The sequence below is a fragment of the Prionailurus viverrinus genome, chromosome X (assembly GCF_022837055.1).
Source record: "Prionailurus viverrinus isolate Anna chromosome X, UM_Priviv_1.0, whole genome shotgun sequence".
NCBI classification, from domain to species: Eukaryota; Metazoa; Chordata; class Mammalia; order Carnivora; family Felidae; genus Prionailurus; species Prionailurus viverrinus.
Genome location: NC_062579.1, coordinates 46,163,266 through 46,307,444, shown reverse-complemented (window position 1 = coordinate 46,307,444; position 144,179 = coordinate 46,163,266). Strand labels below are relative to the sequence as shown.

Here is a 144,179-nt window from a genome sequence, read left to right as displayed (position 1 = left end):
ACCTGAAACCAATATAACACTATATGTTAATTGAAATTAGAATGAAAAGCAACAAGAACAAAAACAAACAAACAAAAAAGAAATAAATGGAACCAGATGAACATTAAAACACAATGTTTAAAAAACTCTGGGATGAAGCAAAAGCAGTTCTAACAGGGAGTTTATAGCAATACAGGCCTAAATCAAGAAGCAAGAAAGGTCTCAAATAAACAACCTAATCTTAAACCTAAAAGAGATAGAAAAGAAACAACAAACAAAACCTAAAACCAGGGGAGCATGGGTAGCTCTGTCGGTTAAGCATTTGACTCTTGATTTTGGCTCAGGTTATGATCTCACATTTGTGAGATTGAGCGTCCATCAGGCTCCACACGGGGCATGGAACCTGCTTAATAGTCTCTGTCTCCCAAGAGACTCTTAATCATAGAGAACAAACTGAGGGACGATGGAGGGAGGTGGGTGGGAGATGGGCTAGATGAGTAATGGGTATTAAGGAGACCATTTGCTGTGATGAGCACTGGGTGTTGTGATGAATCACTGAATTCTATTCCTGAACCAACTAACTAAACTTTATATTAAAAAATTTAAAAGAGGGAATTAAAAAAACACTGTAAGTTTAAGGTATACAATGTGATGATGATACACATATATATTGTGAAATTATTAGTATGGTAAAGTTAGTTAACCCATCCTTCACTTCACACTGTTACTGTTTTATTTTTGTTATGTGAGCACATGAAAGGTCTCTTCTCATAGCAACTTCCAACTATACAATCCAGTGTGTTAACCATAGTGGCCATGCTGTACAGTAGATCCCCAGAACTCATTCGCCTTATATTGATGAGGTGATTCTTGAACAATTCTTGAACAATTGGGTTTGAACTGCATGGATCCACTCTACATGGATTTTTTTCTTTCAATAAATATGATACAGAACTGTAAAAAAAAGTTTTCTCTCTCCCTCTCTCCCTGTTCCTCCCCCACTCATACTCTCTGTCCCTCAAAAAAGAACCTTAAAATCATCAAAAGGAAGGAAACAATAAACATTAAAGCATAAATAAATGATATAAAAACAAACAAAAAGGTAGAACAAATCAATGGAAACAGAAGGTGGTTCTTTAAAAAAAAAAAAAGCAAAAATCAAATTTACAAGCCTCTAGCCACACTTACTAAGAAATATAAGCAAAAGGGCCCAAATAAATAAAATCACAAATGAGAGAGGAGACATAAAAAACAACACCACAGGAATACAAACCGTTACAAGAGAATATTATGAAAAACTACATGCCAACAAATTGAAAAACTTAGAAGAAATGGATACATTCCTGGAAACATATAAACTACCAAAAATGAAACAGGAAGAAATAAAAAGTTTGAACAGACTGATAACTAGCAAGAAAATTGAGACAGTAATCAAAAAACTCCCAACAAACCAAAGTACAGGAGCAGATGTCTTCACAGGCAAATTTTACCAAACATTTAAAGAGGAGTCACTACCTATTCTTCCCAGACTCTTCCAAAAATTAGGAAAAGGAAGAAATATTCCAAATTCATTCTATGAGGACAGCATTATCCTGATACCAAAAGGGGATAAGGACAATACTAAAATATAGAAAGATAGGACAATATCCCTAATGAATATAGATGCAAAACTTCTCAATAAAATAGTAGCAAATTGAATTCAACAATCATTAAAAAAATCATTCACCATGATCAGGTGTGTTTTATTACTGAGTTGCCAGAGCGGTTCAATATTCACAAATCAATCAACATGATACATTATATAAATAAGAGAAAGATAAGAACCATATGATCATCTCAATATATGCAGAAAAAGCATTTGACAAAGTAAAACATCCATTCATGATAAAAACCCCGCAACAAAGTAGGTTTAGAGAGAACATACCTCAAAATGATAAGGACCACATCTGAAAAACCCACAGCTAACATCATCCTCAATGGGGAAAAACTGAGAGGTATTTCTCTAAGGTCAGAAATAAGACAAAGATGACCACTCTCACCACTTTTATTCAAAATAGTACTGGAAGTCCTAGCCACAGTAATCAGACAACAAAAAGAAATAAAAGGCATCCGAATCAGTATGAAGTAAAACTGTCACTATTTGCAGATGACATGATACTGTATATAGAAAACCTGAAAGACTCCACCAAAAGAACTTCTGGAAATTATAAACAAATTCAGTACTGTTGCAGGTACAAAATCAAAGTACAGAAATCTGTTTCATTTCTATACGCCAATAATGAAGTCACAGAAAGAGAAATTAAGAAACATTATGTGGAATTTACAAAAAAACAACTAACAAAGGAAAATGAAAGAGAGACAAAGAAACATTCATAACTATAGAAAGCAAACTGATGGTTACTGGAGGGGAGGTGGGTGGGATAATGGGTGAAATAGGTGATGGAGATTAAAGAGTACACTTATCATGATAAGCACTGAGTAATGTACAGAATTGTTCCACCACTATATTGTGCACCTGAAACTAATATCGTTTATCGTTACTTGTCTTTCTTTGTTTCTTGTTACAGTATTTGTTTTAAAGTCTATTTTTCCAAAGAAAAATAATAAAGTCTATTTTTCCAATATTACTACCCCAGCTTTCTTTTCACCTCCATTTGCATGATAAATGTTTTTCTATCATTTCAATTTCAGTCTTCATGTGTCCTTAGGTCTAAAGCAAATCTGTTGAAGGCAGGATATAGACGGGTCTTGGTTTTTTATCCATTTACTCACTTTATGTCTTTTAGTGGAAGCATTTCACCCATATACATTCAAAGTAATTATTTATAGGTATGTACTTATTGCCATTTTACTTGTTTTATGGCTTTTTTTTTTTTGGTTCTCTGTTCTTTTCTTCTCTTACTCTCTTCTCATGTGGTTTTACATGTTTTTTGTAGTGAATATGCTTGACATCCATTTCCTTTATTTTTTGCATATCTGTGACAAGTCTTTTATTTGTCGCTGCCATTGGGTTTATATATAGCATTCCATGCATATAGTAATCTATATTAAGTTGATGGCCACTTAAGTTTGAACTATTCTAAATGCCCTAAATTTTTAAAACTGCCCCCTACATTTTATGTATGTGTTTTCACGTTCACATTTTTATATTGTAAATACTGTCACAGATTTTGAGTCTGGAGTTCTCTCTTGTCCAGTAAGAGAGTAGACGCAGAATTAAATGTAAGAGAGGCTAATGTCTGGGAGGAGACAAGAGCCTTGAGTAAGGGTTCTTGCTCCATTTTTATTAGGATCAGAAGGCTTACAAACGTGATGAACATGCAGAAAAAGACAATGAAACAGTGATGATTAACTCGCGTGTGAGAGAAAGGGGGTTTCGAAGATATGGTGTTAGGGGTTTGGGTCAATATAAAACAAAATCCTCAGGCTGAGCACTGTTTATTGCAGGCACCAGGTGCCACGTCTGTTTATCTCAACTTGCCTAGGAGATAAGACAGAGCATGCTACATCAAGGTCAACAAGGCAGGTTTTTTTGTTTTTGTTTTTTTTTTGTTTTTTGTTTTTTTCTAATTAGCTCCACTCTGGGCAATTTCACCTTGCTGTGGCCATCTATAGCCCTATTTACCTGTTTGCCTATTCTGGATGCTCCATCTTGTGAAAGCAGCTTTCTGCTTTTGTCCTGTGTTGGAGGCACTTACACCGTTTATGTATCCTGGACACTTTCATCCTGTGGCTTCCCATTCCTATGGATTTGTCTTAAGCCTTCTTCACCCATTGATGCAAGTTCACAGAATTCCTAAACTTATTTCCCACAGAATGCCTTGACTGATTTTTATAAATATACTTAATTTTGCTGATTTTGTGCTTATTTTTTATTCCTCCTTATCAATTTTCATTTCCACTCAGATTACCCTTTAACATTTTTGTAAGGCTGGTATGAATTCCTTTAACTTTGTTTAGGAAAAATTTAAATGTCTCCTTCTGTTCTGAATGATAACCTTGCTTGATAGAGTATTCTGGTTGCCGTTTTGTTTTGTTTTGTTTTGTTTTGTTTTGTTTCCTTTCAGCGATTTGAATATGCCAAGTCACTCCTTTCTGGCTTGCAAAGTTTCTGCTGAGAAATCCGCTGATAGCCCTCTGGATTTCCCTTGTATTCAACTGTTTACTTTTCTCTTTCTGCTTTTAGAATTCTCTATAGCTACTTTTTGCCATTTTACATATCTGTCTTGGTGTGGAGATCCTTGGGTGATTTTCTTGGGGGGCTCTCATTTCTTCCTGGATCTGGACGTCTGTTATCTTCCCCAAATTAGAGAAGTATTCGGCTATTATTTCTTCAAATAAATTTTATGCCCACTTTCTATTTCTTCTTCTAGGATTGGCATAATATGAATGTTACACTTTATTGTGTCACTGAGTCCCCTTAATCTATTTTATTATTCTTTATTTCTCTTTCTTCTTCAACTTGATTGCTTTTCATTATTCTGTCCTCCAAGTACCTGATCTTTTCTGCTTCCTCTTGTCTACTATTTATTCCTTCTAGTGTATTTTAAATTTCAGTTATTGAGTTCTTAATTTCTGCTTGGTTCTTTTGTTTTGTTTTCTATCTCTTCGTTGAGGATCTTACTGAGGTCCTTCCCTCCTTTCTGAAGTCCAGTGAATATTTTTATGACCATTACCTTAAGTTCTCTATCAAGCATATTACTTGTTTTATTTAGCTCTCCTGCTTTGATTTTGCCTTGTTCTTTCATTTGGGACCTGTTCACCTATCTCCTCATTTTGTTTAACTCTCCCTCTATTTCTATATAGTAAGAAGTTCAGCTATGTCTTCTGCACTTGATAGTAATGGCCATGTGAAGAAGAGGTCCTGTAGTGCTCTGCAGTGCAATGTCCGCTGCTCATGACAACCTGGTACTTTAGGGATGTCTCCTTTGTGCACTGTGTGTGCCCCACTGTTGTGTTTATGCCTCATTTGTCTTCAGTCCAGCCATCTGCAATGCCTCTTTTGGCTTGTTGTGGGAAAGGTTATTTTCTGTTGCTAATGGGCCAGCGTAAGGCAGCTTTTAGCTTGTGTTAGGTTAGACTTGGTGTTTTCCAGAGCTGCAATGGCACCAAACTGAAGCGTGCTCTCCCTGTGTTGTCCCTTGAGAAGCTTTCATTGGTGGGTGGGGCCTGACGTCAGAAGATATTTTGCCCCCAACCCACTGCTGAGGCTGCAAACTATTGTGTGTGGTTTACTTCCCCTCTCCTCTGGTCAGGAGTCACTTTGGTGTGGTTCTTGCCCTTTTGGGGCTCGTTGCACATGGCCATGCTTGTGGTGCCACTTTGATGAACACCTGTCAAGAGCATGTTGGATAGGGTGGGTCTTCAAGAGAACATGAGGGCAGGGTGCATGATGCCATCAAGGTCCATGTAGGTGGGGACCTGCAGCCAATCTGGAAAACACCTGCTGGGGTTGGACTGCAGGGGGTAGATACACAGAAGGGCATAGGGGCATGGTATGCTGTTAGCAAGCTAGGTGGAGATTGTTCTGCCCTGGTTCACACAGGTGTCCAGGTATCTAGGCTGGGGGTGGGGAAGGGAAGTGGTGCCAACTAGCTCTTTTGTTCTGACAAAGTCTCCTGAAGATCCCTGCCCTTTTCAGCACACACTCTGAGATTGGTAAACAAATATCCCTCTCATATATCACAGGTATTTTTCAAACTGATGTTTCTATGCTGTATCTAGGGAGAATGATTATTGTGCTATCTCTTTCACCGTGGCAACTCAATCTCCCATCAACTTCTACCTCTCCCAGAGACAAGCTGGCTGATTTTTAAAGTTCCAGGTGTTCAGCCCCACTGACTAAAAACTTGTTAAGTTATGTCACTCTGGTTTTCAAAGACAAATGTTATGTGGATTCATCTTCCTATTGTGCATCCTCCATGCTGGGGGTGACTTGTGTGGGGTCTGCTCCTCTCCCCTCCACATGGCTGAGACCTCCCTCCTCCTTTCAGACAATCTAATGGGACAGTTTGTCTCCCAACTACATCTCAGCCCTTACTATCCTTTTCGATGTGGCCTCTTCTCTGCATTTAGCTGTGGAGAGTCTGTTCTTCCAGTGTTTTGGTCATTTTCTACATTATTTATACTGATGTGGGTACTTAGGTGTATCATGGGATGGGATAAGCCTAGGATCTTCTTACTTCAGCATCTTCCCCGGAAGTTCTAATTTTCATAAATGCTTTTAATTGACATACCTTATTTCTTTAATACAGAACATATTACAAGTGGAATTTTACAAAAAACAAGCACATCAACCATCATGATCAGGAAAAAAAATTATCTATACGAATAAGGCATATCATAGGATAGATAGACAGCATGGAAATATCGACAGTAAAGGGAGGAGAATGTTCTGGAACTTTAATTCTTTTTCAGATTTTACCCTTTATCTCTCCCACACACACTTCCCTGATATTTCCACACTACAAAAAATGAGTAGAAGGCCATTTGTAGGAAAAAAAGTTATATTTTGACACCAATTTTAGTAGTATTTTGTATTTGGAGTTATTACAAAACATTTACTAAAAATTCAGTTTATTAGCTAGTAGTCATATAGAACTAAGAGAGCAATGAGACACAAAATTTATTGGGACCTTAATGGATTTATAGAAACTCAAAGTTACACAGCAGGGACTGGGTGGCACAAAAGAGCATTGATTGGCTGCTGCAGGACCATCTCACAGGGTTTATTTGCCCTGGTGAGTTCATTAGGATCCAGGCCATGGCCTTCAATCTTAGATGTCTACAGTCTGATCTTGGTTATGTCCCATAATTCATTCAAATTCAGGAGGTGAAATTATGCTGATTATCACAAGACTGAAAGATATAAACAAAGAAGGTCAACTAATTAACTCATACTGAGAAATCCAAGTATCATACGGGTCAGATATGACTGTTGAGAAGATAACACCCCACTTTCCCTTCTGGGTGGGTTACAAGAAAATCAGAACTATTAGATCATTTCTTCATAAACATAAAATCAAAGTCATATGATGCTGATAACTGGCATCTTGCTTTATGTCTGAAGAGTCTGACTGCACAATGATTTATCTGTCACATAGACCAGATGTTTCATCATCTTAGGAGTTTTTTTTTTTCCCTAAGAAAAGTGCTGGGAAGTCTATTTCTGTGTTTCTTGTTTTTCTAGGCTTCTTTAACTGATCAACTGGCCCCATGTTGACCCCTTTAGCCTTCAACACATTTTTATGTTCTTTAGAAGATCTGTATTTATTTATTCACACAAATGATAAATGGATATAATGGAACTATAAATAATCCAAACAACACAGACAAAACTCTTGCCACCAAACTTTTGCCTTTCTTCAGTCCTCCTATATCCAGAAGAAAACACAAGTATCGGTACTTTCGAGACATTTTTCTATGCATTTAAATGTATACACAGATAGTATTTACACTAATGTAAAGTTTTAGATAAGAGGATTTGATAAATTATTAGATCATACGATACATACTATTCTCCTAATTGTTTAGATCCAATTAATAATGTCTCAATGATTTTTCTTTCTTTTTTTAACGTTTATTCATTTTTGAGAGACAGAGCATGAGTGGGGAAGGGGCAGGGAAAAAGAGAGAGACACAGAAACTGAAGCAGGCTTCAGGCTCTGAGCTGTCAGCACAGAGCCTGACACAGGGCTCGAACTCACTAACTCTGAGATTATGACCTGAGCCAAAGTCTGATTCAACCAACTGAGCCACCCAGGCACCCACAACGAATTTTCTATATCAAAACAGAACTTTCCCATTTTTTCAACTGCTTCATGACACTACATTGTATGAAAGGATAATTATTAATAATTCTTCTAGTAAAAAGCATTTAGTACCCATACAACTTTTCTTTATTAAAGTGTATTTGTTCATATGTAGGAGTATTTTCACGGTTTCCACAAAAAAATATGTATCAAAGAGCATACACATTAAAGTTTTGATATTGCTAAAATAGTATTAAATATTGCAATCTTGGGGAGCCTGAGTAGCTCAGTCAGTTAAGTGTCCAACTCTTGATTTTGGCTCAGGTCATGATCTCATGGTTTGTGAGATCGAGCCCCATGCTGGGCTCTTCACTGACAGCATGGAGCCTGCTTGGGATTCTCTCTCTCCTTCTCTCTTTGCCCCTCCCCACTTGCGCTCTCTCTCTGTCTCCATCTCAAAATAAATATTAAAAAATTACACTCTCATAAACAGTGTATATCTCACCACATCTTTCTTAAAATTGAAGATGATGGAGACTTTTAATTATTGGAAGTATGATCGGCTAAAAGTGGTATCTCATGTTGAATTATATTCCCGTGATAGTAATGAAGTCAATTTATTATTATTATTATTGAACATTTATATTTTGTCTTTCTTTTTATTGTAAGAGTTGTCTTTCTTTGACCATTCTTCTATTGAGTTATTTGTGCTTCGATATTACCATATTAGTGTTTTGTACATTCCGGAAGCTAATAATGAATCCATAACATGTCTTTAAAGTGTTATCACATTCTATATAAACTCTTTCCGCTGGGAGGAAAAGAGACTGAGTCTATCAGGGAGACACCAGAACAATCTGACATGCCATAGGTGGGTGATTGGGAACTGGGGGAGATAAAATGGGCCAAGTAGGCATGGAGGGAAGGAATCCTCTTCTGTGCAAAGACAAAGTGAAGAGAAAGAGAGGCTGGGGAAGTGTAGTACTGTCTTTGGACAAGATAAAAACCTCTTTGACTGGGACAGAGAGGGATCCCATCTCTAACTGAGGGGCTTTCTCTGGACTGGGTCCAGGTGCCCTGTTAGCGCACCTGGGGAGAAGGGGAGTCACCCCCAGGCTCAGTGTCTAGGTCAGGCGTGCAGTCCGCAGTAGGAGAAAGTGGTCCACTCCCTGAAGTGCTGTGGGACAGGACAAAACAAGCCAGAACCACATATCTGGCAACATGGAGAGGTGCTTCCCCAGTGCCAGGGTGCACGGAGTGGGAGTTAGAATTCCAGCCAAGCGCCAGGGCACGGGAGTTGGGGGAGGGAGACAGACTGCCATGTCTGTGCCCACAGCACAGCGAGGACAACTCCAAAGACGTGATTTGGATCACCGGGCCTGTGGAGAAGAGACTGGGAGGTCGCCATTTTGCCCCCCCCCCCACCACCAAGGCTGGGCCTCAGGAATTGGTCCACGGGGCCCAGAATGGAGGCGGGACCCACCTACACCAAAACACGGCCTTCTGCCGCCAGGTGACTACTGGAGCGGGATAGACACTGAAGAACCAGACAGCCCCCTCCTCCAGACTAGCACTACTGCATTCCCTGGATTAATTCTTGGACAATTCTTGGTAGTTAGATATATTCATTCTTCTTTTCTCCTACTTATCATTTCCCTCCTCTAGGCTGGTTACTCTGGTTGTTGGTTTGTTTAAGCAGACAAATTTAATGCATTCTCTTGAAACAGGTTCTACGCCTCCTTCTTTACTTTCCTTTCCCTCTCTCTGGAATAATCAAGCCATCTAGTTTCTCTGTCTGGTTAACTTTATCTTCATTTCTTCTTCTCTGTCTCCTTCTTTATTTTCCTTTCTCTCTCTATGGATTAGGCCATTTAGTCTCTCTGCCTGGTTAATGTTTTTCTTTTTCCCCCTCACCTGTCATTTATGTCTTTGTATATGCTCTTCCATCAGCACCGCCTCCACCCTGTTCTTTACCTGTAGATGGTGTTTCTGGTTTTTTCCTTTTGGATTGTTTTTGTTTGTTTGTTTGCTTTATTTGTCTGTGTGTTTGCATGTTTTTGTTTCCCGTTGGTTTCTCTGGTTGTTTTCCTTTTCCAGGGCTACATCAAGGAACAAATCAAAGCACACCTGGTGGAGGGTCCAAGAGTAGGGAAATAAAATAACCAAAGTCACAACAACAGAGAGCAAGTAACAATCTTCAAAAAACATCTGAAGGGCAAGGCCCTGGACAGTGTATGACCCCCCACCCTTTAATATAGCAGTGCTCCCAGGGGCAGAGCACATGAAAAGCTTTTAAAACTAGTAAGGGACAGAAAAATAGCTAAAATGATGAAACAGAAGAATTCTCCTCAAAGGAAATTCCAGGAAGAAGCGACAAATGAATTGATCAAAACAGATATAAGAAATCTAACTAAACAAGAATCTAGAATAATAGTCATAAAATTAATCACTGGGCGTGAAAAAAGCATAGAAGACAGCAGAGAATCTACTGCTACAGAGATCAAAATAGTCATGATGAATTAAAAATTGCTATAAATTAGGTGCATAATAAAATGGAGGCAGCCACAGCATGGATGGAAGAGGGAGAGGGGAGAATAGGTGAATTAGAAGATAAAATTATAGAAAAAGAGGAAGCTGAGTAAAAGATTTAAAACATCCAGTATCACGAGGGGAAAATTAGAAAATTAAGTGATTCAGTCAAATGAAACAATATCCGTATCATAGGAATTCCAGAAGAAGAAGGAAGATAAAGGGGCTGCAAGGTGTACTTGAACAAATCATAGCTGAGAACTTCCCCAAACTGGGGAAGGAAACAGGTACTGAAATCCAAGAGGCACAGAGAACTCCCTTCAGACATAACTTGAATCGATCTTCTGCATGACATATCATAGTGAAACTGGCAAAATACAAGGATAAAGAGAGAATTCTGAAAGCAGCTAGGGATAAATGGGCCTTAAAATACAAAGGCAGACACATAAGGGTAGTAGCAGACCTATCTGTGGAAACTTGGCAGGACAGAAAAGAATGGGAGTAAATTTTCAATGTGATGAAGAGGAAAAATATGAAGCCAAGAATCCTTTATCCAGCAAATCTGTCACTCAGAATAGAAGGAGAGAAAAAGGTTCCCCCCCCCAAAAAAAAACTGAAGGAATTCATCATCAAAAACCAGCCCTACAAGATATCCTAAGGGGGACCATGTGAGTGAAATGTTGCAAGGACCACAAAGGACCCGAGACATCACTACAAGCATGAAAACTACAGATAACACAATGACTCTAAACTGATATCTTTCAATAATAAAACTAATGTAAATGGACTAAGTGCTCCAACCAAAAGACATAGGGTATCAGAATGGAAAAAACCCACCAAGACCCATGTATTTTCTGTCTATAAGAGACACAATGGAGACATGAGGACACCTTCAGATTGAAAGTGAGGGAGTGGAGAACTATCTATCATGCTACTGGAAGTCAAAAGAAAGCTAGAGTAGCCATACTTAGACAAACTAGACTTTCAATTAAAGGCTGTAACAAGAGATGAAGAAGGGCATTATATAATAATTACAGGGTCTATCCATCAGGAAGAGCTAACAATTATAAATGTCTATGTACCGAATTCGGAGGAACCCAAATATATGAAACAATCATAAGCATAAGCAACCTTATTGATGAGAATGTGGTAACTGCAGGAGACTTTAATACTCCACTTACAACACTGGACAGATCATCTAGACAGAGAAAGAATAAAGAAACAATGGCCTTGAAAGATACATTGGACCAGATGCACATGACAGATACACTTAGAACTCTACATCCCAAAACAGCGTAAGATAGTTTCTTTTCGACTGCACATGGGACATTCTCCACGATAGATCACATACTGGGTCTCTAAACAGCCCTTCATAACTATACAAGAATTGAGATCATACCATGCACACTTTCAGACCACAATGCTATGAACCTTGAAATCAACCACATGGAAATGTCTGGAAAATCTCCAAAAGCAAGGAGGTTAAAGAATATCCTACTAAAGAATGAATGTGCCAAACAGGCAATTAGAGAAGAAATTTTAAAATATATGGAAACAAATGATAATGAAAATACAACAATCCAAACACTTTGGGATGCAGCGAAGGCATGCCTGAGAGGAAAATACATTGCAATCCAGGCTTATCTCAACAAACAAGAAAAATCCCAAATACAAAATCTAACAGCACACCTAAAAGAACTAGAAGCAGAACAGCCAAGACACCCCAAACCCAGCAGAAGAAGAGAAATAATAAAGATCAGAACAGAAATAAACAATATAGAATCCAAAAATATTAGAGCAGATCAATGAAACCAACAGTTGGTTTTTTTTTTTTTTTGAAAAAAATAACCAAAATTCATAAATCTCTAGCCAGGCTTCTTAAAAAGAAAAGAGAGAGGACCCACATAGATAAAATCACGAATGAAAATGGAATTATTACAACCCATCCCTCAGAAATACAAGCAATTATCAGGGAATACTACGAAAAATTATATGCCAACAAACTGGACAACCTGGAAGAAATGGACAAATTCCTAAACACCCACACACTTCCAAAACTCAAATAGGAAGAAATAGAAAATTGGAACACATAGCTAGTGAAGAAATTGAATCAGGTATCAAAAGTCTCCCAAAAAACAAGAGTCGTGGACCACTTGGCTTCCCTGGGGAATTCTACCTGACATTTAAGCAGAGATAATACCTGTCCTTCTCAAGCTGTTCCAAAAAATAGAAAGGGAAAGAAAACTTCCAGACTGCTTCTATGAAGCCAACATTACTTTGTTTCCCAAACCAGACACTGACCAGAAAAAAAGATAACTATGGGCCAGTATCCCTGATGAATATGGACGCAAAAGTTCTCTATAAGATACTAGCAAATCGAATTCAACAGCATGTAAAAAGAATTATTCACCATGATCAAGGGGGATTCACTGCTGGCTTGCAGGGTTGGTTCAACATTCACAAATCCATCAATGTGATACATCACGTTAATAAAAGAAAAGATAAGAACCATATGACACCGTCAATAGATGCAGAAAAAAAGGCATTTGACAAAATACAGCATCCTTTCTTAATAAAAACCCTCGAGAAAGTCGGGATAGAAGGAACATACTTAAACATCATAAAAGCCATTTATGAAAGGCCCGCAGCTAATATCCTCAGTGGGGAAAAATGAGTTTTCCCCCTGAGATCAGGAACACGACAGGGATGTCCACTCTCACCGCTGTTGTTTAACATAGTGTTGGAAGTTCCAGAATCAGCAATCAGAAAACAAAATGAAATGAAAGGCATGAAAACTGGCAAAGATGAAGTCAAGCTTTCCCTTTTTGCAGATGACATGATATTACACATGGAAAACCCGATAGACTCCACCCAAAGTCTGCTAGAACTGATACATGAATTCAGCAGAGTCGCAGGATACAAAATCAATGTACAGGAATCAGTTGCATTCTTACACACTAATAATGAAGCAACAGAAAGACAAATAAAGAAACTGATCCCATTCACAATTGCACCAAGAATCATAAAATACCTAGGAATAAACCTAAAAAAAGATGTAAAATATCTGTATGCTGAAAACTATAGAAAGCTTATGAAGGAAATTGAAGAAGAGAACAAAGAAATGGAAAAACATTCCATGCTTATGGATTGGAAGAATATTGTTAAAATGTCAATACTACCCAAAGCAATCTACATATTCAATGCAATCCCAATCAAAATTGCACCCGCATTCTTCACCAAGCTAGCAGAAGCAATCCTAAAATTTGTATGGAACCACAGAAGACCCCGAATCGCCAAAGTAATATTGAAGAAGAAGACCAAAGCGGGAGGCATCACAATCCCAGACTTTAGCTTCTACTACAAAGCTGTAATCATCAAGACAGCATGGTATTGGCACAAAAACAGACACATAGGCCAATGGGATAGAATAGCGATTCCAGAATTGGACCCACAAATGTATGGCCAACTAATCTTTGACAAAGCAGGAAAGAATATCCAAAGGAAAAAAGACAGTCTCTGTAACAAATGGTGCTGGGAGAGCTGGACAGCAACATCCAGAAGAATGAAACTAGACCACTTTCTTACACCATTCACAAAAATAAACTCAAAGTGTATGAAGGACCTGAATGTGTGACACGAAACAATAAAAACCCTAGAGGAGAAAGCAGAAAAAAAACCATCTCTGACCTCAGCCGCAGCAATTTCTTACTTAACACATCTCCAAAGGCAGGGGAATTAAAAGGAAAAATGAACTATTGGGACCTCATGAAGATAAAAAGCTTCTGCACTGCAAAGAAAACAACCAACATAACTAAAAGGCAACCAACAGAGTGGGAAAAGATATTTGCAAATGACATATCAGACAAAGGGCTAGTATCCAAAATCTATAAAGAATTCACCAAACTCCACACCTGAAAAACAAATAATCCTGTGAAGAAATGAGCAGAAGACATGAGTAGACACTTTTCTAAAGAAGGCATCCAGATGGCCAACAGGCATACGAAAAGATGCTCAACGTCACTCCTCATCAGGGAAATACAAATCAAAACCACACTGGGATATCACCTCACGCCGGTTAGAGTGGCTGAAATGAATAAATCAGGAGACTATAGATGCTGGCGAGGATGTGGAGAAACGGGAACCCTCTTGCACTGTTGGTGGGAATGCAAACTGGTGCAGCCACTCTGGAAAACAGTGTGGAGGTTCCTCACAAAATTAAAAATAGATCTACCCTATGACCCAGCAGTAGCACTCCTAGGAATTTACCCAAGGGATACAGGAGTACTGATGCATAGGGGCACTTGTACAGCAATGTTTGTAGCAGCACTTTCAACAATAGCCCAATTATGGAAAGAGCCTAAATGTCCATCAACTGATGAATGGATAAAGAAGATGTGGTTTATACATACAATTGAATACTACGTGACAATGAGAAAGAATGAAATCTGGCCATTTGTAGCATCTTGGATAGAACTGGAGAGTATTATGCTAAGTGAAATAAGTCAGGCAGAAAGACATATACCATATGTTTTCCCTCTTATGTGGATCCTGAACAACTTAACAGAAGACCATGGGGGAGGGGGTGGGAGAAAAAGTTACAGAGAGGGAAGGATGCAAACCATAAGAGTCTCTTTAATACTAAGAACAAGCTGAGGGTTGATGTCGGGTCGGTGAGAGGGGAAAGTGGGTAATGGGCATTGAGGAGGGCACCGGTTGGGATGAGCGCTGTGCGTTGTATGGAAACCCAGTTGACAATAAATTACATAAAAACAAACAAACAAAAAGCCCTTCCACACTGCAATGGTAAGACAGTGAGATTATGTAGTGCTCATTATGACTGTAATTATGTAATAACCTCTCCAAATATAGTTCAGTTATTGTAGTTATTAATCATTCTGGTTTTGTTCCAAGTACTTGCTTTATAGCCTGCTGGATAGACTCCTTTATTCTACAAGCTGAATGCTGAAAGTCAAACTTGTGCATGTGAATCTGCTCTTCTAACAGTCTTTCAACATAATTTACCCTTTCAATTTGTATTTGTGAACCCCAAGAAAGTGGAGAAATAAAAAAAAAATGTACGCTTTATTTCCTTAAGATCTTTTTCTTTAATGTAGTTCTTTATCATTAAAAACTTTCCTATTAGGACTCCTATTGCTGCATCCCAGAGGTTTTATTTATTTATTTTTTAATTAAAGTAGAGTTGGCACACAGTATGTTACATTCGTTTCAGGTGTACAACATGATGATTCAAAATCTGTACATATTTTGCTAGTTCACCACAAGTGTGGCTACCATTTTCACCATATGTTATTACGATAGCACTGACTGTGTTCCCTATTTAACACCTTTTATGACTGTGACCCATTCATTCCAAAACTGAAAGTCTGTATCTCCCACTCTTCTTCACTCATTTTGCCTACTTTCCCAACCCCTTCTCCCCTGGAAACCACCAGTTGTTTCTCCGTATTCACAGGTTTGATTCTGCTTTTAGTTTATTCATTTTTGTATTCCACATATGAGTAAAATTATAGGTATTTAACTTTCTCAGACAAGCAATTTCACTAGCATAATACCATCTAGTTCCATCCATGTAGTGGTAACTGGCAAATTCTCATCCATTTTCATGGCTGCATAATATTCCATTGTGTGTATATGGCACAGGTTCCTTATTGATTCATCTGTCAATAGACACCTAGGTTGCTTTCATATCTTTGCTTTTCTAAGTAATGCTACAATAGAAAATGGTGGAGCAGTAGGGGAGCCTATGCTTGCTTCATCCCTGGAACACAACTAGATAAAAATCAAATCATTCCAAACACCCAAACATCTATTTGAATGCTGAGAAAACAAACTGCAGCGCTACAGAGAGAAAAGAAGTCAAACTGTGAAAAGTAGGAGGTGTGGAGATATGATTCTGGGGAAAAAAAGAACCATGGGTGCTGCAGAGGGGAAGGAACTTTGATATCAGAAAGAGGAGAGAAAGAGAGAGAGAGAAAAAAAAAACCAGAGAGAAAGCAGTATGCAGGGGATTGCACAAGAGAAACACTTCCCCAAAATAACTAACTGGGAAAATGGAAGCAGCTGATTACCACAAGTCTTCATGAGCAGCAGAGATGAATATCTGACGTTTTAGAAGTCCATGCAATCACTGGGTGGTGCCTGGCAGGAATAGCAGTGATGCTGTGGGAAAGGAGGGTAGATCCCCAGGAGCGGACAGGGTGCTCTGGGTACCTTCTGGGTCTCACTGAGAGAGAAAGTTCCCTTCTTCAAATGCATTTGGAAGAGGTGGCACAGTGGCTCAGGGGACAGAAGAGCAGCAGGGTGCAAACACTCTTCCCCGTTTATTAGCATAGGAACAGACACACTGTTGAGGGCAACTAACCTTTCTGCCAGCTTTTTGCTGTGCATTACCATACACTCCAATCCCGTACATGATCAAGCGATTGCTTTTCTGGGACACACTAGAACCAGCTACAGCATGGCAAGATCCTCCTCCAAAGGATCAGCGCAGGTCCATGCTGTGCCAGATCCCTAAAACATGGGAGTTTTGAAACTCAGCTGTGCACCTGAGATAAAATACAGAACACTGCACCGCCTGGTGGGTAGACAGCATGGACAAATACAGGGTGAATGCAGGGATCAGACAGAAGCCTAGGACACTAGAGGGGAGATTGTTTGCTCTTATGTCAGGGTTTCCTGAAGAATGGTGAGCACAAACTCCTTGTTCCGAGGACAAGAGAGTGGGGCAATGCTTTTTACCCTCACCCATCAGCAGTACCGAATTCAGTGAGCAACAAAGAGCTGCTATTGGAGGATGGAGTGACTTACACCAAGCTCTACCTTCCTGCACCCTGCAAGTACATCCTTACTAGGGCAAGTCCACCTGAGAATCAATGCAGCATTGCCTGTCCCTCAGAAGACCAGCACAAACCTCTCACACATGCAAAGTCTACTGATCATAGGGTGCTGCAAAGCTTCAGCTCTAGTTGTAACAGGATCAGGCTAATTTTAACAAGCAGACACTAGCACACCTAGTTAAAATGCCATACACTGGAAAAGGTCCAACAGGCCTGACTGAAGGCAAGGAGAAACTGCAGACAACTGATCTGAGGGAAACAGCAGCCAAAACAAAACATAGTGCACACTCTGAGAGACTTCCTGGAGTGCCAGACCCTGGATAATATAGGACCTGTTCTTAATATAGTCATTAGTCTCAGAAGCAAGTAATATAACAAGCTTTCCCAACACACATAAACAAAACAGTGACCTAGACAAAATGCCAAGATGGAGGCATTCACCCCAAAGTAAAGAACAAGAACAGGTCATGAGGACGGACTTAACTGAAACAGCTATAAGTAACATGCCTGAATTAGAACTTAAATCAATAATTGTAAGGATACTAGATTTGTTTGGGAAAAGTATACAAGACACTAGAGAATCCCTTACTGCAGAGGAAAAACAAAAAACAAAAAACAAAAAGTAGTCAGGCCAAAATAAAAAAAAAAGGCTATAACTGAGATGCAAAACTGACTGAATGACAAGTAGGATGGAAGAAACAGAAAATTAATCCATGATAGAGAAGATAGAATTATGGGAAATTATGAAGCTGAAAAGAAAAGGGAAATAAAAATGTTGGATCACAAATGTAAACTTAGGGAACTCAGCGACTCCATAAAGCATAATAACATCCATATGATAGGAGTTGCAGAAGAAAAGAGGGATAAAGGAGCAGAAGGTATATCTGAGCAAATTATAACTGAAAACTTCCATAATCTGGGGAAGGACACAGATACCCAAATCCAGCAGACACAGAGAAAGCCCATCAAATTAAAAAAAGCCACAAAATACCAAGATATATTGTAGTAAAAATCGCAGAGATAAGAATCCTGAAAGCAGCAAGGGAAAAGAAATCCTTAACCTAAAAAGGAAGACAAAAAAGGTTGGCAGCAGATCTCTACACAAAAACCTGGAAGACCAAAGGAGAGTGGCATGATACATTCAATGTGCTGAAGGGTAAAAATATGCATCCGAGAACACTCTATCAAACTAGGCTTCAATTCAGAATAAGAGAGATAAAGGTTTCCCCAAACAAAACACTAAAAGGAGTCCATGGCCAGTAAAGCAGTCATGCAAGAAATATTAAAGGGGACCCTTTGAGTGGGAAAGAAAGACGAACTGCAAAAAAGGCTACAAAAGGAACACAGAAAATCTCCAGAAACAACAATTAACAGGTAACACAGCAGCACTAAATTCTTATTTATCAATCATTACTCTGAATGTAAATGGACTAAATGCTCCAATTCAAATAAATAGAGCATCAAAATGGGTAAAAGAAAAAAAAAAAAAAAACAAGACCCGTGTATATGCTGCCTGTAAAATACTCATTTTAGACCTAAAGACACCCAAGATTAAAGGTGAGAGAATGGAGAACAATTTATCAAACTCATGGACATCAAAAGAGAGTAACCATACTTACACCAGGAAAAAAAAAACTAGATTTTAAAACAGACTGTAACAAGAGATAAGAAGGACACTATGCCATAGTGAAGGGGGTTATCAAATAAGATCTAAAAATTTTAAATACTTATGCTTCCAACTTGGAACACCCAACTATATAAATCCATTAATAACAAACATGAAGAAACCAGTTGAAAATAATATAATAATAGTACAGGACTTTATCACCCCACTTACAACATTGGACAGATCATCTAAGCAGAAAATCACAAGGAAACACAATGGCTTTGAATGACACACTAGACCAGATAGACTTAACAGATATATTCAGAACATTTTATCCTAAAGCAACAGAATACACATTCTTTCAGAGTACACATGGAACATTCTCCAGAATAGATAACATAATGGGTCACAAATCAGCCCTCAACAAGTACAAAAGATTGAGATCATACCATGCATATTTTAAGACACAAGGCTGTAAGTACTTGAAGTCAATCACAAGAAAAAATATTGGAAAGCCCTCAAATACATGAGGTTAAAGAACATCCTAATAAAGAATGAATGAGTTAACTAGGAAATTAAAGAAGAATTTAAAAAATACATGGAAGCAAATGAAAATGAAAGCATGACAGTCCAAAACCTCTGAGATGCAAGAAAGGTGGTCATAAGAGGGAAGTAAATAGCAATACAGGCAGACCTCAAGAAGCAAGAAAATTCTCAAATACTCAACCTAACCTTACACCCAAAGCTAGAAAAGGAACATCAAAGAAGGCCTAACACAGGCAAAAGGTAAATAATAAAGATTAGAGAAGAAATAAACGATGTAGAAACAAACAAAAACCAGTAGAACTAATTAACAAATCTAAGAGCTGGTTCTTTGAAAGAATTAATAAAATTAATAAACCACTAGCCAGACTTGTTAGAAAGAAGAGAGAAAGGACCCAAATAAATAAAATCAGGAATGAAACAGGAGAGATCACAATCAACAACACAGAAATGCGAACAATTGTAAGAGAATATTATTAAATATTATATGCTAAAAAAAATGGGTGATGTGGAAGAAATGGATAAATTACTAGAAACATACAAACTCCCAAAACTAAAACAGAAAGCAATGGATAATATGAACAGACCCATAACCAGAAAAGAATTTGAATCAGTTATCAAGTCTCCCAACAAACAAAAGTCCAGGGCCAGATGGGCTCCCAGGGGAATTCTACCAGACAATTAAAGATGAGGTAATACCTATTCTTCTTAAACTGTTCCAAAAAATAGAAATGGAAGGAAATCTTTCGAACTCATTCTACATGGCCAGCATTACCTTGATCATGAAACCAGACAAAGACCCCGTTAAAATGGACAGTATCCCTGATGAACATGGATGCAAAAATTGTCAACAAGATGCAAGAAAATTGAATCCAACAGTACATAAAAAGACTTCTACACCAAGATCAAGTGGAATTCATTCTGGGCCTACAGGGGTGGTTCGATATCCACACATCAATCAATATGATATACCACATTAATAAAAGAAAGGTAAGAGCCATATGATCCTCTCAATAGATGCAGAAAAAACATCTGACAAAATACAGCATCCATTCTTTTTTTTTCAGCATCCATTCTTGATAAAAACCCTCGACAAAGTAGGTATCACAGGAACATACCTCAACATCATAAAGGCCATGCAGAAAGGACCTGAAGTTAATATCATCCTCAATAGGGAAAAACTGAGAACTTTTCCTCTATAATCAGGAACAAGACAGGGATGTCCACTTTCATAATTACTTTTTAACAGAGTACTGGAAGTCCTAGCCACAGCATCAGATAATAAAAAGAAACAGAAGGCATTCCAAATGATTAAGAAAGAAGTCAAACTTTCACTCTTGGCAGACGACATGATACTCTACTGTAGAACACTCACAAGACTCCACCAAAAATTTACTAGAACACAAATTCAGCAAAGTCGCAGGATATAAAATCAACATTCTGGAATCTGTTGCATTTCTATACACCAACAATGAAGGAGCAGAAAAAGAAATCAAGGAATCAATCCTGTGTACAATTGCACCAAAACAATAAGATACCTAGGAATAAACCTAGCCAAAGAGGTAAAATATCTGTACCCTGAAAACTATAGAACACTTATAAGAGAAATTGAAGAGAACAAAAAGAAATGGAAAAACATTCCATGCTAATTGAATAGAAGATGAAATATTGTTAAAATGTCTATACTGACACCAAAGCAATCTACACATTGAATGCAATCTCTACCAAAATACCACCAGCCCTTTGCACAGGGCTAGAATGAACAATGCTAAAATTTGTATAGAACCACAGAAGACCCCGAGTAACCAAAGCAATCTTGAAAAAGTAAAGCAAAGCTGGAGGCATCACAATTCTGGACTTCAACCTATATTACAAAGCTGTACTCATCAAGACAACATGGCACTGGCACAAAAGCAGATCAATGGAACAAAAGAGAAAACCCAGAAATGGACCCAACCATGGAAGTCAGCTCATCTTCGACAAAGCAGGAAAAAAAAAATATCCAATGGAAAAAAGCCAGTCTCTTCAACATACGGGGTTAAGGAAACTGCACAGCAACATTCAGAGGAATGAAACTGGACCACTTTCATACACCACACACAAAAATAAATTCAAAATGGATGAACGACCTAAATGTGAGACCGGAAAATATCAAAATCTTAGAGGAGAACACAGGCAGCAACCTCTTTCACCTTGGCCGTAGCAACTTCTTACTAGACACATCTCTGAAGGCAAAGGCAACAAGAAGAAAAAAATGAACTATTGGGATGTTATTAAGATAAAAAGCTTCTTCACAGTGAAGGAAACAAACAACAAGACTAAAAGACAAGCAGTGGAATGGGAGAAGATATTTACAAATGACATATCTGATAAAGAATTGGTATCCAAAATCTATAAAGAACTTATCAAACCCAACACCTCCAAAATAGCTAATCCAAGTCAAGAAATGAAGAGAAGACATGAACAGACATTTTTCAAAGAGACAGGAAGATGGCTAACAGGCACATGAAAAGATGCTCAATATCACTCATCATGAAGGAAACACAAATCAAAACCATAATGATATACCACCTCAAACCTTGTCATAATGGCTAAAATTAACAACACAGGAATCAAGAGATGTTAGTGAGGATGCACAGAAAGGGGAACTCTCTTACACTTAGTGGGAATGAAAACTGCTGCAGCCACTCCGGAAAAGTGTGGAGGTTCCTTAAAAAGTTAAAAGTAGAACTACCCTACAACACAGTAATTGCACTGCTAGGTATTTACCCAAAGGACACAAAAGTACTTATTTGAAGGGGCACAGGCACCCCATGTTTATAGCAACATTATCAACAATAGCCAAGTTATGGAAAGAGCCCAAATGTCCATCAACTGATGAATGGATAAAGAAGATGTAGCATATATATATATATATATATATATATATACACACACACACAATGAAATATTAGCCATAAAAAAGAAAGAAATCTTGCTATTTGCAATGACATTGATGGAGCTAAAGTATATTATGTTAAGTAAAATAAGTCAGATAAAGACAAATTACATATGGTTTCACTCATATCTGGTATTTAAGACACATAAACAGATGAACATATGGGAAGGGGAAAAAAGAGAGGGAAGCAAATTGTAAGAGACTCTTAACAAGAGAGAACAAACTGAGGTTTGGTGGAGGGTGGTGGGAGGAGTATGGACTAAATGGGTGATGGGTATTAAGGAGGGCACTTGTGATGAGCACTGGGTGTTATATGTAAGTCATGAACCACTAAATTCTTTTTTTTTTAGTTAGTGTATTTATTTTGAGAGAGAGAGAGAGAGAGAGAGAGAGAGAGAGAGAGAGAGAAAGTAATGGCAGAGAGGGAGGTAGAGGGAGAATCCCAAGCAGGCTCAACGCTGCAGTGCAGAGCCCAATGCAGGGCCCAAACTCAGGAACCGTGAGATTGTGACTTGAGCAGAGATCAAGAGTCAGATGCTTAACCAACCGAGCTACACAGGCGCCCCATGAATCACTAAATTCTACACCCAAAACCTATTTTACCATATATGTTAACTAAGTAGAACTTAAATTAAATCTTGAAATAGAAAACAAACAAACAAACAAACAATGCTGGAATCAACATAGGGGTGCATATTTATTTTTGCTGGGAAAATACCCAGTAGTGGAATCACTGGATCATATCATAATTCTACTTTTAATTAGTTTTGGGATCTCTATATTATTTTGCACAGTGGCTGTACCAATATACATTCTCAGAAACATTATGAAGGTTTCTCTTTCTCCACATCCTTGTCTACACTTGTTATTTCTTGTGTTTATTTGGACTATTCTCACACTTGTCAGGTAATAAGTCATTGTGGCTTTAATTTGTATTCCCCTGATGATTAGTGATGTTGAACATCTTTTTATAGGTCTGTTGGTCTGCTGTATGCCTATTTTGGAAAAATGTCTGTTCAGCTGCTCTGCTCATTTTTTAATCAGGTTGTTCATTTATGTGGTGTTGAGTTGTATCCATTCCTTATATATTTTGGATATCAAGTCCTTATCGGATATATTATTTGCAAATATATTCTCCCATTCAGTAGGTTGGCTTTTTGTTTCATGGGTGGTTTCTTTTGCTGTGCAAAAATTTTTCTTTTGATGTACTCCCAATAATTTATTTTTGTTTATTTACCTTGCCTTAAGAGACATCTTTTAAATGTTGCTATGGCAGATGTTGGAGAAATTACTGTGTTCTCTTCTAGATTTCTGTGATTTCAGGTCTCACATTTATATTTTTAATACACTTTGAGTTTACTTTTGTGCATGCTGTTAGAAAGTGGTCCAGGTTCATTCTTTATCATGTTAATGAACAGTTTTCACAGCACCATTTATTGAAATCGCTGTCTTTTCCTCATTTTATATTCTTGCCTCCTATGTCATATAATCATTGACCATATAAGCATGGGTTAATTTCTGAATTCTCTATTCTGTTCTATTGATCTGTGTCAACTTTTGTGCCAGCACCATACTATTTTGATTATTACCGCTTTGTCATACATATTGAAATATGGGATTATTAACCTCCAGCTTTTTCTTTCTCAAGATAGCTTTAGCTATTTGAGGTCATTTGTAGTGAAATACAGATTTTCATAGAATATTTTCTAATTCTGTGAGAAATCCTGTTGGTATTTGGTTAGGATTTGCATTCAATCTGTAAATTACTTTGGGGAGTAAAGACATAACACTACAAAATCTTCCAGTTCAGAGCATGGGACATCTTTATATTTGTGTCGTCTTCAATTACTTTCAACAATGTTTTATAGTTTTCAGAGTACAGGTCTTCCATCTTATTGGTTAAATTCATTCCTAACTATTTTATTTTTCTGATGCAACTGTAATTGGAACTTCTTTAAACTCCCCTTTCTGTTACTTCATTATTAGTATATAGAATTTTGTATCATGCAACATTACTGAATTCATTATTTCTAGTAGTTTCCTGGAGTTGCTTGGGTATTTTAGGTATACTGTCATGTCATCCGGAAATAGAGCCACTTTGACTTCTTCCTTACCAATATGGATTCCTCTTACTTATTTTTCTTCTTTGATTGCTGTTAGGAGTCCTATTACTATGTTAAATAACAGTGGCAGAAGTGGACATTCTTGTCTTCTTTGTGACCCCATAAAAAAAGCTCTTAGTTTTACACCTTTGAGTATAATGTTAGAACTATGCTTATACAGATATTATAATGAGGTAAATTCTCTCTAAACCCACTTTGCTGAATTTTTATCATGAACACATGCTGAATCTTGTCAAATGCTTTTTCTGCATCTATCAAGATGATTATGATTATTTCCTTTATTTTGTTGATATGGCATGTTGACTGATCATGTTGATTGATTTGTGAATATTGAACAATCTTGCATCCATGGAATATACGCTACTTGATTATGGTGAACAATCCATTTAGTGGGTTGATGAATACAGTTTGACAATATTTGTTGAATATTTTTTGCATCAATGTTCATTAGATATTCAACTGTAATTTTCTTTTTTGTGTGTGATGTCTTTGGTTTTAGTATAAGGGTAATGCTAGCCTCACAGAATGTAATTGGTACTTTCCCATGCCTATCTGTTTTTTGGAATAGTTTTAGGAGAGTAGGTATTAACTATTTTTATTTTTGATATTAATTCCTTTTAAATGTAGAAAATACTTGTGAATCCATTTGGTCCTGCACTTTTTTAAGTTTTCATTTAAATTCCACCACTTAACATGGGGCGCCTGGGTGGCTTGGTCGGTTAAGTGTCCGACTTCGGCTCAGGTCATGATCTCACGGTCCGTGAGTTCGAGCCCCGCGTCGGGCTCTGTGCTGACTGCTCAGAGCCTGGAGCCTGTTTCAGATTCTGTATCTCCCTCTCTCTCTCTGCCCCTCCCCTGTTCATGCTCTCTCTCTGTATCAAAAATAAAAAATCATTTAAAAAATTTTTAAATTTAACCACTTAACATACAGCATGATATTAGTTTTAGATGTACAAGATGCTGATTCCACACTTTTATACAATACCTTGTGCTCATCACAAGTGCATGCCTTAATCCCATCACCTATTTAACCTATCTCCTCACGCACCCAAACTCTGGTAGCTATCAGGTTATACCCTATAGTTAAAAGTCTGTTTGTAGGCTTGCCTCTTTTTTTCTCCTGTCTGCCCCTTTGTTTTCTGTCATAAGTTACACATATGAATGAAATCATATGGTATTTGTCCTTCTTTTACTGACTTACTTCCCTTAGCATGATACTCTCCATCCATGTTGCTGCAAAAGGCGAGATTTCATTCCTTTTCATCCTGGAGTAATATTCCATTGTATATATACACCAACTCTTTTTTTAAAAATAAATGTTCATTTATTTATTTTGAGAGAACACGTGCATGAGCAGGGGAGGGCAGAGAGAGAGAGGAAGAGAGAGAAAGAATGCCAGGCAGGCTCTACACTGCCAGCACAGAGCCTGACACAGGGCTCATATACACGAACCATGAGATCATGACCTCAGCTGAAATCAAGAGTTGGAAGCTTAACCAACTGAGCCACCCAGGCACCCCTATGCCACATCTTCTTTATCCATTCATTAGTCAATGCACACGTGGGTTGTTTCCATAACTTGGCTATTGAAGATAAGGCTGCTGTAAACATTAAGGCACATATATCCCTTAAATTAGTATTTTTTTTTTGTATCTTTGGGTAAATACCTATTACTGCAATTGCTGGATCTAGGGTAGTTCTTTTAACTTCTTGAAGAACCTCCATACTGTTTTCCAGAATGACTGTACAAGTTTGCATTCCCACCAACACTGCAAGAAAATTCCCCTTTCTCCACAGCCTTGTCAACACCTCTTGTTTGTTGTGTTGTAGATTTTAGCCATTCTGACAGGCGTGAGGTGATATATCACTGTAGTTTCGGTTTGTATTTCCCTGATGATGAGAGATGTTGAGCATCTTTTCATGTGTCTATTGGCTATCCATATGTCTTCTTTGGAAAAATGTCTATTCTTGTCTTCTATTTTTAATTGGATTATCCCTTTTGGAGGGTCTTGAGTTGTATAAGGTCTTTATATATTTTGGATACTAACCCAATATCAGACAATTCATCTCCAAATATTTTCTCCCATTCCATAGGCTGCCTTTTAGTTTTGCTGATTGTTTCCTTCACAGTGCAAATCTTTTTATTCTAATGAAGTCTCAATAGTTTATTTTTGCTTTTCTTTCCCTAGCCTCAAGAGACATATGTAGGAAGAAGTTGCTACATCCAAAATCAAAGAGGTTACTGCCTGTGTTCTTCTCTAGTGTTTTAATGGTTTCTTGTCTCACAATGAGGCCTTTAATCCAATTTGACTTTATTTCTATGTATGATGTATGAATGTGGTCGCTATTTTTCTGCATGTTTCCCTCCAGTTTTCCCAACAACATTTGGTGAATAGACTCTCATTTTCCCATTGCATATTCCTTCCTGCTTTATTGAAGATTAGTTGACCATATAACTGTGGGTTTATTTCTGGATTTTCTATTCTGTTCCACTGATCAATGTATGTGTCTAGTTTTGTGCCAGTACCAGACTATCTTGATCACTAGGGCTTTGTAATATAACTTGAAGTGTGGAATTTGATACTTCCAGTTTTGCTTTTCTTTTTCAAGATTTTTTGGCTACTGAGCATCTTTTGTTTTTATGTACAAATTTTAGGATTGTTGCACCTCTGTGAAAAATGCTGTTGATATTTTGACAGGGATTGCGTTGAATGTGTAGATTGCTTTGGGTAGTATAGGCATTTTAACAATATTTAATCTCCCAATCGAGTATGGAATACTTTTCCATTTCTTTGTGTCACCTTCAATTTCTTCCATAAGAATTCTATAGTTTTCAGAGTACAGATGTATTTATCTCTTTGGTTAGGTTTATTCCTAGTTATTGTTTTTGGTGCAATTGTAAATGTGATTGATTCCTTAATTTCTTTCTGCTGCTTCATTAATGGTGTATAGAAATTCAATAGATTACTGTACATGGATTGTTTTCTGTGATTTGGTTGGATTCTAGACTTTTTGGTGGCATCCCTGGGTTTTCTATGTAGAGTAAGTATCATGTCATCTGCAAATAGTGAAAGTTTTATTTCTTCCTTCCCTATTTGTATGCCTTTTCCATCTTTTGTTGTCTGATTGCTGTTGCTGGGAATTCCAGTACTATGTTAAATAACAATGATAAGACTGGACATCCCTGTCTTCTTCCTCACCACAGAGAAAAAGCTGTCAGTTTTTCCCCCATTGAGGACATTAGCTGTGGGATTTTTGTACATTGCTTTTATGATGTTGAAGTATGCTCCCTCTCATCCTACTCTGCTGAGGTTTTTTTTTTTTTATCATGAAAGGACGTTGTACATTCTCAAATGCTTTTTCTGCATCTATTGCAACAATCATATCATCCTTATCCGTTCTTTTATTAATGTGCTGTGTGATCTTGAATGATTTGCAAATATTGAGCCACACTTGCAATCCAGGAGTAAGTCCCACTTGATCATGTTGAATGATTATTTTATTATTTTATTTTATTTTATTTTATTTTATTTTATTTATTTTAATATGAAATTTTTTGTAAAAGTGGTTTCCATACAACACCAAGTGCTCATTCCAACAGGTGCCCTCCTCAATACCCATCACCCACCCTCCCCTACCTCCCACCCCCCCATCAACCCTCAGTTTGTTCTCAGTTTTTAAGAGTCTCTTACATTTTGCCTCTCTCCTTCTCTAACCTTTTTTTTCTCCTTCCCCTCCCCCATGGTCTTCTGCTAAGTTTCTCAGGATCCACATAAGAGTGAAAACATATGGTATCTGTCTTTCTCTCTATGACTTATTTCACTTAGCATAACACTCTCCAGTTCCATCCACATTGCTACAAAAGGCCATATTTCATTCTTTCTCATTGCCACGTAGTATTCCATTGTGTATATAAACCACAATTTCTTTATCCATTCATCAGTTAGTTGATGGACACTTAGGCTCTTTCCATGATTTGGCTATTGTTGAAAGTGCTGCTATAAACATTGGAGTCCAAGTGCCCCTATGTATCAGCTCTCTTGCATAATGATTCTTTTAATGTATTGGTGCAATTGGTTTGCTATTATTTTATTGAAAATTATTGCATCCCTGATCATCAGGAATATTGGCCTGGAGTTGTCTTCTTTTAGTGGATGCTTTCTTTGGCTTTGCTATCAGGGTAATGCTGGCCTCATAGAATGAGTATGGAAGTTTTCCTTCCTTTACTTATTTTTGGTAATATTTTCAGAAGAATAGGTAGAACTCTACTTTTTTTTTCTTTCTTTCAATATTTGGTAGTTTTCACCTATGAAACCATCTGGTCCTGGACTTTTGTTGTTAGAAGTTTGTTTGTTTGTCTTTTAGTAATTGAATCTCATTGCTGGTCATCAGCCTGTTCAAGTTTTCTGTTTCTTCTTGCTTCACTTTTGGTATTATATATTTTTCTAGGAATTTACCTATCTTCTAGGTTGTCCCGTTTGTTGGCATATAGTTTTTCATAATATTCTCATTTAGTCATTTGTATTTCTGTGGTGTTGGTTGTTTTTTCTCCTTTCTCGTTTAGGATTTTATTTATTTGGTTTCTTTTTCTTTTCTTTCTGATAAGTCTGACTAGAGATTTTTCAAAGAACAAATTCCTAGTTTTATTAATCTGTTCCACTATTTTTTTGTTTCTATATCATTTATTTCTGCTCGTATCTCTATTATTTCCTTTCTTCTGCTAGCTTTAGGCTTCATTTGCTGTTCTTATTCTAGCTCCTTTAGTCACAAGGTTAGGTTGTTTACTTGAGGTTTATCTTGCTTCTTAATGTAGGCCTGTTTTGCCATATACTTCCCTCTTATGACCGCTTTTGCTGAATCCCAAAAGATTTGAACTGTTGTTTTCATCTTCATCTTCATATTTTTTATTTCTTATTTAATTTCCTAGTCTTCCCCTTCTTGGTTTAGTAGCATTTTGTTTAACCTCCGTGTATTGGTGGTCTTTCCATATTTTTTTCTTCTGGTTAGCTTATAGTTTCATAGTATACTCAGCAAAGGGGCATGATACAGTACTCCTGTATCCCTTGGGTAAATTCCTAGCAATGCTACTGCTGGGTCATAGGGTAGGTCTATTTTTAATTTTGTGAGGAACCTCCACACTGTTTTGCAGAGCGGCTGCACCAGTTTGCATTCCCACCAACAATGCAAGAGGGTTCCCATTTCTCCACATCCTCGCCAGCATCTATAGTCTCCTAATTTGTTCATTTTAGCCACTCTGACTGGCATGAGGTGATATCTGAGAGTGGTTTTAATTTGTATTTCCCTGATGAGGAGCGACGTTGAGCATCTTTTCATGTGCCTGCTGGTCATCCGGATGTCTTCTCTAGAGAAGTTTCTATTCATGTTTTCTGCCCATTTCTTCACTGGATTATTTGTTTTTCGGGTGTGGAGTTTGGTGAGCTCTTTATAGATTTTGGATACTAGCCCTTTGTCCAATATGTCATTTGCAAATATCTTTACCCATTCCGTTGGTTGCCTTTTAGTTTTGTTGATTGTTTCCTTTGCTGTGCAGAAGCTTTTGATCTTCATAAGGTCCCAATAGTTCATTTTTGCTTTTAATTCCCTTGCCTTTGGGGATGTATCAAGTAAGAGATTGCTACGGCTGAGGTCAGAGAGGTTTTTCCCTGCTTTATCCTCTAGGGTTTTGATGGTTTCCTGTCTCACATTCAGGTCGTTGATCCATTTTGAGTTTGTTTTTGTGAATGGTGTAAGACAGTGGTCTAGTTTCAATCTTCTGCATGTTGCTGTCCAATTCTACCAGCGCCATTTGTTAAAGAGACTGTCTTTGGTCCATTGGATATTCTTTCCTGCTTTGTCAAAGATTAGTTGGCCATACTCTTGTGGGTCTAATTCTGGGGTTTCTATTCTATTCCATTGGTCTATGTGTCTGTTTTGTGCCAATACCATGCTGTCTTGATGATTACAGCTTTGTACTAGAGGCTAAAGTCTGGGATTGTGATGCCTCCTGCTTTGGTCTTCTTCTTCAATATTACTTAGACGATTCGGGGCCTTTTGTGGTTCCATACAAATCTTCTTCAAAATTACTTTGGCTATTCGGGGCCTTTTGTGGTTCCATGCAAATGTTAGGATTGCTTGTTCTAACTTCGAGAAGAATGCTGGTGCAATTTTGATTGGGATTGCATTGAATGTGTAGATAGCTTTGGGTAGTATTGACCTTTTAATGGTATTTATGCTTCCAATCCATGAGGACGGAATGTTTTTCTATTTCTTTATATCTTCTTCAATTTCCTTCATAAGCTTTCTATAGTTTTCAGCATACAGATCTTTTACATCTTCGGTTAGGTTTATTCCTAGGTATTTTATGCTTCTTGGTGCAATTGTGAATGGGATCAGTTTCTTTGTCTTTCTGTTGCTTCATTATTAGTGTATAAGAATGCAACTGATTTCTGTACATTGATTTGGTATCCTGCGACTCTGCTGAATTCATGTATCAGTTCTAGCAGACTTTGGGTGGAGTCTATCAGGTTTTCCATGTATGATATCATGTCATCTGCAAAAAGCGAAAGCTTGACTTCATCTTTGCCAATTGTGATGCTTTGATTTCCTTTTGTTGTCTGATTGCTGATGCTAGAACTTCCAACACTATGTTAAACAACAGCGGTGAGAGTGGACATCCCTGTCGTGTTCCTGATCTCAGGGAGAAAGATCTCAGTTTTTCCCCATTGAGGAGGATATTAGCTGTGGGCTTTCCATAAATGGCTTTTATGATGTTTATATATGTTCCTTCTATCCCGACTTTCTCGAGGGTTTTTATTAAGAAAGGATGCTGAATTTTGTCGAATGCTTTTTCTGCATCGATTGACAGAATCATATGGTTCTTTTATTTCCTTTTCTTAATGTGATGTATCACGTTAATTGATTTGTGAATGTTGAAACAGCCCTGAAACTCAGGAATGAGTCCCACTTGATCATGGTGTATAATTCTTTTTATATGCTGTTGAATTCAATTTGCTAGTATCTCATTGAGAATTTTTGCATCCATATTCATCAGGGATATTGGCCTGTAGTTCTCTCTTTTTTTGCTGGGTCTCTGTCTGGTTTAGGAATCAAAGTAATGCTGGCTTCATAGAATGAGTCTGGACGTTTTCCTTCCCTTTCTATTTTTTTGAATAGCTTGAGAAGGATAGGTATCATCTCTGCTTTAAATGTCTGGTAGAATTCCCCTGGGAAGCCATCTGGTCCTGGACTCCTATTTGTTGGGAAATTTTTGATAACTGATTCAATTTCTTCGTCGGTTATGGGTATGTTCAAGCTTTCTATTTCTTCCTGTTTGAGTTTTGGAAGTGTGCGGGTGCTTAGGAATTTGTCCATTTCTTCCAGGTTGTCCAGTCTGTTGGCATATAATTTTTCATAGTATTCCCTGATAATTGTTTGTATTTCTAAGGGATTGGTTGTAATAATTCCATTTTCATTCATGATTTATCTGTTTGGGTCATCTCCCTTTTCGTTTTGAGAAGTTTACCAATTTTGTTTATTTTTTTCAAAAAAACAACTCTTGGTTTCATTGATCTGCTCTACAGTTGTTTTAGATTCTATATTATTTATTTCTGCTCTTATCTTTATTATTTCTGTTCTTCTGCTGGGTTTGGGGTGTCTTTGCTGTTCTGCTTCTATTTCCTTTAGGTGTGCTGTTAGATTTTGTATTTGGTGTTTTTGTTGTTTCTTGAGATAGGCCTGGATTGCCATGTATTTTCCTCTCCGGACTGCCTTCACTGCATCCCAAAGCGTTTGGATTGTTGTCTTTTCATTTTCATTTGGTTCCATGTATTTCTTAATTTCTTCTCTAATTGCCTGGTTGACCCATTCCTTCTTTAGTATGGTGTTCTTTAACCTCCATGCTTTTGGAGGTTTTCCAGACTTTTGCCTGTGGTTGATTTCAAGCTTCATCGCATTGTGGTATGAAAATATACATGGTATGATCTCAATTCTTGTATACTTATGAAGGGCTGTTTTGTGACCCAGTATGTGATCTATCTTGGAGAAAGTTCCATGTTCACTCGAGAAGAACGTATTTTCTGTTGCTTTGGGATGTAGAGTTCTAAATATATCTGTCAAGTCCATCTGATCCAGCGTATCATTCAGGGCCCTTGTTTCTTTATTGATCCTGCGTTTAGATGATCTATCCATTGTTGTAAGTAGAGTATTAACGTCCCCTGCAATTACCACATTCTTATCAATAAGGTTGCGTATGTTTGTGATTAATTGTTATATATATTTCAGGGCTCCCATATTCGGTGCATAGACATTTATAATTGTTAGCTCTTCCTGATGGATAGACCCTGTAATGATTATATAATGCCCTTCTTCATCTCTTGTTACAGCCTTTAATTTAAAGTCTAGTTGTCTGATATAAGTATGGCTACTGCAGCTTTCTTTTGATTTCTAGTAGCAACATAGATAATTCTCCATCCCCTCACTTTCAATGTGAAGGTGTCTTCAGGTCTAAAATGAGTCTCTTGTAGACAGCAAATGGATGGGTCTTGTGTTTGTATCCATTGTCATACCCTATGACTTTTGGTTGGAGCATTTAGTCCATTTACATTCAGCGTTATTATAGAAAGATACGGGTTTGGAGACATTGTGATGTCTATAAGTTTATTTTATTATTATTTTTTTTTATGAAATTTATTGACAAATTGGTTTCCATACAACACCCAGTGCTCATCCCAAAAGGTGCCCTCCTCAATACCCATCACCCGCCCTCTCCTCCCTCCCACCCCCCATCAACCCTCAGTTTGTTCTCAGTTTTTAACAGTCTCTTATGCTTTGGCTCTCTCCCACTCTAACCTCTTTTTTTTTTTTCCTTCCCCTCCCCCATGGGTTCCTGTTAAGTTTCTCAGGATCCACATAAGAGTGAAACCATATGGTATCTGTCTTTCTCTGTAGGGCTTATTTCACTTAGCATCACACTCTCCAGTTCCATCCAGGTTGCTACAAAAGGCCATATTTCATTTTTTCTCATTGCCACGTAATATTCCATTGTGTATATAAACCACAATTTCTTTATCCATTCATCAGTTGATGGACATTTAGGCTCTTTCCATAATTGGGCTATTGTTGAGAGTGCTGCTATGAACATTGGGGTACAAGTGGCCCTATGCATCAGTGCTCCTGTATCCCTTGGATAAATTCCTAGCAGTGCTATTGCTGGGTCATAGGGTAGGTCTATTTTTAATTTTCTGAGGAACCTCCACACTGCTTTCCAGAGCGGCTGCACCAATTTCCATTCCCACCAACAATGCAAGAGGGTTCCCGTTTCTCCACATCCTCTCCAGCATCTATAGTCTCCTGATTTGTTCATTTTGGCCACTCTGACTGGCGTGAGGTGATACCTGAGTGTGGTTTTGATTTGTATTTCCCTGATAAGGAGCGACGTTGAGCATCTTTTCATGTGCCTGTTGGCCATCCGGATGTCTTCTTTAGAGAAGTGTCTATTCATGTTTTCTGCCCATTTCTTCACTGGGTTATTTGTTTTTCGGGTGTGGAGTTTGGTGAGCTCTTTATAGATTTTGGATACTAGCCCTTTGTCCGATATGTCATTTGCGAATATCTTTTCCCATTCCGTTGGTTGCCTTTTAGTTTTGTTGGTTGTTTCCTTTGCTGTGCAGAAGCTTTTTATCTTCATAAGGTCCCAGTAATTCACTTTTGCTTTTAATTCCCTTGCCTTTGGGGTTGTGTCGAGTAAGAGATTGCTACGGCTGAGGTCAGAGAGGTCTTTTCCTGCTTTCTCCTCTAAGGTTTTGATGGTTTCCTGTCTCACATTTAGGTCCTTTATCCATTTTGAGTTTATTTTTGTGAATGGTGTGAGAAAGTGGTCTAGTTTCAACCTTCTGCATGTCGCTGTCCAGTTCTCCCAGCACCATTTGTTAAAGAGACTGTCTTTTTTCCATTGAATGTTCTTTCCTGCTTTGTCAAAGATGAGTTGGCCATACGTTTGTGGGTCTAGTTCTGGGGTTTCTATTCTATTCCATTGGTCTATGTGTCTGTTTTTGTGCCAATAGCATGCTGTCTTGATGATGACAGCTTTGTAGTAGAGGCTAAAGTCTGGGATTGTGATGCCTCCTGCTTTGGTCTTCTTCTTCAAAATTCCTTTGGCTATTCGGGGCCTTTTGTGGTTCCATATGAATTTTAGGATTGCTTGTTCTAGTTTCGAGAAGAATGCTGGTGCAATTTTGATTGGGATTGCATTGAATGTGTAGATAGCTTTGGGTAGTATTGACATTTTGACAATATTTATTTTTCCAATCCATGAGCAGGGAATGTCTTTCCATTTCTTTAAATCTTCTTCAATTTCCTTCATAAGCTTTCTATAGTTTTCAGCATACAGATCCTTTACATCTTTGGTTAGATTTATTCCTAGGTATTTTATGCTTCCTGGTGCAATGGTGAATGGGATCAGTTTCTTTATTTGTCTTTCTGTTGCTTCATTGTTAGTGTATAAGAATGCAACTGATTTCTGTACATTGATTTTGTATCCTGCAACTTTGCGGAATTCATGGATCGGTTCTAGCAGACTTTTGGTGGAGTCTATCGGATTTTCCATGTATAATATCATGTCATCTGCAAAAAGCGAAAGCTTGACTTCATCTTTGCCAATTTTGATGCTTTTGATTTCCTTTTGTTGTCTGATTGCTGATGCTAGAACTTCCAGCACTATGTTAAACAGCAGCGGTGAGAGTGGGCATCCTTGTCGTGTTCCTGATCTCAGGGAAAAAGCTCTCAGTTTTTCCCCGTTGAGGATGATGTTAGCTGTGGGCTTTTCATAAATGGCTTTTATGATCTTTAAGTATGTTCCTTCTATCCCGACTTTCTCAAGGGTTTTTATTAAGAAAGGGTGCTGGATTTTGTCGAAGGCCTTTCTGCATCGATTGACAGGATCATATGGTTCTTCTCTTTTTTTTTGTTAATGTGATGTATCACGTTGATTGATTTGCGAATGTTGAACCAGCCCTGCATCCCAGGAATGAATCCCACTTGATCATGGTGAATAATTCTTTTTATATGCCGTTGAATTCGATTTGCTAGTATCTTATTGAGAATTTTTGCATCCATATTCATCAGGGATATTGGCCTGTAGTTCTCTTTTTTTACTGGGTCTCTGTCTGGTTTAGGAATCAAAGGAATACTGGCTTCATAGAATGACTCTGGAAGTTTTCCTTCCATTTCTATTTCTTGGAATAGCTTGAGAAGGATAGGTATTATCTCTGCTTTAAACGTCTGGTAGAACTCCCCTGGGAAGCCATCTGGTCCTGGACTCTTATTTGTTGGGAGATTTTTGATAACCGATTCAATTTCTTCGCTGGTTATGGGTCTGTTCAAGCTTTCTATTTCCTCCTGATGGAGTTTTGGAAGAGTGTGGGTGTTCAGGAATTTGTCCATGTCTTCCAGGTTGTCCAATTTGTTGGCATATAATTTTTCATAGTATTCCCTGATAACTGTTTGTATCTCTGAGGGATTGGTTGTAATCATTCCATTTTCATTCATGATTTTATCTATTTGGGTCATCTCCCTTTTCTTTTTGAGAAGCCTGGCTAGAGGTTTGTCAATTTTGTTTATTTTTTCAAAAAACCAACTCTTGGTTTCGTTGATCTGCTCTACAGTTTTTTTAGATTCTATATTGTTTATTTCTGCTCTGATCTTTATTATTTCTCTTCTTCTGCTGGGCTTAGGCTGCCTTTGCTGTTCTGCTTCTAGTTCCTTTAGGTGTGCTGTTAGATTTTGTATTTGGGATTTTTCTTGTTTCTTGAGATAGGCCTGGATTGCAATGTATTTTCCTCTCAGGACTGCCTTTGCAGCGTCCCAAAGCGTTTGGACTGTTGTATTTTCATTTTCGTTTGTTTCCATATATTTTTTAATTTCTTCTCTAATTGCCTGGTTGACCCACTCATTCGTTAGTAGGGTGTTCTTTAACCTCCATGCTTTTGGAGGTTTTCCAGACTTTTTCCTGTGGTTGATTTCAAGCTTCATAGCATTGTGGTCTGAAAGTAAGCATGGTATAATTTCAATTCTTGTAAACTTATGAAGGGCTGTTTTGTGACCCAGTATATGATCTATCTTGGAGAATGTTCCATGTGCACTCGAGAAGAAAGTATATTCTGTTGCTTTGGGATGCAGAGTTCTAAATAGATCTGTCAAGTCCATCTGATCCAATGTCTCATTCAGGGCCCTTGTTTCTTTATTGACCGTGTGTCTAGATGATCTATCCATTTCTGTAAGTGGTGTATTAAAGTCCCCTGCAATTACCACATTCTTATCAATAAGGTTGCTTATGTTTACGAGTTGTTGTTTTATATATTTGGGGGCTCCGGTATTCGGTGCATAGACATTTATAATTGTTAGCTCTTCCTGATGGATAGACCCTGTAACTATTATATAATGTCCTTCTTCATCTCTTGTTACAGCCTTTAATTTAAAGTCTAGTTTGTCTGATATAAGTATGGCTACTCCAGCTTTCTTCTGGCTTCCAGTCGCATGATAAATAGTTCTCCATCCCCTCACTCTCAATCTAAAGGTGTCCTCAGGTCTAAAATGAGTCTCTTGTAGACAGCAAATAGATGGGTCTTGTTTTTTTATCCATTCTGATACCCTATGTCTTTTGGTTGGCGCATTTAATCCATTTACATTCAGTGTTATTATAGAAAGATACGGGTTTAGAGTCATTGTGATGTCTGTATGTTTTATGCTTGTAGTGATGTCTCTGGGACTTTGTCTCACAGGGTCCCCCTTAGGATCTCTTGTAGGGCTGGTTTAGTGGTGACAAATTCCTTCAGTTTTTGTTTGTTTGGGAAGACCTTTATCTCTCCTTCTATTCTAAATGACAGACTTGCTGGATAAAGGATTCTCGGCTGCATATTTTTTCTGTCTAGCACCCTGAAAATCCCGTGCCAATTCTTTCTGGCCTGCCAAGTTTCAAAAGAGAGATCAGTCACGAGTCTTATAGGTCTCCCTTTATATGTGAGGGCACGTTTACCCCTTGCTGCTTTCAGAATTTTCTCTTTATCCTTGTATTTTGCCAGTTTCACTATGATATGTCGTGCAGAAGATCGATTCAAGTTACGTCTGAAGGGAGTTCTCTGTGCCTCTTGGATTTCAATGCCTTTTTCCTTCCCCAGTTCAGGGAAGTTCTCAGCTATGATTTCTTCAAGTAGCCCTTCAGCACCTTTCCCTCTCTCTTCCTCCTCTGGGATACCAATTATGCGTATATTATTTCTTTTTAGTGTATCACTTAGTTCTCTAATTTTCCCCTCATACTCCTGGATTTTTTTATCTCTCTTTTTCTCAGCTTCCTCTTTTTCCATAACTTTATCTTCTAGTTCACCTATTCTCTCCTCTGCCTCTTCAAGCCGAGCTGTGGTGGTTTCCATTTTGTTATGCATTTCGTTTAAAGCGTTTTTCAGCTCCTCGTGACTGTTCCTTAGTCCCTTGATCTCTGTAGCAAGAGATTCTCTGCTGTCCTGGATACTGTTTTCAAGCCCAGCGATTAATTTTATGACTATTATTCTAAATTCACTTTCTGTTATGTTATTTAAGTCCTTTTTGATCAGCTCATTAGCTGTTGTTATTTCCTGGAGATTCTTCTGAGGGGAATTCTTCCGCTTGGTCATTTTGGATAGTCCCTGGCGTGGTGAGGACCTGCAGGGCACTTCCCCTGTGCTGTGGTGTATAACTGGAGTTGGTGGGCGGGGCCGCAGTCAGACCTGATGTCTGCCCCCAGCCCACCGCTGGGGCCACAGTCAGACTGGTGTGTGCCTTCTCTTCCCCTCTCCTAGGGGCGGGATTCACTGTGGGGTGGTGTGGCTCGTCTGGGCTACTTGCACCCTGCCAGGCTTGTGATGCTGGGGATCTGGCCTATTAGCTGGGGTGGGTAGGCAAGGTGCTCGGGGGCAGGAGGGGCAGGCTTAGATCGCTTCTCCTTAGGTGATCCACTTCAGGAGGGGCCCAGTGGCAGCGGGAGGGAGTCAGATCCGCTGCCGGAGGTTTGGCTCCGCCAAAGCGCAGAGTTGGGTGTTTGCGCGGAGCGAGCAAGTTCCCTGGCAGGAACCAGTTCCCTTTGGGATTTCGGCTGGGGGATGGGCGGGGGAGATGGCGCTGGCGAGCACCTTTGTTCCCCACCAAACTGAGCTCTGTTGTCAGGGGGCTCAGCAGCTCTCCCTCCCTTTGTCCTCCAGCCTTCCCGCTTTCCGAGCAGAGCTGTTAACTTAGGACCTCCCAGACGCTAAGTCGCGCTTGCTGTCGGAACACAGTCCGCCCAGCCCCTCCGCTTTTGCAAGCCAGACTCGGGGGCTCTGCTTGGCCGGCGAGCCGCCCCTCCGCCCCGGCTCCCTCCCGCCAGTCCGTGGAGCGCGCACCGCCTCGCCGCCCTTCCTACCCTCTTCCGTGGGCCTCTCGTCTGCGTTTGGCTCCGGCGACTCCGTTCTGCTAATCCTCTGGCGGTTTTCTGGGTTATTTAGGCAGGTGTAGATGGAATCTAAGTGATCAGCAGGACGTGCGGTGAGCCCAGCGTCCTCCTAAGCCGCCATCTTCTGTGATGTCTATAAGTTTAACGCTTGCAGTCATGTCTCTGGAACTTTGTCTCACGGGATCCCCCTTAGGATCTCCTGTAGGGCTGGCTTAGTGGTGACGAATTCCTTCAGTTTTTGTTTGTTTGGGAAGACCTTTATCTCTCCTTCTATTCTAAATGACAGACTTGCTGGATAAAGGATTCTCAGCTGCATTTTTTCTCTGCTCATCACATTGAAGATTTCCTGCCAGTCCTTTCTGGCCTGCCAAGTTTCAGTAGACAGACCCGTCATGAGTCTTATCGGTCTCCCTTTATATGTTAGAGCATGTTTATCCCTAGCTGCTCAGAATTCTCTCTTTATCCTTGTATTTTGCCAGTTTCACTCTCGTATGTTGTGCAGAAGATCAATTCAAGTTATGTCTGGGGGGAGTTCTCTGTGCCTCTTGGATTTCAATGCCTTTTTCCTTTCCCAGATCAGGGAAGATCTCAGCTTTGATTTCTTCAAGTACACCTCCAGCTACTTTCCCTCTCTCTTCCTCCTCTGGAATCCCAATTATGCATATATTATTTCGTTTAATTATGTCACTTAGTTCTCTAAGTCTCCCCTCATACTCCTGGATTTTTTAATCTCCCTTTTTCTCAGCTTCTTCTTTTTCCATAATGTTATCTTCTAATTCACCTATTCTCTCCACTGTCTCTTCAATCCGAGCTGTGGTCGCCTCCATATTATTTTGCAGCTCATTTATAGCATTTTTTTAGCTCCTCCTGACTGTTTCTCAGTCCTTTGATCTCTGTAGCAATAGATTCTCTGCACCCTCTATACTTTTTCCAAGCCCAGCGATTAATTTTATGACTATTATTTTATTTCATTTTTTTCAATATATGAAATTTATTTTCAAATTGGTTTCCATACAACACCGAGTGCTCATCCAAAAAGGTACCCCTCCTCAATACCCATCACCCACCCTCCCCTCCCTCCCACCGTCTACCAACCCTCAGTTTGTTCTCAGTTTTTAAGAGTCTCTTATGCTTTGGCTCTCTCTCCCACTCTAACCTTTTTTTTTTTTTCCTTCCACTCCCCCATGGGTTTCTGTTAAGTTTCTCAGGATCCACATAAGAGTGAAAACATATGGTATCTGTCTTTCTCTGTATGGCTTATTTCACTTAGCATCACACTCTCCAGTTCCATCCACGTTGCTACAAAGGGCCATATTTCGTTCTTTCTCATTGCCATGTAGTACCACATTGTGTATATAAACCACAATTTCTTTATCCATTCATCAGGTGATGGGCATTTAGGCTCTTTCCATAATTTGACTATTGTTGAGAGTGCTGCTATGAACATTGGGGTACAAGTGCCCCTATGCATCAGTACTCCTGTATCCCTTGGGTGAATTCCTAGCAGTGCTATTGCTGGGTCATAGGGTAGGTCTATTTTTCATTTTGTGAGGAACCTCCACATTGTTTTCCAGAGTGGCTGCACCAGTTTGCATTCCCACCAACAGTGCAAGAGGGTTCCCATTTCTCCACATCCTCTCCAGCATCTATAGTCTCCTGATTTGTTCATTTTGGCCACACTGACTGGCATGAGGTGATATCTGAGTGTGCTTTTGATTTGTATTTCCCTGATAAGGAGCCTCGTCGAGCATCTTTTCATGTGCCTGTTGCCCATCCGGATGTCTTCTTTAGAGAAGTGTCTATTCATGTTTTCTGCCCATTACTTCACTGGGTTATTTGTTTTTCAGGTGTGGAGTTTGGTGAGTTCTTTACAGATTTTGGATACTAGCCCTTTGTCTGATATGTCATTTGCAAAGATCTTTTCCCATTCCGTTGGTTGCTTTTTAGTTTTGTTGGTTGTTTCCTTTGCTGTGCAGAAGCTTTTTATCTTCATATGGTCCCAGTAATTCATTTTTGCTTTTAATTCCCTTGCCTTTGGGGATGTGTCGAGTAAGAGATTGCTACGGCTGAGGTCAGAGAGGTCTTTTCCTGCTTTCCCCTCTAGCGTTTTCAAGGTTTCCTGTCTCACATTCAGGTCCTTTATCCATTTTGAGTTTGTTTTTGTGAATGTTGTCAGAAAGTGGTCTAGTTTCATTCTTATTCATGTTGTTGTCCAGCTCTCCCAGCACCATTTGTTAAAAAGACTGTCTTTTTCCATTGGATGTTCTTTCCTGCTTTGTCAAAGATTAGTTGGCCATACGTTAGTGGGTTTAGTTCTGGGGTTTCTATTCTATTCCATTGGTCTATGTGTCTGTTTTTGTGCCAATACCATGCTCTCTTGATGATTACAGCTTTGTACTAGAGGCTAAGGTCTGGGATTGTGATGCCTCCTGCTTTGGTCTTCTTCTTCAAAATTACTTTGGCCATTCGGGGCCTTTTGTGGTTCCATAGGAATTTTAGGATTGCTTGTTCTAGTTTCGAGAAGAATACTGGTGCAATTGTGATTGGGATTGCATTGAATATGTAGATAGCTTTGGGTAGTATTGACATTTTGACAATATTTATTCTTCCAATCCATGAGCAGGAAATGTCTTTCCATATCTTTAAATCTTCTTCAATTACCTTCATAAGCTTTCTATAGTTTTCAGCATACAGATCTTTTACATTTTTGGTTAGATTTACTCCTAGGTATTTTATGCTTCTTGGTGCAATTGTGAATGGGATCAGTTTCTTTATTTGTCTTTCTGTTGCTTCATTGTTAGTGTATAAGAATGCAACTGATTTCTGTACGTTGATTTTGTATCCTGAGACTTTGATGAATTCATGTATCAGTTCTAGCAGACTTTTGGTGGAGTCTATCGGATTTTCCATGTATAATATCATGTCATCTGCAAAAAGCGAAAGCTTGACCTCATCTTTGCCAATTTTGATGCCTTTGGTTTCCTTTTGTTGTCTGATTGCTGATGCCAGAACTTCCAACACGATGTTAAACAACAGTGGTGAGAGTGGGCATCCCCATCGTGTTCCTGATCTCAGGGAAAAAGCTCTCAGTTTTTCCCCATTGAGGATGATGTCAGCTGTGGGCTTTTCATAAATGGCTTTTATGATCTTTAAGTATGTTCCTTCTATTTCGACTTTCTCCAGGGTTTTTATTAAGAAACGGTGCTGATTTGGTCAAAGGCCTTTTCTGCATCAATTGACAGGATCATATGGTTCTTATCTTTTCTCTTATTAATGTCATGTATCACGTTGATTGATTTGCGAATGTTGAACCAGCCCTGCATCCCAGGAATGAATCCCACTTGATCATGGTGAATAATTCTTTTTATATGCTGTTGAATTCGATTTGCTAGTATCTTATAGAGAATTTTTGCATCCATATTCATCAGGGATATTGGCCTGTAGTTCTCTTTTTTTTACTGGGTCTCTGTCTGGTTTAGGAATCAAAGCAATACTGGCTTCATAGAATAAGTCTGGAAATTTTCCTTCCCTTTCAGTTTCTTGGAATACCTTGAGAAGGAAAGGTATTATCTCTGCTTTAAACGTCTGGTAGAACTCCCCTGGGAAGCCATCTGGTCCTGGACTCTTATTTGTTTTGGAGATTTTTGATAACCGGTTCCATTTCTTCGCTGGTTATGGGTCTGTTCAAGCTTTCTATTTCCTCCTGATTGAGTTTTGGAAGAGTGTGGGTGTTTAGGAATTTGTCCATGTCTTCCAGGTTGTCCAATTTGTTGGCATATAATTTTTCATAATATTCCCTGATAATTGTTTGTATCTCTGAGGGATTGGTTGTAATCATTCCATTTTCATTCATGATTTTATCTAGTTGGGTCATCTCCCTTTTCTTTTTGAGAAGCTTGGCTAGAGGTTTGTCAATTTTGCTTATTTTTTCAAAAAACCAACTCTTGCTTTCGTTCATCTACTCTACAGTTTTTTTAGATTCTATATTGTTTATTTCTGCTCTGATCTTTATTATTTCTCTTCTTCTGCTGGGTTTAGGCTGCCTTTGCTGTTCTGCTTCTAGTTCCTTTAGGTGTGCTGTTAGATTTTGTATTGGGGATTTTTCTTGTTTCTTGAGATAGGCCTGGATTGCAATGTATTTTCCTCTCAGGACTGCCTTCGCTGCGTTCCAAAGCGTTTGGATTGTTGTCTTTTCATTTTCGTTTCCAAATATTTTTTAATTTCTTCTCTAATTGCCTGGTTGACCCACTCATTCTTTAGTAGGGTGTTCTTTAACCTCCATGCTTTTGGAGGTTTTCCAGACTTTTTCCTGTGGTTGATTTCAAGCTTCATAGCATTGTGGACTGAAAGTATGCATGGTATAATTTCAACTCTTGTATACTTATGACGGGTTGTTTTGTGATCCAGTATATGATCCATCTTGGAGAATGTTCCATGTGCACTCGAGAAGAAAGTATATTCTGTTGCTTTGGGATGCAGAGTTCTAAATATGTGTGTCAAGTCCATCTGATCCAATGTCTCATGCAGGGCCCTTGTTTCTTTATTGACCGTGTGTCTAGATGATCTATCCATTTCTGTAAGTGGAGTGTTAAAGTCCCCTGCAATTACCACCTTCTTATCAATAAGGTTGCTTATGTTTATGAGTAATTGTTTTATATATTTGGGGGCTCCGGTATTCGGCGCATATACATTTATAACTGTTAGCTCTTCCTGATGGATAGACCCTGTAATGATTATATATTGCCCTTCTTCATCTCTTGTTACAGCCTTTAATTTAAAGTCTAGTTTGTCTGATATAAGTATGGCTACTCCAGCTTTCTTTTGGCTTCCAGGAGCCTGATAAATAGTTCTCCATCCCTTCACTCTCAATCTAAAGGTGTCCTCAGGTCTAAAATGAGTCTTTTGTAGACAGCAAACAGATGGGTCTTGTTTTTTTATCCATTCTGATACCCTATGTCTTTTGGTTGGCGCATTTAATCCATTTACATTCAGTGTTATTATAGAAAGATACGGGTTTAGGGTCATTGTGATGTCTGTATGTTTTATGCTTGTAGTGATGTCTCTGGGACTTTGTCTCACAGGATCCCCCTTAGGATCTCTTGTAGGGCTGGTTTAGTGGTGACAAATTCCTTCAGGTTTTTTTGGGAAGACCTTTATCTCTCCTTTTATTCTAAATGACAGACTTGCTGGATAAAGGATTCTCGGCTGCATATTTTTTCTGTTTAGCACACTGAAGATCTCGTGCCAATTCTTTCTGGCCTGCCAAGTTTCAAAAGAGAGATCAGTCACCAGTCTTATAGGTCTCCCTTTATATGTGAGGGCACGTTTATCCCTTGCTGCTTTCAGAATTTTCTCTTTATCCTTGTATTTTGCCAGTTTCACTATGATATGTCGTGCAGAAGATCGATTCAAGTTATGTCTGAAGGGAGTTCTCTGTGCCTCTTGGATTTCAATGCCTTTTTCCTTCCCCACTTCAGGGAAGTTCTCAGCTATGATTTCTTCAAGTACCCCTTCAGCACCTTTCCCTCTCTCTTCCTCCTCTGGGATACCAATTATGCATATATTATTTCTTTTTAGTGTATCACTTAGTTCTCTAAGTCTCCCCTCATACTCCTGGATTTTTTTATCTCTCTTTTTCTCAGCTTCCTCTTTTTCCATAACTTTATCTTCTTGTTCACCTATTCTCTCCTCTGCCTCTTCAATCTGAGCCCTTGTCGTTTCCATTTTGTTTTGCATTTCGTTTAAACCGTTTTTCAGCTCCTCCTGACTGTTCCTTAGTCCCTTGATCTCTGTAGCAAGAGATTCTCTGCTGTCCTCTATACTGTTTTCAAGCCCAGGGATTAATTTTATGACTATTATTCTAAATTCACTTTCTGTTACATTATTTAAATCCTTTTTGATCAGTTCGTTAGCTGTTGTTATTTCCTGGAGATTCTTTTGAGGGGAATTCTTCTGTTTGGTCATCAAAATGATAGTCCCTGGAGTGGTGCGTACCTGCAGGGCACTTCCCCTGTGCTGTGGTGTATAATTGGAGTTGGTGGGCGGAGTCGTAGTCAGACCTGAAGTCTGCCCCCAGCCCACCGCTGGGGCCAGAGTCAGACTGGTGTGTGCCTTCTCTTCCCCTCTCCTAGGGTGGGATTCACTGTGGGGTGGCATTGCCCGTCTGGGATACTTGCACACTGCCAGGCTTGTGGTGTGGGGATCTGGCGTATTAGCTTGGGTGGGTAGGCAAGGTGCAAGGGGGCAGGAGGGGCAGGCTTAGCTTGCTTCTCCTTAGGTGATCCACTTCAGGAGGGTCGTGTGGCAGCGGGAGGGAGTCAGACCCGCTGCTGGAGGTTTGGCTCCGCAGAAGCACAGTGTTGGGTGTTTGCTCGGAGCAAGCAAGTTCCCTGGCAGGAACTGGTTCCCTTTGGGATTTTGGCTGGGGGATGGGCGAGGGAGATGGCGCTGGTGAGTGCCTTTGTTTCCCAACAAACTGAGCTCTGTTGTCTGGGGGCTCAGCAACTCTCCCTCCATTAGTCCTCCAGCCTTCCCGCTTTCTGAGCAGAGCTATTAACTTATGACCTGCCGGATGCTAAGTCGCGCTTGCTGTCGGAACACACTCCGGCGGCCCCTCTGCTTTTGCAATCCAGACTCGGGGGCTCTGCTTGGCCGGCAGGCTGCCCCTCCGCCCCGGCTCCCTCCCGCCAGTCCGTGCAGCGCACACCACCTCTCCGCCCTTCCTACCCTCTTCCGTGGGCCTCTCGTCTGCGCTTGGCTCCGGAGACTCCGTTCTGCTAGTCTTCTGGTGGTTTTCTGGGTTAGTTAGGCAGGTGTAGGTGGAATCTAAGTGATCAGCAGGACGCGCGGTGAGCCCAGCGTCCTCCTAATCAGCCGTCTTCCCTCCCTCCCGCATGACTATTATTTTAAATTCATTTTCTGCTATATTGCTTAAATTGGTTTTGATCAGTTCTTTAGCTGTCGCTACTTCCTGGAGTTTGACGAGAATTCTTCTGTTTCATCATTTTGGATAGTCCCTGGAGTGGCGGGGAACTGCAGGGCACTTCCCCTGTGCTGTGGTGTATAATGGAGTTGGTGGGTGGAGCCGAAGTCAGACCTGATGTCTGCTCCCAGCCCACCGCTGGGGCCACAGTCAGACTGGTGTGTACCTTCTCTTCCCCTCTCCCAGGGGCAGGACTCACTGTGGAGTTGTGTGGCCTCTGTCTGGGCTACTTGCACACTGCTAGCCTTGTGGTGCTGCTTCGATGGGAACTGGCCTATTAGCCGCGGTGGATCCACAAGGTGCACAGGGGCGGGAGGGACAGGCTCAGCTCACTTTGCCTTTGGTGGTCTGCTTTGGGAGGGGCCCTGTGGCACCAGGAGGGAGGTAGACCCGTCGGGGGGATGGATCCACAGAAGCACAGCGTTGGGTGTTTGTGCCGTGCAAGCAAGTTCGTGGCAGGAACTAGTTCCCTTTGGGATGTAGGCTGGGGGATGGGCGAGGGAGATGGCGCTTCCCAGCGCCTTTGTTCCCAGCCAAGCTGAGCTCTGCCCTCCAGGGCTCAACTCTCCCTCCTGTTGTCCTTTAGCCCTCCTGCTCTCCGAGCAGAGCTGTTGACTTATAACATTTCAGATGTTAAGTCCTGCTGGCTGTCAGAACACACTCTGTCTGGCCCCTCCACTTTTGCAAGCCCGTCTCAGGGGCTCTGCCTTGCCAGGTGGGCTGGCTGCCCCTCCACCGCCCTGGCTCCCTCCTCCCGGCCCGTGTAGTGCACACTGCCTCTACGCCCTTCCTACCCTCCTCCGTGGGCCTCTCATCTATGCTTGGCTCCGGAGAGTCTGTTCTGCTAGTCTTCTGGCAGTTTTCTGGGTAAATTAGGCAGGTGTGGGTGGAATCTAAGCGATCAGCAGGACGCGGTGAGCCCAGCGTCCTCTTACACCGGCATCTTCCCAATAAATATCTGTATTATGTTGTTTTTGAATGGAATATTCTGAATATATCCATTAAGTTCATCTGTTCCAGGGTGTCATTCAAAGTTATCATTTGCTTGATTTTGTGTTTAGGTGATCTATCCATTCATGTAACTGGGGTGTTAATATCCCCTACTGTTATTGTATTATTAACAATTACTTTATGTTTCATATTCATTGTTTTATATATTTATATGCCCCATGCTGGGTTCATAAATATTTACAATTGTTATATGTTCCTGTTGGGTGTCCCCTTCATGGTTAATAATTATTGCCTTCTTTGTCTCTCGTTACAGTCTTCATTTTAAGTCTATTTTGTCTGATATAAGTATTGCTAATCCAGCTTTCCTTTTATGTATATTTGCATGATAAATGGTTTTTCATCCCCTCACTTTCAAACTGCAGGTGTCTTGAGATCTACAATGAGTCTATTGTGGGCAGTGTATAGATGGGTCTTGTTTTTTAATCCATTCTGACAATGCTATGTCTATTAATTTAAGCATTTAATTCATTTACATTTAGAATAATTATTGATAGATATGCATTTAGTGTCATTTTATTACTTGTTTTGCCATTGCTGGAGATTTTCTCTGTTTCTTTCTTGTCTGTGTCCTTTTTGGTCCCTCCATCCAACTCAAAGAGTCCTCTTTAATATTTTGCACAGGACTGGTTTAATGGTCACCAACTCCTTCAGTTTTTTGTTTGAGAAACTCCTTATGCCTTCTTCTTTTCTGAATGATAGCCTTGCTGGATAGATATTCTTGGATGCATAATTTTCCCCTTCAGTATGTTGAATATATCATGCTATAGCCTTCTTGCCCTGTAGCTAGCTTATGGGTCTTACCATGTATGCTAAGTATGTCTTTTTTCTTGCTGCTTTTAAGGGTTTTTCTTTATCACAATATTTTGTAAATCTAATTACAATGTATCCTGTTGTTGGCTTCCTTTTGTTGATTTAATGGGATTTTCCTGTGCCTCCTGGATCTAGATGTCTGGATCATTTCTTCAAATAAACTGTCTGTCCCTTTTTCTCTTTCCTTCTTCTGGGACTCCTAAAATATGAATATTATGTTTGATGTAGTCACTAAATTCTCTACATCTATTCTTGTTTTCCATTATTCTTCATTCTCTCTTTTGTTAAGCTTTATCATTTTCCATTATTTTGTGTTCTAGGTCACTAATCCATTCCTCTGCTTGCTGCCTGCTTTTCATTGCATCAAACGTATTTCCAATCTTGTTTATTTTGTTCTTCATCTCTGATTTTTTTTTATTATTTTATCTCTGTGGTAAGAGTATCTCTGATGTCTCCTATTCTTTTCTCAATCCCAGTGAGAATCCTTATCATTGTTTCTTTAAGTTCTCCATCAGCCAAGTTTCTTTTATCTGTTTTGCTTACATCTCTGGCAATGGCCTTATTTTGCTCTTTCATTTGGGATGAACTCCTCTGTCTTCACCTTTTGTCTAAGTATCTGCCTTATTCTCTGTGTTGGAAATGCCAGTTACTTCTCCTACTCCTGAAAATAATGTCCTTAAGAAGATGAGGTCATGTAGTTCCCAGGGTTTGGTGCTTCAGGGAGTTTCCCCAGTGTATGCTGTGTGCACTCTGGTGTTGTGTTTTGGTTGCTCTATCCTTCAGGCCAGTCATCTGAAGACATTCTCCTTGCCATGTGTGGGCAGTATTTGGTCCCTGGCCTGAATGTGGTAAATTTAAACTAGGTGTTTTCTGATCTGCCTCTGAAATGAGCTGATACCACCTCCACCAGAATCGGGGCTCTGCAGAGCTCTCTGGTTGGGAGATATGGTGTGGGCAATGTTTTGTTCTGGTCTTCTAGGGGAGGGGCCTTCTATGCTGCAACTGAGGCAAGAGTGACTGAGAAGGTCAGACCTGCTAGAAGGCAGGGCCTTGGGGCTTGGTATAAACAAGTTAGGCAGCCAGTGTCTGGGCTGGGCTGCTTCCAACAGGAACCTCTATGTTTATGCTGAGGGGTGGGTGTAGGAAATGGTGCCAGCAGCTCCTTTGTTCCTGGAGTGGAGTCTCAGTGAATGCTACTTCTTGGTGAAGTCACAGAAGAGCCAATAATATCCAGCTTGTGTGCCCCAGGCTCTCTTCAGGTGGCTGTTTCCATGCTGTCTGCCCCCAGGTTATTTGCCTACCTTCTCTTCAGCAGTAACACAGTGCCTCCTAGTCTCTATTCCAGCCAATCCCACTGACCTTTGATCCTGAGAAACTTAACAGAAGACCATGGGGGAGGGGGAGGGGGAAAAACTTACATAGAGGAAAGGAGGCAAACCAGAAGAGACTTTTAAAAACTGAGAATAAACTGAGGGTTGATGGGGGTGGGAGGGAGGGGAAAGTGGGTGATGGGCATTGAGGAGGGCACCTGTTGGGATAAGCACTGGGTGTTGTATGGAAACCAATTTGACAATAAATTTCATATTAAAAAATAAAATAAAATTCCAGTGTTTAAGTCCCCCTCGTTTCAAGAACTCTTGAAATTCAGCCCCTGTTGTTTTCCATGGTAATACCTTTGGGTAAATGTTCTCCTTGTGCATTCCCTATGTGCTCCTCTCTTTCTCACTTTTCTTGTCCATTGCACCCTCCCCTCCGTAGCACCCATGATCTGATTCTCCCCTAAACTGTGTCTCCTCACTTCCTAACTTTTTTGTTGTCGCCTCCTTTCTCCTTTTAGTTGTGGAGATTGTTCTGTCAGTTTTCATGCCAATTTCTGGAGTAGTTAGGATGATTTAATAGTTATCTAGTTGTGTTCATGGGATGGAACAGGCCTATGGTCCTCCTACTCTGTCACCATCTTCCCTCTCCCTAGTCCTGGACTTTTATTTTTTGGTTGGTTTTTGATTCCTTATTCAATTTCTTTACTTGTAATTTGTGTGTTCAAATTTAATAGTTCTTTTTGAATCAGTTTTGGAAGATTATAGTTGTTTAGAAATTTATCTACTTTTTTTAGGTTGTCCAACTTGGTGACATATAATTTTTCAGAGTAGTCTCATAATCCTTTGTATTTCTGTGGTGTCAGTTGTTACTTCTGTCTCATATCTGATTTAATTTATTAATTTTTTTGGTCTTTTTTTTTTCTTGATGAGTCTGGCTAACGGTTTGCCAATTTTGTTTATCTTTTCAAAGAGCAAGCCCTTGTTTCATTGCATTTTTCCATTTTTGAAAAAGCTTCTATGTCATTTACTTTTGCCCTGTATTATTTCCTTCCTTCTACTTATGTTGAACTTTGTTCCTTTTTTCCTTTTCTTTTAGTTCCTTTAGGTGTAAAGTCAGGTTATTTATTTCAGCTTTTCCTTGTTTCTTGAGGTAGGCCTATCACTATGTTTCCCTCTTAGAACTATTCTGTCACAAAGATTTTGAACTGCTGTGTTTTAATTTTTATTTGTCTCCATGCATTTTTTGATTTCTTCTTTCATTGCTTCATTGACTCATTGGTCGCTTAGTACCATGTTGTTTAGCCTCCATGTGTTTGTGACTTTTTCAATTATTTTGTGATTGATTACTAATTTCATATTGCTGTGATTGGATAACATGCATGGTATGATTTTAATATTTGTAAATTTATTGAGACTTGTATTGTGGCCTAACGTTATCTATTCTGGAGTATATTACATGCAGACATGAAAAGAATGTATATTCTGTTGGTTTTAGAGATAATTATTTTTATATATCTATTATGTCCATTTGTTCTAATGTGTCATTCAAAGACATTATCCATTAATGTTTGCTTTATACATTTAGGTGCTCCAATATTGGGTGTACAGATATTTATAATTGTAATATCCTCTTGTTGGAATTGATCCCTTTATCATTATGCAATATTCTTCTGTGTTTGTTACAGTCTTTGTTTTAAAGCCTATTTTGGGGGCGCCTGGGTGGCTCAGTCGGTTGAGCGTCCAGCTTCGGCTCAGGTCATGATCTCGCGGTCTGTGAGTTCGAGCCTAGCGTCGGGGTCTGTGCTGACAGCTCAGAGCCTGGAGCCTGCTTTGGATTCTGTGTCTCCCTCTCTCTCTGCCCCTCCCCCTCTCATGCTCTGTCTCTCTCTCTCTCTGTCAAAAATAAATAAACATTAAAATTTTTTTTAAAAAAATGTATTTTGTCTTGGGGTGCCTGGCTGACTCAGTCAGTAGAGCATGTGACTCTTGCTCTCAGGGTTGTGAATTCAAGTCCCATGTTGAGTATAGTGATTACTTAAAAATAAATTCCTAAAAAAAATATCTATTTTGTCTAAGTACTTACACTCTAGCCTTTTTTTTTTCACTTCCACTTGCATGGTAAATATTTTCTCCCCTCTTTGCTGTTAGTGTATATCTTTCTTTGGATCTGAGGTGAGTCTCTTGTAGGCAGCAAATAGATGGGTCTTGTTTTTTCATGCATTCTGCCAACCTATGGCTTTTGCTTAAAGTATTTAGGCCATTTACATTTAAATTCAAATTAGTTAACATACTGTGTAGTCTTGGCTTCAGTAGAACCCAGTAATTCATCTCTTACATATGATACCCAGTGCTCTTCCCAAAAAGTGCCCTCCTCAATACCCATTACCCATTTAACCCATCCTCCCACCCACCTCCCCTCCAGCATTCCTTAGGTTGTTCTCTGTATTTAAGTCTCTTATGGCTTGCCTCCCTCTCTGTTTTTACCTTATTTTTCCTTCCCTTCCCCTATGTTCATCTGTTGAGTTTCTCAAATTCCACATATGAGTGAAATCATATGTCTTTCTCTGACTGACTTATTTAATTTAGCATAATACCCTCCAGCTCCATCCACGTTGTTGCAAATGGCAAGATTTTTTTCATCATTGAGGAGTATTCCATTGTATATATATATACCACTTCCTCTTTATCCACTCATCAGTAATTATTGATATGCTCGTATTTATTGCCATTTTGTTCACTATTTTCTGGTTAGTTTTTTAGTTCTTCTCTGTTCCTTTCTTCCTCTTTTGTTCTCCTTTATGTTTAATAAATTTCTGTAGTTTTATGTTTAGTTTATTTCTGTTTACCTTTTGTGTATCTACTATAGTTTTAGGGTTTGTGGTTACCAGGAGGTTTATATATAGCATCCCAAGTATACAGCAGTCTATGTTAAGTTGATGGATTTAATTTCAAACATTCTAAAACAAACGAACAAACAAAAAACAAAAGAAAATTCTTTATTTACTCTCTACTTCACATTTTATGTATGTGCTGTCATTTTTCTACTTCTTATTCACAATTTTCATACATGTAATTATGGTCATTTATTTTCTGTTTAAAGAAATTTAATATTTGTTATAAGACTGGTTTAGTGGTGATAAACTCCTTTAAAGTTTCTTTGTCTGGGAAACTCCATGTCTTTTTCAATTCTGAATAATAATCTTGCCTGGTAGAATTATTTTTGGTTGTAGGTTTGGGTTTTTTTGTTTGTTTGTTTGTTTTTTGTTTTTTGTTTTTTGTTTTTTTCATTTTCTTTTAGCACTTTGGATATATCCTGCTACTCTCTTCTGGCTGCAAAGTTTCTGCTGATAAATCAGTTGATAGTCTCATAGGCTTTCCCTTTTGGGTAAATTTTTGTTTCTCTCTCAATGCTTTTAAGATATTTTTATCATTAATCGTTGACATTTTAGTTACTATATGTCATGGTCTGTTCCTCCTTGGGTTTATGTTGCTTGGAGCTCTTTGTGATTCTTGAACCTGGATGTCTATTTTCTTTCTCAGGTTAGGGAACTTTTCAGCTATTTCTTCAAATTAGTTTTCTGCCTCATTCTTTCTCTTCTGAGACCCTTATAATGATTTTTTTTTAGCTTTAGATCCCTTAAGCTATTTTCATTTTTAAAATTATTTTCTCTTTGTTGTTCAGCTTGGGTGCTTTCTATTATACTGTCCTCCAGATCACCGATACATTCTCCTGCATCTGCTAATCTGTTGATTTCCTCTAGTGTATTTTTTTTTTAATTTCAGTTACCTTATTCTTCAACTCTAACTGGCTCTTTTTCATATTTTGTATCTCTTTATTGAAGGTCTCACTGAGGTCTTTAACTCCTCTCCTGCCCAGGGCAGCTCTCTAGTATGACTAAATTACTTTAAATTCTCATCAGGCATTTTGCTTACCCTTGTTTCATTAGTTCTTTTCAGAGATTTTGTGTTGTTCTTTCTTTTGCAGCATATTTCTCTGTTTCCTCATTTTTCCTGACTTTCTGTGTTTGTTTCTATGGACTAGGTGGAACAGCTACTTCTAAAAATTTGAAGGCATCATTTTATGTATGGTTCCCTATGTAGACTGTGTGCTTGGAGAATTTAGCTGACTAGCTGGAGCTGTGGATGTCATGGGCTGAGGGCTCCAATGCTCTCCAAAGTTTAAGAAGTGACTCCCCTGCCAGGACAGCTAAAGCCGACATGGTCACAGATGGGTGTGGCCCATGGGCTCTCCATGCAGCAGGTGCTTTGGCAAAACAGTTAAAAGGAAATTGTGGTTTATATACACAATGGAATACTACATGGCAATGAGAAAGAATGAAATATGGCCCTTTGTGGCAATGTTGATGGAACTGGAGAGTGTTATGTTAAGTGAAATAAATCATACAGAGAAAGACAGATACCATATGTTTTCACTCTTATGTGGATCCTGAGAAACTTAACAGCAGTCTATGGGGGAGGGGAAGGAAAAAAAAGAGGTTAGAGAGGGAGAGAGCCAAAGCATAAGAGGCTCTTAAAAACTGAGAACAAACTGAGGGTTGATGGGGGTGGGAGGGGAAAGTGGGTGATGGGTATTGAGGAGGGCACCTTTTGGGATGAGCACTGAGTGTTGTATGGAAACCAATTTGACAATAAATTTCATATTAAAAAAACAAAAAACAAACAACAAAAACTAAATTTCATGCAAGCTGTGTTGTTCTGAGATCTATGCACAGAAGCTGAAATAGGTATTAGCTGGGGTATCCCAGAGCTCTCCATAGATGGTGCTCTGGCTGTGCAGCTGGAGCTCAGGGACAGAGTGTAGGCTGGAAGGTCTTGTGGTTTTCTGTACATGGGCACCCTGGCAGCTAAAGCAGATGCACACTGGGGTGTCACATGGTTCTATTCACTGATGGCACGCTGGCAGGACAGCTAAAGCTGATGTGGATATGAGCAAGGGGGTCCCAGGGTGTTTCACATCGGGTACACTCTGGCAGGGCAGCTGGAGCTAAAATGGGCTTAATCTGGAGGATTCTGTGGTTCTCTGCGCAGCATGTATCCTGTCAGGACACCTTAAGCTTCAGTGGATGCAAGCCAGGGATCCTAGAGCTCTACATGCTGAATGCACCCTGGCAGGATAGCTGAAGCTGAAATGGATGCAACCCAGGTTGTTCAGGTGCTATCCATGCAGGGAGTCTCTACTGGGGTGGCTGGAGTTGAGGTGGTATGTGGGCTGTGAGGTTCCTGGGCTCTCTGAGCACAGGGTTCTCTGATAGAAGTGGGTGTAAGCCAGGGAACCCAGTGCACTTTGCACAGAGGAAAACTTGGCAAGATAGCTGAAGTGGATACAAAGCAAGGTGTTCTGGGGCTCTCCACACTGTGGGTGACCTGGTGTGACAACTGAAGCTGAACTGGTTGCATGCTGGGATGTCCCTGGGTGCTCAATGCAGAGGATGTCTTGGTCAGACAACTGGAACTGAGACCAGTGCAGGCAGGGATATTCTGGGGCACTCTGCAGAGAGTGCCTTGCCAGGATGGCTAGAACTGATGCAGGCACAGGACGGGGGGGGGGGTGTGTTCCTGGGGTGCTCTGCACAGGGGTCACCCTCGTAGGGTAGCTGGATCCAAAGTAGTCATTTGGGAGGTTCTGGAGCACTCTGCAATAGCGGTGACCTAGGAAGCCATCTGAAGTTGAACTAGTATGGGCCTGGCTGTTCTAGGGTGATCTGTACCTGTGTCATCTGGGAGGAAAGGATGGAGCTATAGTGGGTACTGAACAGGATTGTTTTGGTGTGCACCACCCTCTGGCCACCTTGATGGGATGGCTAGGGCTGGTGTAGACTAGCGGCCCAGGATTCACTAAGGTGGTAGGATGATTAGGGCACACAAAATGCACACTGATCTCTGCTTTCAAGGTGAAGGGTGAGCATAGACCATGTCAGGCCATCTCACCCGGAGAAAGTTCCAGCAGCTCCAGATGGCAAGAGTTCTGGGGCTGACTCTTTTATAAACTGGTTGCTCCTTTAAACCACAACCTTGTGCCCAAGGACAGATGAATCTTTTCCTAGTCGCTCAATACTATTCCTCCTCTCTGCAGTTGCAGCACCAGAGGTGGGGTTTCTCTCTCTCTCTCTCTTTTTTTTTTTTTTTTTTTTACTATGGATCTGTCTTGCTGTTCTCTTTTACTGTTCTTTCATTGTGCAGAAGCTGCTTAATGGATTGTCAGTTCTTTTTCAGAAAGAATTGCTCTATAAATAGGTATAACTGGGTGTGTTCCATGGAGGAGGTCCTCCTAAGTCACCATCTTGGACTGGAAACCCTGCATCCCACAAGTTTTAGTATGATGTTTCCATTTGTTTTTGAAGGTTTTTTTCACCTCAAGATATTTTCTGATTTCCTTTTTGATTTCTTCTTTCGCTTATTGCCTTTGGTTTTACAGGAGTGTGTTATTTTTCACATATTGGTGAAATTTCCTGTTTTCCTCTTGCTATTGTTTTCTAAGTTCATACTATTATGTTTGGAAAAGATATCTGATATGATTTCAATATTTTGAAATGTTAAAAGTTACTTTGTGACAACTATATGATATATCCTGGAAAATGTTTCTGTGTGCTTAAGAAAAATATGCATTGTGCTGCTGTTGGGTGGAATGTTTTCTATGTGTTTGTTAGGTCAATTTAATCTAAAGTATACTTCAAGTCCACTATTTTAATATTCATTTTCTGCCTGTGTGATCTATCCATTGTTGACAATAGGGTATTGATGTACCTATTATTGCATTGATTTTTTTTCCTTCGGATCTGTTAATAACTGTTTAATATATTTAGATGCTCCAATATTCGGTGAATATATGTTTACAGTTCTTATATCTTCTTAAAATTCTCCTATTATTATATAATAACATTTGGCTCTATTCACAGCTTTTGACTTATTAAACTGTTTTATCTAAGTATAGTTACCCCTGTTTTCTGTTGGTGTCTATTTTTCATGGAATATCCTTCCCATACTTTCACTTTCAGAAACAAAGAAACAAATAACAACATCAAGAAGACTCTTAAATGCATTTCCTTAAATTTCAAGTGAGTTTGTTTTAAGCAGAATATAGTTATGTGTCACATTTCTACCCATTCAGCCACTCTATGCACTTTGATAGAGGAATTTAAACTATTTTCATTCAGACTAATTATATATTAAGAACTTCCTATTGTGATTTTAAGTTATTTTCTGATTCTGTTAAAGATCCTTTGTTCCTTTCTACCTCTTTACTGTTTCATTTGTGTATTGATTACTTTTGTAAGATTATGGATTGATTCATTTCTCTTTGTCTTTGTGTATGTACTATAGGTTTTAGCTATCTAGTTACAATAAGGCTTTCATAATATATCTTCTAAGTCTATTTTAGACCAATAATAATGTCAATTATACATACAAATTCCCAATATTTTCTTGCCTCTACCCCACATTTTATGTCACTTTTTTTTCTCATTTTTCTTTTTTTTTCTTCATCTTAATTGAGATACAATTCAACTATATTAGTTTTAGTTGTAAAATATGATTCAATATTTGTATGTATTGTGAAAGAACCACCACAATAGATCAAGTTAACATTTACTACCATACATAATCACAACTTTCTGTTTTCATGAGGACTTCTTAGCAACTTTCAAATATGCAGTAAAGTATTACTAACCATCATTGCCATGCTGTACATTATATCTCCATGACTTATTTCAAATTTGGAAGTTTGTACCTTTAGAGTCCCTTCACCCATCTTGCCCACTGATGGCCACACCTCTAGTAAAACACCAATCTGTTCTCTTTATCTACAAGCTTTTTTTTTGGGGGGGGGGTGATTAGATTCCACATATAAGTGAAATCATATGGTATTTGACTTTCTCTGTCTGACCTATTTCACTTAGCATAATGCCTACAATGACCATCCCCAATGTTACAACTGGCAAATTTTCATTTTTTTTATTACTGAATATTATTTGTGTGTGTGTGTGTGTGTGCGCACACATACACATATGTGCATGTGTATGTGTGGTATCTTCTTTATCCATTTATCTATCAATAGACACTTAGGTTGTTTCCATATCTGAGCGATTGTAAATAATGCTGTAATGAACACAGTGGTGCAGATACCATTTTGAATCAGTGTTTTTGTTTTCTTCAGATAAAACCCAGAAATGAAGTACTGAATCATATGGTAGTTCTTTCTTTAATTAAAAAAAATGCTTTTAATGTTTATTTATTTATTTTTTGAGAGAGAGAGATGGAGGTGGGGGGAGAAGGAGGGGCAGAGAGGGAGACACAGAATCCGAAGCAGGCTCCAGGCTCCAAGCTGTCAGTACAGAGCCTGACATGAGGCTTCAGCTCACAAACCATGAGATCATGACCTGAGCTGAAGTCGGACGCCTAACTGACTGAGCCGCCCAGGTGCCCCATATTTTAAACTTTTTTTTTAAGTAAGCTTTATGCTCAATGTGAAGTTTCATTCATGACTCAGATCAAGAGTCACATGCTCTACCAACTAAGCCAGTCAGGTGCACCTCTATTTTGAATTTTTTTTTTTTTTTTTGGGACAGAGAGAGACAGAGCATGAACGGGGGAGGGTCAGAGAGAGAGGGAGACACAGAATCGGAAACAGGCTCCAGGCTCTGAGCCATCAGCCCAGAGCCTGACGCGGGGCTCGAACTCACGGACCGCGAGATCGTGACCTGGCTGAAGTCGGAGGCTTAACCGACTGCGCCACCCAGGCGCCCCTATTTTGAATTTTTTAAAGAAACCTCCATACTGTTTTCTATGGTGGCAGCACTAATTTACATTCCCACCAATAGTGTATAATTGCCTTGACATCCTTGCAAACATTTATTTCTTGTCTTTTTGACAAAACACACTCTAACAGGTGTAAGATTATTCTCACTGTGATTCTGATTTGCATTTCCCTGGTGATTAGTGATGTTGAACATCTTTTCATGTACCTGATAGCCATCTGTATGTCTTCTTTGGGAAATATCTATTCATTTCCTAGGACTGTTTTTTTCATCAGATTCTTTTTTTTTTAGCTAATGAGTTGTTTGTGGTTTTTAATATATGTTTTGAATACTAACCCCTTATCAAATATATGACATACAAATATTTTCTCCCATTCACTAGGTTGCCTTTTCATTTGTTGATGGTTTCCTGTAAGGTACAGAAGCTTTTTGGTTTGATATAGTCCCAACTGTTTATTTTCTTTTGTTGCTTTTGCTACTGGAGTCAGTTTCAAAAATTCATCAACAAGACCTATGTCAAAGAGCTTACCTGCTAAGTTTTCTTCTAGGGAGTTGTATGGGTTTAGGTCTTATATTCAAGTCTTTAATCTATTTTGAGATAATTTTTTGGAAGGTATAAGATAGTGGTCCAGTTACATTCCTTTGCATATGGCTGTCCTGTTTGTCTGGTACCAGTTTCTGGCTTCTTTGTAGCAAATTAATTGACCATACATACATGGGTTTATTTCTGGGGTCTCTATTAGGTTCCATTGATCTATGTGTCTATTTTTATACCAACATCATACTGTTTTGATAATTATACCTTTGTATATAGTTTGAAATCAGGAAGTCTGTTGCATCCAGTTTTGTTCTTCTTTCTTAAGATTGCTTTCACAATTTAGGATTTTTTTTTTTTTACAATTCCATACAGATTTTAGGATTCTTTCTACTATTTCTGTAAGAAATGTCATTGGAATTTTGAAAGTGATTGGATACAATGTGTAGATAAACTTTGCTTAATATTTACATTTTAACAATATTAATTCCTCCAATTCATGAGCACGGAATACATTTCCATTTATTTTTTTTTTCAATTTCTTGCAAGAGTCTCTTAAAGCTTTCAGGGTACAAGTCTTTCAAATCCTTGGTTAAACTTATTTCTAGGTGTTTTATTAGATTTGATGCAATTATAAAATGGATTGCTTCCTTAATTTATTTTTCTTATTGTTCAGTATTAGCATGTAAAAATGCAACAGATTTTTTGCATATTAATTATGTATCCTGCAAATTTACTGAATTTGTAAAGTTGTAACAGTTATTTTGGTGGAATATTTAGGATTTTCTGTATAAAATATCATGTGATCTGAAGATAGTGACAGTTTTACTTCTTACTTTCCAGTTGGCATGATTTTTTGCTTGTTTGTTTTTGTTTGCCTAACTGCTGTAGCTAGTCCTCGCACTTTTATGTTGAATTAAAGTGGAGAAAGTGTGTATCCTTATCTTGCTCCTGACCTTAGAGAAAAAGCTATTAATGTTTCACCACTGAGGGTTTGTCATAAATGGCCTCATTATGTTGAGGTACATTTCCTTTACACCCACTTTGTTGAGAGGTTTTATCATAAAAGGATGATAAATTTTGTCAAATAATTTTTCTGCATATATTGAGATAATCATATGATTTATATCATTCATTTTGTTTATATGGTGCAACATAGGATTTAGTTGTGGATGTTGAAATATCCCTGCATCCCAAGAATAAATCGTACTTGATCATGGTATATGATCCTTCTAATGTATTTTTTAATTTGGTTTGCTAATATTTTGTTAAAGATAAAGGGTACAAGTTGAGTAGGATGCAGCATCTCTGATTCTGAGGAGGGTGCAGGAGTGTATTCTCCAAGCAGTTCTGTCAGCTAAGGTCAATAAAGAAAATACTATATGTATCACAGTGGCCAAGTTTGCAGGTCCCCTGCACATGTTTGTGGTGGAAGTGGTGGCTAGAGCTGTTGGATTCCTTGGAGGCAAAGGCCATTGGGCTTCTTTGGTTCTCCTTTTGCACCCATGGAGGGAAGTTGTATACAAGGTGTCCTACTTGGAGCCAAGTCTTGCATGCTGGCACTCAGTGACAACAGAGCTAGGGGTTTTGGGCTCAGAGGCATGTGGAATTACTACAGCATCTGAAGTCTAGGGCACAGGAGTATTTGCATTTACCATAATGCTGGTTTCAGATTTCAGGGCATGTGCACAACACTTACTGAACTTGGACTGAATCACTGGGACTCAGCATGTGACTAAGGTCCTGGCAGAAAAAAAAGCAGGATGCAGCTGAATCAGGAGCTTAAGGCTGACAAATTATAGCAGTGGCCCGGGCCCAGGGAAAGGAGTGCAGTAACAGCATGCCCTGGAGGTCAAAGTGTGTTCTCAGAAAGCAGAGGGAAGTGTGCAGAAAACAAGATACAGGTCTTAGTGATGGAAGTCAAAGTCTTAACTTATGAACCAGGGATGAGGGGTGTAACAGCAGCAGAATGGTCCTAGTGTTAGTGATCATATATGCTACTTGGCATATAAGAAACTAGACACAGCAGAGCGGCAGCTTCTGATGACAAATCAAAGCAGCAACTCAGGATCTAGGGGGAAGGGCAAAAACCAGCAGTAGTATGTATGGCCACAGAAGTTTAAAACCACAAATCAGGAATTCTGGGAAGGGTTCAAGGTAACAGCAGATCAGCTCCAGTGAAACAACAAATTAGGACACAAGGGGTGAGACACAATGCATCCCCAGATGACAAGTCAAAGGCAAGACTTAAAACACAGGAAATAAAGGACATCACAGCAATAACACAACTTATAGACAGTGTGATCCTGAAGAGCAGGAAGCAGCAGTGCATCAGGATCCTGGGTAACAGACAGAACATACTGAAAACTCCAGAACCAGGGAGGAGAAGAAGTGACCAGGACACAAGGGAACCAACTCAATTACAGTCACCATCATGGAATTATGTAGGGGCTAAGGCAGCAAATATTACGCGATCAAAGAGTGGTGACTAGCATGCAAAGGTAATACTATTTTCAATTTCCCTAAGAAGTGAAATCTTTCCAAAGGAAGGACTCTGGGTGCTAAGTAGATATGACTGAAGGAAAAAGTGACATAGGTAACATTATTTTCATATTTTTCTACATGGATATTAGAGTTCTAAGATCTGTGGAAAATCTAGAACATCGCTTTGAAGCTGGGAAATAATTTGACTATCCTGTATTTTGCACACAATATTCACATTATTTTTGAAAACACAATAAAACTGGGCCTCAAAAAACCCATAATGCTGAAGTCCCTTTCTAGACAAGAAAAATCCAAAGATGATTATTTTCATGCAACGAAGGGAATTTAATGTCAGAAAAAACGATCAACCAATAAAAAAAAAACTGTTTACAACTCACAGGTAAATAACGTTACAAATTCAAAGAAAAATTCCCAAGTAATACAAGATGTATAATATACAAATATAATACAAGAGGAAGGCTAACAATGACTAATCTCACATACATTAAACTAAAAATATAAATTTATTATATTTTATTTCATTTTTAAATCTTTATATTGCATAGAAGCAAAAGCAGAAAATGGGAACGAGGAGATGTGGATGGTGATCCGACTAGCTCTTCCTGGAAAGCAGAGAAGTACAAAGTGGGTTGGAACTCATGAACCCTAAGATAAGGACCACAAAGGAGGTCCAAGAGTTAAAACCTTGAGCAATATGGATGACTAGATATTAAGTATCTTAAATAAAACATTCGCATTATGATGAGATTTTTGAACATACATTACAAAATAAAATGAATTAACATGGCAGTACATATTTACAATTTGCAAACTATCCCTAAGCAAAAACTTTACGAATTCACATAAGACTGCTTCTGAAAAGCCCAGACTGCAACAACCTGCAATCTGGGAGGCACAGGGGTAAGCAAGGATGTACTGCAGGGTTCTCTGGGCTCTGCTCAGGCAAAGTTTCCCTCATGGGGTCAGTCGAGGCCTAGAGGGAAAAAAGGCTTCCCTACCCAGGCAGGATTGCCCCAAAGTGGTCAAGCTGGCCTGGAGAGCAGCCAGAGGTGATATGGGTGATCCTTGGCCTGAAGGAGCAGCAGGAGCGGCCAGGGGCTAGGGAGGAGGAGGAGGAGGACCAGGAGGAGGAGGAGGAGGAGCAGGAAGAGGAGGAGGTGGAGGAGGAGGAAGAGGAAGACAAGAGCAGGAGGAACAGGAGGAGGATGGAAGGGGATGATGAATGATTTTTGTTGTTGTTGTTCCCTTCTCTGTGTTTGACAGCAAATGCAGGGAGAGGAAGGTTGAGTGGGGGCAGGGAAAGGGGGTGAGTGCCATATCTGGAGCCACAGTGCCATCCAGCGGAAACCGTCTCTGAAAAGCCCAGGCAGCAGCAACCTGCCTTCTGGCAGCCACAGGGGTCAGCAAGGATGTGCTGCTGGGTTGTCTGGGCTCTGCCCAAGCCAGGTTTTCCACATGAGGGGTCAGAGGCCTAGAGGGAAGTGTGACTGCCACTGGGACCCAGCGGGGAAGCAGGAACTCTAAGGGCTCTGGGGACACAGCAGGCAGCCCCAAGACCAAGCAGCCCAGGGGGCGGAGCTTCCCTGTCAGCCATTTTGGGATGGGTCCAGGAGAAGCTACTCACCCCCTGAATGCAGGGACCTGGGGACGTTTCCTCTGGTGTCCTTTGTGCTGAGTAGGTGGGTGCCATGCTGGGGCACTCAGGCATCAGGAGGCCCCTTTCCACACTGGGAGCGGGGGCCTTTGGAGATTCTGGGGCCGGGACTCTGGTGCTTGGCAGTCCTAGGCAACTCCAGGGCTCAGCCATCTCAGGCTGTCCCTGGGGTTTCTGAGTGCCTTCCTCAGCCCTGGAGCCGGGGTGGAATCTCGGATCCAGCACACAGGTGAGGGGAAGGCCAGGAGCTAGGGATCCAATGCAGTTTCAGGACAAACCACACACACACACACACACACACACACCCTGCCCCCCCCTTCTGCAGACACCTCCCCCACACCAGCCCCCACTGCTTCCTGCAACTGACACATATACACAAGGTCATCTCCTTCCCACTCCTGAGCTTTTCCCCAGGAATTGAGCCCATGCAGCTCCCTTGGACAGAAACATTTTCCACTTGATGGCAGTATGGCTCCACCAATGAAAGCCAACAGAATGCCTACCCCGCCCCCTTCCCCTTCAAACCACCACCTCAGGTCTGGGTCCTCATCCTACTCAGGTAAGGACAAACAAACAAAATGAATAACAACAACAACAACAACAACAACAACAACAGGGACCACGAGGAGGAGGACGACGAGAAAAAAACCCTACAACAACAAGAAAAACCCCCTAACAGAGAAAATGGAAAGCAAAGAAGCAAACACCAGAACCCCCTTGAAACACAAAACACGAAAACCCACACCACACTCAAAGAGACCACAAAGCATCAAACCCCGAAAACCACAGGGCAAAACACACCCCACAACACGGAATGAAGAACAAGGGAAATAGAAACAAAGCAGCCACCAGGGTCCAAGCTGACCACCCCAGTACACAGGGCCAAATGACCACTGACCACGAGGCTGCACAACATGCAGGCCTTTCCCCTTCCTTTCATCCTACCCCATTTTTCCTGGCTCCAGCTCTTGGGAGAAGCAAAGGGCAAAAGACACATCAACCCGCCTCTGTGACCCTGCCTGAGGGTTTATCTCCAATAGGACCCCTCCTGGACAAGCCGGCAGCCACCACGCGGGCCGGTAAGTCACTGGTGCCCTTGCTCCCCAGGGCCTGGAGCTACAGGCTGAGGTCACCAGCACCTTGGGCTGGCCGGACAAAGCAGCCAGAAGTGGCTGGCCCGAACCTGCAACCACAGGGCTACATCCAGGAGGCCCCCCAGAACGGGGAACCAAGCACTCACATAAGCACTGGCTCTGGGCAGGCAGCCCTCGCTCTCACACAGGGAGGGGCCTTGGCAAGGCCATCCAACATCCCCGAGTCACACGGCCCGGCCCCACACGGGGGGCCCCCCCATTCTGTGGAGGAAGGCCACTGACTCTCCTCCAACCGGGAGTCCCCATCTATCTGGGTAAACAAGCGAGGCTCCAGATTCACACCCCTCGCTTGGGCAGACCTGCTCACAGATGACCAACTCATGCAACGCAAGACTGCCTGGCTGCAGGTCCCTCTTTGAGAGCCCACCCGGGAATGCGTGCGTCCCTGACCCTGTGTGAGTGAGTGTGTGCCTGTGTGAGCATGCTCAGTCTGCATCTACGGTGCATGCCTGGGTGCGTGCCTGTGTGGCCCCGTGTGTACCCGAGCGTGTGGCGGGAGTGGGTGCTCGCCTGTGTGCTTTCCTTAGCCCCGACCCCGAGCCCCCCGCACGCCCCTCCCAGCCGCATGTGGAAATGCAGGACACAGCTTGTAGGCACACACTGAAACCCGTATCGGGCCGGGTCAGGCGACTGGACTGAGAACAAGGGGAAGGAGGGCACAACTTGAAGAGGCTCCAACCGGTTCAAGCGTTGACTTTAAGAGCTTGGGTCAGAAGAAGAACTGCATGGAATGGAAAGCCACGAGGTATTTTGCAAGTCTTGGGTTCATGATGCTGTTTCATTGCAGAGTAACCTCTGGGTCATGTGTTTCAAGGATGAGCGTGACCTCCACCAAGGGTCCAAGAAGGGACACCGTTGCACCTCTATACGGCCTTCTGCTATACCAGGGCCCCCCAACCCCCACCGCCCCACACCAAAGATCAGAGGTGACAGGAGGATCCATGGACCACTGGTTCCCCCTCACGCACCCCCCACCCCCCCCCAAACACAATGCCACCCGCCACCGCATCCCACCCACCCGCCACCGCCGCCCCCACACCGCCCAGCCCCTAGCACACCCCTCCCCACCCATCACCACCAACAGCGCCCCACAGCCTGCCCCACAGCCTGCCGCAGCACCCCTCTCCCCCACGCCACCCGCCCCCCTCCGCCCCAAGCTCCCCGCCCCCGCCCCCGCCCAGCAGTGGGCTCAGCATAGAAAGGGAAAGGAACAGAGAGAAGCAGAATGTCACCACCATCCACCTTGCCACGGCCAATGTTGTGGTGGATGTGGATGCAGCCTAGGCCCGCCTCACTGTGGGGGTAACAGACAGGAGGAATGACAAGGAGACACAAGCTACAAGCTGCCTGGCCAGGACAGGGCCCACCGCCAGGCAGCCTGTCGTCAAAGGGGTGCCTTCCTGTGTGCCACCGCTGGGTTCTGACCCAGAGGTCCGCCTGTAGGGCCTGCAGAGGGCAAAAGGAGACGCTGAGCCACACCTTGAGTATGTAAGGGGCCCACTCCAAAGGGCCAAAGGGCCAAAGGGCCTGGGCGTATGCACGCAGGGCAAAGAGAGGGTAGGAGGGCACCCAGGGAAAACACCACTAGGTTCACAAAAAGGGGATGTAGGGGACAAGGGACGTGAGGGATGCCTTACTCTCCCAGGGTAATAAAGGGATGGTTGTAAGGGGATGTCCCTTGCTCCCCCGATCCACGCGGCCATTTTCACTTCCACAGGACAAGTACAGTTTTTATTCTGGGGACATCCACAGAGCAAGAAGTGCCAGAAGAGGAGTGAGAGTAAGGAGACCAAAGTGGAGAGAGCAAACTGCAAGCACAGAAAGAACTGTAGCGGAAGAGAAGAATGAATGTGATCTCAAAAGGCACTGCGCCCCAACTGGACAGGTGGAACCAGCAGGGGCCTCTTAGGGGAAGAGTCATCAGCCAAGGCAAAGTCTCAGCCACTCAGGGCAGGGGTTGAGCCCTGTCCAGAGAGAGGCCTGTTTTGCTATGCTCTTGGACCCAACTGGGAAGTGGGAGGCCAAACGGAAAGGGGTAAGGAGGAAGAAAAAGGAACAAGGAAGGGCGTCAGTCGGGCCCACTGAGCCTCCTCGCACAGAGTGTCCCTCTGTGCGAGTGTGGGTGCCTGCCCAGGAGGGTCTACCCGAATAAAGCCGTGCATGCATGCGTGTGTGTGCGTGCGCGTGTGTGCCTGTGTGTGTTGGGACGTAGCTGGTGGCCCTCGGAGCCTTGGGACACTGGGCAAGACCCCGTTCCACAGGATGGGTCAACAGGTTCTGGACCCCTGTGGGACCTGGCCGCCTCTGGCCCAATCTTTGGCCCACTAAAGCAGGAGGCTTCAGGAGAAGGGAGTTTGCTGCTGCCAAGGAGCAGGTGCAGTGCAGATAAACACGAGGCCAGGGCGGGTCTGAAGGTTCAAAGAAAACAATCTGCAAGCCCACTGCTGGCATCCCTTGAGGGTCCCCTGTGTTCACGGTGAACCAATAGGATGAGCAGAGTCAAGAAAAGCCTCGCGAAAAACCAGAACACCAGACACAACAGGTGTTGGCGACGACGTGGAGGAAATGGAACGCTCACTCCTGCACTGCACTGTCAGTGGGAACGCAAACTGGTACAGCCACTGTGGAAAACAGTATGGAGGTTCCTCAAAAAGGTAAAACCAGACCTACCCTAGGATCCAGCAATCGCACTACTGGGTATTTACCCAAAGAATACAAGAAACGCTAAGTCAAAGGGATACGTGCACCCCACCCCTATGTTTCTAGCAGCATTATTTACAATAGCCAAGATACGGAAGCAGCCCTAGTGTCCCATCCACTGATGAATGGATAAAGAATGTGGGTGTACACACACACACACCACACACACACACACACACACACACACACACACACTATGGACTATACACTACTCAGCCATAAAAACAGAATGAAATCTTGCCGTCTGTAAGGACACGGATGGAGCTGCAGAGTATAATGCTAAGCGAAATAAGTCAGTCAGAGAAAGACCAGTACCATGTGATTTCACTCCTCTATGTAATTTAGGGAAACAAAACAAAATGAAAGAGTATGGAGGCAGAGAGAGAGAGAGACAGAGAGAGACAGAGAGAGAGAGAGACAGGGAGAGAGTGGGAGGCAGAGACAGAGAGATACAGAAATCAAGAAACAAGACTCTTCATTATAGAGAAATGATGGTTACCAGAGGGGAGGGGGTGGAGGGGTTGGATGACATAGGTGATAAGGATTAAGGGAGTGCACGTGCCCTGATGAGCACAGGGTGATGTATGGAAATGCTGAATCACTATATTGTACACCTGAAACCAATGTACCACTGCATGTTAACTAACTGGAATTAACACAAAAATACTTAAAGAAAAAGAACAAAAAAAGCCTAGCTACCTTTGCAGCTTTGCCCCCAAAGTGGTCAAGCTGGCCTGGAGAGCAGCCAGAGGTGATATGGGTGATCCTTGGCCTGAAGGAGCAGCAGGAGCGGCCAGGGGCTAGGGAGGAGGAGGAGGAGGACCAGGAGGAGGAGGAGGAGGAGCAGGAAGAGGAGGAGGTGGAGGAGGAGGAAGAGGAAGACAAGAGCAGGAGGAACAGGAGGAGGATGGAAGGGGATGATGAATGATTTTTGTTGTTGTTGTTCCCTTCTCTGTGTTTGACAGCAAATGCAGGGAGAGGAAGGTTGAGTGGGGGCAGGGAAAGGGGGTGAGTGCCATATCTGGAGCCACAGTGCCATCCAGCGGAAACCGTCTCTGAAAAGCCCAGGCAGCAGCAACCTGCCTTCTGGCAGCCACAGGGGTCAGCAAGGATGTGCTGCTGGGTTGTCTGGGCTCTGCCCAAGCCAGGTTTTCCACATGAGGGGTCAGAGGCCTAGAGGGAAGTGTGACTGCCACTGGGACCCAGCGGGGAAGCAGGAACTCTAAGGGCTCTGGGGACACAGCAGGCAGCCCCAAGACCAAGCAGCCCAGGGGGCGGAGCTTCCCTGTCAGCCATTTTGGGATGGGTCCAGGAGAAGCTACTCACCCCCTGAATGCAGGGACCTGGGGACGTTTCCTCTGGTGTCCTTTGTGCTGAGTAGGTGGGTGCCATGCTGGGGCACTCAGGCATCAGGAGGCCCCTTTCCACACTGGGAGCGGGGGCCTTTGGAGATTCTGGGGCCGGGACTCTGGTGCTTGGCAGTCCTAGGCAACTCCAGGGCTCAGCCATCTCAGGCTGTCCCTGGGGTTTCTGAGTGCCTTCCTCAGCCCTGGAGCCGGGGTGGAATCTCGGATCCAGCACACAGGTGAGGGGAAGGCCAGGAGCTAGGGATCCAATGCAGTTTCAGGACAAACCACACACACACACACACACACACACACACACACACACACACCCTGCCCCCCCCTTCTGCAGACACCTCCCCCACACCAGCCCCCACTGCTTCCTGCAACTGACACATATACACAAGGTCATCTCCTTCCCACTCCTGAGCTTTTCCCCAGGAATTGAGCCCATGCAGCTCCCTTGGACAGAAACATTTTCCACTTGATGGCAGTATGGCTCCACCAATGAAAGCCAACAGAATGCCTACCCCGCCCCCTTCCCCTTCAAACCACCACCTCAGGTCTGGGTCCTCATCCTACTCAGGTAAGGACAAACAAACAAAATGAATAACAACAACAACAACAACAACAACAACAACAGGGACCACGAGGAGGAGGACGACGAGAAAAAAACCCTACAACAACAAGAAAAACCCCCTAACAGAGAAAATGGAAAGCAAAGAAGCAAACACCAGAACCCCCTTGAAACACAAAACACGAAAACCCACACCACACTCAAAGAGACCACAAAGCATCAAACCCCGAAAACCACAGGGCAAAACACACCCCACAACACGGAATGAAGAACAAGGGAAATAGAAACAAAGCAGCCACCAGGGTCCAAGCTGACCACCCCAGTACACAGGGCCAAATGACCACTGACCACGAGGCTGCACAACATGCAGGCCTTTCCCCTTCCTTTCATCCTACCCCATTTTTCCTGGCTCCAGCTCTTGGGAGAAGCAAAGGGCAAAAGACACATCAACCCGCCTCTGTGACCCTGCCTGAGGGTTTATCTCCAATAGGACCCCTCCTGGACAAGCCGGCAGCCACCACGCGGGCCGGTAAGTCACTGGTGCCCTTGCTCCCCAGGGCCTGGAGCTACAGGCTGAGGTCACCAGCACCTTGGGCTGGCCGGACAAAGCAGCCAGAAGTGGCTGGCCCGAACCTGCAACCACAGGGCTACATCCAGGAGGCCCCCCAGAACGGGGAACCAAGCACTCACATAAGCACTGGCTCTGGGCAGGCAGCCCTCGCTCTCACACAGGGAGGGGCCTTGGCAAGGCCATCCAACATCCCCGAGTCACACGGCCCGGCCCCACACGGGGGGCCCCCCCATTCTGTGGAGGAAGGCCACTGACTCTCCTCCAACCGGGAGTCCCCATCTATCTGGGTAAACAAGCGAGGCTCCAGATTCACACCCCTCGCTTGGGCAGACCTGCTCACAGATGACCAACTCATGCAACGCAAGACTGCCTGGCTGCAGGTCCCTCTTTGAGAGCCCACCCGGGAATGCGTGCGTCCCTGACCCTGTGTGAGTGAGTGTGTGCCTGTGTGAGCATGCTCAGTCTGCATCTACGGTGCATGCCTGGGTGCGTGCCTGTGTGGCCCCGTGTGTACCCGAGCGTGTGGCGGGAGTGGGTGCTCGCCTGTGTGCTTTCCTTAGCCCCGACCCCGAGCCCCCCGCACGCCCCTCCCAGCCGCATGTGGAAATGCAGGACACAGCTTGTAGGCACACACTGAAACCCGTATCGGGCCGGGTCAGGCGACTGGACTGAGAACAAGGGGAAGGAGGGCACAACTTGAAGAGGCTCCAACCGGTTCAAGCGTTGACTTTAAGAGCTTGGGTCAGAAGAAGAACTGCATGGAATGGAAAGCCACGAGGTATTTTGCAAGTCTTGGGTTCATGATGCTGTTTCATTGCAGAGTAACCTCTGGGTCATGTGTTTCAAGGATGAGCGTGACCTCCACCAAGGGTCCAAGAAGGGACACCGTTGCACCTCTATACGGCCTTCTGCTATACCAGGGCCCCCCAACCCCCACCGCCCCACACCAAAGATCAGAGGTGACAGGAGGATCCATGGACCACTGGTTCCCCCTCACGCACCCCCCACCCCCCCCCAAACACAATGCCACCCGCCACCGCATCCCACCCACCCGCCACCGCCGCCCCCACACCGCCCAGCCCCTAGCACACCCCTCCCCACCCATCACCACCAACAGCGCCCCACAGCCTGCCCCACAGCCTGCCGCAGCACCCCTCTCCCCCACGCCACCCGCCCCCCTCCGCCCCAAGCTCCCCGCCCCCGCCCCCGCCCAGCAGTGGGCTCAGCATAGAAAGGGAAAGGAACAGAGAGAAGCAGAATGTCACCACCATCCACCTTGCCACGGCCAATGTTGTGGTGGATGTGGATGCAGCCTAGGCCCGCCTCACTGTGGGGGTAACAGACAGGAGGAATGACAAGGAGACACAAGCTACAAGCTGCCTGGCCAGGACAGGGCCCACCGCCAGGCAGCCTGTCGTCAAAGGGGTGCCTTCCTGTGTGCCACCGCTGGGTTCTGACCCAGAGGTCCGCCTGTAGGGCCTGCAGAGGGCAAAAGGAGACGCTGAGCCACACCTTGAGTATGTAAGGGGCCCACTCCAAAGGGCCAAAGGGCCAAAGGGCCTGGGCGTATGCACGCAGGGCAAAGAGAGGGTAGGAGGGCACCCAGGGAAAACACCACTAGGTTCACAAAAAGGGGATGTAGGGGACAAGGGACGTGAGGGATGCCTTACTCTCCCAGGGTAATAAAGGGATGGTTGTAAGGGGATGTCCCTTGCTCCCCCGATCCACGCGGCCATTTTCACTTCCACAGGACAAGTACAGTTTTTATTCTGGGGACATCCACAGAGCAAGAAGTGCCAGAAGAGGAGTGAGAGTAAGGAGACCAAAGTGGAGAGAGCAAACTGCAAGCACAGAAAGAACTGTAGCGGAAGAGAAGAATGAATGTGATCTCAAAAGGCACTGCGCCCCAACTGGACAGGTGGAACCAGCAGGGGCCTCTTAGGGGAAGAGTCATCAGCCAAGGCAAAGTCTCAGCCACTCAGGGCAGGGGTTGAGCCCTGTCCAGAGAGAGGCCTGTTTTGCTATGCTCTTGGACCCAACTGGGAAGTGGGAGGCCAAACGGAAAGGGGTAAGGAGGAAGAAAAAGGAACAAGGAAGGGCGTCAGTCGGGCCCACTGAGCCTCCTCGCACAGAGTGTCCCTCTGTGCGAGTGTGGGTGCCTGCCCAGGAGGGTCTACCCGAATAAAGCCGTGCATGCATGCGTGTGTGTGCGTGCGCGTGTGTGCCTGTGTGTGTTGGGACGTAGCTGGTGGCCCTCGGAGCCTTGGGACACTGGGCAAGACCCCGTTCCACAGGATGGGTCAACAGGTTCTGGACCCCTGTGGGACCTGGCCGCCTCTGGCCCAATCTTTGGCCCACTAAAGCAGGAGGCTTCAGGAGAAGGGAGTTTGCTGCTGCCAAGGAGCAGGTGCAGTGCAGATAAACACGAGGCCAGGGCGGGTCTGAAGGTTCAAAGAAAACAATCTGCAAGCCCACTGCTGGCATCCCTTGAGGGTCCCCTGTGTTCACGGTGAACCAATAGGATGAGCAGAGTCAAGAAAAGCCTCGCGAAAAACCAGAACACCAGACACAACAGGTGTTGGCGACGACGTGGAGGAAATGGAACGCTCACTCCTGCACTGCACTGTCAGTGGGAACGCAAACTGGTACAGCCACTGTGGAAAACAGTATGGAGGTTCCTCAAAAAGGTAAAACCAGACCTACCCTAGGATCCAGCAATCGCACTACTGGGTATTTACCCAAAGAATACAAGAAACGCTAAGTCAAAGGGATACGTGCACCCCACCCCTATGTTTCTAGCAGCATTATTTACAATAGCCAAGATACGGAAGCAGCCCTAGTGTCCCATCCACTGATGAATGGATAAAGAATGTGGGTGTACACACACACACACCACACACACACACACACACACACACACACACACACACACTATGGACTATACACTACTCAGCCATAAAAACAGAATGAAATCTTGCCGTCTGTAAGGACACGGATGGAGCTGCAGAGTATAATGCTAAGCGAAATAAGTCAGTCAGAGAAAGACCAGTACCATGTGATTTCACTCCTCTATGTAATTTAGGGAAACAAAACAAAATGAAAGAGTATGGAGGCAGAGAGAGAGAGAGACAGAGAGAGACAGAGAGAGAGAGAGACAGGGAGAGAGTGGGAGGCAGAGACAGAGAGATACAGAAATCAAGAAACAAGACTCTTCATTATAGAGAAATGATGGTTACCAGAGGGGAGGGGGTGGAGGGGTTGGATGACATAGGTGATAAGGATTAAGGGAGTGCACGTGCCCTGATGAGCACAGGGTGATGTATGGAAATGCTGAATCACTATATTGTACACCTGAAACCAATGTACCACTGCATGTTAACTAACTGGAATTAACACAAAAATACTTAAAGAAAAAGAACAAAAAAAGCCTAGCTACCTTTGCAGCTTTGCCCCCAAAGTGGTCAAGCTGGCCTGGAGAGCAGCCAGAGGTGATATGGGTGATCCTTGGCCTGAAGGAGCAGCAGGAGCGGCCAGGGGCTAGGGAGGAGGAGGAGGAGGACCAGGAGGAGGAGGAGGAGGAGCAGGAAGAGGAGGAGGTGGAGGAGGAGGAAGAGGAAGACAAGAGCAGGAGGAACAGGAGGAGGATGGAAGGGGATGATGAATGATTTTTGTTGTTGTTGTTCCCTTCTCTGTGTTTGACAGCAAATGCAGGGAGAGGAAGGTTGAGTGGGGGCAGGGAAAGGGGGTGAGTGCCATATCTGGAGCCACAGTGCCATCCAGCGGAAACCGTCTCTGAAAAGCCCAGGCAGCAGCAACCTGCCTTCTGGCAGCCACAGGGGTCAGCAAGGATGTGCTGCTGGGTTGTCTGGGCTCTGCCCAAGCCAGGTTTTCCACATGAGGGGTCAGAGGCCTAGAGGGAAGTGTGACTGCCACTGGGACCCAGCGGGGAAGCAGGAACTCTAAGGGCTCTGGGGACACAGCAGGCAGCCCCAAGACCAAGCAGCCCAGGGGGCGGAGCTTCCCTGTCAGCCATTTTGGGATGGGTCCAGGAGAAGCTACTCACCCCCTGAATGCAGGGACCTGGGGACGTTTCCTCTGGTGTCCTTTGTGCTGAGTAGGTGGGTGCCATGCTGGGGCACTCAGGCATCAGGAGGCCCCTTTCCACACTGGGAGCGGGGGCCTTTGGAGATTCTGGGGCCGGGACTCTGGTGCTTGGCAGTCCTAGGCAACTCCAGGGCTCAGCCATCTCAGGCTGTCCCTGGGGTTTCTGAGTGCCTTCCTCAGCCCTGGAGCCGGGGTGGAATCTCGGATCCAGCACACAGGTGAGGGGAAGGCCAGGAGCTAGGGATCCAATGCAGTTTCAGGACAAACCACACACACACACACACACACACACACCCTGCCCCCCCCCTTCTGCAGACACCTCCCCCACACCAGCCCCCACTGCTTCCTGCAACTGACACATATACACAAGGTCATCTCCTTCCCACTCCTGAGCTTTTCCCCAGGACTTGAGCCCATGCAGCTCCCTTGGACAGAAACATTTTCCACTTGATGGCAGTATGGCTCCACGAATGAAAGCCAACAGAATGCCTACCCCGCCCCCTTCCCCTTCAAACCACCACCTCAGGTCTGGGTCCTCATCCTACTCAGGTAAGGACAAACAAACAAAATCATCAGCATCAACAACAACAACAACAAGAAAAAACCCTACAGTAACAACAACAACAAGAAAACCCCCTAACAAAGAAAATGGAAAGCAAAGAAGCAAAAACCAAAACCCCCTTGAAACACACAACAGGAAAAGCCACACCACACTCAGACTACAAAGCATCAAACCCAGAAAACCACAGGGGAAAACATACCCTACAACATGGAATGAAGAACAAGAGCAATAGAAACAAACCAGTCAACAGGGTCCAAGCTGACCACCCAATACACAGGGCCAAATGACCACTGACCACGAGGCTGCACACTATGATGGCCTTTTCCCTTCCTCTCACGCTACCCCATTTTTCCTGACTCAAGCTCTTGGGAGAAGCAAAAAGATATGGACATACAAACCCACATTCTTCACATTGGGTGGGACTTTAGTATTGTTTTTTTTTTTTTTTTCTGACTCCTTATCATTCTCAATTGATCTACATCTCTGTTCTCATTCCAGCATCATACAATTTTATTACAATTACTTTTAGTTTATATTGTAATCTCTGTTTTGATAACTTACAGATTTTTTTCTTCATCAAGATTGTTTTGGGTGTTCAATGTCTTTGTTGCTCCACATAAAATACAGTATCATTTGCTGCAGTTTTGTGAAAAAGACCACTGTTACATTTTTCATTGAATCGCTAGTGTTCTTTTAATAATATAAAATTTTTAACAATTTAATCTCCTAACCTATGAACATAGTATGTCTTTCCATTTAATTATTTTTAATGTTTAAATCAATATCTTACAGTTTTTATAGTGTAGATTTTTGTCTCTGTGGTTAAATATATTCCTAGGTAATTTGATTCTTTTTAGTCCAACTGTAATTGGGATTGTTTTCTTCATCTGTCTTTCTGCTTGTTCATTATTAGTGTATGAAAACAACTGATTTCCATATATTAACATTATAGTTACCAAATTTACTGAACTTTTTGGTTTTAATACTTTTTTGGTGATGTTTTTAGAGTTTTCTTTTTAAAAATAATATTCATTAAATGGGTCCCCCGGGTGGCTCAATTGGTTAAAGGTCTGACTTTAGGTCAGGTCATGATTTCACATTTCACGGGTTCAAGTCCTATGTCAGGCCCTGTGCTCTGTGCTGACCACTTGGAGCCAGGAGCCTGCTTCAGATTCTGCATCTCCCTCTCTCTCTTTGCCCCTCCCCTGCTTGTGTTCTCTCTGTCTCAAAAATAAATATCTAAACATATTTTTAATATCTATTCAACTTGAGCAAGAAAGTAAGCGTGAGTGGGGGAGGGGCAGAGAGGGAAAGGGGAATCCTATGCAGCCTCCTTGCTCACCATGGCACCTTATGTGGGGCTCCATATCATGACAGTGAGAGATCATGACCTGAGCTGAAATCAAGAGTCAGACACTTAACAGATGCCCCTTTAGGGTTTTCTTTACGTATTATCAAGTCATCTCCAAAAATGACAGTTTGATTTCTTACTTACAAATTTGTATGCCTATCTTGTTTTGCCACTTCATTTATTATTATTATTTTTAAATGATAAGTGTGTTTCTTAATACGCATCACCTATTTCACTCACCCTCCCACTCACCTCACCTCTAGTAGCCATCAGTTTGTGTTCCATAATTAAGAGTTTGTTTCTTGGTTTATCTTTCTTTTTCCTTTGCTCATTTGTTTTTTTCTTACATTGTATATATGAGTGAAATGATATGTTATTTGTCTTTCTCTGACTTATTTTGATAAGTCTAGCTCTATTCATGTCCTTATAAATGGTAAAATTACATTCTTTTTTATGGTTGAATAATATTTCACTATATATTATATAATTTCTTTATGCATGCATCAATTGACAGACACTTGGGTAGCTTCCATATCCTGGCTATTGTAAATAATGCTGCTATAAACATTGGGGTGCATGTATCCCTTTGAGTTAGTGTACTTGTATTAATTGGGTAAATTCTTAGTAGTTCAACTTCTGGATCATAAAGTAGTTGTATTTTTAACTTTTTGAGGAACCTCCACATTGTTTTCTAAAGTGGCTCCACCAGTTTGCATTTCTACCAATAGGGCACAAGTGTTTCCTTTTCAGCACATTCTTTCCAAATCTATTGTTTCTTGTGTTGTTGATTTTAGCCATTATGACAGGTGTGAGGTGATATTTCATTGTACTTCTAATTTGTACTTCCCTGATAAGTGGTGATGAGCATTTTTTTTTCATGTTTTTGTTGGCCATCTGGATGTCTTCTTTGAAGACATTTCTGTTCATGTCTTCTTACCATTTTTAATTGCATTATTTGTGTTTTTGGTGTTGGGTTGTATATTGTTTATGTCTTTTGGATACTAACCATTTATCAGATATGTCATTTGCAAATGTCTTTCCCCATTCAATGGGTTGATTCTTAGTGGTTTTTTTTTTATTGTTTCCCTCACTCTGCAGAAGCTATTTATTTTGATATATTCCCAATAGTTTCTTTGCTTCCCCCACCTTGCTTCAGGAGACATGCACAGAAACATGTTGCTATGACTAATGTCAGAGTAATTATTGTGTGTATCCTCTATGATTGTTATGGTTTCAGGTTTCATATTTAGGTTGTTAATCCGTTTTGAGTTCATTTTTGTTTATGGTGTAAGAAGGTGGTCCATTTTCATTCTTTTACATGCAGCTGTCCAGTATTCCCAACACCACTGGTTAGAGACTATCATTTTCCCATTGCATATATTTGACTACTTTATTGGAATTTAATCAGCCATTTAATTGTGGATGCATTTCTGGCCTTTCTATTCTTTTCCATTGATATATGTCTCTATTTTTGTGCCACTGCCATACTGCTTTGATTTCACAGCTTTGTAATGTAACTAGGAATCTGGAATTCTGATACCTCTAACTTTGTTTTTCTTTTTCACAACTGCTTTGGCTATTCCAGATTTTTGTGGTTCTATACAAATTTTACGATTGATGTAGTTCTGTTAAAAACATTGTTGTTATTTTTATAGGGAGTGAATTATATGTGTATATTACTTTGGGTAGTGTAGACATTTTAACAGAATTTGTTCTTCCAATCCATAAACATGGAATATCTGTCCATTTCTTTGTGTCATGTTCAATCTCTTTCATTAGTGTTTTATAGTTTTCAGAGTACATGTCTTCCACATCTTTGGCTAATTATATTCTTAGGAATTTTATTATTTTTGGTACAAACATAAATGAGATTGTTTTCTTAACTTCTCTGTCTGCTGCTTCAGTATAAGTGCAGAGAAATGGACCAGATTTCTGCACATTGATTTTGTATCCTGTAACTTTACTTAATTCATTTATCAGTTCCAGGAGTTTTTTGTTTTTGTTTTTGTTTTTTCCTGGAGTCTTTGGGGTTTTTTATACAGGGTATCATATCATCTGCAAATAGTTAAAGTTTTAGTATATCCTTACCAATATGTTTGCCTTTTATTTCTTTTTGTTGTCAGATTGTTAAGACTTCCAGTACTATGTTGAATAAAAGTGGTGAAACTGAACATCCTTGTCCTGTTCCTTACCTTAGGGGGGAAGCTCTCATTTCTTCCCCATTTAGCATGATGTTAGCTATGTGTTTTTCATATACAAACCTGATTATGTTGAGGTATCTTCCCTCAAAACCTACTTTCCTGAGGTATTTATCATGAATGGATGTTGTACTTTCTCAAATGCTTTTCTGCGGCTACTGAAATGATTGTATTGTTTTCATCCTTTCTTTTTCTGATGGGATGGATAACATTGATTGATTTGCAAATATTGAACCACCCTCCCAGGAATAAATCCCACTTGATCATCTTGAATGATTTTTTAAAAAAATATATTGTTGCATTTGGTTTGTCAGTATTTTATTGAGAATTTCTGCATCTATATTCATCAGGGACATTAGCCAGTAGTTCTCCTTTTTTGTGATAGCTTCATCTGGTATTGGTATCACGGTAATGCTGACCTCATAAAATGAATTTGGAAGTTTTCCCTCCTCTTCTATTTTTTTTTTTTTTTTTGAAAAGCATGCTAAGAATAGGTATCAACTCTTCCTTACATGTTTGGTTGAATTTCCCTCTGAAGCCATCTGGTCCTGATTTTGTTTCTTGTTAGTTTCTTGATTACTGATTCAACTTCATTGTTGGTAATTGTTCTGTTGAAATTTTCTATTTGTTCTTACTTCAGTTTGGTTGGTTGTATGTTTCTAGGAATTTATGCATTTCTTCCAGATTGTCCAATTTTTTGGCATATAATTTTCATATTCTCTTACAACCTTTTGTATTTCTGTGGTGTCAGTTGTTATTTTTCCTCTCTCGCTATTGATTTTATTTGAATCCTTTTTTTTTTTTCATGAGTCTGGCTAAAGGTTTATCACCTTTGTCAATCTTTTCAAGATACCAGCTCTTGTTAGAGAGAAAGCCAAAGCATAAAAGACTCTTAAAAACTGAGAACAAACTGAGGGTTGATGGGGGGGTGAGAAGGAGGGGAGGGTGGGTGATGGGTATTGAGGAGGGCACCTTTTGGGATAAGCACTGGGTGTTGTATGGAAACCAATTTGACAATAAATTTCATATTAAAATAATAAATAAATAAATAAATAAATAAATAAATAAGGATTGCGTTGGAAAAAAAAAAAGATACCAGCTCTTAGTTCATTGATATTTAATATTATCTTTTTCTTTCTATATCATTTATTTCTGTTCTAATCTTTATTATTTTCATCCTTCTCCTGGTATGGGGTTTGTTTGTTGTTCTTTTTGTATCTCCTTCAGATGTAACGTTAAGTTGTTTGATATTTTTTCCTGCTTCTTGAAATAGGCCTATATTGCTGTTATTTGGCTATGAACCTCCCACTTAGAACCACTTTTATTGTTTTATTGCATCCCAAAGACTTTGGATCATTGTTTTTGTTTTGTTTTGTTTTGTTTTGTTTTTGGATTGTTGTATTTTCATTTTCACTTCTATGTAATTTTTAACTTTATCTTTGATTTCTTGGTGTTCTCATTCACTGTTTAGTAGCATGTTATTTAACCTCCATGTATTTGTGATCTTTTTAGCGTTTTTCTCATGGTTGATTCCTAGGTTTAAAGCCTTGTGGTCTAAACTGACTTCAATATTTTTCATTTTTTTGAAACTTGTTTTGTGGCCTAATATGTGATATAGTCTGAAGAATATTCCATGTGTACTTGAAAATAATGTGTATTCTGTATTACAATGGAATGTTCTGAATTTGGGTCCATCTGGTCCAGTGTGTCATTCAAACCCACTGTTTCCCTTTTGATTTTCTGTTCAGATGATCAATTGATGTAAGTGAAGTATTAAAGTCCCCTACTATGATTTTACTACTATCAATTAGTTCCTTTATGTTTGTTATGAAGCATTTTATGTATTTTGTTATTCCCATGTTTGGTAAATGTACATTTGTAATTTTTGTATGTTCTTGTTGGATTGCCCCCTTTGTAACTATAGAGCATCTTTCTTTGTTTCTTCCTAGAGTCTTTGTTTTAAAGTCTATTTTGTCCAATATAAGTATTGCTACCCTGGCTTTCTTTTGGCATCCATTTGTATTATAAATGTTTCTCCATACCCTCATTTTCGATCTGCATGTGTACTTACATCAGAAATGTATCTCTTGGGGACGCCTGGGTAGCCAGTTGGTTAAGCATCTGACTCTTGATTTCAGCTAATGTCATGATCTCACAGTTTGTGAGTTCGAGCCCCATATCAGGTTCTGCACTGTCAGTGGGATTCTCTCTCCCTGTCTCTCTGCCTCTCCTCTGCACATGCTTGCTCTCTCTCTCTCTCAAAACAAATAAACATTAAAAATATAAAGAAAGGTGTCTCTCCTAGGCAGCATATAAATGGATATCACTTTTTTATCCATTTTGCAACAATATGCCTTATGATTGAAGTACTGTCCATTTACATTAAAAGTAATTTTTTTTTATCTTGCTGTAGTATCTTTAAGTATAAAGACATCCAATCATATCACCTAGAAACCGTTTTTCCCACTGATCTATTTGGCTGCCAGTTTCCTGTCTCTCTTCAGCAATAGTGAGGCAGGTACCCTTTCCACAAGGAAGAGATCCATGGCTTGTTGCCTATGCAAACAACAAAAATGTTGGAGAGCTTGGTGGCAAAGCTGTTGCTATTGGCATATTTCACATGAAGTACATAAAAAGAACCAGGGTGTCTCTCTGTGTTGATGATGACACCAATTGTTCCCAGGTTAGCACCTCCAATCACAAATAGAAATTCACCCCAGTCTGGTCAATGCTGAGGACATCCATAAAACCAGCAAAGTAGTGGTGGGGTTTGGAGTGTTGTGATTTCATTTTCACTTGTTCCCATATATTTTTTAATTTCTTCTTTAATTGCCTGGTTGACCCATTCATTCTTTAGTAGGACACTCTTTAACCTCCTTGCTTTTGGAGATTTTCCATCCTTTTTCCTGGGGTTGATTTCAAGTTTCATAGCGTTGTGGTCTGAAAGTGTGCATGGTATGATCTCAAGTCTTTTATACTTATGAAGGGCTGTTTTGTGACTCAGTACGTGATCTATCTTGGAGAATGTCCCATGTGCACTCGAGAAGAAACTATATTATGCTGCTTTGGGATGTAGAGTTCTAAGTGCATCTGTCAAGTCCATTTTGTCCAATGTATCATTCAAGGCCACTGTTTCTTTACTATTTCTCTGTCTAGATGATCTGTCCATTGTTGTAAGTGGAGTATTAAAGTCCCCTGCAGTTACCACATTCTTATCGATAAGGTTGCTTATGTTTGTGATTAATTGTTTTACATATTTGGGGGCCCCCAAATTCGGTGCCCAGACATTTATAATTGTTAGCTCTTCCTGATGGATAGACCCTGTAATTATTATATAATGCCCTTCTTCATCTCTTGTTACAGCCTTTAATTGAAAGTCTAGTTTGTCTGATATAAGTATGGCTACTCCAGCTTTCTTTTGTCTTCCAGTAGCATGATAGATAGTTCTCCATCCCCTCACTTTCAACCTGAAAGTATCCTCAGGTCTAAAATGAGTCTCTTATAGACAGCAAAGAGATGGGTCTTGTTTTTTTATCCATTCTGATACCCTATGTCTTTTGGTTGGAGTGTTTAGTCCATTTACATTCAGTGTTTTCAATGAAAGATACACGTTTAGAGTCATTGTGAGATCTGTAGGTTTCATGCTTGTAGTGGTGTCTCTGGTACTTTGTGGTCCTTGCAACATTTCACTCACAGAGTCCCCCTTAGGATCTCTTGTAGGGCTGGTTTAGTGGTGATGAATTCCTCCAGTTTTTATTTGTTTGGGAAAACCTTTATCTCTCCTTCTATTCTGAATGGCAGTGTTGCTGGGTAGAGGATTTTTGGCTGCATATTGAAGATTTCTTGCCATTCCTTTCTGGCCTGCCAAGTTTCTGTAGATAGGTCTGCTACTACCCTCATGTGCCTACCTTTGTATGTTAAGGCCCATTTATCCCTAGCTGCTTTCAGAATTCTCTCTTTATCCTTGTATTTTGCCAGTTTCACTATGATATGTCATGCAGAATATCGATTCAAGTTACGTCTGGAGGGAGTTCTCTGTGCCTCTTGGATTTCAGTGCCTGTTTCCTTCCCCAGATCGGGGAAGTTCTCAGCTATGATTTGTTCAAGTACACCTTCAGCCCCTTTCTCTCTCTTCTTTTTCTTCTGGAATTCCTATGATACAGATATTGTTCCATTTGATTGCATCACTTAGTTCTCTAATTCTCCCCTTGTACTCCTGGATTTTTTTCTCTCTCTCTTTTTCTCAGCTTCCTCTTTTTCCATAATTTCATCTTCTAATTCACCTATTCTCCCCTCTGCCTCTTCAGTCCGCACTGTGGCCGCCTCCATTTTATTTTGCATCTCATTTATAGCATTTTTAATTCAGCATGACTATTTTTTAGTCCCTTGATCTCTGTAGAATAGATTCTCTGCTGTCTTCTATGCTTTTTTCAAGCCCAGCGATTAATTTTATGACTATTATTCTAAACTCTTGTTCAGTTGTGTTGCTTATATCTGTTTTGATCAATTCTTTAGCTGTCACTTCTTCCTGGAATTTCTTTTGAGGAGAATTCTTCCGTCTCGTCATTTTGGCTAGTTTTCTGTCCCTTACGAGTTTTAAAAGTTTGTTACACACTCTGCACATGCAAGCACTGCTATATTAAAGGGGGCGTCATATACTGAAGGGCCTTACCCTTCAGGAGGTTGTTTTTGGAGAGTGTTTCTTGCTCTCTGTTGTTGTGACTTTGGTTATTTTATTTCCCTACTCGTAGTGATGTTTTGGACCCTCCACCTGGTGTGCTGATTTGTTCCTTGAAGTAGTCCTGGAAAGGAAAACCAACAAACAAACAAACAAACAAACAGGACAGACAATCAGGAAACAAAAACACGCAAACACACAAACAAATAATACAAACAAACAAAGAAAAACAAAAAACAGAAAACTAAAAACAATCAAAAATCAAAAAACCAGAAACCCCAGCTACAAGTAAACACATGGTAGAGGCGGTGCTGATGCAAGAGCACATACAAAATGATAGATGACAGGGGCGTAGAAAAAGAAAAAATAAACATTGACCAGGAAGCGAGACTATTCGGCCTCATCCATAGAGAGAGAAAAGAAAAGAAAGAAGGAGGCGGGGGAAAAGAAACAAAGATAAAGTTACCCATAGAGAGAAACTATATAGCTTGATTATTCCAGAGAGAGAGAGAAAGGAAAGAAGGGGTATAGAACATGTGTCAAGAGAATCGATTAAATATGCCTGTTTAAACAAACCAATAGGAAAATTAGAGAATTAAGTGATACACTAAAAAGAAATAATATACGCATAATTGGTATCCCAGAGGAGGAAGAGAGAGGGAAAGGTGCTGAAGGGGTACTTGAAGAAATAATAGCTGAGAACTTCCCTGAACTGGGGAAGGAAAAAGGCATTGAAATCCAAGAGGCACAGAGAACTCCCTTCAGACGTAACTTGAATCGATCTTCTGCACGACATATCATAGTGAAACTGGCAAAATACAAGGATAAAGAGAAAATTCTGAAAGCAGCAAGGGGTAAACGTGCCCTCACATATAAAGGGAGACCTATAAGACTCGTGACTGATTTCTCTTTTGAAACTTGGCAGGCCAGAAAGAATTGGCACGAGATTTTCAGGGTGCTAGACAGAAAAAATATGCAGCCGAGAATCCTTTATCCAGCAAGTCTGTCATTTAGAATAGAAGGAGAGATTAAGGTCTTCCCAAACAAACAAAAACTGAAGGAATTTGTCACCACTAAACCAGCCCTACAAGAGATCCTAAGGGGGACCCTGTGAGACAAAGTCCCAGAGACATCACTACAAGCATAAAACATACAGACATCACAATGACTCTAAACCCGTATCTTTCTATAATAACACTGAATGTAAATGGATTAAATGCGCCAACCAAAAGACATAGGGTATCAGAATGGATAAAAAAACAAGACCCATCTATTTGCTGTCTACAAGAGACTCATTTTAGACCTGAGGACACCTTTAGATTGAGAGTGAGGGGATGGAGAACTATTTATCATGCGACTGGAAGCCAAAAGAAAGCTGGAGTAGCCATACTTATATCAGACAAACTAGACTTTAAATTAAAGGCTGTAACAAGAGATGAAGAAGGACATTATATAATAGTTACAGGGTCTATCCATCAGGAAGAGCTAACAATTATAAATGTCTATGCGCCGAATACCGGAGCCCCCAAATATATAAAACAATTACTCATAAACATAAGCAACCTTATTGATAAGAATGTGGTAATTGCAGGGGACTTTAATACACCACTTACAGAAATGGATAGATCATCTAGACACACGGTCAATAAAGAAACAAGGGCCCTGAATGAGACATTGGATCAGATGGACTTGACAGATCTATTTAGAACTCTGCATCCCAAAGCAACAGAATATACTTTCTTCTCGAGTGCACATGGAACATTCTCCAAGATAGATCATATACTGGGTCACAAAACAGCCCTTCACAAGTTTACAAGAATTGAAATTATACCATGCTTACTTTCAGACCACAATGCTATGAAGCTTGAAATCAACCACAGAAAAAAGTCTGGAAAACCTCCAAAAGCATGGAGGTTAAAGAACACCCTACTAACGAATGAGTGGGTCAACCAGGCAATTAGAGAAGAAATTAAAAAATATATGGAAACAAATGAAAATGAAAATACAACAATCCAAACGCTTTGGGACGCAGCAAAGGCAGTCCTGAGAGGAAAATACATTGCAATCCAGGCCTATCTCAAGAAACAAGAAAAATCCCAAATACAAAATCTAACAGCACACCTAAAGGAACTAGAAGCAGAACAGCAAAGGCAGCCTAAGCCCAGCAGAAGAAGAGAAATAATAAAGATCAGGGCAGAAATAAACAATATAGAAACTAAAAAAACTGTAGAGCAGATCAACGAAACCAAGAGTTGGTTTTTTGAAAAAATAAACAAAATTGACAAACCTCTAGCCAGGCTTCTCAAAAAGAAAAGGGAGATGACCCAAATAGATAAAATCATGAATGAAAATGGAATGATTACAACCAATCCCTCAGAGATACAAACAATTATCAGGGAATACTATGAAAAATTATATGCCAACAAATTGGACACCCTGGAAGAAATGGACAAATTCCTGAACACCCACACTCTTCCAAAACTCCATCAGGAGGAAATAGAAAGCTTGAACAGACCCATAACCAGCGAAGAAATTGAATCGGTTATCAAAAATCTCCCAACAAATAAGAGTCCAGGACCAGATGGCTTCCCAGGGGAGTTCTACCAGACGTTTAAAGCAGAGATAATACCTATCCTTCTCAAGCTATTCCAAGAAATAGAAAGGGAAGGAAAACTTCCAGATTCATTCTATGAAGCCAGTATTACTTTGATTCCTAAACCAGACAGAGACCCAGTAAAAAAAGAGAACTACAGGCCAATATCCCTGATGAATATGGATGCAAAAATTCTCAATAAGGTACTAGCAAATCGAATTCAACGGCATATAAAAAGAATTATTCACCATGATCAAGTGGGATTCATTCCTGGGATGCAGGGCTGGTTCAACATTCGCAAATCAATCAACGTGATACATCACATTAACAAAAAAAAAGAGAAGAACCGTATGATCCTGTCAATCGATGCAGAAAAGGCCTTCGACAAAATCCAGCACCCTTTCTTAATAAAAACCCTTGAGAAAGTCGGGATAGAAGGAACATACTTAAAGATCATAAAAGCCATTTATGAAAAGCCCACAGCTAACATCATCCTCAACGGGGAAAAACTGAGAGCTTTTTCCCTGAGATCAGGAACACGACAAGGATGCCCACTCTCACCGCTGCTGTTTAACATAGTGCTGGAAGTTCTAGCATCAGCAATCAGACAACAAAAGGAAATCAAAGGCATCAAAATTGGCAAAGATGAAGTCAAGCTTTCGCTTTTTGCAGATGACATGATATTATACATGGAAAATCCGATAGACTCCACCAAAAGTCTGCTAGAACTGATACAGGAATTCAGCAAAGTTGCAGGATACAAAATCAATGTACAGAAATCAGTTGCATTCTTATACACTAACAATGAAGCAACAGAAAGACAAATAAAGAAACTGATCCCATTCACAATTGCAACAAGAAGCATAAAATACCTAGGAATAAATCTAACCAAAGATGTAAAGGATCTGTATGCTGAAAATTATAGAAAGCTTATGAAGGAAATTGAAGAAGATTTAAAGAAATGGAAAGACATTCCCTGCTCATGGATTGGAAAAATAAATATTGTCAAAATGTCAATACTACCCAAAGCTATCTACACATTCAATGCAATCCCAATCAAAATTGCACCAGCATTCTTCTCGAAACTAGAACAAGCAATCCTAAAATTCATATGGAACCACAAAAGGCCCCGAATAGCCAAAGGAATTTTGAAGAAGAAGACCAAAGCAGGAGGCATCACAATCCCAGACTTTAGCCTCTACTACAAAGCTGTCATCATCAAGACAGCATGGTATTGGCACCAAAACAGACACATAGACCAATGGAATAGAATAGAAACCCCAGAACTAGACCCACAAACGTATGGCCAACTCATCTTTGACAAAGCAGGAAAGAACATCCAATGGAAAAAAGACAGCCTCTTTAACAAATGGTGCTGGGAGAACTGGACAGCAACATGCAGAAGGTTGAAACTAGACCACTTTCTCACACCATTCACAAAAATAAACTCAAAATGGATAAAGGACCTAAATGTGAGACAGGAAACCATCAAAACCTTAGAGGAGAAAGCAGGAAAAGACCTCTCTGACCTCAGCCGTAGCAATCTCTTACTCGACACATCCCCAAAGGCAAGGGAATTAAAAGCAAAAGTGAATTACTGGGACCTTATGAAGATAAAAAGCTTCTGCACAGCCAAGGAAACAACCAACAAAACTAAAAGGCAACCAACGGAATGGGAAAAGATATTCGCAAATGACATATCGGACAAAGGGCTAGTATCCAAAATCTATAAAGAGCTCACCAAACTCCACACCCGAAAAACAAATAACCCAGTGAAGAAATGGGCAGAAAACATGAATAGACACTTCTCTAAAGAAGACATCCGGATGGCCAACAGGCACATGAAAAGATGTTCAGCGTCGCTCCTTATCAGGGAAATACAAATCAAAACCACACTCAGGTATCACCTCACGCCAGTCAGAGTGGCCAAAATGAACAAATCCGGAGACTATAGATGCTGGAGAGGATGTGGAGAAACGGGAACCCTCTTGCACTGTTGGTGGGAATGCAAATTGGTGCAGCCGCTCTGGAAAGCAGTGTGGAGGTTCCTCAGAAAATTAAAAATAGACCTACCCTATGATCCAGCAATAGCACTGCTAGGAATTTATCCAAGGGATACAGGAGCGCTGATGCATAGGGCCACGTGTACCCCAATGTTCATAGCAGCACTCTCAACAATAGCCAAATTATGGAAAGAGCCTAAATGTCCATCAACTGATGAATGGATAAAGAAATTGTGGTTTATATACACAATGGAATATTACGTGGCAATGAGAAAAAATGAAATATGGCCTTTCGTAGCAACGTGGATGGAACTGGAGAGTGTGATGCTAAGTGAAATAAGCCATACAGAGAAAGACAGATACCATATGGTTTCACTCTTATGTGGATCCTGAGAAACTTCACAGGAACCCATGGGGGAGGGGAAGGAAAAAAAAAAAAAAAAGAGGTTAGAATGGGAGAGAGCCAAAGCATAAGAGACTTAAAAACTGAGAACAAACTGAGGGTTGATGGGGGGTGGGAGGGAGGAGAGGGTGGGTGATGGGTATTGAGGAGGGCACCTTTTGGGATGAGCACTGGGTGTTGTATGGAAACCAATTTGTCAATAAATTTCATAAAAATAAATAAATAAATAAATAATAAATTAATAAATAAATAAATAAACAAACCAATAACCAGAGTAACCAGCCTCGAGGAGGGAAGAGATAAGGAGGAGAAATGAAAGGGATAATATATCCATATAACAAAATTGTCCTAGAATTAATCCAGGCAATGCAGCAGGACTGGTCTGGAGGAGGGGTCCCTCTGTTTCCTCAGCATCCATCCCACTCCAGTAGATACTCAGTTACCTGGCATACAGGGGCTTAGTTTGTTGTAGGCTGGTCCTGCCTCCCCTGTGGGCCCCACAGACCAATCCCTGAGGCCCTGCCTTGGTGGTAGCGGGAAGAAAAATGGCGACTCCTAGTCTCTTCTTCACAACCCGGTGTCCCAAATCACTCCTTTGTAGACATCCTGACTGTGCTGGGCGTGCAGATGAGGCTGTCTGTCTCATTCCATCAACTCCTATGCCCTGGTGCTTAGCTGGGATTTAAACTCCCACTCTGTGGGCCCAAGTACTGGGGAAGCGCCTCCCAATATTTGAACCTTGTTGGTTTTGTCCTGTGCCATAGCCCTTCCGGGGAAGTTACCGGTTTCTCCTGCTGCTGACTGAGCCACTGACATAACAGGGAACACGGATGTGGCGCCCCTGCTCTCCAGGTGCATGAACAGGGCAGCTGGCCCCAGTCTGAAGGAAGCACTGCAGTTAGAGATAGGATCCCTCTCAGTCCTGGTCTGAGGTGTTTTTCTCTTGTCCAGATACAGTCCTACGTTTCCCCAGCTGCTCTTTCTCTTCCCTTTGTCTCTCCGCTGAAGAGGGTCCCTCCCCTAACGGGAGCTGAAGCGGACCGTTTTATCTCCCCCTACTCACAATCACCCACCTATGGCCCGGGACTTGTCCCGGTTTCTTCCTGGTAGACTCAGTCTCTTTTCCTCCCAGACTCTTGGGGTTCAAAGTCCTTTGGGTTCAGCCCTTCTTTCTTTGAGAGCCTCAGAAAGTTCTGATCCCCCTACTTCTCTGCCATGTTGGCACCTCTAGCTAACCAGCAAAGAAATTAAATCAGAAATCAAAAAATCTCCTAAACGATCAACAGTTCAGGCCTGATGGCTTCACAAGTGAATTCAAACAAACATTTAAACAAGAGTTAATACTTACACTTCTCAAACTATTTCAAAAAAATATAAAAGGAAGGACAAACTTCCAAATTCATTCTATGAGTCCAACATTACTCCGATACCAACACCAGATAAAGACTCCACTAAAAATTAGAACTACAGGCCAATATCCTTGATGAACATACAGGCAAAAATTCTCAATACCAGGAAAGCAAATCTAGCAATACATTAGAAAAATTATTCACCATGACCAACTGGGATTTATTCCTGGGTTGCAAGGGTGGTTCAATATTCACAAATCAATCAACACAATATACCATATTAAAAAAGAAAGGAAAGGACCATATGATCCTCTCAATATAAGCAGAAAAAGCAATTGACAAAGTATAGCATCCATTCATGATAAGAACCCTCAACAAAGTATGGATAGAAGGAACATACCTTAACATTAGAAGGCCATATATGAAAAACCCACAGCTAGTAACATCCTCACTGTGCAAAAACTGAGAGCTTTGCCTCTATGGTCAGGAACAAGAAAGAAAATCCACCATCACTATGGTTATTTAATATAGTATGGGAAGACTTAGTCTCAGGGCTCAGACAACACAAAGCAATAAAAGGCATCCAAATTGGCAACGAAGAAGTGAAACTTTCACTATTTGCAGATGACATGATGCTGTATGTAGAAAACCCAACAGATTTCATCAAAAACTGCTAGAACTGATATACAAACTCAGTAAAATTGCAGAATACAAAATCAACATGCAGAAATTTGTGGTATTTCTATACACCAATAATGAAGCAATAGAAAGGTATCAAGGAATCAATCCTATTCACAGTTGCACTGAAAACAGTAAGATGCATAGTAACAAACCTAACCAAAGATCTCTACTCTGAAAACTATAAAACACTGATGAAAGAAATTGAAGATAACACAACAAAAAGGAAAGATATCTCATGCTCATAGCTATATTAGAAGAACAAATATTGTTAAAATGTTTATATTCCCCAAGGCAATCTACACATTAATGCAATCCCTATGAAAATAACAACAGCATTTTTAACAGTGTTAGAACAAACCATCCTAAACTTTGTATGGAAACACAAAAGACCCCAAACAGGTAAAGCAATCTTTGAAATGGAAAAACAAAAGTGGAGGCATCACAATCCCAGATTTCAATGCTGTAGTGATCACAAACAGTATGGAAGTGGTACAAAAACAGACACATAGATTGATCGGACAAAATAGAATAGTCAGAAATAAACCCAGAAGCATATGGTCCACTAATCTTGGACAAAGCAGGAAAGGATATCCAGTGGGGAAAAGTCTCTTCAACAAATGGTGTTGGGAAAATTGGACCTAACATGTAAAAGAATGAAACCGGATCACTTTCTTACACCATGCATAAACATACATTCAAAATGTATTAAAAACCTAAATGTGAGACATGAAACCATAAATATCCTAGATATCACAAGTAGTCACTTCTTTGACATTGGCTGTAGCAACTTCTTTCTAGATATGTCTACTGAGGCAAGGGAAACAAAAGCAAAAGTAAACTACTGCAACACCATCAAAATAAACTGCTTCTGGAGCTACTGGGTGGCTCGGTAGGTGGAGCATTCAACTCTTGGTTTCAGCTCGGGTCATGACCCCCAGGGTCATGGTATTGAACCCTGTGTCAGAATCCACACTAAACATGGAGCCTACTCAAGATTCGTTCTCCCTCCCTCTTCCCCTCGTCTCACCCTCTGTCTCTAAGAAAATAAAATAAGGGCAAAGGAGGCAAACAAGGTAGAGAAGTAGGGGGATCCATACTTCCCATGTCTTTCAGACAAAGAAGGGCAGAAGCCAAAGCACGTTGAACCCCAGGGCATGGGAGGAAAAGAGACTCACTCTACCAGGAAGAAAATGGGAAAACTGGAGAAAAGATAGGTGGGTGTTTGTGAACTGGGGGAGATAAAAAAGGCCACATGGGCATGGTGGGGAGGGACCCCCTTCCTTCTGTGGAGAGACAAAGGGAAGAGAAATAGTTGCTAGTGAAGGATAGGACTGTATCTGGACAGGAGAAAGACCTCGGACTGAGACTGAGAGGGATCCTATCTCTAACTACAGGGCTTTCTTCAGACTGGGGCCGGCTCCCTGTTTGTGCACCTGGGGAAGAGGGGAGCCAGCCTTGGGTGTGGTGGTAGATCAGGGGCACAGTCCACAGTTAGAGAAAGTGATTCCCTCCCTGGAGGGCTGCACGATAAATAGTACAAAGCCTGCCTGCATCCGCCCCCCCCCAACGCTGACCCCCTCAGCCCCCCCCTCAGTGGCTGCCCCAAGGGTGCAGTATGCAGTAGGAGAAGGCACCCTCTCCCTGGAGTGCTGTGGGAAAAGACAAAGCCTGCCGGTGTCTGCCTGTGACCGCCACCGCCAACCCCGGGGTGCGGCAGTGAGGGTGGTGGCACAGTCTGCAGTAGAAGATGGTCCTCCCTGAAGTGCAGTGGCACAGACAAAGCCAGCCGGAACCACTTTTCGGGACTGCACTGAGAGGTGCTTCCCCAGTGCCAGAGCACATGGAGTGGGACTTGAATCACATCCAGCACAGAGTCAGGGGAGTTGTCGGAGTGAGGACTGCCCCATCTGCACCCACGGTATAGTGAGGACAACTCAAACTGCACCCATGGCACAGTGAGGATGACTCAAACGGAGTCTACCGGGTATTATTCCTTGAAGAAGAGACTGGGGGAATCACCATTTCCCCCACCCCCACCACCAAGGCGGGGCCTCAGGATCACTCCAGGGGCCCATAGCAGAGGTGGGTCCAGACTACACCATACCAAACCCCTTTGCACTGGGTAACTGTGTATCTACCAGACCAGGACAGACCCTGGGGACAGCTCCTCCAGACAAGGGTTGCAGCATTGACTAGATTAACTCTAGGTCATTTCTGGATATAAAGATATATTCTCCCCCCATACCCCCCCCCCGCCACCATTTCTCCTCCTTATCTCTTCCCTCCTTGAGGCTGGTTACTCTGGTTATTGGTTTGTTTAAACAGGCATATTTAATCGATTCTCTTGACACATGTTCTATACCCCTTCTTTCCTTTCTCTCTCTCTCTGGAATAATCAAGCTATATAGTTTCTCTCTATGGGTAACTTTATCTTTGTTTCTTTTCCCCCGCCTCCTTCTTTCTTTTCTTTTCTCTCTCTATGGATGAGGCCGAATAGTCTCGCTTCCTGGTCAATGTTTATTTTTTCTTTTTCTACGCCCCTGTCATCTATCATTTTGTATGTGCTCTTGCATCAGCACCGCCTCTACCATGTGTTTACTTGTAGCTGGGGTTTCTGGTTTTTTGATTTTTGATTGTTTTTAGTTTTCTGTTTTTTGTTTTTCTTTGTTTGTTTGTATTATTTGTTTGTGTGTTTGCGTGTTTTTGTTTCCTGATTGTCTGTCCTGTTTGTTTGTTTGTTTGTTTGTTGGTTTTCCTTTCCAGGACTACTTCAAGGAACAAATCAGCACACCAGGTGGAGGGTCCAAAACATCACTACGAGTAGGGAAATAAAATAACCAAAGTCACAACAACAGAGAGCAAGAAACACTCTCCAAAAACAACCTCCTGAAGGGTAAGGCCCTTCAGTATATGACGCCCCCTTTAATATAGCAGTGCTTGCATGTGCAGAGTGTGTAACAAACTTTTAAAACTCGTAAGGGACAGAAAACTAGCCAAAATGACGAGACGGAAGAATTCTCCTCAAAAGAAATTCCAGGAAGAAGTGACAGCTAAAGAATTGATCAAAACAGATATAAGCAACACAACTGAACAAGAGTTTAGAATAATAGTCATAAAATTAATCGCTGGGCTTGAAAAAAGCATAGAAGACAGCAGAGAATCTATTCTACAGAGATCAAGGGACTAAAAAATAGTCATGCTGAATTAAAAATGCTATAAATGAGATGCAAAATAAAATGGAGGCGGCCACAGTGCGGACTGAAGAGGCAGAGGGGAGAATAGGTGAATTAGAAGATGAAATTATGGAAAAAGAGGAAGCTGAGAAAAAGAGAGAGAGAAAAAAATCCAGGAGTACAAGGGGAGAATTAGAGAACTAAGTGATGCAATCAAATGGAACAATATCTGTATCATAGGAATTCCAGAAGAAAAAGAAGAGAGAGAAAGGGGCTGAAGGTGTACTTGAACAAATCATAGCTGAGAACTTCCCCGATCTGGGGAAGGAAACAGGCACTGAAATCCAAGAGGCACAGAGAACTCCCTCCAGACGTAACTTGAATCGATATTCTGCATGACATATCATAGTGAAACTGGCAAAATACAAGGATAAAGAGAGAATTCTGAAAGCAGCTAGGGATAAATGGGCCTTAACATACAAAGGTAGGCACATGAGGGTAGTAGCAGACCTATCTACAGAAACTTGGCAGGCCAGAAAGGAATGGCAAGAAATCTTCAATATGCAGCCAAAAATCCTCTACCCAGCAACACTGCCATTCAGAATAGAAGGAGAGATAAAGGTTTTCCCAAACAAATAAAAACTGGAGGAATTCATCACCACTAAACCAGCCCTACAAGAGATCCTAAGGGGGACTCTGTGAGTGAAATGTTGCAAGGACCACAAAGTACCAGAGACACCACTACAAGCATGAAACCTACAGATCTCACAATGACTCTAAACGTGTATCTTTCATTGAAAACACTGAATGTAAATGGACTAAACACTCCAACCAAAAGACATAGGGTATCAGAATGGATAAAAAAACAAGACCCATCTCTTTGCTGTCTATAAGAGACTCATTTTAGACCTGAGGATACTTTCAGGTTGAAAGTGAGGGGATGGAGAACTATCTATCATGCTACTGGAAGACAAAAGAAAGCTGGAGTAGCCATACTTATATCAGACAAACTAGACTTTCAATTAAAGGCTGTAACAAGAGATGAAGAAGGGCATTATATAATAATTACAGGGTCTATCCATCAGGAAGAGCTAACAATTATAAATGTCTGGGCACCGAATTTGGGGGCCCCCAAATATGTAAAACAATTAATCACAAACATAAGCAACCTTATCGATAAGAATGTGGTAACTGCAGGGGACTTTAATACTCCACTTACAACAATGGACAGATCATCTAGACAGAGAAATAGTAAAGAAACAGTGGCCTTGAATGATACATTGGACAAAATGGACTTGACAGATGCACTTAGAACTCTACATCCCAAAGCAGCATAATATAGTTTCTTCTCGAGTGCACATGGGACATTCTCCAAGATAGATCACGTACTGAGTCACAAAACAGCCCTTCATAAGTATAAAAGACTTGAGATCATACCATGCACACTTTCAGACCACAACGCTATGAAACTTGAAATCAACCCCAGGAAAAAGGATGGAAAATCTCCAAAAGCAAGGAGGTTAAAGAGTGTCCTACTAAAGAATGAATGGGTCAACCAGGCAATTAAAGAAGAAATTAAAAAATATATGGGAACAAGTGAAAATGAAATCACAACACTCCAAACCCCACCACTACTTTGCTGGTTTTATGGATGTCCTCAGCATTGACCAGACTGGGGTGAATTTCTATTTGTGATTGGAGGTGCTAACCTGGGAACAATTGGTGTCATCATCAACACAGAGAGACACCCTGGTTCTTTTTATGTACTTCATGTGAAATATGCCAATAGCAACAGCTTTGCCACCAAGCTCTCCAACATTTTTGTTGTTTGCATAGGCAACAAGCCATGGATCTCTTCCTTGTGGAAAGGGTACCTGCCTCACTATTGCTGAAGAGAGACAGGAAACTGGCAGCCAAATAGATCAGTGGGAAAAACGGTTTCTAGGTGATATGATTGGATGTCTTTATACTTAAAGATACTACAGCAAGATAAAAAAAAATTACTTTTAATGTAAATGGACAGTACTTCAATCATAAGGCATATTGTTGCAAAATGGATAAAAAAGTGATATCCATTTATATGCTGCCTAGGAGAGACACCTTTCTTTATATTTTTAATGTTTATTTGTTTTGAGAGAGAGAGAGAGCAAGCATGTGCAGAGGAGAGGCAGAGAGACAGGGAGAGAGAATCCCACTGACAGTGCAGAACCTGATATGGGGCTCGAACTCACAAACTGTGAGATCATGACATTAGCTGAAATCAAGAGTCAGATGCTTAACCAACTGGCTACCCAGGCGTCCCCAAGAGATACATTTCTGATGTAAGTACACATGCAGATCGAAAATGAGGGTATGGAGAAACATTTATAATACAAATGGATGCCAAAAGAAAGCCAGGGTAGCAATACTTATATTGGACAAAATAGACTTTAAAACAAAGACTCTAGGAAGAAACAAAGAAAGATGCTCTATAGTTACAAAGGGGGCAATCCAACAAGAACATACAAAAATTACAAATGTACATTTACCAAACATGGGAATAACAAAATACATAAAATGCTTCATAACAAACATAAAGGAACTAATTGATAGTAGTAAAATCATAGTAGGGGACTTTAATACTTCACTTACATCAATTGATCATCTGAACAGAAAATCAAAAGGGAAACAGTGGGTTTGAATGACACACTGGACCAGATGGACCCAAATTCAGAACATTCCATTGTAATACAGAATACACATTATTTTCAAGTACACATGGAATATTCTTCAGACTATATCACATATTAGGCCACAAAACAAGTTTCAAAAAAATGAAAAATATTGAAGTCAGTTTAGACCACAAGGCTTTAAAACTAGGAATCAACCATGAGAAAAACGCTAAAAAGATCACAAATACATGGAGGTTAAATAACATGCTACTAAACAGTGAATGAGAACACCAAGAAATCAAAGATAAAGTTAAAAATTACATAGAAGTGAAAATGAAAATACAACAATCCAAAAACAAAACAAAACAAAACAAAACAAAAACAATGATCCAAAGTCTTTGGGATGCAATAAAACAATAAAAGTGGTTCTAAGTGGGAGGTTCATAGCCAAATAACAGCAATATAGGCCTATTTCAAGAAGCAGGAAAAAATATCAAACAACTTAACGTTACATCTGAAGGAGATACAAAAAGAACAACAAACAAACCCCATACCAGGAGAAGGATGAAAATAATAAAGATTAGAACAGAAATAAATGATATAGAAAGAAAAAGATAATATTAAATATCAATGAACTAAGAGCTGGTATCTTTTTTTTTTTCCAACGCAATCCTTATTTATTTATTTATTTATTTATTTATTTATTATTTTAATATGAAATTTATTGTCAAATTGGTTTCCATACAACACCCAGTGCTTATCCCAAAAGGTGCCCTCCTCAATACCCATCACCCACCCTCCCCTCCTTCTCACCCCCCCATCAACCCTCAGTTTGTTCTCAGTTTTTAAGAGTCTTTTATGCTTTGGCTTTCTCTCTAACAAGAGCTGGTATCTTGAAAAGATTGACAAAGGTGATAAACCTTTAGCCAGACTCATGAAAAAAAAAAAAGGATTCAAATAAAATCAATAGCGAGAGAGGAAAAATAACAACTGACACCACAGAAATACAAAAGGTTGTAAGAGAATATGAAAATTATATGCCAAAAAATTGGACAATCTGGAAGAAATGCATAAATTCCTAGAAACATACAACCAACCAAACTGAAGTAAGAACAAATAGAAAATTTCAACAGAACAATTACCAACAATGAAGTTGAATCAGTAATCAAGAAACTAACAAGAAACAAAATCAGGACCAGATGGCTTCAGAGGGAAATTCAACCAAACATGTAAGGAAGAGTTGATACCTATTCTTAGCATGCTTTTCAAAAAAAAAAAAAAAAATAGAAGAGGAGGGAAAACTTCCAAATTCATTTTATGAGGTCAGCATTACCGTGATACCAATACCAGATGAAGCTATCACAAAAAAGGAGAACTACTGGCTAATGTCCCTGATGAATATAGATGCAGAAATTCTCAATAAAATACTGACAAACCAAATGCAACAATATATTTTTTTAAAAAATCATTCAAGATGATCAAGTGGGATTTATTCCTGGGAGGGTGGTTCAATATTTGCAAATCAATCAATGTTATCCATCCCATCAGAAAAAGAAAGGATGAAAACAATACAATCATTTCAGTAGCCGCAGAAAAGCATTTGAGAAAGTACAACATCCATTCATGATAAATACCTCAGGAAAGTAGGTTTTGAGGGAAGATACCTCAACATAATCAGGTTTGTATATGAAAAACACATAGCTAACATCATGCTAAATGGGGAAGAAATGAGAGCTTCCCCCCTAAGGTAAGGAACAGGACAAGGATGTTCAGTTTCACCACTTTTATTCAACATAGTACTGGAAGTCTTAACAATCTGACAACAAAAAGAAATAAAAGGCAAACATATTGGTAAGGATATACTAAAACTTTAACTATTTGCAGATGATATGATACCCTGTATAAAAAACCCCAAAGACTCCAGGAAAAAACAAAAACAAAAACAAAAAACTCCTGGAACTGATAAATGAATTAAGTAAAGTTACAGGATACAAAATCAATGTGCAGAAATCTGGTCCATTTCTCTGCACTTATACTGAAGCAGCAGACAGAGAAGTTAAGAAAACAATCTCATTTATGTTTGTACCAAAAATAATAAAATTCCTAAGAATATAATTAGCCAAAGATGTGGAAGACATGTACTCTGAAAACTATAAAACACTAATGAAAGAGATTGAACATGACACAAAGAAATGGACAGATATTCCATGTTTATGGATTGGAAGAACAAATTCTGTTAAAATGTCTACACTACCCAAAGTAATATACACATATAATTCACTCCCTATAAAAATAACAACAATGTTTTTAACAGAACTACATCAATCGTAAAATTTGTATAGAACCACAAAAATCTGGAATAGCCAAAGCAGTTGTGAAAAAGAAAAACAAAGTTAGAGGTATCAGAATTCCAGATTCCTAGTTACATTACAAAGCTGTGAAATCAAAGCAGTATGGCAGTGGCACAAAAATAGAGACATATATCAATGGAAAAGAATAGAAAGGCCAGAAATGCATCCACAATTAAATGGCTGATTAAATTCCAATAAAGTAGTCAAATATATGCAATGGGAAAATGATAGTCTCTAACCAGTGGTGTTGGGAATACTGGACAGCTGCATGTAAAAGAATGAAAATGGACCACCTTCTTACACCATAAACAAAAATGAACTCAAAACGGATTAACAACCTAAATATGAAACCTGAAACCATAACAATCATAGAGGATACACACAATAATTACTCTGACATTAGTCATAGCAACATGTTTCTGTGCATGTCTCCTGAAGCAAGGTGGGGGAAGCAAAGAAACTATTGGGAATATATCAAAATAAATAGCTTCTGCAGAGTGAGGGAAACAATAAAAAAAAAACCACTAAGAATCAACCCATTGAATGGGGAAAGACATTTGCAAATGACATATCTGATAAATGGTTAGTATCCAAAAGACATAAACAATATACAACCCAACACCAAAAACACAAATAATGCAATTAAAAATGGTAAGAAGACATGAACAGAAATGTCTTCAAAGAAGACATCCAGATGGCCAACAAAAACATGAAAAAAAAATGCTCATCACCACTTATCAGGGAAGTACAAATTAGAAGTACAATGAAATATCACCTCACACCTGTCATAATGGCTAAAATCAACAACACAAGAAACAATAGATTTGGAAAGAATGTGCTGAAAAGGAAACACTTGTGCCCTATTGGTAGAAATGCAAACTGGTGGAGCCACTTTAGAAAACAATGTGGAGGTTCCTCAAAAAGTTAAAAATACAACTACTTTATGATCCAGAAGTTGAACTACTAAGAATTTACCCAATTAATACAAGTACACTAACTCAAAGGGATACATGCACCCCAATGTTTATAGCAGCATTATTTACAATAGCCAGGATATGGAAGCTACCCAAGTGTCTGTCAATTGATGCATGCATAAAGAAATTATATAATATATAGTGAAATATTATTCAACCATAAAAAAGAATGTAATTTTACCATTTATAAGGACATGAATAGAGCTAGACTTATCAAAATAAGTCAGAGAAAGACAAATAACATATCATTTCACTCATATATACAATGTAAGAAAAAAACAAATGAGCAAAGGAAAAAGAAAGATAAACCAAGAAACAAACTCTTAATTATGGAACACAAACTGATGGCTACTAGAGGTGAGGTGAGTGGGAGGGTGAGTGAAATAGGTGATGCGTATTAAGAAACACACTTATCATTTAAAAATAATAATAATAAATGAAGTGGCAAAACAAGATAGGCATACAAATTTGTAAGTAAGAAATCAAACTGTCATTTTTGGAGATGACTTGATAATACGTAAAGAAAACCCTAAAGGGGCATCTGTTAAGTGTCTGACTCTTGATTTCAGCTCAGGTCATGATCTCTCACTGTCATGATATGGAGCCCCACATAAGGTGCCATGGTGAGCAAGGAGGCTGCATAGGATTCCCCTTTCCCTCTCTGCCCCTCCCCCACTCACGCTTACTTTCTTGCTCAAGTTGAATAGATATTAAAAATATGTTTAGATATTTATTTTTGAGACAGAGAGAACACAAGCAGGGGAGGGGCAAAGAGAGAGAGGGAGATGCAGAATCTGAAGCAGGCTCCTGGCTCCAAGTGGTCAGCACAGAGCACAGGGCCTGACATAGGACTTGAACCCGTGAAATGTGAAATCATGACCTGACCTAAAGTCAGACCTTTAACCAATTGAGCCACCCGGGGGACCCATTTAATGAATATTATTTTTAAAAAGAAAACTCTAAAAACATCACCAAAAAAGTATTAAAACCAAAAAGTTCAGTAAATTTGGTAACTATAATGTTAATATATGGAAATCAGTTGTTTTCATACACTAATAATGAACAAGCAGAAAGACAGATGAAGAAAACAATCCCAATTACAGTTGGACTAAAAAGAATCAAATTACCTAGGAATATATTTAACCACAGAGACAAAAAATCTACACTATAAAAACTGTAAGATATTGATTTAAACATTAAAAATAATTAAATGGAAAGACATACTATGTTCATAGGTTAGGAGATTAAATTGTTAAAAATTTTATATTATTAAAAGAACACTAGCGATTCAATGAAAAATGTAACAGTGGTCTTTTTCACAAAACTGCAGCAAATGATACTGTATTTTATGTGGAGCAACAAAGACATTGAACACCCAAAACAATCTTGATGAAGAAAAAAATCTGTAAGTTATCAAAACAGAGATTACAATATAAACTAAAAGTAATTGTAATAAAATTGTATGATGCTGGAATGAGAACAGAGATGTAGATCAATTGAGAATGATAAGGAGTCAGAAAAAAAAAAAAAAACAATACTAAAGTCCCACCCAATGTGAAGAATGTGGGTTTGTATGTCCATTTCTTTTTGCTTCTCCCAAGAGCTTGAGTCAGGAAAAATGGGGTAGCGTGAGAGGAAGGGAAAAGGCCATCATAGTGTGCAGCCTCGTGGTCAGTGGTCATTTGGCCCTGTGTATTGGGTGGTCAGCTTGGACCCTGTTGACTGGTTTGTTTCTATTGCTCTTGTTCTTCATTCCATGTTGTAGGGTATGTTTTCCCCTGTGGTTTTCTGGGTTTGATGCTTTGTAGTCTGAGTGTGGTGTGGCTTTTCCTGTTGTGTGTTTCAAGGGGGTTTTGGTTTTTGCTTCTTTGCTTTCCATTTTCTTTGTTAGGGGGTTTTCTTGTTGTTGTTGTTACTGTAGGGTTTTTTCTTGTTGTTGTTGTTGTTGATGCTGATGATTTTGTTTGTTTGTCCTTACCTGAGTAGGATGAGGACCCAGACCTGAGGTGGTGGTTTGAAGGGGAAGGGGGCGGGGTAGGCATTCTGTTGGCTTTCATTCGTGGAGCCATACTGCCATCAAGTGGAAAATGTTTCTGTCCAAGGGAGCTGCATGGGCTCAAGTCCTGGGGAAAAGCTCAGGAGTGGGAAGGAGATGACCTTGTGTATATGTGTCAGTTGCAGGAAGCAGTGGGGGCTGGTGTGGGGGAGGTGTCTGCAGAAGGGGGGGGCAGGGTGTGTGTGTGTGTGTGTGTGTGTGTGTGTGGTTTGTCCTGAAACTGCATTGGATCCCTAGCTCCTGGCCTTCCCCTCACCTGTGTGCTGGATCCGAGATTCCACCCCGGCTCCAGGGCTGAGGAAGGCACTCAGAAACCCCAGGGACAGCCTGAGATGGCTGAGCCCTGGAGTTGCCTAGGACTGCCAAGCACCAGAGTCCCGGCCCCAGAATCTCCAAAGGCCCCCGCTCCCAGTGTGGAAAGGGGCCTCCTGATGCCTGAGTGCCCCAGCATGGCACCCACCTACTCAGCACAAAGGACACCAGAGGAAACGTCCCCAGGTCCCTGCATTCAGGGGGTGAGTAGCTTCTCCTGGACCCATCCCAAAATGGCTGACAGGGAAGCTCCGCCCCCTGGGCTGCTTGGTCTTGGGGCTGCCTGCTGTGTCCCCAGAGCCCTTAGAGTTCCTGCTTCCCCGCTGGGTCCCAGTGGCAGTCACACTTCCCTCTAGGCCTCTGACCCCTCATGTGGAAAACCTGGCTTGGGCAGAGCCCAGACAACCCAGCAGCACATCCTTGCTGACCCCTGTGGCTGCCAGAAGGCAGGTTGCTGCTGCCTGGGCTTTTCAGAGACGGTTTCCGCTGGATGGCACTGTGGCTCCAGATATGGCACTCACCCCCTTTCCCTGCCCCCACTCAACCTTCCTCTCCCTGCATTTGCTGTCAAACACAGAGAAGGGAACAACAACAACAAAAATCATTCATCATCCCCTTCCATCCTCCTCCTGTTCCTCCTGCTCTTGTCTTCCTCTTCCTCCTCCTCCACCTCCTCCTCTTCCTGCTCCTCCTCCTCCTCCTCCTGGTCCTCCTCCTCCTCCTCCCTAGCCCCTGGCCGCTCCTGCTGCTCCTTCAGGCCAAGGATCACCCATATCACCTCTGGCTGCTCTCCAGGCCAGCTTGACCACTTTGGGGGCAAAGCTGCAAAGGTAGCTAGGCTTTTTTTGTTCTTTTTCTTTAAGTATTTTTGTGTTAATTCCAGTTAGTTAACATGCAGTGGTACATTGGTTTCAGGTGTACAATATAGTGATTCAGCATTTCCATACATCACCCTGTGCTCATCAGGGCACGTGCACTCCCTTAATCCTTATCACCTATGTCATCCAACCCCTCCACCCCCTCCCCTCTGGTAACCATCATTTCTCTATAATGAAGAGTCTTGTTTCTTGATTTCTGTATCTCTCTGTCTCTGCCTCCCACTCTCTCCCTGTCTCTCTCTCTCTCTGTCTCTCTCTGTCTCTCTCTCTCTCTGCCTCCATACTCTTTCATTTTGTTTTGTTTCCCTAAATTACATAGAGGAGTGAAATCACATGGTACTGGTCTTTCTCTGACTGACTTATTTCGCTTAGCATTATACTCTGCAGCTCCATCCGTGTCCTTACAGACGGCAAGATTTCATTCTGTTTTTATGGCTGAGTAGTGTATAGTCCATAGTGTGTGTGTGTGTGTGTGTGTGTGTGTGTGTGTGTGGTGTGTGTGTGTGTACACCCACGTTCTTTATCCATTCATCAGTGGATGGGACACTAGGGCTGCTTCCGTATCTTGGCTATTGTAAATAATGCTGCTAGAAACATAGGGGTGGGGTGCACGTATCCCTTTGACTTAGCGTTTCTTGTATTCTTTGGGTAAATACCCAGTAGTGCGATTGCTGGATCCTAGGGTAGGTCTGGTTTTACCTTTTTGAGGAACCTCCATACTGTTTTCCACAGTGGCTGTACCAGTTTGCGTTCCCACTGACAGTGCAGTGCAGGAGTGAGCGTTCCATTTCCTCCACGTCGTCGCCAACACCTGTTGTGTCTGGTGTTCTGGTTTTTCGCGAGGCTTTTCTTGACTCTGCTCATCCTATTGGTTCACCGTGAACACAGGGGACCCTCAAGGGATGCCAGCAGTGGGCTTGCAGATTGTTTTCTTTGAACCTTCAGACCCGCCCTGGCCTCGTGTTTATCTGCACTGCACCTGCTCCTTGGCAGCAGCAAACTCCCTTCTCCTGAAGCCTCCTGCTTTAGTGGGCCAAAGATTGGGCCAGAGGCGGCCAGGTCCCACAGGGGTCCAGAACCTGTTGACCCATCCTGTGGAACGGGGTCTTGCCCAGTGTCCCAAGGCTCCGAGGGCCACCAGCTACGTCCCAACACACACAGGCACACACGCGCACGCACACACACGCATGCATGCACGGCTTTATTCGGGTAGACCCTCCTGGGCAGGCACCCACACTCGCACAGAGGGACACTCTGTGCGAGGAGGCTCAGTGGGCCCGACTGACGCCCTTCCTTGTTCCTTTTTCTTCCTCCTTACCCCTTTCCGTTTGGCCTCCCACTTCCCAGTTGGGTCCAAGAGCATAGCAAAACAGGCCTCTCTCTGGACAGGGCTCAACCCCTGCCCTGAGTGGCTGAGACTTTGCCTTGGCTGATGACTCTTCCCCTAAGAGGCCCCTGCTGGTTCCACCTGTCCAGTTGGGGCGCAGTGCCTTTTGAGATCACATTCATTCTTCTCTTCCGCTACAGTTCTTTCTGTGCTTGCAGTTTGCTCTCTCCACTTTGGTCTCCTTACTCTCACTCCTCTTCTGGCACTTCTTGCTCTGTGGATGTCCCCAGAATAAAAACTGTACTTGTCCTGTGGAAGTGAAAATGGCCGCGTGGATCGGGGGAGCAAGGGACATCCCCTTACAACCATCCCTTTATTACCCTGGGAGAGTAAGGCATCCCTCACGTCCCTTGTCCCCTACATCCCCTTTTTGTGAACCTAGTGGTGTTTTCCCTGGGTGCCCTCCTACCCTCTCTTTGCCCTGCGTGCATACGCCCAGGCCCTTTGGCCCTTTGGCCCTTTGGAGTGGGCCCCTTACATACTCAAGGTGTGGCTCAGCGTCTCCTTTTGCCCTCTGCAGGCCCTACAGGCGGACCTCTGGGTCAGAACCCAGCGGTGGCACACAGGAAGGCACCCCTTTGACGACAGGCTGCCTGGCGGTGGGCCCTGTCCTGGCCAGGCAGCTTGTAGCTTGTGTCTCCTTGTCATTCCTCCTGTCTGTTACCCCCACAGTGAGGCGGGCCTAGGCTGCATCCACATCCACCACAACATTGGCCGTGGCAAGGTGGATGGTGGTGACATTCTGCTTCTCTCTGTTCCTTTCCCTTTCTATGCTGAGCCCACTGCTGGGCGGGGGCGGGGGCGGGGAGCTTGGGGCGGAGGGGGGCGGGTGGCGTGGGGGAGAGGGGTGCTGCGGCAGGCTGTGGGGCAGGCTGTGGGGCGCTGTTGGTGGTGATGGGTGGGGAGGGGTGTGCTAGGGGCTGGGCGGTGTGGGGGCGGCGGCGGCGGGTGGGTGGGATGCGGTGGCGGGTGGGTGGGATGCGGTGGCGGGTGGCATTGTGTTTGGGGGGGGTGGGGGGTGCGTGAGGGGGAACCAGTGGTCCATGGATCCTCCTGTCACCTCTGATCTTTGGTGTGGGGCGGTGGGGGTTGGGGGGCCCTGGTATAGCAGAAGGCCGTATAGAGGTGCAACGGTGTCCCTTCTTGGACCCTTGGTGGAGGTCACGCTCATCCTTGAAACACATGACCCAGAGGTTACTCTGCAATGAAACAGCATCATGAACCCAAGACTTGCAAAATACCTCGTGGCTTTCCATTCCATGCAGTTCTTCTTCTGACCCAAGCTCTTAAAGTCAACGCTTGAACCGGTTGGAGCCTCTTCAAGTTGTGCCCTCCTTCCCCTTGTTCTCAGTCCAGTCGCCTGACCCGGCCCGATACGGGTTTCAGTGTGTGCCTACAAGCTGTGTCCTGCATTTCCACATGCGGCTGGGAGGGGCGTGCGGGGGGCTGGGGGTCGGGGCTAAGGAAAGCACACAGGCGAGCACCCACTCCCGCCACACGCTCGGGTACACACGGGGCCACACAGGCACGCACCCAGGCATGCACCGTAGATGCAGACTGAGCATGCTCACACAGGCACACACTCACTCACACAGGGTCAGGGACGCACGCATTCCCGGGTGGGCTCTCAAAGAGGGACCTGCAGCCAGGCAGTCTTGCGTTGCATGAGTTGGTCATCTGTGAGCAGGTCTGCCCAAGCGAGGGGTGTGAATCTGGAGCCTCGCTTGTTTACCCAGATAGATGGGGACTCCCGGTTGGAGGAGAGTCAGTGGCCTTCCTCCACAGAATGGGGGGGCCCCCCGTGTGGGGCCGGGCCGTGTGACTCGGGGATGTTGGATGGCCTTGCCAAGGCCCCTCCCTGTGTGAGAGCGAGGGCTGCCTGCCCAGAGCCAGTGCTTATGTGAGTGCTTGGTTCCCCGTTCTGGGGGGCCTCCTGGATGTAGCCCTGTGGTTGCAGGTTCGGGCCAGCCACTTCTGGCTGCTTTGTCCGGCCAGCCCAAGGTGCTGGTGACCTCAGCCTGTAGCTCCAGGCCCTGGGGAGCAAGGGCACCAGTGACTTACCGGCCCGCGTGGTGGCTGCCGGCTTGTCCAGGAGGGGTCCTATTGGAGATAAACCCTCAGGCAGGGTCACAGAGGCGGGTTGATGTGTCTTTTGCCCTTTGCTTCTCCCAAGAGCTGGAGCCAGGAAAAATGGGGTAGGATGAAAGGAAGGGGAAAGGCCTGCATGTTGTGCAGCCTCGTGGTCAGTGGTCATTTGGCCCTGTGTACTGGGGTGGTCAGCTTGGACCCTGGTGGCTGCTTTGTTTCTATTTCCCTTGTTCTTCATTCCGTGTTGTGGGGTGTGTTTTGCCCTGTGGTTTTCGGGGTTTGATGCTTTGTGGTCTCTTTGAGTGTGGTGTGGGTTTTCGTGTTTTGTGTTTCAAGGGGGTTCTGGTGTTTGCTTCTTTGCTTTCCATTTTCTCTGTTAGGGGGTTTTTCTTGTTGTTGTAGGGTTTTTTTCTCGTCGTCCTCCTCCTCGTGGTCCCTGTTGTTGTTGTTGTTGTTGTTGTTGTTGTTATTCATTTTGTTTGTTTGTCCTTACCTGAGTAGGATGAGGACCCAGACCTGAGGTGGTGGTTTGAAGGGGAAGGGGGCGGGGTAGGCATTCTGTTGGCTTTCATTCGTGGAGCCATACTGCCATCAAGTGGAAAATGTTTCTGTCCAAGGGAGCTGCATGGGCTCAAGTCCTGGGGAAAAGCTCAGGAGTGGGAAGGAGATGACCTTGTGTATATGTGTCAGTTGCAGGAAGCAGTGGGGGCTGGTGTGGGGGAGGTGTCTGCAGAAGGGGGGGGGCAGGGTGTGTGTGTGTGTGTGTGTGTGTGTGTGTGTGTGTGGTTTGTCCTGAAACTGCATTGGATCCCTAGCTCCTGGCCTTCCCCTCACCTGTGTGCTGGATCCGAGATTCCACCCCGGCTCCAGGGCTGAGGAAGGCACTCAGAAACCCCAGGGACAGCCTGAGATGGCTGAGCCCTGGAGTTGCCTAGGACTGCCAAGCACCAGAGTCCCGGCCCCAGAATCTCCAAAGGCCCCCGCTCCCAGTGTGGAAAGGGGCCTCCTGATGCCTGAGTGCCCCAGCATGGCACCCACCTACTCAGCACAAAGGACACCAGAGGAAACGTCCCCAGGTCCCTGCATTCAGGGGGTGAGTAGCTTCTCCTGGACCCATCCCAAAATGGCTGACAGGGAAGCTCCGCCCCCTGGGCTGCTTGGTCTTGGGGCTGCCTGCTGTGTCCCCAGAGCCCTTAGAGTTCCTGCTTCCCCGCTGGGTCCCAGTGGCAGTCACACTTCCCTCTAGGCCTCTGACCCCTCATGTGGAAAACCTGGCTTGGGCAGAGCCCAGACAACCCAGCAGCACATCCTTGCTGACCCCTGTGGCTGCCAGAAGGCAGGTTGCTGCTGCCTGGGCTTTTCAGAGACGGTTTCCGCTGGATGGCACTGTGGCTCCAGATATGGCACTCACCCCCTTTCCCTGCCCCCACTCAACCTTCCTCTCCCTGCATTTGCTGTCAAACACAGAGAAGGGAACAACAACAACAAAAATCATTCATCATCCCCTTCCATCCTCCTCCTGTTCCTCCTGCTCTTGTCTTCCTCTTCCTCCTCCTCCACCTCCTCCTCTTCCTGCTCCTCCTCCTCCTCCTCCTGGTCCTCCTCCTCCTCCTCCCTAGCCCCTGGCCGCTCCTGCTGCTCCTTCAGGCCAAGGATCACCCATATCACCTCTGGCTGCTCTCCAGGCCAGCTTGACCACTTTGGGGGCAAAGCTGCAAAGGTAGCTAGGCTTTTTTTGTTCTTTTTCTTTAAGTATTTTTGTGTTAATTCCAGTTAGTTAACATGCAGTGGTACATTGGTTTCAGGTGTACAATATAGTGATTCAGCATTTCCATACATCACCCTGTGCTCATCAGGGCACGTGCACTCCCTTAATCCTTATCACCTATGTCATCCAACCCCTCCACCCCCTCCCCTCTGGTAACCATCATTTCTCTATAATGAAGAGTCTTGTTTCTTGATTTCTGTATCTCTCTGTCTCTGCCTCCCACTCTCTCCCTGTCTCTCTCTCTCTCTGTCTCTCTCTGTCTCTCTCTCTCTCTGCCTCCATACTCTTTCATTTTGTTTTGTTTCCCTAAATTACATAGAGGAGTGAAATCACATGGTACTGGTCTTTCTCTGACTGACTTATTTCGCTTAGCATTATACTCTGCAGCTCCATCCGTGTCCTTACAGACGGCAAGATTTCATTCTGTTTTTATGGCTGAGTAGTGTATAGTCCATAGTGTGTGTGTGTGTGTGTGTGTGTGTGTGTGTGTGTGGTGTGTGTGTGTGTACACCCACATTCTTTATCCATTCATCAGTGGATGGGACACTAGGGCTGCTTCCGTATCTTGGCTATTGTAAATAATGCTGCTAGAAACATAGGGGTGGGGTGCACGTATCCCTTTGACTTAGCGTTTCTTGTATTCTTTGGGTAAATACCCAGTAGTGCGATTGCTGGATCCTAGGGTAGGTCTGGTTTTACCTTTTTGAGGAACCTCCATACTGTTTTCCACAGTGGCTGTACCAGTTTGCGTTCCCACTGACAGTGCAGTGCAGGAGTGAGCGTTCCATTTCCTCCACGTCGTCGCCAACACCTGTTGTGTCTGGTGTTCTGGTTTTTCGCGAGGCTTTTCTTGACTCTGCTCATCCTATTGGTTCACCGTGAACACAGGGGACCCTCAAGGGATGCCAGCAGTGGGCTTGCAGATTGTTTTCTTTGAACCTTCAGACCCGCCCTGGCCTCGTGTTTATCTGCACTGCACCTGCTCCTTGGCAGCAGCAAACTCCCTTCTCCTGAAGCCTCCTGCTTTAGTGGGCCAAAGATTGGGCCAGAGGCGGCCAGGTCCCACAGGGGTCCAGAACCTGTTGACCCATCCTGTGGAACGGGGTCTTGCCCAGTGTCCCAAGGCTCCGAGGGCCACCAGCTACGTCCCAACACACACAGGCACACACGCGCACGCACACACACGCATGCATGCACGGCTTTATTCGGGTAGACCCTCCTGGGCAGGCACCCACACTCGCACAGAGGGACACTCTGTGCGAGGAGGCTCAGTGGGCCCGACTGACGCCCTTCCTTGTTCCTTTTTCTTCCTCCTTACCCCTTTCCGTTTGGCCTCCCACTTCCCAGTTGGGTCCAAGAGCATAGCAAAACAGGCCTCTCTCTGGACAGGGCTCAACCCCTGCCCTGAGTGGCTGAGACTTTGCCTTGGCTGATGACTCTTCCCCTAAGAGGCCCCTGCTGGTTCCACCTGTCCAGTTGGGGCGCAGTGCCTTTTGAGATCACATTCATTCTTCTCTTCCGCTACAGTTCTTTCTGTGCTTGCAGTTTGCTCTCTCCACTTTGGTCTCCTTACTCTCACTCCTCTTCTGGCACTTCTTGCTCTGTGGATGTCCCCAGAATAAAAACTGTACTTGTCCTGTGGAAGTGAAAATGGCCGCGTGGATCGGGGGAGCAAGGGACATCCCCTTACAACCATCCCTTTATTACCCTGGGAGAGTAAGGCATCCCTCACGTCCCTTGTCCCCTACATCCCCTTTTTGTGAACCTAGTGGTGTTTTCCCTGGGTGCCCTCCTACCCTCTCTTTGCCCTGCGTGCATACGCCCAGGCCCTTTGGCCCTTTGGCCCTTTGGAGTGGGCCCCTTACATACTCAAGGTGTGGCTCAGCGTCTCCTTTTGCCCTCTGCAGGCCCTACAGGCGGACCTCTGGGTCAGAACCCAGCGGTGGCACACAGGAAGGCACCCCTTTGACGACAGGCTGCCTGGCGGTGGGCCCTGTCCTGGCCAGGCAGCTTGTAGCTTGTGTCTCCTTGTCATTCCTCCTGTCTGTTACCCCCACAGTGAGGCGGGCCTAGGCTGCATCCACATCCACCACAACATTGGCCGTGGCAAGGTGGATGGTGGTGACATTCTGCTTCTCTCTGTTCCTTTCCCTTTCTATGCTGAGCCCACTGCTGGGCGGGGGCGGGGGCGGGGAGCTTGGGGCGGAGGGGGGCGGGTGGCGTGGGGGAGAGGGGTGCTGCGGCAGGCTGTGGGGCAGGCTGTGGGGCGCTGTTGGTGGTGATGGGTGGGGAGGGGTGTGCTAGGGGCTGGGCGGTGTGGGGGCGGCGGCGGCGGGTGGGTGGGATGCGGTGGCGGGTGGGTGGGATGCGGTGGCGGGTGGCATTGTGTTTGGGGGGGGTGGGGGGTGCGTGAGGGGGAACCAGTGGTCCATGGATCCTCCTGTCACCTCTGATCTTTGGTGTGGGGCGGTGGGGGTTGGGGGGCCCTGGTATAGCAGAAGGCCGTATAGAGGTGCAACGGTGTCCCTTCTTGGACCCTTGGTGGAGGTCACGCTCATCCTTGAAACACATGACCCAGAGGTTACTCTGCAATGAAACAGCATCATGAACCCAAGACTTGCAAAATACCTCGTGGCTTTCCATTCCATGCAGTTCTTCTTCTGACCCAAGCTCTTAAAGTCAACGCTTGAACCGGTTGGAGCCTCTTCAAGTTGTGCCCTCCTTCCCCTTGTTCTCAGTCCAGTCGCCTGACCCGGCCCGATACGGGTTTCAGTGTGTGCCTACAAGCTGTGTCCTGCATTTCCACATGCGGCTGGGAGGGGCGTGCGGGGGGCTGGGGGTCGGGGCTAAGGAAAGCACACAGGCGAGCACCCACTCCCGCCACACGCTCGGGTACACACGGGGCCACACAGGCACGCACCCAGGCATGCACCGTAGATGCAGACTGAGCATGCTCACACAGGCACACACTCACTCACACAGGGTCAGGGACGCACGCATTCCCGGGTGGGCTCTCAAAGAGGGACCTGCAGCCAGGCAGTCTTGCGTTGCATGAGTTGGTCATCTGTGAGCAGGTCTGCCCAAGCGAGGGGTGTGAATCTGGAGCCTCGCTTGTTTACCCAGATAGATGGGGACTCCCGGTTGGAGGAGAGTCAGTGGCCTTCCTCCACAGAATGGGGGGGCCCCCCGTGTGGGGCCGGGCCGTGTGACTCGGGGATGTTGGATGGCCTTGCCAAGGCCCCTCCCTGTGTGAGAGCGAGGGCTGCCTGCCCAGAGCCAGTGCTTATGTGAGTGCTTGGTTCCCCGTTCTGGGGGGCCTCCTGGATGTAGCCCTGTGGTTGCAGGTTCGGGCCAGCCACTTCTGGCTGCTTTGTCCGGCCAGCCCAAGGTGCTGGTGACCTCAGCCTGTAGCTCCAGGCCCTGGGGAGCAAGGGCACCAGTGACTTACCGGCCCGCGTGGTGGCTGCCGGCTTGTCCAGGAGGGGTCCTATTGGAGATAAACCCTCAGGCAGGGTCACAGAGGCGGGTTGATGTGTCTTTTGCCCTTTGCTTCTCCCAAGAGCTGGAGCCAGGAAAAATGGGGTAGGATGAAAGGAAGGGGAAAGGCCTGCATGTTGTGCAGCCTCGTGGTCAGTGGTCATTTGGCCCTGTGTACTGGGGTGGTCAGCTTGGACCCTGGTGGCTGCTTTGTTTCTATTTCCCTTGTTCTTCATTCCGTGTTGTGGGGTGTGTTTTGCCCTGTGGTTTTCGGGGTTTGATGCTTTGTGGTCTCTTTGAGTGTGGTGTGGGTTTTCGTGTTTTGTGTTTCAAGGGGGTTCTGGTGTTTGCTTCTTTGCTTTCCATTTTCTCTGTTAGGGGGTTTTTCTTGTTGTTGTAGGGTTTTTTTCTCGTCGTCCTCCTCCTCGTGGTCCCTGTTGTTGTTGTTGTTGTTGTTGTTGTTGTTATTCATTTTGTTTGTTTGTCCTTACCTGAGTAGGATGAGGACCCAGACCTGAGGTGGTGGTTTGAAGGGGAAGGGGGCGGGGTAGGCATTCTGTTGGCTTTCATTGGTGGAGCCATACTGCCATCAAGTGGAAAATGTTTCTGTCCAAGGGAGCTGCATGGGCTCAATTCCTGGGGAAAAGCTCAGGAGTGGGAAGGAGATGACCTTGTGTATATGTGTCAGTTGCAGGAAGCAGTGGGGGCTGGTGTGGGGGAGGTGTCTGCAGAAGGGGGGGGGCAGGGTGTGTGTGTGTGTGTGTGTGTGTGTGTGTGTGTGTGGTTTGTCCTGAAACTGCATTGGATCCCTAGCTCCTGGCCTTCCCCTCACCTGTGTGCTGGATCCGAGATTCCACCCCGGCTCCAGGGCTGAGGAAGGCACTCAGAAACCCCAGGGACAGCCTGAGATGGCTGAGCCCTGGAGTTGCCTAGGACTGCCAAGCACCAGAGTCCCGGCCCCAGAATCTCCAAAGGCCCCCGCTCCCAGTGTGGAAAGGGGCCTCCTGATGCCTGAGTGCCCCAGCATGGCACCCACCTACTCAGCACAAAGGACACCAGAGGAAACGTCCCCAGGTCCCTGCATTCAGGGGGTGAGTAGCTTCTCCTGGACCCATCCCAAAATGGCTGACAGGGAAGCTCCGCCCCCTGGGCTGCTTGGTCTTGGGGCTGCCTGCTGTGTCCCCAGAGCCCTTAGAGTTCCTGCTTCCCCGCTGGGTCCCAGTGGCAGTCACACTTCCCTCTAGGCCTCTGACCCCTCATGTGGAAAACCTGGCTTGGGCAGAGCCCAGACAACCCAGCAGCACATCCTTGCTGACCCCTGTGGCTGCCAGAAGGCAGGTTGCTGCTGCCTGGGCTTTTCAGAGACGGTTTCCGCTGGATGGCACTGTGGCTCCAGATATGGCACTCACCCCCTTTCCCTGCCCCCACTCAACCTTCCTCTCCCTGCATTTGCTGTCAAACACAGAGAAGGGAACAACAACAACAAAAATCATTCATCATCCCCTTCCATCCTCCTCCTGTTCCTCCTGCTCTTGTCTTCCTCTTCCTCCTCCTCCACCTCCTCCTCTTCCTGCTCCTCCTCCTCCTCCTCCTGGTCCTCCTCCTCCTCCTCCCTAGCCCCTGGCCGCTCCTGCTGCTCCTTCAGGCCAAGGATCACCCATATCACCTCTGGCTGCTCTCCAGGCCAGCTTGACCACTTTGGGGGCAAAGCTGCAAAGGTAGCTAGGCTTTTTTTGTTCTTTTTCTTTAAGTATTTTTGTGTTAATTCCAGTTAGTTAACATGCAGTGGTACATTGGTTTCAGGTGTACAATATAGTGATTCAGCATTTCCATACATCACCCTGTGCTCATCAGGGCACGTGCACTCCCTTAATCCTTATCACCTATGTCATCCAACCCCTCCACCCCCTCCCCTCTGGTAACCATCATTTCTCTATAATGAAGAGTCTTGTTTCTTGATTTCTGTATCTCTCTGTCTCTGCCTCCCACTCTCTCCCTGTCTCTCTCTCTCTCTGTCTCTCTCTGTCTCTCTCTCTCTCTGCCTCCATACTCTTTCATTTTGTTTTGTTTCCCTAAATTACATAGAGGAGTGAAATCACATGGTACTGGTCTTTCTCTGACTGACTTATTTCGCTTAGCATTATACTCTGCAGCTCCATCCGTGTCCTTACAGACGGCAAGATTTCATTCTGTTTTTATGGCTGAGTAGTGTATAGTCCATAGTGTGTGTGTGTGTGTGTGTGTGTGTGTGTGTGTGTGGTGTGTGTGTGTGTACACCCACGTTCTTTATCCATTCATCAGTGGATGGGACACTAGGGCTGCTTCCGTATCTTGGCTATTGTAAATAATGCTGCTAGAAACATAGGGGTGGGGTGCACGTATCCCTTTGACTTAGCGTTTCTTGTATTCTTTGGGTAAATACCCAGTAGTGCGATTGCTGGATCCTAGGGTAGGTCTGGTTTTACCTTTTTGAGGAACCTCCATACTGTTTTCCACAGTGGCTGTACCAGTTTGCGTTCCCACTGACAGTGCAGTGCAGGAGTGAGCGTTCCATTTCCTCCACGTCGTCGCCAACACCTGTTGTGTCTGGTGTTCTGGTTTTTCGCGAGGCTTTTCTTGACTCTGCTCATCCTATTGGTTCACCGTGAACACAGGGGACCCTCAAGGGATGCCAGCAGTGGGCTTGCAGATTGTTTTCTTTGAACCTTCAGACCCGCCCTGGCCTCGTGTTTATCTGCACTGCACCTGCTCCTTGGCAGCAGCAAACTCCCTTCTCCTGAAGCCTCCTGCTTTAGTGGGCCAAAGATTGGGCCAGAGGCGGCCAGGTCCCACAGGGGTCCAGAACCTGTTGACCCATCCTGTGGAACGGGGTCTTGCCCAGTGTCCCAAGGCTCCGAGGGCCACCAGCTACGTCCCAACACACACAGGCACACACGCGCACGCACACACACGCATGCATGCACGGCTTTATTCGGGTAGACCCTCCTGGGCAGGCACCCACACTCGCACAGAGGGACACTCTGTGCGAGGAGGCTCAGTGGGCCCGACTGACGCCCTTCCTTGTTCCTTTTTCTTCCTCCTTACCCCTTTCCGTTTGGCCTCCCACTTCCCAGTTGGGTCCAAGAGCATAGCAAAACAGGCCTCTCTCTGGACAGGGCTCAACCCCTGCCCTGAGTGGCTGAGACTTTGCCTTGGCTGATGACTCTTCCCCTAAGAGGCCCCTGCTGGTTCCACCTGTCCAGTTGGGGCGCAGTGCCTTTTGAGATCACATTCATTCTTCTCTTCCGCTACAGTTCTTTCTGTGCTTGCAGTTTGCTCTCTCCACTTTGGTCTCCTTACTCTCACTCCTCTTCTGGCACTTCTTGCTCTGTGGATGTCCCCAGAATAAAAACTGTACTTGTCCTGTGGAAGTGAAAATGGCCGCGTGGATCGGGGGAGCAAGGGACATCCCCTTACAACCATCCCTTTATTACCCTGGGAGAGTAAGGCATCCCTCACGTCCCTTGTCCCCTACATCCCCTTTTTGTGAACCTAGTGGTGTTTTCCCTGGGTGCCCTCCTACCCTCTCTTTGCCCTGCGTGCATACGCCCAGGCCCTTTGGCCCTTTGGCCCTTTGGAGTGGGCCCCTTACATACTCAAGGTGTGGCTCAGCGTCTCCTTTTGCCCTCTGCAGGCCCTACAGGCGGACCTCTGGGTCAGAACCCAGCGGTGGCACACAGGAAGGCACCCCTTTGACGACAGGCTGCCTGGCGGTGGGCCCTGTCCTGGCCAGGCAGCTTGTAGCTTGTGTCTCCTTGTCATTCCTCCTGTCTGTTACCCCCACAGTGAGGCGGGCCTAGGCTGCATCCACATCCACCACAACATTGGCCGTGGCAAGGTGGATGGTGGTGACATTCTGCTTCTCTCTGTTCCTTTCCCTTTCTATGCTGAGCCCACTGCTGGGCGGGGGCGGGGGCGGGGAGCTTGGGGCGGAGGGGGGCGGGTGGCGTGGGGGAGAGGGGTGCTGCGGCAGGCTGTGGGGCAGGCTGTGGGGCGCTGTTGGTGGTGATGGGTGGGGAGGGGTGTGCTAGGGGCTGGGCGGTGTGGGGGCGGCGGCGGCGGGTGGGTGGGATGCGGTGGCGGGTGGGTGGGATGCGGTGGCGGGTGGCATTGTGTTTGGGGGGGGTGGGGGGTGCGTGAGGGGGAACCAGTGGTCCATGGATCCTCCTGTCACCTCTGATCTTTGGTGTGGGGCGGTGGGGGTTGGGGGGCCCTGGTATAGCAGAAGGCCGTATAGAGGTGCAACGGTGTCCCTTCTTGGACCCTTGGTGGAGGTCACGCTCATCCTTGAAACACATGACCCAGAGGTTACTCTGCAATGAAACAGCATCATGAACCCAAGACTTGCAAAATACCTCGTGGCTTTCCATTCCATGCAGTTCTTCTTCTGACCCAAGCTCTTAAAGTCAACGCTTGAACCGGTTGGAGCCTCTTCAAGTTGTGCCCTCCTTCCCCTTGTTCTCAGTCCAGTCGCCTGACCCGGCCCGATACGGGTTTCAGTGTGTGCCTACAAGCTGTGTCCTGCATTTCCACATGCGGCTGGGAGGGGCGTGCGGGGGGCTGGGGGTCGGGGCTAAGGAAAGCACACAGGCGAGCACCCACTCCCGCCACACGCTCGGGTACACACGGGGCCACACAGGCACGCACCCAGGCATGCACCGTAGATGCAGACTGAGCATGCTCACACAGGCACACACTCACTCACACAGGGTCAGGGACGCACGCATTCCCGGGTGGGCTCTCAAAGAGGGACCTGCAGCCAGGCAGTCTTGCGTTGCATGAGTTGGTCATCTGTGAGCAGGTCTGCCCAAGCGAGGGGTGTGAATCTGGAGCCTCGCTTGTTTACCCAGATAGATGGGGACTCCCGGTTGGAGGAGAGTCAGTGGCCTTCCTCCACAGAATGGGGGGGCCCCCCGTGTGGGGCCGGGCCGTGTGACTCGGGGATGTTGGATGGCCTTGCCAAGGCCCCTCCCTGTGTGAGAGCGAGGGCTGCCTGCCCAGAGCCAGTGCTTATGTGAGTGCTTGGTTCCCCGTTCTGGGGGGCCTCCTGGATGTAGCCCTGTGGTTGCAGGTTCGGGCCAGCCACTTCTGGCTGCTTTGTCCGGCCAGCCCAAGGTGCTGGTGACCTCAGCCTGTAGCTCCAGGCCCTGGGGAGCAAGGGCACCAGTGACTTACCGGCCCGCGTGGTGGCTGCCGGCTTGTCCAGGAGGGGTCCTATTGGAGATAAACCCTCAGGCAGGGTCACAGAGGCGGGTTGATGTGTCTTTTGCCCTTTGCTTCTCCCAAGAGCTGGAGCCAGGAAAAATGGGGTAGGATGAAAGGAAGGGGAAAGGCCTGCATGTTGTGCAGCCTCGTGGTCAGTGGTCATTTGGCCCTGTGTACTGGGGTGGTCAGCTTGGACCCTGGTGGCTGCTTTGTTTCTATTTCCCTTGTTCTTCATTCCGTGTTGTGGGGTGTGTTTTGCCCTGTGGTTTTCGGGGTTTGATGCTTTGTGGTCTCTTTGAGTGTGGTGTGGGTTTTCGTGTTTTGTGTTTCAAGGGGGTTCTGGTGTTTGCTTCTTTGCTTTCCATTTTCTCTGTTAGGGGGTTTTTCTTGTTGTTGTAGGGTTTTTTTCTCGTCGTCCTCCTCCTCGTGGTCCCTGTTGTTGTTGTTGTTGTTGTTGTTGTTGTTATTCATTTTGTTTGTTTGTCCTTACCTGAGTAGGATGAGGACCCAGACCTGAGGTGGTGGTTTGAAGGGGAAGGGGGCGGGGTAGGCATTCTGTTGGCTTTCATTCGTGGAGCCATACTGCCATCAAGTGGAAAATGTTTCTGTCCAAGGGAGCTGCATGGGCTCAAGTCCTGGGGAAAAGCTCAGGAGTGGGAAGGAGATGACCTTGTGTATATGTGTCAGTTGCAGGAAGCAGTGGGGGCTGGTGTGGGGGAGGTGTCTGCAGAAGGGGGGGGGCAGGGTGTGTGTGTGTGTGTGTGTGTGTGTGTGTGTGTGTGTGGTTTGTCCTGAAACTGCATTGGATCCCTAGCTCCTGGCCTTCCCCTCACCTGTGTGCTGGATCCGAGATTCCACCCCGGCTCCAGGGCTGAGGAAGGCACTCAGAAACCCCAGGGACAGCCTGAGATGGCTGAGCCCTGGAGTTGCCTAGGACTGCCAAGCACCAGAGTCCCGGCCCCAGAATCTCCAAAGGCCCCCGCTCCCAGTGTGGAAAGGGGCCTCCTGATGCCTGAGTGCCCCAGCATGGCACCCACCTACTCAGCACAAAGGACACCAGAGGAAACGTCCCCAGGTCCCTGCATTCAGGGGGTGAGTAGCTTCTCCTGGACCCATCCCAAAATGGCTGACAGGGAAGCTCCGCCCCCTGGGCTGCTTGGTCTTGGGGCTGCCTGCTGTGTCCCCAGAGCCCTTAGAGTTCCTGCTTCCCCGCTGGGTCCCAGTGGCAGTCACACTTCCCTCTAGGCCTCTGACCCCTCATGTGGAAAACCTGGCTTGGGCAGAGCCCAGACAACCCAGCAGCACATCCTTGCTGACCCCTGTGGCTGCCAGAAGGCAGGTTGCTGCTGCCTGGGCTTTTCAGAGACGGTTTCCGCTGGATGGCACTGTGGCTCCAGATATGGCACTCACCCCCTTTCCCTGCCCCCACTCAACCTTCCTCTCCCTGCATTTGCTGTCAAACACAGAGAAGGGAACAACAACAACAAAAATCATTCATCATCCCCTTCCATCCTCCTCCTGTTCCTCCTGCTCTTGTCTTCCTCTTCCTCCTCCTCCACCTCCTCCTCTTCCTGCTCCTCCTCCTCCTCCTCCTGGTCCTCCTCCTCCTCCTCCCTAGCCCCTGGCCGCTCCTGCTGCTCCTTCAGGCCAAGGATCACCCATATCACCTCTGGCTGCTCTCCAGGCCAGCTTGACCACTTTGGGGGCAAAGCTGCAAAGGTAGCTAGGCTTTTTTTGTTCTTTTTCTTTAAGTATTTTTGTGTTAATTCCAGTTAGTTAACATGCAGTGGTACATTGGTTTCAGGTGTACAATATAGTGATTCAGCATTTCCATACATCACCCTGTGCTCATCAGGGCACGTGCACTCCCTTAATCCTTATCACCTATGTCACCCAACCCCTCCACCCCCTCCCCTCTGGTAACCATCATTTCTCTATAATGAAGAGTCTTGTTTCTTGATTTCTGTATCTCTCTGTCTCTGCCTCCCACTCTCTCCCTGTCTCTCTCTCTCTCTGTCTCTCTCTGTCTCTCTCTCTCTCTGCCTCCATACTCTTTCATTTTGTTTTGTTTCCCTAAATTACATAGAGGAGTGAAATCACATGGTACTGGTCTTTCTCTGACTGACTTATTTCGCTTAGCATTATACTCTGCAGCTCCATCCGTGTCCTTACAGACGGCAAGATTTCATTCTGTTTTTATGGCTGAGTAGTGTATAGTCCATAGTGTGTGTGTGTGTGTGTGTGTGTGTGTGTGTGTGGTGTGTGTGTGTGTACACCCACGTTCTTTATCCATTCATCAGTGGATGGGACACTAGGGCTGCTTCCGTATCTTGGCTATTGTAAATAATGCTGCTAGAAACATAGGGGTGGGGTGCACGTATCCCTTTGACTTAGCGTTTCTTGTATTCTTTGGGTAAATACCCAGTAGTGCGATTGCTGGATCCTAGGGTAGGTCTGGTTTTACCTTTTTGAGGAACCTCCATACTGTTTTCCACAGTGGCTGTACCAGTTTGCGTTCCCACTGACAGTGCAGTGCAGGAGTGAGCGTTCCATTTCCTCCACGTCGTCGCCAACACCTGTTGTGTCTGGTGTTCTGGTTTTTCGCGAGGCTTTTCTTGACTCTGCTCATCCTATTGGTTCACCGTGAACACAGGGGACCCTCAAGGGATGCCAGCAGTGGGCTTGCAGATTGTTTTCTTTGAACCTTCAGACCCGCCCTGGCCTCGTGTTTATCTGCACTGCACCTGCTCCTTGGCAGCAGCAAACTCCCTTCTCCTGAAGCCTCCTGCTTTAGTGGGCCAAAGATTGGGCCAGAGGCGGCCAGGTCCCACAGGGGTCCAGAACCTGTTGACCCATCCTGTGGAACGGGGTCTTGCCCAGTGTCCCAAGGCTCCGAGGGCCACCAGCTACGTCCCAACACACACAGGCACACACGCGCACGCACACACACGCATGCATGCACGGCTTTATTCGGGTAGACCCTCCTGGGCAGGCACCCACACTCGCACAGAAGGACACTCTGTGCGAGGAGGCTCAGTGGGCCCGACTGACGCCCTTCCTTGTTCCTTTTTCTTCCTCCTTACCCCTTTCCGTTTGGCCTCCCACTTCCCAGTTGGGTCCAAGAGCATAGCAAAACAGGCCTCTCTCTGGACAGGGCTCAACCCCTGCCCTGAGTGGCTGAGACTTTGCCTTGGCTGATGACTCTTCCCCTAAGAGGCCCCTGCTGGTTCCACCTGTCCAGTTGGGGCGCAGTGCCTTTTGAGATCACATTCATTCTTCTCTTCCGCTACAGTTCTTTCTGTGCTTGCAGTTTGCTCTCTCCACTTTGGTCTCCTTACTCTCACTCCTCTTCTGGCACTTCTTGCTCTGTGGATGTCCCCAGAATAAAAACTGTACTTGTCCTGTGGAAGTGAAAATGGCCGCGTGGATCGGGGGAGCAAGGGACATCCCCTTACAACCATCCCTTTATTACCCTGGGAGAGTAAGGCATCCCTCACGTCCCTTGTCCCCTACATCCCCTTTTTGTGAACCTAGTGGTGTTTTCCCTGGGTGCCCTCCTACCCTCTCTTTGCCCTGCGGTCATATGCCCACCGAGGGAATGGGAAAAGATATTTGCAAATGACATACCGGATAAAGGGCTAGTATCCAAAATCTATAAAGAACTCACCAAACTCCACACCCGAAAAACAAATGGGCAGAAAATATGAATAGACACATTTCTAAGAAGACATCCAAATGGCCAACAGGCACATGAAAAGATCTCAATGTCACTCTTCATCAGGGAAATAGAAATCAAAACCACACTCAGATACCACCTCACACCAGAGTGGCTAAAATGAACAAATCAGGAGACTATAGATTCTGGTGAGGATGAGGAGAAACGGGAACCCTCTTGCACTGTTGGTGGGAATGCAAACTGATGCAGCTTCTCTGGCAAACAGTGTGGAGGTTCCTCAAAAAATTAAAAATTGATCTACCCTATGGCCCAGCCATAGGACTGCTAGGAATTTACCCAAGGGATACAGGAATGCTGATGCATAGGGGCACTTGTACCCCAATGTTTACAGCAACGCTTTCAACAATAGCCAAAATATGGAAATAGCCTAAATGTCCACCAACTGACGAATGGATAAAGATGATGTGGTTTATATATACAATGGAATACTAGTTGGCAATGAGAAAGAATGAAATCTGGCCATTTGTATCAACATGGATGGAACTGGAGAGTATTATGATAAATGAAGTAAGGCAGGCAGAGAAAGACAGATACCCTATGTCTTTACTCATAATTGGATCCTGAGAAACTTTACAGAAGACCTTGGGAGAGGGTAAGGGGGAAGAAAAACGTTACAGAGAGGGAAGGAGACAAACCGTAAGAGACTCTTAAATACTGATAACAAACTGAGGATAGATGGGGGTTGGGGGAGAGGGGAAAGTGGGTGATGGGCATCGAGGAGGGCACCTGTGAGGATGAACACTGGGTGTTGTATGGAAACCAATTTGACCATAAATTATATTTATGTAATAAAATAAAAATAAAAATAAAATAAAAAAGTGCTCATGCACAGTGAAGGAAACAATCACAAAATTAAAATGACATATATGATAAATGATTAGTATCCAAAATACATAAAGAACTTAGAAAACCAACACCCAAACAATAAATAACCTAATTAAAACATGGACAGAAGAAATGTAAAGACATTTCAACAAAAAAGACATGTTGATGGCCACCAGACACATGAAGAGATGCTCAACATCACTCATCGTCAAGGAAATGCAAATCAAAGTCACAAGGCGCTATTACCTTACACCTGTCAGAATGGCAAAAACAAAAACACAAGAAAGAAGTGTTAGCAAGAATATGCAGAAAAAGGAATACTTATGTGCTCTGTGTGAATGCAAACTGGGATAGCCACTGTGGAAAGAGTATGGAGGCTCGTCAAAAAATTAAAAATAGAATTATCATGAGATCCAGTAATTTCTCTATTGAGTATTTACTGAAAGAATATGAAAACACTGTCTTGAAAAAGACATATGCACTCATAGGTTTACTGCACCATTATTTACAATAGCCAATATGGAAGCAACCCAAGCATGTATCAATTGATGAATGGATAAAGAAGATGTGGTGTATTTACACAACGGATTATTGCTCAGCTGTAAAAAGGAATGAATTCTTGCCATTTGCAAGGACATGGATGAAGCTAGAGTGTAAGGTTAAGTGAAATAAGTCAGTGAGAGAAAGGCAAGTACCATATAATTTCACTCATATGTGTATGTTAAGAAACAAAATGAACAAACAAGGGAAAAAAATAGACGAACAACAAACCAGACTATTAACTATAGAAAACAAACAGAGGGTAGGTTGATGGGGGAATAGATGAAACAGTTGAAGGTGATTAAGAACACACTCATCTTGATGATCACTGAATAATGTATAGAATTTTTCAATCACTATATTATACACCTGGACTACATTAACATTGTATGTGAATTATATTGGAATTAGAAAAATAATAAGATTAAAAAACATTATGAATTAGCTTCATAGAATAAAGTATTTGAAATAATTACAAAATAATAAAGTAGTACAGGAAGGTCCTTATGTAATGAAATGGAAAAAACTGGCTAACCTTACAGAAAAATGTACCTAAAGGAGACTGTGCATGTGAAGGTGCTGAAAAAACCTTTCTGAGAGAGACAAATAGGCAGACTAATAAATACTCTGAGGCAAATATATATATATATATATATATATATATATATATAATGGTAGAATTACGGTAGAATAGACATGAGAACTCCATTTAATAATGAACATATCTATAAATAGTTAAAGTAGACAAAAAATATGCTACCAGTCGTAAAATATAATTCCACCCATTTCCAAAAAAAGTGTTTCCTAAGGGAAAAGGAAAAAGTACCCGCCTAGTTATCCATATCACAAAAGGGTATCAAAGCCTTGCATTCTGCAATCTCCTGAACAGAATTTTGTAACAAGAAATTAAGAGCTAAAGTTATAGAACAAATCGACACCATGTGCCTCCTGATATAATACACTGAGAACAAAACATCATTCCAGTGATGTTCCTTGACAAAAGCACATAAGCTGAATGTAATCATGAAGAAACACCACACAAACTGAACTTGAAGGACATTCTATAAAATAACCATGTTACCATCTTCAAAACTAATTTTTTTTTCTACACAAAGAAAATCTAAGAAACGACTGCAGATTAAAGGAAACTAAAATAAGCCAGGCAGAGAAAGACAGATATTATGTCTGAGAACAAACTAAGGGTAGATGGGGTGTGGGGGAGAGGGGAAAGTGAGTGATGGGCAGGGAGGAGGGCACTTGTTGGGATGAGCACTGGGTGTTGTATGGAAACCAATTTGACAAATTATATTTTAAAAATAAATTAAAATACATACTTCAAAAAGTTAAATAAAACAAACATGACAGCTCAATGCAACATGATTATGAATTGGACCCTGGACCAGATTCTTTATGATTTTTTAATAAATGGCATTTAGTGGCATAATTGGTGAAAAATGAGTATGGTCTTAGGAAACACAGACTGAAGTACATAGGATTCATAAGGCAACTTACCATCAAATGGTTCAGAAAAAATATATTTATGTATTTGTTATGATGCATATGTATATAAATATGTAAATAGAACTATAAATATAAGCAATCATGTTTCTGGGTTTTTTTTAGTAATTATTTATTTTTAGAGAGAGAGAGTGTTAAGCAGGGGAGAGGCAAAGAGAGGGGGGCAGTGGATCCGACTTGGGCTTTTTGCTGACAGCAGAGAGCCTGATGTGGGGCTTGAACTCACAAACTATGTGATCATGACCTGAGCTGAAGTCAAACACTCAACCAACTGAGCCACCCATGTGCCCCATTTCTTGATACTTACTCAAAGGAGGTGAAAAATTATGTCCACACAAAAATCTTCACATAGGTATTTATAGCCGCTTTATTCATAATTGCCAAATCTTAGATGCAACCAAGGTGTCATTCAGTAGGTGAATGGATAAACTGGTACATTCAAACAATGGAATGTTATTCTAAAAAGAAATGAGCTACCAAGCCCTGAAAAGACATGGAGGAACCTTATGTGCATATTACTAATGGAAAGAAACCAACTTGAAAGGCTATATACTGTATGATTCCAACTGCTAACATTCTGAAAAAGTAAAACTATGAAACAGTAAAAAGATCAGTGGTTGCCAGAGGTTTAGAGGGAGGGACGAATAGGCAGAATAAAGAGCCCTTTCAAGGCAGTGTAAATACTCTGTATGATACCATACTGAGAGTACATACCATTATTCATTTTTCCAAGCCCACACAATGTTCAATGCCAAGATTGAACAATAATGTAACTATGGACTTTGGGTGATTATTGTATGCCAATGTAGTTTCATTAATTGTGACAACTATACCATTCTTGTAGGGAATGTTGATAATAGGGAAGTCTATGTACTATGGGGCAGTAGATATATGAGAAATCTCTCTGTGTTTTTCTCAATTTTGCTGTGAACTTAAAACTACTCTTAAAATAATCTGTAAAAAACGTCAGCAAACTTAGCATCATCAATAATGAATGTGACAAACTGGTATTTTGTGCTTCCTGATGTGATGCAAGCACACAGCATCACCTATGTAGTCTTCTTGCTAAAAGTGCTTAATCATGGGGAAACATGTGGCACAATGCAGGACAATTGCCTGGACTCATCAGAAATGTCAATATTTTGAAAATTTTAAAAATTTTGTGGCACATATGCAGGACAATTGCCTGGACTCATCAGAAATGTCAATATTTGGAAAATTTTTAAAATTTTAATTTTCTAATCCTCATTAAGAAAGGATGAGGAAGTGCTATTCTAGATTTAAAAAGATTAAAAGGACAACTAAATACAGTATAGGATCCTTGACTGGATCCTGTATCAAAAACAAAAAAGTTTAAAGGGTATTGTTAGGGTAATTGGGAAACTTGGGGACAATATGTTTGATAACAGAATTATATCAGTGTTAAGTTTCTCTGAGTGTAATAAAAGCAATGCCCTTGTTCTTAAGACATACTGAAGTGTTTAGGGCTTAAGTGCCATAATATCTGCAAGTTGCTTCCAAATGTTTCAGCAAATATATATAAATTTATATATAAAATTATATAAAATATATATTAATACATAAGGACATAAAGCAAATCTCAACAAATACTAAATAAACAGTATCATATAAACCATGTTCTGCCCTTCCCTGTCTCTTCCTCTCTTAAAATAAACATTAAAAAAAGATTATATGTAGCAAAATAAACAATGGATAGATCTACCTGAAGGATGTCTTTTGACTTTTCTGAAGAGTTGAAATTTTACAATAAAAAAAACTGGTGAAGAAAATGTCTGTACTAAGTACAATGAAATGAAAACAATAACATGTTATTTTTCTTGTTTCTTGAGATAGGCCTGGATTGCAATGTATTTTCCTCTCAGGACTGCCTTCGCTGCATCCCAAAGTGTTTGGATTGTTGTATTTTCATTTTCGTTTGTGTCCGTATATTTTTTAATGTCTTCTCTAATTGCCTGGTTGACCCACTCATTCTTTAGTAGGGTATTCTTTAACCTCCATTCTTTTGGAGGTTTTCCAGACTTTTTCTTGTGGTTGATTTCAAGCTTCATAGCATTGTGGTCTGAAAGTATGCATGGTATAATTTCAATTCTTGTATAATTATGAAGGGCTGTTTTGTGACCCAGTATATGATCTATCTTGGAGAATGTTCCATGTGCACTCGAGAAGAAAGTATATTCTGTTGCTTTGGGATGCAGAGTTCTAAATACATCTGTCAAGTCCATCTGATCCAATGTATCATTCAGGGCCCTTGTTTCTTTATTGACCATGTGTCTAGATGATCTATCCATTTCTGTAAGTGGAGTGTTAAAGTCCCCTGCAATTACCACCTTCTTATCAATAAGGTTGCTTATGTTTATGAGTAATTGTTTTATATATTTGGGGGCTCCGGTATTCGGCGCATAGACATTTATAATTGTTAGCTCTTCCTGATGGATAGACCGTGTAATTATTATATAATGCCCTTCTTCATCTCTTGTTCCAGCCTTTAATTTAAAGTCTAGTTTGTCTGATATAAGTATGGCTACTTCAGCTTTCTTTTGGCTTCCAGTAGCATGATAAATAGTTCTCCAAACCCTCACTCTCAATCTAAAGGTGTCCTCAGATCTAAAATGAGTCTCTTGTAGGCAGCAAATAGATGGGTCTTGTTTTTTTATCCATTCTGATACCCTATGTCTTTTGGTTGGCGCATTTAATCCACTTACATTCAGTGTTATTATAGAAAGATACGGGTTTAGAGTCATTGTGATGTCTGTATGATTTATGCTTGCAGTGATGTCTCTGGTACTTTGTCTCACAGGATCCCCCTTAGGATCTCTTGTAGGACTGGTTTAGTGGTGACAAATTCCTTCAGTTTTTGTTTGTTTGGGAAGACCTTTATCTCTCCTTCTATTCTAAATGACAGACTTGCTGGATAAAGGATTCTCGGCTGCGTATTTTTTCTGTTCAGCACATTAAAGATCTCATGCCAATCCTTTCTGGCCTGCCAAGTTTCAAAAGAGAGATCAGTCACGAGTTATAGGTCTCCCTTTATATGTTAGGGCATGTTTATCCCTTGCTGCTTTCAGAATTTTCTCTTTATCCTTGTATTTTGCCAGTTTCACTAGGATATGTCGTGCAGAAGATCGATTCAAGTTATGTCTGAAGGGAGTTCTCTGTGCCTCTTGGATTTCAATGCCTTTTTCCTTCCCCACTTCAGGGAAGTTCTCAGCTATGATTTCTTCAAGTACCCCTTCAGCACCTTTCCTTCTCTCTTCCTCCTCTGGGATACCAATTATGCATATATTATTTCTTTTTAGTGTATCACTTAGTTCTCTAATTTTCCCCTCATACTCCTGGATTTTTTTTATCTCTCTTTTTCTCAGCCTCCTCTTTTTCCATAACTTTATCTTCTAGTTCACCTATTCTCTCCTCTGCCTCTTCAATCCGAGCTGTTGTCGTTTCCATTTTGTTTTGCATTTCGTTTAAAGCGTTTTTCAGCTCCTCGTGACTGTTCCTTAGTCCCTTGATCTCTGTAGCAAGAGATTCTCTGCTGTCCTCTATACTGTTTTCAAGCCCAGGGATTAATTTTATGACTATTATTCTAAATTCACTTTCTGTTATATTTAAATCCTTTTTGATCAGTTCATTAGCTGTTGTTATTTCCTGGAGATTCTTCTGAGGGGAATTCTTCCGTTTGGTCATTTTGGATAGTCCCTGGAGTGGTGCGGCCCTGCAGGGCACTTCCCCTGTGCTGTGGTGTATAACTGGAGTTGGTGGGCGGGGCCGCAGTCAGACCTGATGTCTGCCCCCAGCCCACTGCTGGGGCCACAGCCAGACTGGTGTGTGCCTTCTCTTCCCCTCTCCTAGGGGTGGGATTCACTGTGGGGTGGCGTGGCCCGCCTGGGCTACTTGCACACTGCCAGCCTTGTGGTGCTTGGGATCTGGGGTATTAGCTTGGGTGGGTAGGCAAGGTGCATGGGGGCAGGAGGGGCAGGGTTAGCTCGCTTCTCCTTAGGTGATCCACTTCAGGAGCGGCCCTGTGGTGGCGGGAGGGAGTCAGACCCGCTACCAGAGCTGTGGCTCCGCAAGAGCACAGCGTTGGGTGTTTGCACGGAGCAAGCAAGTTCCCTGGCAGGAACTGGTTCCCTTTGGGATTTTGGCTGGGGGATGGGCGAGGGAGATGGCGCTGGCAAGCGCCCCAAACTGAGCTCTGTAGTCCCAGGGCTCAGCAATTCTACTTCCCTTTGTCCTCCAGCCTTCCCACTTTCAGAGCAGAGCTGTTAACCTATGACCTCCCAGACGCTAAGTCGCGCTTGCTGTCGGAACACACTCCGTCCATCCGGCCCCTCCGCTTTTGCAAGCCAGACTCTGGGGCTCTGCTTGGCCGGCAGGCTGCCCCTCTGCCCCGGCTCCCTCCCGCCAGTCCGTGCAGTATGCACCGCCTCTCCACCCTTCCTACCCTCTTCCGTGGGCCTCTCATCTGTGCTTGGCTCCGGAAACTCCGTTCTGCTAGTCTTCTGGTGGTTTTCTGGGTTAGTTAGGCAGGTGTAGGTGGAATCTAAGTGATCAGCAGGACGCGCGGTGAGCCCAGCGTCCTCCTACGCTGCCATCTTCCCCAAGAATAACATGTTAAACAACAACAACAAAAAAAAACACGTACCGATGTTTTGGTTCCTAAATACCATCTCCCTCTCAATGAGACAGGGAATAAAAGACAAGCCTAAAAGTAAGGAAGTAAGAAAATGCTGATGTCAAAGTATGTATCAGAATGATGGGAGCACATCAAATGGACAGAGGAGCCAGCTTGAATGGGCTGTCATTGGTTAAGTCTGGGATAATTTGAACATTAAAATAAATAATGGTAGCAATAAGATATTCATGAAATAGAGTAAAAATGAAGGTGTCCAAAATAAGGTCAATAAGTAAACAGAGAATAAAACTCTTCCTTAAAATAGAATACAAATTTATAAACATAGTAAAAATGATGGAGTTTAGAAATTACCATCTTGCAGCCATCATACTAATTCAGTCAAGAATTATCAATGGATATTAAAGCCAGTGGACTTTAGTTTGATGAGGAACAAAATGTTTACACAGTTTCAAAGTATTCCCAGTAAAATTATTAACTACAAACAGGAAAATGCTGGGGCACCTGTGTGGTTCAGTTGGTTGAGCATCCGAATCTTGATTTCCACTCAGGTCATGATCCCTGGATCGTGGGATTGAGCCCTGCTTAAGATCCTCTCTCTTTCTGCCTTTGCCTCTCTCCCCCACTCACGTGCTCATGTTCTCTCTCTCAAATTTTTTTAAAAAAGAGGAAAATGGTAACTTTAGAGTGGATTTATCTAGCAAACATCATTTTGACCAAGTAATCAAGATTAACATCACTTTTAAGGGGTCAAATCAGCATCATGTGCCACTGATCTGATGCCCTGAGAATAATACAACATTACTTCTCTGGTATTCCTGCCAAAATGCATAATCCAAATATAATAGTGAAGAAAAGGCACACAAACTTAAACTGAAGGACAATATACAAACTAGTTGTCCTATATTTTTAAAAATTGCCAATAGTTATGAAAGGAAAAAAAAAAGGACTGAACTGTTCCAGATTAAAGAAAACTGAAGAGACACAACAACTAAATGCAATGCATCATCTTGGATTGAAACTTCAACCAAGAAATGAAAATAAATATAAGAAACAATATTGGGACAATTGGTCAAATTTGAATATGGCCTAGATAATATGGGAACACCATTTTAAACTATACTACAAAGCTATAGTAATCAAAATAGTATTTTTCTGGCATAAAAACACACATAGACCAACAGAACAGAATGGAGAGCCCAGAAATAAGCCCCCACTTATATGGTCAATACATATATTTGACAAGGGAGCCAAGAGTACTCAATGGAGAAAAGACAGTCTGTTCAATAAATGATGCTGGGAAAACTGGGTATTAATATAAAAAATGAAACTGAAACCCTATCTTACTTATACCACTCACAGAAATTAATTCAAAATTGATTAAAGACTTAAAGGTAAGACCTGAAACCATAATACCCTTGGGAAAAAAAACAGGGAAAAAAGCTCTTTGACATTGGAATTTGCGATGATTTTATGGATTTGACACTCAAAGCACAAGCAACAAAAGCAAGAAGTAAACAAGTTGTGACTACATCAAACTAAAAAGCTTCTGCACAGCAAAAGAATAAAAAGGCAAACTATGGAATGGGGAAAAAACATCTGCAAACCATGTATTCGATAAGGAATTAATATCCAAAATATGTAAGAAACTTATACAGCTCAATAGAAAAAAAATAAATAATCCAACTTACTAAGATGCAAATGACCTGAATTGAATTTTTTCCCAACAAAATATGCAAATGGCTAATAGGCACATTAAAAGGTGTTCAACATCACTAATCATCAGGAAATGCAAATCAAAACCATAGTTTGAAAAACAAAATGAACAAAAAAAACCCCAAAACCACAGCAATATATCTCCCACACTTGTTAGAATGGGTATTATAAAAAAGACAAGAGATAACAAATGCTGGTGAAGATGTGGAGAAAAGGGAACCCTCGTACATTGTTGATGGGAATGTACACTGGTACATCTATTATGTAAAACAGCATGGAGGTTCTTCAAAAAATTAAAATTGGGACTACCATATGATCCAGCAATTCCACTTCAAGTATATATCTAAAGGAAATAAAATCACTAATCTTGAAGAAACATCTGCACCCCTATGTTCACTGCATCATTATTTATAACTAAGACATGGCAACAACCTAAGTCTCCACTGACAGATGAACAGGTAAAGGAAATGAAATGAAATTTCATTTCCAACACATTTCATTTCCAACACATTTCATTTCCAACACATTGGATAAAACTTGAGGGCATTATACTAACTGAAATAAGTCAAAGAAAAACACTGAGTGATCTCATTTATACATAGAATCTAAACAAACAAACAAACTCATAAATACAGAGTAGATTGGTAGTTTCCAGAGGTGGGAGGGTGGGAAAAATGGATGACAGTGGTCAAAGGGTATAGATTCTCAGTTATAACATGAATAATAGCTCTGGGTATCTAATATACAGCATGATGTACATTATACTATAGTTAATAGTATAGTTATATATACTTATGCAATTGTATAGTATAGTTATTGTAGTTAATACTACAATATTGTAGTTAATACTATATTTAGTATTGTAGTTAATACTATATTGTATTAATACAATATACAAATACAAAATACAATCAATACAAAATACAATATAATATTTTAGTTAATACTATAGTGACTATAATTAACAAAATTGTATACTTAAAAGTCGTGGAGAATAGATATTAAAAGTTTTCATCATACACTCACAAAATGGTTACTGTGTGAGATGACTGTGTGAAACCTTATTGTGGCAATTATTTTGTAATATATAGATACAGCAAATCATCATATTATACACCTGAAATCTACCACAACATTGTATGTCAAACATATTTCAATAAAGCAAGACAAAAAAGAACTATAATACAGCTTGCATTGTCCACTTGAAATATGTGTTCTCCCAAATTCATCCCTTTTCCATTGTTTATAAATGGATAATCTTGACAATAAAGGTATATGAAACACATAAAAATTAGAACATTGTCAATTTCTATTTTGACACATGTAGTGAGGTTATGTAAGGTTATGTATAACCTTATGTAAGGTTATCTTTCTGAAGAAATATGCACTGACGTATTTACAGGTACTGAAGTATTTACCAGTCAAGAAGCATGATACCTACAAGTCATTCTTAAATAGTTCAGAGGAAGAGGGAGAAATGCAGAAAAGGAGAGGTAGGGGAGAGGAGAAGGGGGGGAGGAAAAAAGGAAGGGAGAAGGAGAAGAGGTATGAGAGGGAGAAATAAAGAATGAAAAACCAAGTATGGGAAAATGTTAATTGGTGAATCTGGGTTAAGGGTATATGGGAGTTCTTTGTAATATTCTCAAAATTTTTTAAAGTGTAAAATGAGATCAAAATGAAAAGTTTTAAAAAACAAAAATATAGTAGGTTAAGCGTCTGACTTCAGCTCAGATTTGAGCCCCTCATCGGGCTCCATGCTGACAGCTCAGAACCTGGAGCCTGCTTTGGAATCCTTGTCTCCCTCTCTCTCTGCCCTCCCCCGCTCACACTCTGTCTCTCTCTCTCAAAAATAAATAAACATTAAAACAAATTTTTTAAAACATAAACATATGTATCAGGAATAACTCCATCATTGAATAGCATGCACATGCATCTCTATGTATGTAATGAAAGAAAAAGTTTTATATGGCCAAATGTGTTGAAATGAGAAGCTGGTATATAATTTTGCTTTGTCTTATAAGAAAGATAAAAAAAAAAACTTTAAAGAAGAAAACCAGATGAAGTTAACTGTAATTGGACTAATGATTTCACAATATGATTTTTAAAAAATAGACTCATGTTTGTAAATTAAACAACTCATGAGTCAAAACAGAAATGAGGGAAATTATAATTGAATGATAGTAAAATACATATATAAATCTGTGAAATTCTGAAGTTGTACAGAGTGGAAGATTTATAATCATAAATTCTTATTTTAGAAAAGAAGATTGAAAATTACTGGGTAAAGGTCCAAATAAATAAATTAGAAAATTAGCAAGTAAAAAAGGTAATAATAAAGATAAAAGCAAAAATTATTAAAGTAGGAAACAAAGTATTCAATGGTGAGGCCTGATGAAACCAAAAGCAGGAAACAGATTAGAAAACTAATTATTGTAATTTGTCACATGGTCACACTGTCATGTTAATGGAGAAAAAAACTCCATATTCATTCAGAATTAAAGCTCTCAGCATACTTAGAAACAAACTGCCTTATCCTGAAGAAGCAAATCTACTAAAAATGGTGAAACATTTATAGAATTCCCCTGTAAATTCAAAAGCATGGTAAGAAAATCTCCTATTGCTACTATTTCTCATTGTACTGAAAGTCCTAACCAGCACAGTAAGACAAGCTAAAAAACAAATATTGAAAGAAAGAAACTGCCATTATTCACAACATAGCTAATAGACAATCTAAGAGAATCTATAAATTATCAGAACAAAACTCAGAGAATCTGTAGCATATAAAATCAATATGTAAAAATATCAATCATGTTCCCATTTACCAGCAAAAATCAGAAAATCTGGTTTTAAAAATACATTTCAGGGATGCCTGGGTGGCTCAGTCAGTTAAGCACCCGACCTCAGCTCAGATCTGATCTCACCAGTCCTGAGTTCAAGCTCCACAACGGGCTCTGTACTGACAGCTCAGAGCCTGAAGCCTGCTTCAGATTCTGTGTCTCCTGCTCTCTTTGACCCTGCCCCCACTTGTACTCTGTGTCTCTCTCTCTCAAAAATAAACATTAAAAAAAATTTAAATACATTTCACACTAACAACAAAAACTATAAGGTAAATTAGGAGTGAATTTAACAAAGCAGCTTATAAATTACATTATTATTATATGGTATGTATGGTTTTATAAAATGTAGAAAATAGTTTCAATTTTACCATTTTGTGCTAGCTTTGTTTTTTGTTTGGCTATTTATTTTTACAACTCTTATTCCTCTTCCTCCCTTAATAAGTTTTTGGTAAAGAAAGTACCTTAAAAAACACAATTACCTGGTGTAGGACATCAGAAAAATCAGGGCAGCATTGTCAATAGTCTTCATCATCTTCACAGGGTGAACCATTTTATGAATGCACCAAGGAAATGGAGTCATCCCTCAGAGACTAAAAGATAGTAAAATAAGATAAAATTATTTCCTCTGTTTTTGGACGTTTCTTTCCCCTGGCCTCCTAAAGTCCTTATGTTCCACCGTGCTCCCATTTCTATTATATATTCCTGTAAAACAATTATATAGATCATATTAGAAGGGGTCTATTGCAAATTAAGAGTGTGGATTCTAGAAGCCCCTTAGAACAGTGTCTGGCACATAAAAAATGTTCAGTAAATATATGCTATATTACAATTTTCAATGATTTGAATCACTAGATGAAATTATGTAGCTCTTGCAGTTTTTTCCCTGCACAACATCCTTGGTTTTCTACATGAGCACTGCTATCCCTATGCCCTAACCTCTACCAGCACTACCCTTTTGTACATTGAGGTAAAAATGATGGAAATCAGAGTGTAAAGGAATGACTGGATGATGCTTTCAAGCAAAAAAGCTCATTCTTTTTCTATGCACTGTTACCAAGTCCCAAGTCCAGAGCCTCCTTGGTTGCCACTGTTATCCTAGCATTTATTGACTTATTTATTCAAGTATCTGTTTCACTCCAACTATGTACCAGGCACTATGCCTTGCTCATCCATTCCCTACAGCTCCCAGCACAATGCCTTGTCCATTGCAAGAGTTCCATAAGGGTTTACTGTATGAATGAAAAAAGGATGCCCTGCTTCCTTTGGATTACAAGGACCTGTGAGCCTTGGGTCAGATTTGGTTTTATTTTTTGCATTCCATAAAGTCTTCTAAATAGAAGACTGTTTCTCTGATGGTAAAAACTGGATTCCTAAAATATATCACTTGATTGAAAATCTTCAATTGTTACCACTGCTTTTAGATTAAACTGCATACTCCTTAGCGTAACATTCAAGGCCTTGCAACACTCTATTGCACTTCCAAGTCCTTCTTTCTCAAAGATTCAGAATTACACCCAAGCTTTTCCCATAAGCCCACTTTGGGACTTTTGTCCTGAAAACACCAGGCCTGAAAAGCATTCTCTCCCCTTCCACATGCCAGATGTCACTCACCCTTTAAAGAACCACCCAAATTTCCCCTTTCCTTTTTGATGGGTCATGATTACTACCAAGCAGAATGACTTTGTCCATCCTGGGTGATCCCTGCATACCTTGAACAAGCAAACATTATGGCCCTTGGGTTTAACTTACCATACTGTTTTTTTGTTTGTTTGTTTGTTTGTTTTTACTTATTAAATTTTCCTGCTACAAACAGAGAAACCCACTCCTGAAGACACTTCAAAATACCCTCCGTTAGCACAGGAATTGAGCCTGTTAGCATAGGAATGAGGCCTTCCATATGTTGTTACTGATCTTGAACCAAGGATTTTCTTTTCAATGGAAAAGTTTCAAATATACACAAAAGTAGTAGAACAGTATAATGAATTTCCATGTATACATCACCCAGTTATCATCAACTCATGAACATTTTGTTTGTAACTCCCACTTCCGCCCCACTGAATTACTTTTAAACATCAAGAGATTTAAATCTATTTCTTAAAAAAATATAACAATTATCACAGCTAAAATATCAAAAATAATTTACTTAATGTCATTCAATATCCATAATTTTGCCCAAGCATATTTTGTGAAAGAGCTACTCAATGCCAGTATGGTTTTTGTTTGTTTACTGTGTTTTTCTATTATGAAATCATGGGAATAGAGAAAAGGGGAAGGAGATCTGGGAAAGTGCATAATTAAGTTGCAAAGAGCCTGGATGTCCCAGATGAGAAGGAAAGAATCTGACCTGGTTTGGGTGGGAGAAGTACATTCTACTACTTCTCCGGAGGAGGAGGGTGCGACTTCAGGCCGGGTGATGCAGGAGAAGGTGCAGAGGGAAGAGTGGTACTACCTCCGTTGGGGGTTCCCTCTGGATAATCCCACCGTGGAGCTAGGAGGCAGCGCTTTTTTGGAGGCCTGGTTTCCCGCGTGTTTCCAGGTGGGAGCGTGGATCTCCCGGAGCAACAAGGTTGGTCACCCATAAGGATTCTTAGGACAGGGCGTCAGCTCTCTGTGGTGGGCCCCGCGAGGCTGAGACCTGAGATGGCGGCGGGTCCCCTCCAGGCACAGAGCTTCCTCCGGGTTTCGCGCTAACCGTATTTCCTGTATCCTGAAACGCATATCCCTTCTCCGCCTCCGCCCTCCCCTCCTTACTCCACCCTATTTTAACGTTCTATAAGGGTGGGTCTTAAAAAGACATGTATATTTAACATATAATGTTTTACCACCGTCCGTCCCCCTAAATGTAACTAAATCTATGTTCTGTGTTACACAATCTATGCAATTTTAAGATTAGAAGAAATCCAGGTTTATTCCTAATTGGTAAACTCTGCATAGATTGTGGAAAGGCGCGGAGGGGTGGAGTGGGGGGTAAGGGGCTCAGGTGGCGGGAGGGGGAGAACAAAGACATTATTGAAAAGCTAAGGGCTTTACTACCGAGTTGCAGCTATATAACACAGAGCCATTAAACTACCTAGGACAATTTGAAAAGCAATTGCAAACATGGTAGTTGACTAAAGTGCAAAATAGCACACTAGCATTAAACATAGTAATTGAATGTGGAAAATAAATTCGCCGTACGTCTTAGAATGTAGGGTTACATTTTTCTTCATATTTTAACAAATTAGAAATCTCTGAAGGCTTACTTTTTAAAATGTCTAATGATTTTTAATGTTTCAACATCTATAAAATCTCAGTTAATAAATCTAAATCTCGATGGAATGCCATACTTTAATGGGCAAAGTTTTTGTTTTCTTAGAGTTATGGAAAATAATAATTCATCTTACTACTGGTGTATTATATTCAATGATATATGGTAATAAGATATATGATATATATATATATATTATATGGTAAGAAATGGGTGTGATATGGCTTAGAAGAAAAGGCTACTGGAACTTCTTAGACCTTCAGCATTCACATCCATTCCCCTTTGGCTATGTACAAAATAGACCACGGTTTTACAGCACTGTCTTCAGTGTTTTTTAATGGAAAGAGTTCAATCCTTAATGTCAAAATAGAACTGACTTTTAAAATACTCTGTTACTTACAAGCCCTGTGATATTTAAGTAGCCGATTAAACATTTAGAGCTATGGTTTCCAGGAAATAGTAATTTCTTCCTTGTAGAACTATTGCCATAATTAGGGATCATGCATTTAAAGTACTTATTAACTATGATTGCCTCTCATTTCCACCATCACTACCTTCCTCTAAGTACCAGTGCAGCCCTTTACACAAACTAGATACTCAGTAAATGTTTAGGAAATAAGTGACCCTGTGGTTTTCTACCAGATGCCACTAATAAAAATATTGTAGCAGTGGGTTAGTGAAAACATGTGAAGGGAAATTAAGAGAAACAATGCTCTAGATTTAGAAAAGTAGTTGGGACTAGACTTAACAGATGTGGGAGTCACTAACATAGACCTGGTAGTTGATGTCATGGGAATAGATGGTATCCTCAAGAGAAAATATAGAGGAAAAAGGAAGTCAGCTAAAGACAGAATACTGTGTAATTATAGACAGAAGAATAAACTGCTGCAAAGCCTGAGAAACAGTGGCTAAAGTCAGAGGAAAGGATTCTAATTTAGGGTTACTCACTCTTGGCACTATTGACATTTGAGGCCAGATCACTCTTTGTGGTGGGGGACTGCCCTGTGCATTGTAGGATGTTTAGCAGTATATCAACATACATCAGTAGCACCTCCATACCACTCCCAACTGTGAAAAACAAAAATGTCTCCAGACGCTCCCAAATGTCCCTCAGAAGGCAAAATCATCCCCTCTTAGAACCATTGGTTTATCCCAACCCTCCAAACTTGCTCCTTCCCTAGTCTTCTTTATTTCAGTGAATGTTATCCCTTATACCCATTTGAATAAGTCAAACCTTACTGTTATTTTTTTGTACTGCAGAATATTTTATTATCTGCAAGATGAAAGACTTTAAGAGTAAAAGTTGAAATTAAGTTGTTTTATAGCTATAGTTTTAGTAAATTAAGATAAACATTGCCCATTTTAGTAAAATGACAGGAATTAAAAATTATATCAAATCCAGGTGTGTTTGATTTATGGTAAACATTTGACTTGTGAAAACAGTTCCAACTTAAGCTGCTGCCATCAACCTGGACTATTTATACCTCAACTGGATTTATTTATTTTTATTTTTAATTGTGGTAAAAAAATCACAAAGTTTATCATTTTTATCATTTTTAAATGTATAGTTTAGTTGTGTTAAGTATATTCACAGTGTTGTACAACCAATCTCCAGAATTTTTTCATACTCATTAAACAGTGCCTTCCCGTTTTCCCCTTTCCCCAGTCCTTGGTAACCACCATTGTACTCCCAACTGGATTTTTGTTTGTTTTTGTTATGTTAAAATGGAAAACCAAAGCCTTTTACAGCTAGGTTTCAAAATGACCTTTACCCATCATTTTTTCCATTAACAGTTAAGCTTTTGTTTTGTTTTGTTTTGTTTTGTTTTGTTTTGTTTTTAACACAGATGAAATAGGTGAATGTGAATCATAAAACCAGAAGAGGGCACTGTTAGGCTAAAGGGCTATCAAACCAGAGTTGAGAAGTGTTATAGATCTGAATTTGTTTCATAATTTTAAGTGCTCAAAAGACAACAACAGAGGAGAAATGACAGTCTCTTCTATAAATGGTGCTCAGAAAACAGGGAAGACAGCCACGTGAAAAAGAATGAAATTGGATCACTGTTTTGCAGCATACACAAAAATTCACTCAAAATGGATTAAAGACTTGAATGTAAGACCATAAGCCATAATAATCCTAGAAGAAAATATAGACAGTAAGCTCCTTGACATCACTCTTGGCAATATTTTTTAAATCTGGCTCCAAAGACAATGGCAGCAAAAGCAAAAATAAGCAAATGGGACTACATCAAACTAAGAAGCTTCTGCATAGTAAAGGAAACTGTCAACAAAATAAAAAAGGCAATATACTTAATGGAAGAAAATATTTATAAACTGTATACCTGGTAAGGGGCCAATATCCAAAATATATACAGAACACATACAATTCAATAACAAAAAAAAATCTGATTAAAAAATGGACATAAGATAGGAATAGATTTTTTTTTCCCAAAGAAGACATGCAGAAGGTCAATAGGCTCATGAAAAGATTGTCAATAGCAGTCATTACCAGGGAAATGCAAACAAAACCACAATGAGATGTCCCCTCACACTTGTTAGAATGGCTGTGATCAAAAAGATCATAGTGTTGGTGAGAATGTGGAGAAAAGAGAACCCTTGTGCACTGTTGGTGGGAATGTAAATTGGTGCAATCACTATGGAAAACAGTATGGAAGTTCCTGAAAAAATTGAAAATAGAACTACCATATGATCCAGCCATTCCACTTATGGGTATTTATGCAAAGGAAATAAAAAATAATAACTCAAAAAGATATATGCACCCCATGTTCATTGCAACATTATTCACATAATAGCCAAGGTATAGAAACAACCTAAGTGTCCAAAACAATGGATAAGTGGATAAAGAAGATGTGATACATTCACACACACACACACACACACACACACACACACACACACACACACAGGCATATGACTCAACCATGAAAAAACATGAAATATTGCTATTTGTGACAATACAGATGGACCTAGAGGGTATTATGCTAACTGAAGTAAGACAGAGAAAGACAAATACCATATTATTTCATTTACATGTGCAGTAAACAAAAAAATGAACAAAGCAAAGCAAAACAAAACTCACAGATACAGAGAATAGATTGGTGGTTGCCAAAAGGCAGGGATTTGGGCAATGAGTAAAATGAGTGAAGAGGATCAAGAGGTACAAGTGTTTAATTATAAAATAGGTCATGGGGATGTGATATACAGCATAGTGAATATAGTGAATAATATTGTATTGCAAATTTGAAATATGCTAAGAAAGTAAATCATAAAGTTTCCTATTATAAGAAAAAAACGTGGAATTTTATAAGGTGACACACAGTAACTAGACTTACTGTGGTGATAATTTTTCAATGCATACAAATGTTGAAATATTGTGTTGTACAGCTGAAAATAATAGAATGTTGTATATCTAGTATACTTCAGTCAAAAAATAACAATAGAGAACAAAACTGAACCACCTCTGCATGATAGCGGTCTGTTTTCATTTAGGGTTTTTTAAATTGGAGAGTTGGTTGATTAATAGTGATTTCTTTTGGAAATTGACTTTCAGCTCAAGGCCAAGAAATTTCCCCTTACATGTACAAATATAAAGGACTTCTCTAAGCTTCACTTTTTGCAGATGACATGATATCATACATGGAAAACCCGATAGACTCCACCCAAAGTCTGCTAGAACTGATACACGAATTCAGCAAAGTCGCAGGATACAAAATCAATGTACAGAAATCAGTTGCATTCTTATACACTAATAATGAAGCAACAGAAAGACAAATAAAGAAACTGATCCCATTCACAATTGCACCAAGAAGCATAAAATACCTAGGAATAAACCTAACCAAAGGTGTAAAAGATCTGTATGCTGAAAACTATAGAAAGCTTATGAAGGAAATTGAAGAAGATACAAAGAAATGGAAAAATATTCTGTGCTCATGGATTGGAACAATAGATATTGTTAAAATGTCAATACTACCCAAAGCTATCTGCACATTCAGTGCAATCCCAATCAAAATTGCACCAGCATTCTTCTCGAAGCTGGAACAAGCAATCCTAAAATTTGTATGGAACCACAAAATACCCCGAATAACCAAAGTAATGTTGAAGAAGAGAACCAAAGAGGGAGGCATCGCAATCCCAGACTTTAGCCTCAACTACAAAGTTGTAATCATCAAGACAGCATAGTATTGGCACAAAAACAGATACATAGATGAATGGAATAGAATAGAGACTACAGAATTGGACCCACAAAAGTATGGCCAACTAATCTTTCACAAAGCAGGAAAGAATATCCAATGGAAAAAAAGACAGTCTCTTTAACAAATGGTGGTGGGAGAACTGGACAGCAACATGCAGAAGAATGAAACTAGACCACTTTCTTACACCATTCACAAAGATAAACGCAAAATGGATGAAGGGCCTGAATGTGAGATAGGAAACGATCAAAACCCTAGAGGAGAAAGCAGGAAAAAACCTCTCTGACCTCAGCCACAGCAATTTCTTACTTGACACATCTCCAAAGGCAAGGGAATTAAAAGCAAAAATGAACTATTGGGACCTCATGAAGATAAAAAGCTTCTGCACTGCAAAGGAAACAATCAACAAATCTAAAAGGCCACCAACGGAATGTGATAAGATATTTGCAAATGACATATCAGACAAAGGGCTAGTATCCAAAATCTATAAAGAACTCACCAAACTCCACACCCGAAAAGCAAATAATCCATTGACGAAATGGGCAGAAAACACGAATAGACACTTCTCTAAAGAAGACATCCAGATGGCCAATAGGCACATGAAAAGATGCTCACCATCGCTCCTCATCAGGGAACTACAAATCAAAACCACACTGAGAGGGGTGCCTGGATGGCTCAGTCGGTTAAGCGTCCGACTTCAGCTCAGGTCATGATCTCATGGTCCCTGAGTTGGAGCCCTGCTTCGGGCTCTGTGCTGACAGCTCAGAGCCTGGAGCCTGCTTCAGATTCTGTGTCTCCCTCTCTGTCTGCCCCTTCCCTGCTCATGCTCTGTCTCTCAAAAATGAAATAAAAACATTTAAAAAAGACACACTGAGATATCGCCTCATGCCAGTCAGAGTGGCTAAAATGAACAAATCAAGAGAGTATAAATGCTGGAGAGGATGTGGAGAAACGGGAACCCTCTTGCACTGTTGGTGGGAATGCAAACTGGTGCAGCCACTCTGGAAAACAGTGTGGAGGTTCCTCAAAAAATTAAAAATAGATCTACCCTATGACCCAGCCATAGCACTGCTAGGAATTTACCCAAGGGATACAGGCGTGCTGATGCATAGGTGCACGTGTACCCCAATGTTTATAGCAGCACTTTCAACAATAGCCAAATTATGGAAAGAGCCTAAATGTCCATCCACTGATGAATGGATAAAGAAATTGTGGTTTATATACACAATGGAATACTACGTGGCAATGAGAAAGAATGAAATATGGCCTTTTGTAGCAACGTGGATGGAACTGGAGAGTGTTATGCTAAGTGAAATAAGCCATACAGAGAAAGACAGATACCATATGTTTTCACTCTTATATGGATCCTGAGAAACTTAACAGAAGACCATGGGGGAGGGCAAGGAAAAAAAAAGTTACAGAGGGAGGGAGCCAAACCATAAAAGACTCTGAAAAACTGAGAATAAACTGAGGGTTGATGGGGGAGGGAGAGGAAAGTGGGTGATGGGCATTGAGGAGGGCACCTGTTGGGATGAGCACTGGGTGTTGTATGGAAACCAATTTGACAATAAATTTCATATAAATAAAAAAATAAAGTATCATGTTAAATTTAAAAAAATATATAAAGGACTTCTCTGTTAATTGTTTTTCAGTACCAATGTAAGGACAAGAGCCATGGAGTTTTTCTAGCATTTTCATAAAATGAGAAATAAGAATGATTTGGAGAGAGACTTACAAGTATACTTTATTTTGTTTTATTTTAGGGGTTTTGGGGGGCTTAATTTTTTTCTGTTTTTATTTACTTTTTTTAGTTAACATACAGTGCAATATTGGTTTTAGGAGTAGAACTCAGTTATTCATCACTTACATTCAACACTCAGTGCTCATCACAAATGCCTTCCTTAATATCCATCACCCATCTAACCCATCTCCCATCCACCTTGTTCCATCAGCACTCAGTTTGTTCTCCATCATTAAGAGTCCTTGTGGTTTGTTTCCCTCTCTTCTCTTTTTTCCCCCTTCCCATTGTTCATCTGTTTTGTTTCTTAAAGTCCACATATGAGTGAAATCATACGGTATTTGTCTTTCTCTGATTGACTTATTTTGCTTAGCATAATACATTTTAGATCTATCCATGTCGTTGTATAGGGCAAGGTTTTATTTTCTTGATGGTTGAGTAATATTAAATCATATATATATATACTGCATCTTCTTTATCCATTCATCAGTGGGTGGACATTTGAGCTGTGTCCATAGTTTGGCTATGTTAATAATACTGCCATAAACACTGGGGTGTTTTGAATCTGTATTTTTGTATCCTTTGGGTAAATACCTAAATAGTGAAATTTCTGGATCATAGAGTAGTTCTATTTTTAGTTTTTTTTCTTTTTATTTAAACATTAGTTAGCATACAGTGCAATTTTGGTTTCAGGAGAATTCACTAATTCATCACTTAACATACAACACACAGTGTTAATGACAACAAGTGTGCTCTTTAATAGCCATCACCCATATAGACCATCTTCCACTCTCCTCCTTTCATCAATCCTGTTTGTTCACTATCATTAAGAGTCTCTTATGGCTTTTTTCCTTCTCTTCTCTTTTTCTGCTCCTTCCTATAGGTTCATCTGTTTTGTTTCTTATGGTTGACATATGAGTGAAATCCTTTGCTATCTTTCTCTGATTGATTTATTTCATTTAGCTTAATACATTCTAGCTCCATCCATGTCATTGCAAATGGCAAGATTTCATTCTTTTTTATGGTCAAGTAATATTCCATTATACATATATATATTCCATTATACATATATAATATTCCATTATATATAATATATATAATATTCCATTATATACAATCATATATATAATATTCCATTCTTTATAATATATATAATATTCCATTATATACAATCATATATATATAATATTCCATTATATATAATCATATATATATATATATATATATATATATATAAACACCACATGTTCTTTATCCATTTCTCAATCCATGTACATTTGGGTTCTCTCCATAGTTTGGGTATTTTTTTTAAAAAAATTTTTCAACGTTTTTATTTATTTTTGGGACAGAGAGAGACAGAGCATGAACGGGGGAGGGGCAGAGAGAGAGGGAGACACAGAATCGGAAACAGGCTCCAGGCTCTGAGCCATCAGCCCAGAGCCTGACGCGGGGCTCAAACTCACGGACCGCGAGATCGTGACCTGGCTGAAGTCGGACGCTTAACCGACTGCGCCACCCAGGCGCCCCAGTTTGGGTATTTTTGATAATGCTGCTGTACATGCTATACACACTCAGGTGCATGTACCCCTTCAAATCTGTATTTTTGTATCCTTTGGATAAAGGCCTAATAGTGCATTTGCTGGATTTTGGAGTAATTCTATTTTCAGTTTTCTAAGGAACCTACATTCTGTTCTCCAAATTGGCTGCACCAGTTTGCATTCTCACAAGTAGTGAAAAAGGGTTCTCCTTTCTCTGCATCCTCAGCAGCACCTGTTGGTTCTTGTGTTGTTAGTTTCAGCCATTCTGACAGGTGTGAGGTGGTATCTTGTTGTGGTTTTGATTTACATTTCCCTGATGATGAGTGGTGTTGAGCATCTTTTCATGTGTCTGTTAGCTATCTGGATATCTTCTTTGCATAAATGTCTATTCATGTCTTCTGCCCATTTCTTAACTGGGTTGTTTGCTTTTTGGTGTTTAATTGGATAAGTTCTTTCTAGATTTTGGATACTAACCCTTTATCAGATATATCATTTGCAAGTATCTTTTCCCCATTTTGTAGACTGCCTTCTAATTTTGTTGATTGTTTCTTTCACTGTGCAGAAGCTTTTTATCTTGATGAAGTTCCCAATACTTCATGTTTGCTTTTGTTTTCCTTCCTGCCAGAGATGTGTCTAGTAAGAAATTGCTCCATCCAAAGTCAAAGAGGTTGCTTCCTGTGTCTTCCTCCAGGATTTTAATAGTTTCGTGTCTCACATTTAGGTCTTTCATCCATTTTGAATTTATTTTTCTATATGGTGTAAGAAAGTGATCCAGGTTCTTTCTTCTGCATGTCACCAGTTTTCTGAACACCATTTATTGAAGAGACTGTCTTTTTTCCATTGGCTATTCTTTGCTGCTTTGTCAAGCATTAGTTGACCATATAGTTGTGGGTCCATTTCTGGGTTTTCTATTCTGCTCCATTGATCTGTGTCTGTTTTTGTGCCAGTGTCATACTGTTTTCTTGACTACAGCTTTGTAATGTGGCTTGAAATCCGAAATCATGATACATACAGTTTTGCTTATGTCTTTCAGCATTGCTTTGGCTTTTTGGGGTATTTTGTGGTTCCATACAAGTTTTAGGATTGTTTGTTCTAGCTCTAAGAAAAATGCTGGTGGTATTTTGATAGGAATTGCATTAAACGTGTAGATTGCTTTGGGTAGTATAGGCATTTTAACAATGTTTGTTCTTCCAGTCCATGAGCATGGAACGTTTTTCCACTTATTTGTGTTCACTTGCTATAAGTATTCTATAGTTTTCAGAGTACAGATCTTTACCTCTTTAGTTAGATTTATTCCTAAATATCTTATTGGTTTTAGTAAAATTACAAATTAAATCCATTCCTTGATTTATTTTTCTATTGCTTGGTTATTGGTATATAGAAATTCAACATATTTTTGCCTATTGATTATATAATGTGCAACTTTCCTGAATTCATGTATTAGTTCTGGCAACTTTTTGGTACTGTCTTTTGGTTTTTCTACATAGAGTATCATATCATCTACAGCTAGTGAAAGTTTGAATTCTCCCTTGCTGATTTGTATGCATCTTAATCTTATTGTTGTCTGATTGCTGAGGCTAAGACTTTCAATACTATGTTAAATAATAATGGTGAGAGTGGACATCCTTGTCTTGTTCTTGACTGTAGGTGAAAGACTCAGTTTTCCCCATTGAGGATGATATTAGCTGTGGAACTTTCAGATATGGCCTTTATGATATTGAGGTATTTTTCCATCTATGCCTACTTTTTTGAGTGTTTTTTTAAATCAAGAATGGATATGGAATTTATGAAACCAAACAGATGAACTTATGGGAATAGAAGTAAAAATAAAATAACATAAAAAAAAGAGAAGGAGGCAAACCATAAGAGACTCTTACATATAGAGAACTAAATGAGAGTTGGTGGAGAGTCAGTGCATGGAGGGATGGGCTAAGTGGGTGAACAGCATTAAAGATGATAGTTGTTGGAATCAACACTGGGTGTTATATGTAAGTGATGAATCACTAAATTCTATTCCTGGAACAAATACTACACTACATGGTAACTAACTTGTATTCAAATTAAAAAACAAAACAAACAAACAAACAAACAAACAAACAAAAACTCAGGGCGCCTGGGTGGCTCAGTCGGTTGAGCATCCAAGTTTGGCTCGGGTCATGATATCGTGGTCTGTGAGTTCAAGCCCTTCGTCGGGCTCTGTGCTGACAGCTCAGAGCCTAGAGCCTGCTTCAGATTCTGTGTCTCCCTCTCTCTGCCCCTCCCCTGCTCATGCTCTGTCTCTCTCTCTGTCAAAAATAAGCATTAAAAAAAAACCCTAAAATGGATGCTATATTTTGTCAAATGCTTTTTCTGTAACTATTGACAGGATCATATGGTCATTATCCTTTCTTTTATTAATGTGTTGTATCACATTGATTGTTTTGTGCATATTAAACTAGCCCTGAAGCCCAGGAATAAATCCCACTTGATCATGCTGAATGTTTTTTTAATGTACGTTTGAATATGATTTGGTATTAACATGCTGAGAATTTTTACATCCATGTTCATCAGGAATACTGATGGGGTCTTTGGTTTTGGAATCAACATAATGCTGGCTTCACAGGATAAGTTTGGAAGTTTAATTTC

At 42.0% G+C, this 144,179-nt stretch overlaps 1 protein-coding gene across 5 annotated transcripts; it reads right to left on the bottom strand.

Moving 5' to 3' along the window:
• Positions 1-61,298: 61,298 nt before the first annotated feature.
• Positions 61,299-133,507, bottom strand: NBDY (negative regulator of P-body association). Of its 5 annotated transcripts, none has more exons than XM_047843691.1 (3): positions 133,165-133,507; positions 131,300-131,410; positions 61,299-61,322 (listed from the first exon to the last, which is right to left on the bottom strand). In XM_047843691.1, the coding sequence occupies exon 1, from the start codon at positions 133,397-133,399 to the stop codon at positions 133,193-133,195; it is 207 nt and encodes a 68-aa protein (XP_047699647.1). In that variant the 5' UTR covers positions 133,400-133,507; the 3' UTR covers positions 61,299-61,322; positions 131,300-131,410; positions 133,165-133,192. The 5 variants fall into 5 exon arrangements, with proteins under 5 accessions (XP_047699647.1, XP_047699642.1, XP_047699643.1 ...); XM_047843686.1 differs by lacking the exon at positions 61,299-61,322 and adding an exon at positions 117,952-118,401; XM_047843687.1 differs by lacking the exon at positions 61,299-61,322 and adding an exon at positions 119,769-119,814.
• Positions 133,508-144,179: the final 10,672 nt, after the last annotated feature.

Coding starts and splice junctions, on each gene's coding strand:
- NBDY (XM_047843691.1), bottom strand. CDS start 133,399: ATGGGTGACCAACCTTGTTGCTCCGGGAGATCCACGCTCCCACCTGGA.